At 34.8% G+C, this 127,562-nt stretch overlaps 6 protein-coding genes and 1 long non-coding RNA gene across 8 annotated transcripts; 4 read left to right on the top strand and 3 right to left on the bottom strand.

The window, feature by feature from the left end:
- Positions 1 to 7,713: 7,713 nt before the first annotated feature.
- On the top strand, positions 7,714 to 11,985 carry LOC126732426 (serine/threonine-protein kinase SAPK2). Its single transcript, XM_050435271.1, has 9 exons — positions 7,714 to 8,050; positions 8,266 to 8,340; positions 9,837 to 9,938; positions 10,439 to 10,492; positions 10,614 to 10,706; positions 10,792 to 10,884; positions 10,994 to 11,098; positions 11,182 to 11,280; positions 11,374 to 11,985. The coding sequence occupies exons 1-9, from the start codon at positions 7,931 to 7,933 to the stop codon at positions 11,650 to 11,652; spliced, it is 1,020 nt and encodes a 339-aa protein (XP_050291228.1). The 5' UTR covers positions 7,714 to 7,930; the 3' UTR covers positions 11,653 to 11,985.
- Positions 11,986 to 18,080: 6,095 nt separating this feature from the next.
- LOC126732425 (40S ribosomal protein S6-like) lies at positions 18,081 to 20,641 on the top strand. Its single transcript, XM_050435270.1, has 6 exons — positions 18,081 to 18,238; positions 18,332 to 18,396; positions 19,350 to 19,407; positions 19,514 to 19,622; positions 19,754 to 20,026; positions 20,130 to 20,641. Exons 1-6 carry the CDS (start codon positions 18,233 to 18,235, stop codon positions 20,366 to 20,368), a joined length of 750 nt encoding a protein of 249 aa, XP_050291227.1. The 5' UTR covers positions 18,081 to 18,232; the 3' UTR covers positions 20,369 to 20,641.
- Positions 20,642 to 28,801: 8,160 nt separating this feature from the next.
- LOC126732421 (peroxidase 17-like) lies at positions 28,802 to 31,452 on the bottom strand. Its single transcript, XM_050435267.1, has 3 exons — positions 31,181 to 31,452; positions 30,839 to 31,030; positions 28,802 to 29,564 (listed from the first exon to the last, which is right to left on the bottom strand). Exons 1-3 carry the CDS (start codon positions 31,373 to 31,375, stop codon positions 28,947 to 28,949), a joined length of 1,005 nt encoding a protein of 334 aa, XP_050291224.1. The 5' UTR covers positions 31,376 to 31,452; the 3' UTR covers positions 28,802 to 28,946.
- A 750-nt stretch (positions 31,453 to 32,202) lies between these two features.
- Positions 32,203 to 116,425, top strand: LOC126732420 (uncharacterized). 2 transcript variants are annotated; one of them, XM_050435265.1, is made up of 15 exons: positions 101,338 to 101,659; positions 101,786 to 101,874; positions 102,720 to 102,786; positions 102,896 to 103,008; positions 105,092 to 105,158; positions 105,347 to 105,395; positions 105,684 to 105,769; positions 106,107 to 106,372; positions 106,467 to 106,522; positions 109,991 to 110,076; positions 112,157 to 112,249; positions 113,525 to 113,858; positions 114,107 to 114,645; positions 115,569 to 115,803; positions 115,877 to 116,425. In XM_050435265.1, the coding sequence occupies exons 1-15, from the start codon at positions 101,465 to 101,467 to the stop codon at positions 116,101 to 116,103; spliced, it is 2,502 nt and encodes an 833-aa protein (XP_050291222.1). In that variant the 5' UTR covers positions 101,338 to 101,464; the 3' UTR covers positions 116,104 to 116,425. The 2 variants fall into 2 exon arrangements, with proteins under 2 accessions (XP_050291223.1, XP_050291222.1); XM_050435266.1 differs by lacking the exons at positions 101,338 to 101,659; positions 101,786 to 101,874; positions 102,720 to 102,786; positions 102,896 to 103,008 and adding an exon at positions 32,203 to 32,240.
- Positions 36,922 to 39,699, bottom strand: LOC126732423 (peroxidase 17-like). The gene is made up of 3 exons (XM_050435269.1): positions 39,460 to 39,699; positions 39,094 to 39,285; positions 36,922 to 37,677 (listed from the first exon to the last, which is right to left on the bottom strand). Exons 1-3 carry the CDS (start codon positions 39,652 to 39,654, stop codon positions 37,108 to 37,110), a joined length of 957 nt encoding a protein of 318 aa, XP_050291226.1. The 5' UTR covers positions 39,655 to 39,699; the 3' UTR covers positions 36,922 to 37,107.
- LOC126732422 (peroxidase 17-like) lies at positions 61,892 to 64,638 on the bottom strand. The gene is made up of 3 exons (XM_050435268.1): positions 64,395 to 64,638; positions 64,034 to 64,225; positions 61,892 to 62,646 (listed from the first exon to the last, which is right to left on the bottom strand). Exons 1-3 carry the CDS (start codon positions 64,587 to 64,589, stop codon positions 62,077 to 62,079), a joined length of 957 nt encoding a protein of 318 aa, XP_050291225.1. The 5' UTR covers positions 64,590 to 64,638; the 3' UTR covers positions 61,892 to 62,076.
- On the top strand, positions 86,640 to 89,806 carry LOC126732424 (uncharacterized). The gene is made up of 3 exons (XR_007659472.1): positions 86,640 to 87,183; positions 88,662 to 88,743; positions 89,617 to 89,806. It is a non-coding gene; the product is annotated as an uncharacterized LOC126732424 (long non-coding RNA).
- Positions 116,426 to 127,562: the final 11,137 nt, after the last annotated feature.

Here is a 127,562-nt window from a genome sequence, read left to right as displayed (position 1 = left end):
TTTCACATTTCCCCACACCAAACAATCTATATTTCTTTCTTAATGCCAAAATCAAAATCTATTAGCATGCATCACATTATCTATAAGATAAATTAAACCTCCATTCTAAAAGAATAATAAATTTTTATTCTTAGATCATAATATTTGATTCTCTATATAAAATTAACTTTAGTTTCATCAGTATTAATTTATCAAATTAACTTTAGTTTTGTTAATATTAAATAAATTTATTTAATTGGTATTTAAATACAAAGACTCCACTTAAACTTATCACCTTAAACCCCCAACTCTATATATCGAGCCGGCTCTGGTGCTTTACACACCATTGTTCGATCACAGCTTCTTGTATCAACGCAAGTATGATCACAAAGCCAGCTGACCATGTGAGTGAAGATGGGTTTGGGCTTAGGTTTGAAGTTTGGGTTTGGCCTATGAAGCTCATGCCTACACGAAAATTAGTAAGTCATTTGTGATCTATAGGTAACTCACACTAAAGCTGGTGCTACTTGCAAGCCACATTGAAACCCCTACAATTTGTCTTGCTGCTCAGTTTTTCTACAATAACCTGAATAGCAGCTCATCTCTTAATGCAGAACACCACACATCTATGTGACAATACCGATAAATAATAAACAACAGTCTTCCTTGTTGACAATGAAACAACTGGAGTAAATTGTGCGAGTGTAAAATGGAGAAAGATCTAAAAGACCTCAAAGTGATCTTTTTTGAACTTGCAACTCAAATGCTATAATGTGAGTACTACTTGAAATTACAGTGTCAATCATTGTGAGTCTAATCTCTATCTTTGGCAACTAACCTGGAGGCTGATTCAGTTATTATTGAGATTGATTTCAAGATTTGTTAGGATGCTCTGATTGATCCTAGTCAGCCCCCTCCTTGGAGAATTAGGCCCATCCTTTATGATATGCAAAGTATGTTGTGTGTCTCGTCTAATCTCTATGTTTTGTGGGTTCCTAGGTGGGTTAATTTGGCTGTCCACACTCTAGTTAGATGGTCTCTTAATTGTAAAGTTTTTGGCTCTTTTGATTTGGGTAATTGTCCCCTGTTTTGTTTCTATTATCAGGAGTGATGCTAGTTGTTCATTGTAAAAAAAAATCATTACAAATCTGTAACAGCATGTTTTTCCTATATGAATAGTGAGAATATCAAAAACTTCATTTTCTAGGATTTATATTTAAAAACAATTCATTTAGAATATGAGTATATGACATTTTTGTTCAACTTTAGTTGCTTTAACAACAATTTTAAAAATAATAATCAAAACACACAAGTAAATTTAATAATTCACACAATAGAAAACTAAAAAAAATAACAATAATTATTCAATTAAGTTAGTGAGAATAATTAAATATTTTTTATTTCATTCAAATAATATATTTTTATACTAAAATATATCGATCATATTAAAATTCACATTTTCTCTTTTAATTTTTAGTGACATGTAAATATGTAATATAACTAATTTCCAAATATAATATTACCTAATAAGTACCTATACATGAAATAAAAAGATAATTTTTTTACAAAATATTTTCATATAAACCTATAAGTACTCGATAATCTTGTGGCACATTGTCTACTATTATTAATTGGGCTTGCTCTCTTGTGTAACAATCATTTGTTAGTTTCTTTATGGGACATTAATATATTATTACTGAGCCTCTAGCTTAATTGATATTCAATTTTCCTTGATTTGAATACAATAAAGTTTGATTCTCACAAAAAATTAAAAGATAACAAAACAATAACGTTTTCGCCTACCCAAGTGAGGATTGATCCCCCTCCAAAAAATAAGGTAAGGATTGATTGGTTATTAGTTTATTACACCTCAAAATTTGATTTTGACCCTTTGGATTTAGTTATAACTTATATGTGCGATTTGATGGCCTTGTTTGGATTGTAGCACTAATGTTAGGCCAGGTGCTTTACATTGTTTGACCTTTGAACTATAGTGCTTTTTGTGCCATCCTAATGGATTTACTATAAATAAAAAAATAAAATAAAATAGCACTATAGTTTTTTTTTATACAAAATAGCACTATAGTTCAAAGCACAAACAATGTAAAACACCTGGCCTAACATTAATGCTAGAATCCAAATAAGGCCATCAAATCGCATATATGACTAAATCCAAAGGGTCAAAATCAAATTTTGAGGTTTAATAACTAATAACCAATCAATCGATTCAATCCTTAATATTTTTTTTTCCCGGGGGCAACGTAAGGCATGAGGAAGCAAATTGATAAGGTGCCCAAGTCAAGGCAAATTGAATACTATAAAAGTAGATCATAAGCTACTAGCAAGAAAAAATCGTCAATTAAATTCGAAGAGTCTTAGGTTTGGGATGACATATATTAATTGGTACACGATAAAAATGATATTACTAAGGAAATATGTAAAAGTGATTTACCAATGATAACTTTTCACCCTTATAACTTGTTATAAAAATAATATGACTCTTACCTCCTTATGGTTATTATAATTATTTTTTAAAACAGAGAAGTGGTGTTCTAACTTTTGGTCAGGCTATTCTACTCCCAGCTAATGAGATACAATGAAAAATCCTATAGACAAGTAGTACGGTGTATTAAACCTAAAACATTCAAGTATATGTCATGCTCTATTGTAATGAACTCATCACCCTGATACTCCGTCCCTTGTGGTTATTGTTATTATTATTTGAAATTTTACAATTATATAACCAATATTTTTTATATAGATAATTTCAACTTATAATATCCGCTTCTGATGATAACTCTTTATTATTAAATCAAAACAGCAATCGATTTTTAGTGTAGGCGAGGATTGAACCCTAAATTTCTTATTCAACTATCAAAGACTTTACCGATTGAGCTAATTAGAACCTAAATCATATGACCAATATTTTTTTTGAGAGAATTTAAATTTATGATATTGCTCCTAATGATAACTCTTTTATTATCGAAAGTCTAATGGCACAACAAATACCACAACTCGTTATATTGGCGAGTTGTGATTGGTGGAGGAATGGTAGTGAATTCATATAAATACAACTCCCTACTAACCATAATTTGTCACATTAATAAATTGTGACATTTATTGTACTATTTTATGTAGTACAAAATTTATTTTTTATCATCCGATCAATCAATTTCTGGTACCGAAAAGATGGATTCTCATCTCTTATCTTCAACTGATTATGAAGATTTGTACAATTATTACCGACCTTCTGCAGAGAAAGACATCTGTTGCCTTGTTGGTCGTCCTGGTCCACAACGCGTGACTACATCATCTATTATTACGCACGCTTCGGAAAATGAATGAAAATGCAGTCCCCTCCGTCCCAATAATAAGTGGGGCCCACTATGGAATTGCCAACCAACGCTCTGTGTCCTCCCTTCTCCACCGTCCACGTCACTTTTTATCTTCCTCGTAATTCGCAAACCCTGTGTTAACTTCTCGAGTAGTGCCAGGGACACTACTCTGACTTTTCTATTGTTCACAGAATAAAAAATGTTTTTCTTTTCTTTTAGACCTCTTTTTAAGTCAATAATAATTCCCCATCATCACTGAGAGTATATATGAAAATAAATACTCGCCCTAGCTCTAATCTCTATAATAAGCAATTAAATAACCAATATATATATATATATTCTTGATTTTCATCATATATATATATATATTATGCAATTAAAAACAAAAGAAAATTTTACTTCTTGATTTTCAATGAAATTTTTGAATGGATTTATCAACGATTCTCATAAACATGAGATATATTCCCCTTTTTTAAAAAACTTTTCCTAGATTTTTTTTTTTTAAAGAAATGTTATATCCACAATATTTTCATAACAAATCTTACGTGATAGATTATTATAAGTTGTTATTGGTTGGCTAAAAAAATAATTTCAATGATAAGTTCAAATTAGAATTGTGGGGGCCGGCCCAGAAATGATGGGCTATTCCGAACTCAGGCCCATCCGAGGAGCTTACTATCCGAGGAGGAGCCTCGTATGCAGCATTACCAACCCCAGCAGCTCCAAGGAAACCCGTCCGAGAAGCAATTCGTCCTCGGACATCATGAAGCCAGACGAGAAACTCTGCTCAGCCACTTCAGCTCACCTTCCCCAACATATAAAACGAATTAAATTTAAAATATCTCACTGAAGGCTACCACCACATTAATTGCGCCCCAACCGCCCTCTTGGCCGCATTAATGGGGAAAAGACCCCTGAACAGTACCGCCTTGGCCTCTGCAACTCACAAAGAGTCTGATGAGGGCGTCTGATGGGACAGGTGCTCGAGTGGATGCTTGGATGGCTAACAGGTGTAAGGCTGGGATGAAAAGATGAAGACTATATAATGTAAATGAAGTCCCTCAAAGAAAGGGGGCAGAACTAGGAGAACTGTAAGAGAGAAAAAGAGAAATAAAATCAAACTTGAGGAATCCTTCTTGGTGTTCTTATTTTTCTTTCTGCAAGCAGTATACTACATGCAATAGACCCGCTAGTGTCATTGAGGCTAAGCTCTTTAACCCATTCTCTACAAGTATTTATTGTGGGTTGTGCTTTGGACCAGGGCCGGACCAACACCAGTTGGGCCAGGAAAATCGTGCAACTACAAGAATAAATAGCAACTAACCAGTTATAATTTGTTGTGAAATGCTGTGAAAATATTGTAAACTTAGTGCCTCTCTTTCTTTTATATATATTTTAAATATTTAGCACCAAATACATGGTATTTAAAGAAAAGGTTTAAATATATTTTTCTTCTTTTAAGATTGATCAATTTTAAATTAGTCTTGAATTTTCATAATATATAGTTTTCACTCTCCACCATTAAATCTTACCATTAACTCACCAAAAGCGTCATTTTAACTAAAAATTGGCATTATTATAATAATTGATGAAATAAATTATAAATTTTGAAATTCGAATCATTGGTTTAAAAGTAACCATAGACTAAGAGAGTTTAAAGTGTATTTTAGCTTAAAACTGTTCAATGACTACTTATTTGGAGTAAGTTTTGAAAGTTGAGTGATCGATTTAAAAATACTTGTCTTACATCTTGTTGAAAAATGAAGAAAAATTAAATGGGAAAAAAGCTTCTTCCAATATATTTGATGTTTTATTAAATAATTTTTAAATCATCAAAATATACATAAATATTAAAACAAAAGTATAAATCTATGTAAACAATCTATCTCACAATTTTTCCTAACCTATTTAAGTGATAAAAAAAAGTGATATAATAACCGCATAACATCAACAACAATTTTTATTTTATTTTGGTATATAAAGATAATTTTATTAAAAAAGAAAAAAGAAAAAGAAAAGGGACTAGGGAAGGGGAAGATACCCATCAATATCAACCAGGACCAACCAAGGATAGAATTGATGAGTTGAGATTCAGCAAAAAAAAAGAATTGATGAGTTGAGTAACTCGAGTCTAGTCATACAAAAAGAAGCCCAATAAGAAGAAATTTACATCACTAAAAAAAATATCCTAAAGGATGGAATGTTTGAAATTAGCGCTCGAATGGCCTAGTTTGAGCAAGAGAAGAGGTTATTTATGGCATCAACACACCAACAGTAACTTATCTGCTCTCCGAAGAAAACAAAACGAAAACGGGAAAAAAAGAAAAATACTTTTCTCCTGAATAAATGGTAAAAATAATATTCTAAAATATATTATATATATGTGACATTACCCCTTCAACTACATTTTTTTTTTTTTTTTTTTTTGGGAGGAGGAGGAAATTACATAAAACACTTATAAGTTTTCCAAAAAATATGGAACTCTTGAAATTTTGAATATAACACTTAAATTTTTTTGTGATATTGTTTTATGTATAAACCATTAAATATTTATAGAGTTGGTCATCTGATAAAATGCGTCCATATTATTTTCAAAAATATCTCAGAGGAGTTTTTTTTTTTTTTTTTTTTTTTTTTTTTTTTTTTTTTTGAGAATCACAGTGGAGTTTATATCACACTCAAAAATCACAATGGGTTAGATGGTAATACAATAATTAGGAATTGCAATCAAGATCTCAATGAAATTCTCAATTAAATGAGCAATTTTACATAGAAAAAATATTTAACAACATTTTTTACACTTATGGATTTGACAAGCTTGTATTAATTCTCATTTGAGCCCACTACTAACGTCATTTTTAATAATATTTTCTTTTGTTGAAAGGAAATTAGATTTATAAAACTAAGACATACAAAGTCTAGGGTACATAATAAATTAAGCATTAGCTAATAATTGGTACAAAACGCAAGAAGGGGATAAGATTATAAAATAAAAGAAAAAAGAAAAAAGAAAAAAGAAAAAAGAAAAAAAACAAAACAAAACAAAATAAAACAAATTGCTACTAAGGTTTCTTTGGCCAAAAGATTCGGACAATGATTCTTTTAATAATAAGTCATATTAACATGTATCAAAATTTGATGTGTGTATATACACTTTCTCTAATGATATTCAGTGTTTGAGGTGGAAATCAAAAAGATTTTGTATATTCTTCCTTTAAAAAATAATAATAATAATCTATCTATATACTACTATTTAAGAAACGTCCCCTATTTGGATTCTTCAATTTTGATGTCTAAAATACCCTCATCATACTCACTTACAAGTTTTCAACTAACAGGGATAAATATGTAAATTAAAATAATAGGGCTAAACATGTAAAATTACTAATTTAAAAAGTCCTAAATTTTAGATAGATTTGAAAAAACATTACCTACAAAATGGGAACACTCCCACTAATGACTAACCCACTTATTCTAACAAGCATTTCTAATATTTTGTTTAAAAATAAAAATAAAAATAAAAACACCTCACGTTCATTAAAAAAAAAAAAAAAACCAACTAAATAGATAGATATACAATTTTTAATCCTATAGATAGATACACACATTTGAAATAAGAATGTGTTTTCTATAAAAGCTCAAAGTACTCTCTTTTTGTGTGTGTTTTAATTCTTATCCCATCTCATGCAGATAAAATGACAAAATTTTATTCATCATTCTCAGAAAAATAACAACTTATTCTTATCCAAATAAACTTTGGAACCATTATCAAAATCAAACTTATCAACTAAAGCAACCGTTACAATAAGTAAAAACAAAACCCAAAATTTTAAACCTCCACCAATCCTTGGACGCTTCATCCGCTTCCTCTGTTTCATATCTATCAATATGTCTAATATTTATATTCTACTTAACAAACAACTTCTACATAATATGTTCCTTATTAATTGTTAAATTAATAAAAATTTTAATGTTGTGTATGAGAAGAGATTCTTTTGGCAATTAAGTTAAGAGATGTGATAGAATTTTGCAACTCTTTGATTAACAAATTTATATTTAATAAAAATTATAATAAATGTAAATTATTAACCTTTACCAAAATAAAAAAAATAAAAGAACTTCTCAGTATGCTTGATAATGCCAATGACTGAAGTGTCCGTATAAATTATTGATAATAAGATAAATACATAAACTACTCAAAAAAAAAAAAAGATAAATACATAATTACCAAAAGAGTCGTTGTGGACACGTTGCTCTCTTTTCTAGCGATTGACAAGTGGTAATGCCAAACGCTGAAGTGTACGAATCAACCACGTTCGGTCACAACTCAAAACTTCGTTGAGTTCTGCTTGAAATTATGACCTCTAATATTATGCCACTTGTAATCCGTGCTTCTTCTTGTGTGTCTCTCTCTGTCCTGAAGATTTTATTACTATTTGAAAGTCCACTGGGGGGGCTCACTAGCTCTAGCCCAAGCCTTGTTTGCATTGGTAGCCTTGAAAACCATAGGAATGCTCGAAGCAAACCAATAGAAGGATAGAGAGACACACACACAGAGATTGTTCTATACTTCTATATATAGGTATTTTCAATATTTGAGAATCAAAGAGCAAATAATGGAGCGCTATGAGATACTGAAAGATATTGGGTCAGGGAACTTTGGGGTGGCAAAGTTGGTAAGGGATAAATGGAGTGGTGAGCTCTACGCTGTCAAGTATATTGAAAGAGGCCCAAAGGTGCTCTATATGTAGCTTCATTTCTTACTTCTCTTTGATTTTTTGCCTTAAAGAACTAACCTTTTATGGACAACTTTTCTATGATCCTACCTTGGTTGTGTTTATTTATTCACTTTTCCATCAGGGTTGTGTGTGTTTTTCTTTTTCACTTTTTTTCTAGTGTGTTTTGGTTTTACGGGTTAATTGGCATTTCTTATATTTTTGGTCATGGACAGATTGATGAACATGTGCAGAGGGAGATAGTGAATCACAGGTCCTTGAAGCATCCTAATATAATAAGATTTAAGGAGGTATAGTGCTGTTTTACCAAGCTTTATAATTGCCATTTGCGATTATGCCTTATAGTTAATGAAAAGAGGTCTTTTAGGATTATTTATTATCCTTCCCAACTCGAAAGAACTTCAAAATATCAGACTTCTTTGTGCTCTTAATAGAATATGCCATGCCATTCCACTTGTTTTAAGAACTCTTCCTTTTTTCTTTTTCTTTTTTTTCAATGTTTATGCTCTTCAATTTTGATTCAATTGTATTTGAAATGGAATAACATCCTCTCTATTAAATTTTGGTTTTCTCTTTCAAAATAAGAGAGTCCTTAATATTCATTTATGTGCCTTGCAAATTAGAAGTTTCTTGAATTTTTGTACCCAGTTTGAAAGTGCAGTTTCTTCTCTTCATGAGGGATGCCTTCATAGAATTTTTTTTCTTTTAATTTTCATAGGTTGAATTATTTGAATGAATCGGATTCCAGTTTTCCAATTATCAATTTGGATAGGACTTTGATATTGCGCTTGCTTATAAGTAAAGTCAAAAATCAAAATGTTCTAATTCAATAAGATTAGGACAAGGGAAGAGAGTTTGGAATCCAAGTTGCTATTACGTAGTAAAGTTTTTCATTTTTATTTCTTCTATCATATTGGCAATGGAACAGAACTATAGACTACAGAGTGTACAGTCTTTTTTCTTTTGTGTGGAGAATCTAAAGAGTACAGAGTCAAATAGTATTTCTTATGCCTTTTTTGATAAATAAAGTCAAATAATTCTTGTAATTGAACTAGTCAAAAGAGTAATATAATCTTTTTTTAAGTAATATAATTACAAGGTTTGGAGATAGGCTGGGGGTACAAATAAATTCTTAAAAATTGAGGTTACAAATGCTTGGAGATATGGTTGTGAAGCCATGCGTGTGAAATGGTACACCTTTTTTCTTTTCTTTTTTTTTGGCTGAATGTGAAATGGTACACCTTTGAATCTAGCGTGTGGAACTCACACATGTTTATAATAAAATATAATAAATTTTAGACTTCAAGATAAGTACTAAGTAGCATGAGATTAGATTTTATAAGTAAAATACTACCACATTAAAATTTTATTTTCAAACAGAAGAATATGGACTATGCATGACATGCAAACACAATCTAAAATAAATAAATCCTAAAAGGCATGCTTTATAATAGCAGAACATTATTTGTTTATTACCATCGATTTACAATCCATGAGGGAGAAAGAAAAATCTAGAAAGAAAGAAGAGGGCATATAAAATAATACTTATAAGAGTGGTTGAAAATGTGAGGAACTTCCAATTGCTTTAGTCTTGTTGACAAGAAGAAATTATCAAATTAATATTAGATCTTTCTGTATTTGATTAAATGACTGAATTCCAAATCCTCTGTTTTTTTTTTTTTTTTAGGACATTCCTCTTCTTATTTCTGGCTCTTGCTTTTGTTGCTAATATGTATTCTACAAAGGGATTTAGCATATTGAGAACAAAGGGGCATTTTTGTTGTAGGTGTGTCTAACACCAACTCATCTAGCCATAGTCATGGAATATGCTGCTGGAGGAGAACTATTTGAAAGGATATGCAATGCTGGTAGATTCACCGAGGATGAGGTAAATTAAAATAGATAAGAGTCATCTATTATTATAAAATGTATACTAAATATGGTAATAAATCCTGCATTAATGGTTAACGCTAGCTAGGTATGGTACATATTTAAAATATTAAAAAAAAGTGTGTATAGTTAAATTCTCCTATGTATATAATGTTAATATTCTTAATGGGCATTCCATTCATCCTTTTTTTTAGATAGTTTCAACCTAGGGCGCTTGTGTCTTCGGTATTAACTATTATGGTATGCTTTTATGTGTAAAAGCAAATAAAACATATGACTGGCATGCTTTTGACTTCTTGGGCTAGAAAGGCCTATTATTGCAAACATATCGGTTGCAGATTTTATTTTAATCAATTTGACAACAAAAGATGTTTCTGATGGCTAACAAATTAATTGGTTTTTTCTCAATAGGAAAATAATTTTTTTAATTTTGGATTTGTGCATGGTTTCTATAAAATTTGTTCTTCTTAATTTAATTTTCTATTATGTCTGTATCAGGCCAGATATTTCTTTCAACAGCTTATTTCGGGAGTTAGTTATTGCCATTCCATGGTATCATTCTAAATTATAAATTGGATAATGTCTATAATATTTTAAATCTAGACCTTAAACCTTGCACCTCTTGCTGAATTGAAGATAAATCTTATTTTGATTTTTTTTTTAATTTTTCCAGCAAATTTGCCATAGGGATCTGAAGCTGGAAAACACACTTCTAGATGGAAGCTCAGCCCCACGTCTCAAAATATGTGACTTTGGCTATTCCAAGGCAGTGAACTTAGCAATTGTTCATTGTTCAATAATTAGTACAGCTAATTAAATTAAAATACTAATGATTTAACCTCATTTTACAGTCATCTGTGTTACATTCCCAGCCCAAATCTACAGTAGGCACACCGGCTTATATTGCACCAGAGGTCTTGTCAAAAAAAGAATATGACGGAAAAGTAAATTTTATTCCTTTTTTCTTCTAGAATTTTTTGTCATTATCACTTTATTACCAACTTTGATCACTTAATATGTGTGGCCATATTTTACTCCTTGAAAATTATGTAGATTGCAGATGTTTGGTCTTGTGGGGTTACCTTATATGTGATGCTGGTTGGGGCTTATCCCTTTGAAGATCCAGAGGATCCAAAAAATTTTAGAAAAACACTTCAGGTTAGCTATGATACCAATTTCATTTGACCACTTTTCAATGTGTTTATTGTGGTTAAGTAAAATATGCTAATTGTTTATGGCAGAGGATTCTTAGTGTCCACTATTCAATTCCAGACTATGTTCGAATTTCGTTGGAATGTAAACATCTTTTATCTCGAATTTTTGTAGCTAACCCCGAAAAGGTATTAAAACTTACACATTTTGGCTCAAAATTAAATTTTTGTGTCCTTTTTAATTTTTCCGATTTTTGTTCATTTGAGTTGCATTTTGTTTAGAGAATTACCATCCCAGAGATTAAGAAGCATCCCTGGCTCTTAAAGAACTTGCCAGTAGAGTTCATGGATGAAAATGAAGGTAATTGGCAAAATGATAAAGAAAATGATTCATCCCAAAGCATTGAAGAATTACTGTCCATAGTTCAAGAGGCTAGAAAACCAGCTGAATTTGGTGGTAGTTTTGTTGGGGGCAGCTTGGAATTGGATCTTGATGATCTAGAAGCAGATTGTGACATGGATGATATAGAGACAAGTGGGGATTTTGTCTGTGCATTGTGAGTGTTACTTTTTATGTGTAGCTTTGCCGGCCAAGTTCTCAGAAAAGCATTTGTGATAAGGTCCTATTTAAACGTTCAAAGGGAATCAAGTAGGTGACGTTTATTGCCCTTTTATGGACGTTTGCTGTCTTGGTTTGTGTGTGAAAAGCATCAGGGCATTCATGTTATATCTAAGTTGTGTTTAGCAGAACATGTGTATTTGACTCTCTCCTTTTTATGAGAGTTCTAGTTTATGTGTGATGAATTGTAATTTGATGAAAAAAAAAAAAGAAAAAAAAAAGATTGTGTTGGGAAAAATCCTTTATTTGAATAGAAAATGATAAAATAGTAAATATATAGTATCCAGGTAAACTTAGATGGTTAAATAAGATTTAGGTAAACTTAGATGGTTAAATAAGATTTAGGGTTTAATCATCGCTTACACCAAAATCAAAAATTGATTGGTATCTTAGTCTGATGATATGTTTGCTGTCTTGGTTTGTGTGTGAAAAGCATCAGGGCATTCATGTTATATCTAAGTTGTGTTTAGCAAAACATGTGTATTTGTCTCTCTCCTTTTTATGAGAGTTCTAGTTGATGTGTGATGAATTGTAATTTGATGAAAAAAAAAATACTACTGTGTTGGGAAAAATCCTTTATTTGAATGGAAAATGATAAAATAGTAAATATATAGTATCCAGGTATATTTTGATAGTTAAATAAGATTTAGGGTTTAATTATTGCCTACAACAAAACTAAAAATCGATTGGTATCTTAGTCTGATGATAAATAGCATAATCATTAAAAGATGTCGTCATAGATCAAAACTCTATCCAAAAAATAACATAGATTCCACAATCATAAAATTGTGTCAACGAATAATATTAAATCAATTTATTAAGAGGATAACATGTTATTATACTGTCATGATTAGGCTATGGAGTTAGTTATAAATCACATAAATTCTTCCTCCACGCTATCATAGTCAAAACCATACCCCCTTTCACATCTTAATCAACATATCCTTTTTACTAATATTATTTTTTATTTTCCCCTACCTCTTTTTGTACTTTTTGGCTTGAATTAAATCTAACCGCTCTTCTTCATTGATTGCTCTCATTTACACGTAACCAAACAATTTCAAACAACTGTTCCCCATCTTTTCATCATCAACATAATCTAAAGTATAATTTATAAAGAAGATAGCACCAAGATATCTCAGCGTCATTGTATCAGCATGATCCAAATAGCATAAGACCACGGAAATCCATAAAATATGGATATTATAAGTCATATAATATATATATTTTTTAATGTTATCAAGGTAGGTATACTTCTGATTAACAATGTTACGTGCTCATAAAATAATCAAAGTCTAAAACGTCAGCCGCCTGCGTAGAGAATGTTGATTGGCTGTGCAAGATTAAATTTGCACCGACGACACAGAAATGGATCGGAAAGTGCTACAAACTTTATTATAAAAGTCAATAAACTAGTGGGTTTTAGTTAGCTCAACTGGTAAAGTCTCTGATGGTTGTATAAGAGATCTGGAGTTCAATCCCTGCCTACACCGAAAAATTGATTGGTGTCTTAGTCTGATGATAAAGAGTTATCATTAGGAGCAGACGGCATAGGTTGAAACTATCTAAAAAAAAGAGTCAATAAACTAATGTGATAATGAATCTAATCGGTATCACTTCAACATTTTTCCTCCAAAAAAAAAAAAAAAAAAGTTTTACTTCAACATATAATAAATAAATACTTGAACTGTTTTTTTGTTACTCCTCACTTTATAAAGCCTATACAATAAAATTTACAATCCTTAGCACTACTCAAAGTTTCAAATGAAATTGCCATATTTGGGAAATAGAGATAGAAGTACAACACGTCTAGTGGGCAAGACTCGAGTGGGTTTTTTTTTTTTTTTTTAACAAACATTAATTAGGGATAATTATACTTTATCATCATAAATTATACTACTGTTTACATTTACCACCCTAACCCATGTTTCACTTTGCATCATACCATCAATTAGACTATTAACTTGGACAGAAAAGCATGTCACGTATACGTGACCTCTGTATAAGTGGCACCACATGAAAAAACTAAATTGTCCATCTTCAATCCCTTAAAACAAAGTTGTTTAACAAATATAACCCTTATGGTGCTACATAACCTTTGTTTTAAGGGATTAAAATGGATAATTCGGTCTTTTAATGTGGTGCCACATATGTAGAGGTCATGTAAGTCACATGTGACATGTTTTTTAGTCCAAGGTAAAAGCCTAATTAACAGTATGGCACAAAGTGAAACACAGGTTATAGTTTACAGCAATAATCATGCATTATATTAGGATGATAAGCAGTGGCAGTTCCAGGAATATTTTTCAAGGTGGTCATTATTGACCGAAATTTAATAAAAAGAAAACTTCATATATTGACCAAAACGCGCACACACACAAATACATAAAGTCTAACAATTTTCTTCTACAAAATTTCTTATTTTGAATTCTATACATATAGTCTCATTATTAATGTTACAAGTTACATCTCTTTTAAAATTTTAGTTAGATAAAAAATTTATTGGGATTTTTCTTTTTATTTGTAATGACTCAATAAATTGTTAAAAGGGCCAAAATTCAAAGATAAAGTTTAGCTATAAACTTAGTCGTAGCCTAAGACTACAACTCTCACTGAACAAATTAATATAGCTACATATTTTGAAAATCTAATTATTGAATTGCATGTTCTTTTTATTCTTAAAACACATGTCAAATTTCATGTTAATCAGATGTTATTTACTATTTGATTCATAAACTTAAATTATTATGTAATTTTAGACTACAAAAACTCAAAATTTAAAGATTTGATTGATGACATAGCTATTGACCTCTGATCTTTTTGAAATTTTGCAAATATGGAGGATATAAGAAGAAAATGTAATCCAATGGTGAATTTGTCACAATTCACATCAAAAATAAAATATATTGAGTGGAGTTGTAGTCTTAGTCTACAATCAAGTTTATTGCCAATTTTTTTCCAAAAATTAATTATGTTGAGCCTAAAAAATTTTAGGGTGGTCACAAATATTTTTTAAGGATAATAAAATCATAAAATTTTTAAAATTTATATATAACAATTAATTTTTTTGCTAGGTTAGGGTGGTCCTGTGACCTCCCTGAACTCCATGTGGAGCTTCCAGTGATGATAAATGTAAATGGAGGTATAGTTTAAGTCGTAACGATTAATTTTTCTCATTAATTTTTTTAAAATAGCTTTTATATATATATATATATAGAAAGAAAGAAAGAAAGAAGAAGCTAAGTTAGCTAACATCATTGGATTTTGTTTCTTTCAAGGACTTGCAAAAGAACGGCTAGACGGCACGAATATGGACCAGGGTATTGTTTATGTTCACTCCACACCAAAATAATGCATAATGCATGCACATATTTTTGTGGCCATAATTGCGATACATTATCTGGTTTGCATTTCTATGTGAACCCTAACCAGTAAAACATATAGATATAGGTATGTCTTGTAGTCTTGTTGGCAAAAATGGCAAAATACCTCTTTTGTCAAAACTTTCCAGTAAAATGCCCCACGTCTGAAACTATTTAGGAATATGGTCCTATTTTGAAACTCGATTTTTAGAAAATCGAGTTTCAATGAAAAACTCAATTTGCCGAAAATCGAGTAGTTATTTTTTTTATTTTTTTTTAAAGTTTGATTGCCTATAACTCGATTTTCGCCAAATCGAGTTTAAAACAGGGACATATCTTTAAATAGTTTCAAACAGGAGGCATTTTGTTGGAAAGTTTCAGCGAAAATGGTATATCTCCATTTTGGCCTAGTCTTGTTAGATATTTGGGCCATTTTAACGACCTAAATGTGGGGTTTATCTTATCCCCTATCTCCTTTATGGGACGTATTGGTTGGGTTAGGTTATTTATAAGATATTCACAACCCCCACCCTTTAAAAACAAAAACAAAAAACAAAAACAAAAATTCAAATGCAATTGGTAGAGTGGCCGAGGATGATATTTAGAGTTTTTATTTCTTACATCCACTTTTGAGTAGTTGATAAAGAAATAAGATATCCTCCGTCAAAATCCAAATACTACTTTATCATTGTTCTAATCATTGTATTTTTTATTAATTTGGTAGCTCACTCCACGCACTCATTAGATTTTCAAATTAGCAGCATCGAACACACACACACACACACAGATTTTATGTTTTACACCTTATTCAACATATTACAATCATATATTATTATTGCCTAGGAAACTTTGAGCAAGATGGAATCTTATCCCCTCCTTTGTAATTTCTCTTTTATATAAGATAATTCAATAAGGATAGATGAGAAAATGAGATTTGAATCATGGACATTTCTATTAGAAATACTAAAATGTGTCAATTGAATTATAAAACCATTGGCTGCAATCACATATTATTAGTATGTATATACAACATTTAATTTTCATTATAAATCTACAAAAAACTGGGGCTATAGCAGTGTTTTTAAATTGCGGCTACAGCCCCAAAAATCGTTGGTATAGGTCCAAATGGGCTATCCCAGCGATTTTTTTCCCGGCGCTTCCTAGCACTGTTCAACGAGTGTGACAATAGGTTTGGCTGACATGTTTTTTAATATGCAAGGATATTACATGTTTTTTTTTTTTAAGCAAGAAATTGTATATTATTATATAATTAAAGTTGAGCACCAAAAGTTATGGTTTTGCCAAGTAGTTCTTTTCTCTTTATAACTACACTCTCATTAATTATTAAATTAGTTTAGTTAATTTATAATTATCATTGCAGATTTATGTAATTTTTCTTAAAAATTTTACAAGTAGAACAGTCATTACAAGAAAATCGTCATTATTTTTTTCATGTCTTATAATTTAATAAAGCGTAATATTACATTCATAACATTTTCACATGATAAGTTGTTACTGATTTTAATCTAGGTCCACCGCTGAAATTATTTTTTTACTCATTAATAACAACCAATAATGACCTTTCACCTAAAATTTATTGTGAAAATATTATAAAAATAACATTTCTCTTTACTAATTATGATTTAGATTTTATAATTATCCAATCACAAGAATGTATCATATTGAAATGGAGAGTTCTCATTTGTTGGTTGATAAGATCAAGGGTTATGCCTGTTCCAATCTATTTCTTGGTCTTTTAAATTTCTTTCTTAGAATATGAAATTCTAATTTGATTTTATTTGATATTATTGCCATGAAAACTTTTAAACTATTTGAGCCATTGGTTTGATTCATCATAATTATTTTTCTTCATTTAACATTTGAAATTTGGTTTTACTAGGCAAAGCTATTAATTCATCCTAAATTAATGGGCTCATTGTTATCTATATCTATACTATTTATAAAAAGATTTCTCTCTTTGAACTGAATTTTTTTTGTGGTTCAAAAATATCCTCATTAATGAAGAGTAACTTCTCTTAGAAATAAGGTCATAAATGTTAAATAACAAATTTCATTTTGAATTCAAAAAGAGAACTCCTAAAATTTTGGATTTTTTCCCTTTAAGTTCATCTTTTTATTCCCTCAAATTTAGCATTTTTTATTCCATTTTCATCAAAATAAAAGTAAAACACACCCCATTTAAAAAAAAAAAAAAAAAAAAAAAAAAAAAAACATAAAATTTAGCATTCTTTCCCCCTCACGTTTCATTTTATTTTTCCTACCCAAACCTTTCTTTATATCACTGTACCACTTTTAACACACGTTTAAAAAAGAAATTACAGTTGCTGCTAGATTGGGATCTGGTGTAATAGTTAGGGCTATTACACCATACAATACTTCTCACATTATTTTTACTTTTTCAAAATTTTTAACTTTTTTTAAACTCTCAACCTTTTTACCTTTTTAACTTTCTTGATCCAATGGTTAGTACCAAAAGTTAACTTTTTAACTTTTAATCTGAACCATTGAGAATGTATTGCACCAGATCTCAATTCGTTACTGCTTATCTCTAACGTTTATTATTTTTATTTGTTTGAAAAATAAAAATATATATATTTTCAAATTATAATAGATGCAAATTATTAACTTTTATAAAAAAATAAAATAAAATTTTGCTGCCTTTTATTTCTATTATATATATATATATTTTTTTTTTGAGTCTGGACTAGCGAATTGGGCAAAATCAATGAAAACCAGCTCTACATATCCACCCAAAAGAATCTAATAGGCCTAGAGGCCCAAAATAAAACATTCCAATCTTATTCGGCCCATGACAACATGTATTCAAAGGCCCAATAGGGAATCCAAAATGGGGTAATGATATGGTACAGACAGTCCTACTACACTTAAATACTGTACCCCAATAGAATCAAAACCCAAAACACCCGCATCCAAATCAACGGCATGTAATTCACTCACACGGATTACTATTATTGACTTAATAACACCGAAGACTTCCTTACTCTCAGATATATAAAAGGCTTCCCAAAGCCACGTCCAAAAACCCTAAATCGCTACGAAGAGCCTCAGCGGAGCAAGGAAGAGCCAGAAGCGGCATTTTCTCATCGCCGCTGTAGCGTAGCGATCGCGTTCATCGAAAATGAAGGTTCGGATCTATCAAAACTATCAAAGTCTCTCTCTGAAACCCTAACTTTCTTTGATTCTTACATATCCACTTTTGCTTTTCGTTTCGTTTCAGTTCAACATTGCAAACCCCACCACTGGGTGCCAGAAGAAGCTCGAAATCGACGACGATGCCAAACTGTACCTCTCTCTCTCTCTCTCTGTGATTAATTTTGGTGGAATTGTAAATTTATTTGGATCCAATTGTATTCAATAGGGTTGTGATAAAGATTTGGTTGTGAATAACCTGTATATGTCTTTGCAATGAATAGAGTTTTGTGTTTAATAATAATTTATTGGCATTGAAATGCATTATTAGCCATTTTATGTTTGATAATAATCAAGGTTAAACTTTGTGTGTAATGAATAATCTGGCATCTGCATTATTGATTTGCATTGTGAGTTTTGATTGCTATCTTTCTTTGTTGTTGGCTTAATGCCCATAGAAAAAAGGTCTACAATGTATGATAGAAAAATGTGTAGAATTTAAACGGATTTGCCTGAAAAAATGAAGGAAGAGAGCGGATGGTGGTTGTTGTGTATGAAGAAAGAGAAACAATTAAAAAATCAAGAAAATTTGATATTGTAATGAAATGTAGTCTAAAAAAGATAATTTGTTGTTGGTTGTTTAAAGTAGGTTCTTATGCTAAAATATGTAGGAATTTTTGTACAAGCTGATGCGAATTCTCTTACACTTTTATGTTTAGGAATGTCATGTACTGTTGTTGTTATCTTAGGTTCCCTATTTAGGAAAACTTAGGTACTTTTTCCTTAGGTGCCGTAACTTACTGCATTGACTAATGCACTGTAGACAGTCTAACTTTCTCGAGGATGATTAAAATTCGACCATGCGAGTTATTGGTTAAGCAACATTGTTAAAGTTAATCCAGGAACCTTGGGTACTTAAGTTTTCCCAATGTATTCATATGTTTGTATGTCTCCCTGTCTGCCTGGCTCTATGTTTGTTTTGTGGCCACAGATGTGTGTATTTTAAAGTGCAACTTTTTTATGCTGTTCTCTTCTTTTTTTCATTCGCAAATTTTATGTTGCAATTGAGAAGTAACCGAAATTCCAATCTTAAATTACTATTACAGCCGGGCATTTTGGGACAAGAGGATCTCACAAGAAGTCAATGGAGATGCACTGGGTGAGGTATGGACCGTATGGTTGTTTGTAGTTTTCTTTTTAACCTTTTGCTATTTTTACTTTTGAAGTTGTGCTGCATTAAAAATTTTCCTTTTTTTTTTTTTTTTGGCAGGAGTTCAGGGGTTACATGTTTAAAATCATGGGAGGCTGTGACAAGCAGGGTTTTCCAATGAAGCAGGGAGTGTTGACTCCTGGCCGTGTTCGTCTCTTGCTCCACAGAGGTTTGTTTGTTGTGTATTATTTGTGTACTTTTTTGCTTTTGTGAGGAAATAACTTGGTGTGCATTTCCAGCAAACGTTTGGATTTGTTTTGTTGTCATTGTCACTAATTGGTGCAGAGTTTGTTTGAACAGGAACCCCTTGCTTCCGTGGTCATGGCCGCAGGAATGGAGAGAGGAGAAGGAAGTCTGTCCGTGGATGCATTGTTAGCCCAGACCTCTCAGTTTTGAACTTGGTTATTGTGAAGAAAGGTGATAATGACCTTCCTGGACTCACTGATGTTGAGAAGCCAAGAATGAGAGGTCCAAAGAGGGCATCAAAGATTAGGAAGCTGTTCAACCTCTCCAAGGACGATGATGTTAGGAAGTACGTCAACACATACCGCAGAAACTTCACATCCAAGACTGGTGAGTTTGCTGATCAGTTTATTAATTACTATCCTAGTCAACTGTGAACAATTAGCATTCATAATTTCATTCATTATAAAATGTGTATATTTTATCTTCACAGGAAAGAATTGCAGCAAAGCTCCCAAGATTCAGAGGCTGGTGACTCCTCTGACTTTACAAAGGAAGCGAGCAAGGATTGCAGACAAGAAGAAGAGAGTTGCAAAGTCCAAGTCGGCTGCAGCGGAGTACCAGAAGCTTCTTGCCACTAGGATGAAGGAGCAGCGTGAACGCCGTAGTGAGAGCTTGGCAAAGAGGAGATCCAAGCTCTCTGGAGCTTCTAAGCCATCTGGGACTGCTTAGGTTCTCTATGGTGTTTATTTGATATTTTTTTCACTGAATTAAACATGTCTGGATCATAGATAGGGAAAGGTAATTTTGATTTGTTCTCTAGATTCTTGGCCTTCATTTGGATGCTCTGTTGCACCGGATGTGTTAAGTTTGAGTTTTGTTTGCTTATTTAATGTTGCGGATCTAGTTTTCATTTAATGTGAGAATTCTGAACCTTGACTTTCAAACCATTTTGCTCATTGCAATCGGTTAAAAATGAAATACTTTGTCAAAGTTATTTGGTTACTCCCTTGTGTTCTGATGCTCCGTGGAATCGGTACTTGACCACTGTTAATCTTAGTTCTGAAATGCTGTATGTGACACGGAACTCTCATATCTAGTTGACCTGGGTTGCATAGAAGTTTTGAATTGGCATTCTAGGTACTTAAAAAAAAGGATCACAGAATAGGTAAAATAATTGGGTTTAGTTTTGGGAAGGGATGAATCTTGTAGGTGTGGTTTTTGGAAAAGGGAGGTACTAAATGTACCATAAGAGGGGAGGAGTTTGGGAATTTTTGTAGGGTGGAAGTTTCAAATTTAAGGTAGTATATATTTTTCTTTGGCAGGGTGGGTGGTGGCCCTGGTGCGGGGTATGCCCGTCTCCCTCCTTGGCTCCGCCATTGGGAGGACCTCGCTATCTCTCTCATCATGGTTTTAAAACCGGACCAGTTAAATAGGTATTGGAGTGTTGGACCCTAAGCCAAGAATTGGTAAAATTTGATAACTTTTTGAGTTCTTTGGTTGTTCCGGTTTTTAAAATTATGTCTTTTATACATTCATTAATTTTAGGTTAAAATGCAAAATTCACTTTCTAAGTTTCACAATTTTTCATTTTAGTACTATAAGTTTGGGTTTTGTCATTTCAATTCTTTAAGTTTTTTTTTTTCCTTATCAATTAAGTCGATTTTGGCCTTAATTAATATTTATTTATTTATTTATTTCTTAATCTTAGAAAAAACGTTTAAAAGAAAAACAGAATTCCAATTAGAGGAATACGTAGTCCCACCCACACCTGAATAACAATTCAAACCCATCTTTGAAACCTCATATACCCATCAATTATTGCCGTCCAAGTAACTACATTCAAGCAAAATTCAAGCATCACCTTTCCTTTTCCCTTTGCAGTACCCATCAACCAAAGAGCTCCAAGAAACCACATCTCTTTCCATCATACCCTCAAAAACTCGACCCACCATGATGGGAGGCTTAACTAGTGCTGGGTCCATGCCTGTCGGCCTCCGGAGCTAGGTGCTATGATGTGAGTATTGGGTATGGTGGGTTACAGTATTTTTTTTTTTTTTTAATAGACCACCTTGCAACGATGAAGGTTTTGTAAGGACTGGGCTACTTTTGATTTATTTATTTATTTATTTTTTTTTTTTGAGAAGAAAGACCATAAACTTTCATTAAATCAAACTAGCCAAAATCAGCTTGAAGTACACTTTGTAACTGTGGTGAAACATCCTACATCCACACTAAATAACCACTAACATGTCTACCTAGGATATGTGCTATGCTATTCCCTTGTCTGTGAGTGTGAGGGAAACTCAAGCTACAGAAAACATCCATAGTCGGTCTTACTGCAGAAATCAGGTGACCAAACATGGTAAGTGTTAAGGGCCATTTGTGAGAATCCAGGTAGAAAGAAGAAAAGCCCAACAACGAGGGCAGTAAAGAATTGGCAAGCAGATGGCAAAACCATTAGGCCTAAGCGGTAGGAATAATGGATCACAGGCCCATGAAATAAACAAATGAGTTTTGAAGAGGTAAGTGGACTTAAAGAAGCCCAGAAAGGGAGAAATAGCATTTCATGGGCAGTGTATGATGTAGAAAAGTGAGAAAGGGCCGCTACAGGCCCAAAGTAATGCAAACTAAGAAAGTAAGGGGTTTATGGCAGGCCCATGAACCCCAAGGATGAGAATAAGGTAATTGGGCCAGGGAAGCCCAATGAAGTTAGTAAAAGCTCATGGGAATGCAAAATTAGTAAAAGGGCCAAGGAAGTCCAAAAAAAGCAAGTAGACCAAGGATGCCCAAGAGAAAGACAAAAGGGACACAGGAGTCCATAAGTAAGAAAAAACCAGTGGCCATACCAAGCCACTGGGGGAAAGAGTAAATAGCTGGCCTAAAGAGGTCCAGCAAGATTTAGTCATTACAGCAGGAATAACAGAACAATATGGGAGGAAATGAGGGAAATTAAGAAGTGGGCCAAAGAAATATAAGGTCCATCATCAAATAAGGCCCAGCTCCTAAGAGGAGCGGGAAATCAAAAAGCAACCCACATTAAAGGTCAAAGAAAACAGACGACAAGCTATGCAGGCAAGCCTCCAAACCATGGCAGACAAATGGGCAGCAGGTAGATTTTGGACACATATGGAAGGAAGGCATGCGCAAGGCCCAGGCTCCACCAACTTATACCTAGCCAATACAAAGCATGGTGAGGTCGAGGGTCAGAGATTCAAAGGGCATGGTTTGGTGGTGGGGAGAGGGGAAAAATCTATTTTTGAGGTTCTGACTCAGGCTCTTTCAGGGAGGTGTCTTGCTGGGATGACTTACTACCCAAAAGAAGCAAGCTGAGTTGAAACCACTAGTTGCATGCCATGAGGGATAGAAAGAGAGGAAGAACCCAGACCGTAGCAGAAAAAGGTGCCACGACAGACAAGCAAACAAAATACCTTTCTTTGTCTGGTGATGGGGGGGTGGCATACAGACGGAACAGTGATGGTCGGCCAGTACACTTAGACCAGACAAAGGAGGTTAAGAGCTAAAACAGTAAAATTCGGTCACGTCAGGCACTATAAAAAGAAGGTCTTGCTGTGAACAGAAAACAAGGTAACAACGGGAACCTTGATTAAGAAATAGAAATTTGAAAAGAGAAACCAAGAAATAGAAAAAGAAACGAGTGGGAAAGAAATAAAGAAAACAACCAGAAAGAAAACAAAGTGAGAATTAGAACGGCAGGCATGCACCGGTAGATTGATTCCCTCTCTCCCTCATGAAATCCTGCTCTTTGTGAAAACCACAAGGAGCTTCTGTGCATAAACCACTCAGGTTTGTTTCCCTCAAGACAGTTAATCTCCACGGCAAGACTTTTCCTGAGAGATTAATTGCGTTGAGAAGGAACGTTCTTTCCTCTCTGGTTTTGCTCCTGCGGATCGAACTTTAGTTGATTTCCTAATATTCTGATTAACCCATACATATTAATACTTGTTCACTTCTGTTCTGTTCTTTCCCTTCCGTAAAAATGATTATTATTGTTGCTGTTATTGTGTTCGAGGGTTGTTTGGTCATTTCCCACTGAGTGGCTAGATATTTTATTTATTTTATTATTATTATGTCTGTCTGCCACAACTTGTCTAAAACAATTTTGTCTGCCGTAAGCACGTTTCTGGCAAATCTGGCCTAGTTTGTGCACAAGCCGAACTAGCAGCTGAACCGATTCCAACTCCCTTATCCAGAAAACTTGGGCCTAGTGCTGCAGGAAGCAACCCAACACCGCTAGCACAGCCCACCACTTTACAGTAAGTGACTCCTCCTTACTCTTCAGGGTTTTAATCACCACTTCTAAATCTCCCTCAATGATGATAGATGAAAATCCAAGCTCAGCTACAAAGGAAACCGCTCAGACTACTGCCAGAGCTTCAATGTCCTCGATGGAAGGGGGAAGCATGATATTCTCGGACAAGGAAGCGAGGACCTGACCTTGATGGTTTCGTATCACCACACCCAACCCCGCTCTTTTATCTTCTCTAAATACAACCCCATCAGATCAAAGTTTTCCTTGAGTTTTGTCACTGGTGGGGGTTGCCATCTAACTTGCCGACCTTTTGCTCTCAGTAACTGAGGTTGCCGCTTCGGAAGCACCTGCAGAAAATCATGTAACATTTGGGTGGCAAAGGGGTCGATTTGATTATAAGGAAGTCTTTCTGGCTGACCCTAACTTGGTTCCTGCGATACCATATTGTCCAAGTGAGAATGGCGAATTTCTCCATGTCCTTACTTTCAGCAATAACGTGTTGAACTAAAGCCTGAAAAGTTGGGAAGCTTGAAACTCCTCTGAAGGATTGATTTGGGAAAGGCACGACAGTGATCACAAGTACTCTCAATCATAACTTTCCTATGAAGCAAATTCGTCTTTGTTAGGATTGCATTCTTACACACTCTCCACAAGAAGTTCCTAACTTTATTTGGAACAGTAGCCTCCCAAATATTCTTCCAGAGAACTTGATGAGGGCTCGGGTTGTTTGAGCTTGTAATTTGACTTTAATTTTCTTTAATAAAAAAATTATAGCCAAATTTGACAGTATAGTTGCCTGAAGAGACAAATGGCCAAATTACTTTATCCTCAGTCCGATTCTAACTCAAAGGGATACTCAATATCAATTCAGCTTCTTGGGGAGTGAACAAACCATTGATTAATTCAAACTCCCACTTGTGAGAAACCGGATTGATGAGATCCACCACTTTGGCTTCTTGAAATCCTTCCACTACTGGTGATTGCACTGTAGGGTGATCCAAAGATGGTAACCAAGCATCATTCCACACGCTGATATTCTCCCCACAGACCACTCTCCATCTTGCTCCTCTCTTCAACACATCTCTTCCTTTCAATGTACCCTACCAAGCATAGAGAATTTTTATTGTGTAGGAGACGCCATGCCTGTTTATGCCTGTTTTGCTAAGAGAGCATCCTTGAAACCCATACCTCCATCTTTCTTTGGTTGGCAAAGAGTCTCCCACTTCACTCAATGGACTTTCCTATGATCTCCTCTTTGTTCCCACCAAAATTGATTAACAAGACTTTCAATCTTAGAACATAAACCTACTGGGAGTTCAATGCAACTCATGGTATAGGTGGAGATTGCTTGAACCACCGCTTTAATTAATACCTCCCTAACTGCTTGTGAAAGTAGTAAGAAGAAGGTAGTTTTGTTCTTATTAATCTGCTGACCAGAACATCTACCATAAATCTCCAGAGTTTCAATTACTTTTTGGCACTCCTGCATTGTTGTCCTGCAAAACAAAAAACTATCATCTGCAAATTGATTTGAGTACCCATTAAGGAAAGTTTTGTAATTTTTATTTGGTTTTATGTGATTTTGGTGAGGTTCATTGCTTAGATATTGCAATCAGCTGTTGTTATTCAGGTGTGGCCCATGTGGGTCTAATTTGGATTTTTTTTTTTAATTATGCTTTTTTCTAAAATTAAGAAATAAAAAAATAAAAAAAAAATAATTATTAACTAAGGTCTAAGATGATGCCATTTTGGTAAGTTAACGGCAGAAACTAACAGCACATTAACGAATGACTTAATTGGGAAGAAATGAAACTTTGAGAATTGAAATGACAAAATCCATACTTATAGGATTGAAATAAAAAATGTTGAAAGTTAGAGGATGGATTTTGTATTTTGGCCTTAATTTTATTGGGTTTTTTTTTACAAATTCATTATTAGATTACATTACCCATTTATAATGTTACACACATACAAAATATTAGGATGATAAAAATTTATAATTATCTTATCTATAAAATGTTTAAATTTAAATTTAACATTATATACAAAATATTAATTTATGGATCATCAAATAATAAACAACATTCGATTAACATAAAATTGTTGTACAAGTTAATTAAGAGCATAAATAATATGTAATTTAATAGTGATATTTTGAAAACTATCCAATAAAAAGTGAGAAGAATTCACATTAGGCTTAACTTAATTCTAAACTCTCTCTCCTTCTCTACAGAAATGTTAATTAAAGTCTGGTTTCTAGGTTGATGGTTGAATTATGTAAACAAATAACTTTTTTTACACACAAAATTAATACAGACAATAAAATTACATAATTTTTGTCACAACTTTTTATCTAACAAACTATGAGTGATGGAGAAAAAATAATGAGTTTATGTGAAAATAATAAATAACCGATCACAATCTAAATAATTGTGACTTTTTTCTTTGGTATTAAAATTGAAAGTTTGGATTTTTGTAAAAACACAATAGCTTGTTTAGACCCTCAAATTAAAATTATGGCTAGATATCTTTTACTCTAACTTATACTAAGTGTGAAACAAGAATAAATGAGCGCAAATAACCGATATCACTACCCTAAGCCATATTCATCTATTATCAACAATAAAAGGTAAGTTTAAGAGTAGCGAAGAGAGATGCAAACACAAGATAACACCAAGATATGTTATCGAAGAGGAAACTGAAAAACTAGGGGAAAAACCTCTCCGCAACCCTCCAAGTCGAAATTGATCTACTAGAGAATAAAGTTGAAGTACACGAATAACAAAAGACCCTCTAAGCCTAGTTTACCTAATGTACTTGAGCTCTCCAAACTCCTGCTACCAACTACCTTCTCGGAATCTTGTCTTCTCTAATTTTTCAGATCTCGCAATTCAGCCCGATTGCATCCATCAATAAATGGCTCCTTCCATTACTTCCCAATAGCACCAAATTCTCATTTTACACTCAGGATGGGTGTGGTAAGTATTTGGGCTATTAACCTTAAGGATATAGAGGTTGAGAGGTAGGAGTTGAGGAAAACCACAAAAAAATGTGTAGATGATTGTGGGTATAACAATCTCTAACTCTCAAGTGTATTTTCTAGAGTTTTCTCTCTGAAAAACATTTCTTACAATTTGTGGATAATGAGGATATATATAATGTGTTTAATGACTTGGTAAAACAAACATAACATTTTGCCAAACAAAAAGTTTCGCGAGTACTTCGCGGGATAGCCTTTCTTACGAGACACTCGCAAAAACCTCCAGGCTGACATGACTTTTCATCTTCCAATCATGTGCTCTACACAGGGCTCTTTTGCAGGTTAAGTTTCTCACAAGACACTTGTGAAATCCACCTTGTTCATCATTTTAAGCTTAAGTTTTCACATTCTCTCACATTCATCCCTTACAATTGAAATCCACATACATACAGAAAAAAAATAATTGAAAAAATTATAATAAAATTTGGCACGAAGTTAAAACCAACACAAAATAATTATAAATTACAACTTTACAAAAATGACTTTCTTTTTTTACAACTTATTGAAATTATAATTTGTAAATGATGATGGGGTCCGATTAATGTGTGTCCTACAATTGAAACCCACATACATACAGAAAAAAATAATTGAAAAAATTATAATAAAATTTGACACGTAATTAAAACCAACACAAAATAATTATAAATTACAACTTTACAAAAATGACTCTTTCTTTTTTTACAACTTATTGAAATTATAATTTGTGAATGATGATAGGGTCCGATTAACATGAACCTTAGGGCACATATTAACAAATCTATTTTTAAAATTTTTTTTATTGAGAATTGAAAAAATTTACCGACACAACTTTTCTAAGATTAGTTTACTATTGTGTGCGGCACAAATTTAGTAAAATCGATGATGATAATGGATTCAACGTACACTCAACGTTAACCATACCTTTATTTTCCGCCATTAACACCCTGACACTCTCTGGTCATGAACTTATTGTCATGTTAAATGTCCAAAAGGTACTTTACATGGTCCCCTATGTTCATGCACATCTCATTTATATGCCTCTAGAATTCTGGCATGTATCAGCGTCTGATTTTGATAGACAAGCAAGCAAACAGAAACAGAACTGCAACGTCCTGTCTTGTCATGCGCACAAAGATGACGTAAAATTATTCGCCGCTCATTCTTTACTTAACATCTGAAATGAAACTTTCAAAGGGTTCTAAAAATAAAATAACATTTTAGAGGATTTTATCTTTCTATTTATAATATAAATGGGCTCTCGGGGTCCGTTTGGATTGAGCTTATTTTTGCTGAAACTGAAAACTGAAACTGAAAACACTGTAGCAAAATAATTTTTAAATGTGTGAATAGTGCTGTGGGACCTATTTTTAATGAAAAAGTTGACAAAAAGTAGAGTTTGTGGGACTCATGAACAGTGCACAAGTGCACTGTTCATAACTGACCGGGTCAATAGTTGCGGCTGGGGAGAAAAAAAAAAAAAAAAAAAAAAAAAAAGAAGGAAACGCGGACGCAAAACGCAGATGGGCTATCCAAACTGCACCTCGGTCTTATTAATCTAAATAGGAATATCATATATTTATAGAGTGAGTAAATTAATATTAATTACAACCACGTCCAAATATAAAACCTTATATCGAGCATTACGTTTATTGTAGCATAAATAAATAAAATAGTAGTCACTCAAGTGTTAATTTTGCTTCCACATTCTATTTTTCTTGTCTATCACCCAACTTCAATTCTACCATTTCTTTAGAAAACAAATGAAAGAGTTCCAATAATGTTAGTTAATCAAGCTCTATAAAAAAAGTTTTACAAAAATTAAAAAGGAGGTAAGGGATCAAAAGAGAATTAAGAAGAGCAAAAAACCCTTCAATGAACAACTTGAACCTGTCAATTTTATTCGATTGTTTCCAATATATTACAACCAAAACCATCCACAACACCACAATATTACAAAGAAAGACAAGTAACCTCTCACTTAAAATATCTTCCATGATATCTTGTCTTCAATAATCAGACTATGACCTCTTCCACTCATGATAGCCCCCCAAAGTCAAACTCTTGATGCCTCGGTTATTAATTACTCTGCAATTACTTCTTATCTCCCCTGGTTGGTTATTTTGCAAGTCACCCAACTTTAGCATTCCATTCACAAGGGCTTTGAAAAACTCACTTTGGTCTTTGCTAAACAACTTCACAAAGTTTCTAGTCTGTGTGAATGTGTACAATGTTTGATCAGAATTGAGAAACCCTCTCCCTGCAACCAAGTCCTTGAAGTATTGATTATCAAACACACGGGGTGTTGCATCAAGGTCTCCTGTGACATTTTGGTCTACATTAGTGGGACACAGCATTTTTAGCTTTTCTCCATACTTTGGTTCAATGGCAGGGTCAGGTTGGCCAGTCCCAGATTGGTTATAAAGTCGAAACATGATGGAAAAACAACGTGCCTGGCCAATAGAGTGAGTCCCAGAAAGAGCTACAAGGTCTTGGACAGAGAGATTGAATTTCTTAAAGAGGTCGATGAGGTAACTTGCATTAGATCTTGGGCTTGGCATGATTTCATTTGATTCTTCTAGCCAGGGAGATAAGCTGTCCAATCTTCCTAGCCTCACCTTCCAATCAGGTCCTCCAGTCTGCTTAAAGGCAACATTGTTACACAATCACTTTCTATTCTGAAACTATTGCAAAAAGAATGGCATCTTTACCTTTAAACCATTTACTTTTTATTTGGTGCCAAAATTAGTCCAACATAGCAAATAGGCTTAATCAAGTGTTGCGTATAACCTTTTGCACATATACTATTGAGATTTTTATGCTATTCAAAATTGACATTTTCTAGATATATTCCAAAGACTGTTTATACTACTATAAAGGAAAGACTAGGTTTTGATTGGAGACTAGGTTTATAGTACTATAAAGAAAAGACCAGGTTTTGATTGGAGAAAATGAATTTGATTAGTGACACTTTAATAATATAATAAATAAATATTTAAATAATATTATACAATCACATTCTGTTTCGAAACTTTTGCAAAGGGAATGACATCTTTGCCTTTAAATTATTTACTTTATATTTGGTATCAAAATTAGTCCAACCTAGCAAATAGGCTTAATCAAGTGCTGCGTACGACTTTTTGCACAAATGTTATTGAGGGTTTTATGCCATTCAAAATTGACACTTTCTCAAAAAACTGCAAAAATTGTTTATAGTACTATAAAGAATAGACTCGGTTTTGATTGGAGATAATAAATTTGATTCGTGACACTTTAATAATATAATAAATAAATATTTTTATAATAATTTATTTATTTCTAATTTTTTAGTTATAAAAAAATATTTAAATTTTAAATGTCTTCGAATTTCCGTTCGAAACACTATAATTTCATGAGATACCAAATTGTTGAGTTACAATACTTTTGATAATTTATTTTTAAATTTTAACAAAATATTTTTTTTATATAATTGATAATACACTACCAGTTGTGTACATACATATATATATATATATATATATATGAATAAAATGAAATTCATAGTATGCTCTCCTTTTAACCCATCATCAGTTCTCCCAAAAAAAGGAAAAAAACACACTTATTATCAATTCATCACACACAACCACCTGTGTGCCCCATCAATATCATCGAGCTAAAATAATATAAAGTACATTCGCCTTTAGACTGTTCTAATTCTTATCTTGTCGTCTTTCGGATATGGCCAAATGATGTAGGTCACGGGTTCCTAGTTGATAAAAGTTTTGACAAAAAGGCCCTACATGGCTGAGAGTTCAGCGACAAACTCAGTGGCTTAAGCCTAAAATCCTCAATTATATTACCTTATCCAAGTTCATATACATGCTAATACGTATTTAAAGATAAAAGCTTAGAAGCGAGTTTGAAGAATAAATACCAGTGCAACAGCATCTCTTGCGGCCATGATTATAATATCTGCGCATGAAACAAGTCCAGGACAAACCTTCTCTAAAGCCTCCTTGATTTCATCGATGACTTCGAAGGATCTTAATGAATTTATATTCGAAAGGGCTTGTTTTTCTCCAGGAATAGTTGGTGTATCATCCAGCAACACAGAAGCATCACAGCCCTATTAATTAATTAATATTGAACTAATTGTTAGCATATAAATCTGGATTTCACAAGTCAATATATGAAGAAATATTGACAACCTTAAAGGGAAAATAAGTGAAACAAACAGATAGGAAACATGAATAGTGTCAAAAGTTTTGGGAGTTACATTAACAAGGCAATCATGGAATTGAAGGCGCATGACGGAGGCGACGCTCCGGGGTTCTCTAATCAAGGCTTTGACCATGACATCTCGGACGATGAATTCAGCATTTGGGCATGTTTGCGAGTAAAAATCTGGCCGGAGTTGGGCTGCTGCGGCCATGGTTATGTGTAAGAGAAAGAGCTTGAAGAAAAGAGACATAGTTTTTGCACTGGTAGGTGGGTCTGTAAAATGGTCCAACTTGGTTAATTTTGTGGACTTTTACATTGCCTCTAGAATAGTTCAATGCATTTATAGATAGTTTATGGGTCCCTCCACTTTGTCGTATTATGATATTATCCGATCTCTCTTCCTTTCTATTTATTTATTTATTTACTTTAACATTTCCCTCATTAATTTATCAGCAGCATGGCTGAGTGCAAAAAGCTAAACATACCGATTATTTTACAATATATTTATAAATGGTTGGTGTAACAAAATTTTACTAGTTTTAATATGGTATATTATTAATATTAAATTTTTACTTACAATAATTATTTAAAATATATTAAAATCACATCAATAATTATAAAAATTTGTATAAAAAAATATTAAAATCACATTAACAATTTGTAAGAATATTGTAAAATAAAGTATTCCTCTTTCTTTTTTGGCTAGTGGATTAATGGAGTCCAAATTTAGAAGGGAAGTCACAGATATTCTTTTTTTTTTTTTTTTTGAAAAGAAGTCACAGATATTCTTGGCATCGGGTATACCAATTCATAAATTTTTTGAATTTGGCACACGAAATAAATAAATAAATAAATAAATAAAATGGCGCATGCTACGGTGATGTTCTACTTTTAGAAGGACAAAGATTAAAATGTACTAAAATTTATGTATTAATTGCTGCCACGGTTGGCTGTTATTGATTGTGACACTCTTTTCTTTCTCTTGCCTTTTATTCTTTTAAGGTCACTGATGGCGAAGAAGACGCTATTAGACCATTGCCTTGGAACCCTGACAATCTTGCTTGGCATTCAAAAATTTCCCGCATGCAGCTGAGGAAGAACCAAACTCTTGAGAAGTTATTCACGCTCTGTGTGATGACATTTTTTTTAGTATAAGTAGTTGAATTAATTGCATGTGTAGATTGATGACCGTTATCAGTTGATTTACATAGGAGATTCTAAATGGAATTAGATTTGATTTCAATTACTTTATTTCTCGTTTGTGTGCGTCTTTGTATCATTCTCTGCTGGCCCTTGTTGAGCTGATCAGCAAGTGCCAATCGAGGTAGGGGCCCTGGCTTCATAATTGTACTCCTCTAGATACATTTCTGAAAAGTAGATTTTTGGAGATAAGATTGTACGGAATTTCTGAAAAGATGCTTAGTGCCATCCATCACATTCTTGAAACTAGATATCATGATTGTGATGCATTTTTCAATGATTTTCGTGTGGTCATTGTTGTCTACCGACTTATGATCAATTGACACTATTTTAGACAGGTTCCCTTAGAGCATCTCCATCCGAAAATGCCATCCCATCTTATTTTACAATCCTAAAAAGTTACTTTACTAATTATATCATACTATTTTCCAATACTTTTAACATTTTAACTTTTATTTTACCATCCTATTCACTAAAATAATATAAATTCTACAATAAAATAATATTTAAAAGTTATCTATCACCCCTCTCTCTCTCTTCATCCCTGTCCTTGTCTCTCAGAGTATTTGTCCCCCTCTCAACAACCATACAACCCAATTATCACCGCACTACCACCACCATGCCTACCATGCCACCATGCCCACTGCCCACCAAAATCCCACCGGAACCAAAAACCCAAATTAAGGAAAAAAAAAAAAAAAACCACCAGATCACTGCCACATCCAACCCATCTAAACCCAAAAGATAAAAATCAATCCATGCCTCATTACAAAACACACACAAAACCCACACAAAACCCAGATCAGCGAAAGCACAAAACCCAGATCGGTGAAACCATTTGACCCACGGCGTCACCAGATCAACGCCGCCACCAACGCCGCCAACATCACACCACATCCAGCCCATCATCAGCGATCTTGAGCGATCCATCATCGGCGACATTGGCAACCCACCAATCTCCACCGATCCAAACCCACACCACCACCTGACCCATGATACACCGATCCACCGATCTCCATGTCGTGACCACGAACCAAACCCAGCTATAGTGCAAGCCTTGAACGAGAAAGAGAGATGTGAGATGAGAGAGACTGAGGAAGGAATCCATAACAAACCCATCGGAATTTATAGCAAACTGATCTGAGATTTTTTTTTAATTTTTTTTTTTAATTTTTATGGAAACAAACTGATCTAAGATAGAGGAGAGAGCAGAACGAGAGGAGGAAGAGGGAGAAAAGAAGAGAAATAATGAGAGAGGAGAGAGAAATTCCCAGGTTAAAAGTATTAAAAAATAATTTTTTTTTTATAACATTCAGCTACAGTACCATCTTACATTTAAGATGATACTGTAGCTCTATGTCAAATTTTTTTTAACATTTAGCCATATGACCTTCCCGTTGCTAGCGTTTTTTGGACTTGTATGCCAAATGTGCCTTACATTTGGCATATAGCAAGCCCAATGTAGATGCTTTTATGAGGGGATTCTGTCATTGTGAAAGTATGATGACAAAATATCTAAGAAGTGTCCTAATGCGTGTAGGGAGTGCCATCTGGATTAGTGACTCAATGTATCTTTGCTGGGTAAAAGATTCTTTCAGCACGGATATTATTTTTGAAATTGAGTTTTGCAACTAGACATGCTGAGATAATTTTATATCCAAATCTTGGATATTCTGCTTTAGCATACTTTGTCCGTTCTCCTTCATCACCATCATTTTTTAAAATATCAAGCCAAAATTTACGAAAATATTTATTTCTACATGGAAAAATATATTTGTAAAATTCTGATTCAAAATGTAGACACAGGCAAAATTCTGGCTCAAAGAAATGAATGTGGGCATCTATTTAACCAAAAGAAAAAAAAAGTACCAATTCTTCAAGTATGTGCTTAGATTTGTTTTACATCTATAGAAACTGTTCAGTATGACATACCATGTGTGAAAATCAGAATAAAATTCTGCTATATTTTATAATCTCGTGACAATTTACGTTTAAAAACAGAGAACTACATTAAGGAAAATTATCATTCCCAGCTGCAAGGGCAGAAACTGAAAAAGGCAAAGTTATGATTGTGCCTCCTTTATTCCCATAATTTTGGATACATTACTTAGAGTGATTTAATTCAAGCTGTAGGAGTGAAAATTAAGGTGTTGAGGGAGTTGTAGTGAAAAACAATATGAAAAAGAGGAGGGTGACAGAGAGTATTAGCTTTAGATAAACTGCAATGGTGGAAATAAAAACAAGTGCTCGACCGCAGTTAGTTGATTAGGATCCATGGAAAACATCACAATTTTATTGGAACAAATTGAAATTATAACTAAGTTGGGCTTGGAGAAACTGTTCACATTGAGTTTTGACATGATTAAGTTTTTTGATATAAATTTTCAATCCTGCAATATATTGGTCTGACTAGATTTATGGCCATTGTTTATTGATAAGATAGTCTGATGGTTGCTTCGTTATTGTTATTGCTGCTACTGCTGTTGTTCTTCCCATCTTATTATTTGAGCAAATAAAATGCTATCACAAGCTTATACTGTTTCTATATGAGCTTTCTCCTCTCCTTTTTCCTTTCTCTTCTGTCCTCCACTTTTCTCACTTTGTCTTCTACTAATTATAATCTGAAATTATGATTTCTGTGTTCTTCTTCTCCTAGTTATAAAAGCAATTCATTATTTCTGGGATATCAAAATGGAAAAAAAAAAAATATGGCTCTTCTATGCTGTCCATTGTTTAATAGAATTTTAGCGCTAATTAAAAAATGAAAAATGTCAACAAGTCTTAAAAAAAAAAAAAAAAGGTATGGATGATATCTATACTTAAAGTATGCTTCTTGTCTTCTATGTTGTTTCTCTTTGCTATCACAATGGGAGTTGTTTTTTCCACGAGTTCTTGAAGTTAGAAAATGAAATTGGGAACATCGCAAGACTGGAGGCTGTCGGCATGGTACGTCAATGTTTCATACTGTTTGGGGGAAAAAGAAGACATACAAAAGAAAACAGAAAATGAGAGAAAAATAAATAAACCTAAATTGCAACGTAGGTGTTTTTTTTTGACGAAAGAAGATAGTAACGTAGGTGTTAGAAAGAGAAGATTTTGGTGGTTTTGAGAGAGACCAGATCAACACAGCCCATAAATTCCACAAAATGGAGCTTACTTTGCTTCATTTTCCTAACAAACAAACTATTCTTATTGAAAAAAAATGACAAGGAGAGAAGCAAAAAAATTATTGGGTAGTGGTAGTCAGTGATGTCAGCATCGTGGTGTAAGGAAATGACAGCCAAATGGTAGTGATTACGAACAGGGAAATCAGAGAGAGAGAGAGAGAGAGAGAGAATATTTCTATAATTTAAAAATATGATCGATTTGATCTGGTTCATTCCAGTTTAACTGACAAAACACTCAAGGGAGAACCGGGCTATAAACGAGAATTGGTACACATTTCAACTTGTTGAACCGGTCAGTCTGATCTCTGTTTAAAACAACGAATTGGAACCATAAGAAACACGATTGGACCTAGTCAACTTTGTTCCTATAAACTCACAAAGATTATAAAATGTCACTTTCTAGTTTCAATAAATCCTCTATTTTTCAGTTCATCAAAAAAAAAAAAACTTCTATTTTTCAAATACATATATGGAGTATTTAATTCAAGTTAGGACCTAGTGCATAAAGTTCCCACACTTTCTGCAAGGTATCGCAATCAAGTGCACTTGTGTGCATAGCCGCATAGGCCTTCTACACATATATTTCAAATAAAATATATTATTTTATTATAAAATTTCAACTTATAACGTTTATTTCTAATAATTGAACCCTAAGAGTTAGATCTTTTATTCAACCTTCGAAAACTTAACAGTTAAGCTAACTGAAACCACTCAAATATAATATTTAATAACCTTTAATAGAAAGTAAAAAATATATATATAATAACTCAAAATTTTTATATTTTACCTATTAGGTAAGTTAGTATAATGTTTGTAAGTTCAAATTTTACTTAAATTATTTCAATTCTTACAACTTTTATATAGTTGGTTGAATCAATGGACAAATCAAAATAATTTAGTAGTCGAAAGTTTAAACATAACTTTTCATATAATTCTCTTGTGCCATAACTTTTCATATAATTCTTTTGTGCTTTATAAAAATACATGGCCATGATAGTTATGATTGAGAGATGGATATGGTTCGATTAACATAATTCTAAAAATCAGAGACTAAAAAGCACAAGAATAGTAAAGTAATTAGAGACCAAAAATACATAACGATGATAGTTTATTGTGACGACATTTTTTGTTGCACAAACCTATTAATCGTAATAATTATTTTTATTTTTTGTGGTTATTGCCATGGGACTCAGATTAAGACTTATAAAACCAATCCTTGTGAATGCCTACCAATGAAGGACTGTTGGCGGAATTCGAACCTAGGTGAGTTAGGCAAAGTAATCGAACCTTACCAACTGAATCATCCTCCATTGGCAATAAAATAAAATAAATCTTGTATCGTCTAAAAATATATTTTTTATTTTTTAAAAAAATTAAAAAGATGGTAAGGGATAAAAAAAAAAGAATTAAGAAGAGTAAAAACCAACAATTTCAGCCTGTCAATCTCACTTCAATTGTTTCCAATATATTGCAACCGAAACCATCCACATGATTACAAGGAAAGACAAGTAACCTTTTACTTAAAATATCTTCCATAACATCTTGTCTATCTATTGCCCTCAATAATCAAACTATGACCTCCTCCACTCACAATACTCCCACGAAGTCTCGGTTATTAACGTTTATTAACTACCCTGCAATTCCTTCTTATCTCCCCTCGTTGATTACTTTGCAAGTCACCCAACTTTAGCATTCCATTCACAACGGCTTTGAAAAACACACTTTGGTCTTTGCTAAACAACTTCACAGAGCTTCTAGTCTGCGTGAATGTGTAAAGTGTTTGATCAGAATTGAGAAACCCTCTCCCTGCAACCAAGTCCTTGAAGTATTGATTATCAAACACACGGGGTGTTGCATCAAGGTCTCCTGTGACATTTTGGTCTACATTAGTGGGGCAGAGCTTGTTTAGCTTTTCTCTATACTTTGGTTCAATGGCAGGGTCAGGTCGGCCAGTCCCAGATTGGTTATAAAGTCGAAACATGATGGAAAAACAACGTGCCTGGCCAATAGAGTGAGTCCCAGAAAGAGCTACAAGGTCTTCGACAGAGAGATTGAATTTCTTAAAGAGGTCGATGAGGTAACTTGCATTAGATCTTGGGCTTGGCATGATTTCATTTGATTCTTCTAGCCAGGGAGATAAGCTGTCCAATCTTCCTAGCCTCACCTTCCAATCAGGTCCTCCAGTCTGCTTAAAGGCAACATTATTATACAATCACATTCTATTCTCTGAAACTTTTGCAAAAGATATGGCATCTTTGCCTTTAAACTATTTACTTTTTATGTGGTGCCAATATGATCAGGTGTCATGTACAACTTTTTGCACATATCATATTCATACGACGGTTTTACGCTATCCAAAATTGACACTTTCTAGATAAAACTGCAAAAATTGTTAATAATGATTTTGATTGGCGATTTTGATTGTTAATAATGATTCAAACTATTTACACTTCCTAGATTCAAATCCCCTCTCACACTTTTGATCGGTGATAATGATTTTGACCAGTGACACAAGCAATATAATAAATAAATATTTAAATAATAATTTTATAACTTCTTTTTAATTTTAATTTGTTAGTTATAAGAGGGGATTTAAATCTTAGATGTCCTCGATTCTCCTTTAGAAATGTTATGACTCCATGCGGTGCTATCCTGTTAACATATCATCGGTTCCCCTCAAAAAAAGAAGGGATTGGCTTATGTCTAGTAATTTTTTAAAATGAATCTCCTTTTAAACTGTCACATCTTAAAATGAATCTCCTTTTAAACTGTCACATCGCTTATTAACTAAATAAAATGTAGAGATTAAAATCTACTATCACTTGTCATTATATATTTAAAACAAAAGGACATGTCCAGTTAAAAAATATTGGAAGTAAGCCACACCCAAAAAAGAAAAACACATTTATCATCAGTTCATCACACTTCACAGAGGGTTTGTTTGAAAACAGCTTATTTAGGACCCATTTGATACGTGTATTTAAACAACAGTTTTTATTTTTTTGAAAATACTTGTGGGTGAAAAAAATATGCAGAAATATGTATAATATTGTTTAAAAACTAAAAATATATGTTTAAACACATGTATCAAATAAAGCCTTAGTTTTTTGCTAAAATTTTTTAACCGAAAATATGCTAAAAAATACTTGTATTTTAGGAAAAAATTGAAAAAGTAAAAAAATGCAAAAATTAAAAATAAAAAGTTGTTCGTAAATATTAAAAGTTAAAATTTAAAAATGCCAAATTCACTCACAACCGCTTGTGTGCCCCTCATCGAGCTAAAAGTAATGGTATAAAGTACATTCGCCTTTACACTATTCTTTTTTTATTTTTTGGTAAACCACCTTTACACTATTCTTATTCTTATTATGTCGTCTTTTGGATGTGGCAAAATGATGTAGGTGAATATTATAAGGCTAGCACGGGTACCCAGTTGATAAAAGTTTTGACAAACAGGCCCTTATGGCTGAGAGTTCAGCGACTAACCTCAGTGGCTAATGCCTAAAGATCCTCAAACCTCAATTATATTACCTTATGCAAGTTCATATACTAATACGTATTTAAAGATAAAAGCTTAGAAGCGAGTTTGAAGAATATATACCAGTGCAACAGCATCTCTTGCGGCCATGATTACAATATCTGCGCATGAAACACGTCCAGGACAAACCTTCTCTAAAGCCTCCTTGATTTCATCGATGACTTCGAAGGACCTTAACGAATTTATACTCGCAAGGGCTTGTTTTTCTCCAGGAACAGTTGGCGTATCATCCAGCAACACAGAAGCATCACAACCCTTTTCATTAATTAATATTGAACTAATTGTTAGCATACATATCTATCTGGATTTCACAAGTCAATATATGAAGGAATATTGACATCTTTAAAAGGAAAAAAAAAAATAAATAAATGAAATTAACAAATAGGAAACATGAATATATAGTGTCAAAAAAGAAGTTTTGTAAGTTACATTAACAAAGCAGTCATTGAACTGAAGGCGCATGACGGAGGCGACGCTTCGGGGTTCTCTAATCAAGGCTTTCTTCATGACATTTCGGACGATGGATTCGGCATTTGGGCATGTTGGCAAGTAATGATCTGGCCGGAGTTGGGCTGCTGCGGCAATGGCTATGTGCAAGAGAAAGAGCAGGAAGAGAGAAGACATATTTTCTGCACCAGTAGGTGGGTCTTGAAAAATTAATGGTCCAACTTGGTGAAGTTGATGGGCATTTATATAGCCTCCTTGAATAGTTGAATGCATTTATAAATGGTTTATGGGTCCCTCCCCTTCTTTTTTTTTTTAATCTTTTACTTTATTGCCATATATAATTGTATTGAATTTTTATTTTTTAAATCTTTATTTCCATATATAATTGTATTGAATTTTTATTTTTATTTTTCTATTTCTGCTTTTTTGCATGGGTGTCAATTTATTACTTGGTTTTGTTATAAAATAATAGAGGGGGCAACAAAAGCCAATTGGGTGAGAGTTTGAGAAGGATAGCTAAACTGAAAGAGTGAGGTAACTGCGGAGGGTGGGGTGATGATCCAGTGCGTCAACCATTGCGATTTACGACAGACACCCATGATATGCTGCTCTGCGAGTAACTTTGTCGAGAAACGTAACGTATTTAATATTTTTATAATATTTTCATAATAAATTTTAAATGGTAAGATATTATTGATTTTTTTTATTTTATTTATTTATTTATTTTTGGTCAAAAGGATACAAAAGAAGAAAAGCTAAGAAACTACAAAGGATCCAGGACACTGCCTGGCAGTACTCGTCCCATTAAAATCAGCCTCTACAATCACACCTAAATCCCCAGGAGGATCATCATACAAAATAAAATCAAGAATCTGATTGGCACCCATTCTAGCAAGATTGTCCGCACAATTATTGGCCTCGCGATAACAGTGTTTGATCTTCACATGAGGAATTTTGGAAATAAGGAACCTGCAGTCCTCTAACAGAGGAGAAATGGCATTATTTGAGTACAGGGGATTAGCTAACATATCCACTACTGCCTTAGCAATCAGCTCCACTTCAACCATAGCCAAATTACGATCAACACAAAGCATCAAACTGTCACGAAAGGCCCATAGTTCAGCCAATAAGCTCGTCGCAATGCCAATCTTCCTGGAAAAACCAGTCACCCATCTCCCTGCCCAGTCACGAATAACACCACCTCCACCTGCATTTCCTGGGTTCCCTAAAGCCGACCCATCAGTATTCAACTTCATCCACCCAATCTTAGGTCTAACCCATTTTACCAACTCTACCACCCGAGTCCGAACAGCCTTAGGTAAGCTAGCACAAAAGAAAAATTCCAAAGCATGATTGGTAATAAATTTTGCTAACCTGGGGTTCAGATAATGCCCTTTAAAAACAACATGATTCTGATTCTTCCAAATATTCCACAGGGCAAAAGAAAAAATGATTTTCCATGGAGGAGAATTCTGATTTTTTGCTGTGTCCATTTTCCCATTAACTGCCATCCAGTCTTCAACATTTGAGGAAAAGAAGTCTTTGTCAAAACCCACTGCGTCAAGGTCATTCCATACAGCCCTAATCTTCTCACAATTCCGAAGGGCATGGATGATAGATTCAAGTTCTTTAGGGCAGATAGGACATAGCGGATCAACATTCATTCCCCTGGCAGCAAGACATTCATTGACTCCAATACTATTATGAGTACACTTCCACAAGAAAAACTGAATCTTTGGAAAAACACATAGCTTCCAAATCCAACCTCCATTAAAGTCTGGTAGCCGATCTACCCCAGCTGCCATATTATAGGCACTTCTCATGGTAAAGTCCCCCCTTGGTGAGTCCCTCCACATTAATCTATCTTTGCTACTAGCAGCGAATGCATAAGGAATGGATTGAAACTCCATTTTTATGTCTTGGGGTATGTCAAATGGGACAATATCCCAATTCCATCCCCCAATGGCTGCTAAGTCCTTGACTTTCCATTCGGCCACCCCCAAAGGTAAAGGTCCTTAGATCAAATGCCTTAGCGGTCCCCTCTGAGACCAATCATCATACCAAAAGCTCAAGTTGCTTTCTCTACCAATCACCCACCTAGCTCCTTGCCGGAATAAATCTGTGCCTTTTTTAATACCTTTCTAGGTTTGAGAACAAGGGAGGCTGCTCGGATTCCTAGAATTAATTCTTCGAGTGGAGCAATATTTTGCTTTAATCACACGAGCCCAAAGACTTTCATTTTCGGTGTGGAGTCTCCAATTCAACTTAGTTAATAACGCTGTGTTTCTACCTTTTGCACTTTGTAAACCAAGGCCACCTACTTTTTTTGGTTTTGTCACCTTATTCCAACCCACCCAATGGATTTTCCTAGCAATTTCAGACGACCCCCAAAGAAAATTCCGATTGACCCGGTCAATGCCCTCTAGAATTTTGTTAGGGAGAAGAGCACATTGCATGACATAGGCGGGGATAGTTGAAGATGAAGCTTGGATGAGAACAGTACGGCCAGCCGGAGATAATAGGTTGGCTTTCCAACCAGCCAACTTCTGCTTAACCCTATCCAGAATGAAGTTAATGTCCATCGGGGAACCTGTATGTTTAATGGGAATTCCGGGATATTTCCCTAAATTTTGAGTTAAGGCAAACCCCAGCACACCACAAAGCGCCTCCCTGGTATCTTTGTCCACATTTGGAGAAAAAAAGACCCGAGACTTCGCTTCACTGATTGTTTGGCCAGTTCTACTACAAAAAGTATCAAGAGCATCCCTTATGGCCACACAATTGCCCTGGTCAGCCTTAGCAAATAACACCACATCATCTGCAAACATAAGGTGGGAGAAGAACAAGCCTCCCTGTGAAGATTTCACTGGGTTCCAAATCTTCTGGCTGCACTTCTCCTCTATCAGATGACCAAGATACTCCATGCATAAAATGAAGAGATATGGAGACAAGGGGTCCCCTTGTCTAATTCCTCTCGAAGGGAAAAAGGGATCTAGACTTCCACCATTAAACAAAACAGACGATGAAACCGAGCACACACAACTCATAATAAGCTTAATTAACTCTTGAGGCAGATTAATCTCCATAAGCCTCTCTCGAATAAAACTCCATTCGAGCTTATCATAGGCCTTTTCAAGATCTAATTTAATTGCCATGTACCCCATTGCACCCTTTTTCCTATTGATCGAGTGAATTACTTCTTGGACAATGATAGCATTATCTATTCCTTTCCTGCCAGGAACAAACGCTGATTGGAGAGGAGAGACAAGCTTCTCTAAATAAGGTCTTAGACGGCCTACAATAATCTTCGTGACAATTTTATAAACTATGTTACAGAGACTAATAGGTCTGTAATTCCCAAGAGTTTCAGGCCCTTGGATTTTTGGAATAAGCACAATATGAGTCCGATTCAGATACTCTGGCATTTTCCTAGAGGCGAAAATCTGCTTAATTTCCCCAATCACCGATTCACCCACAGTTGGCCAAAGTAATTGAAAAAAACCCGCATGAAGCCCATCCGGGCCAGGGGCTTTGTTCGCTTTCATCGACCATAACCCCGCTTTTATCTCTTCATTCGTCACCCTAGAGCATAAACTATCTCTTTCCTCATTATTCAAACAAGCCTGCCCTGATTGGATAAGCCTTGCCGACCACTTAGAAGTACTGTGGGAAGAAGAATAAATATCACAAAACCCCCTACGAATAAAATCCATCACCTCCGCCTCATTCATTATCCATTCCCCCACACTATTTTTTATAGCAGTGATCCGGTTCCTATTTCTCCTCACTAAAGTAGATACATGGTAGAAGGCCGTGTTACGATCCCCTTGCACCATCCAATTCAGCCGAGATTTGATAGCCCACAAGTCGTGTTCTTGATTAAGAATTTCTTCCAACTCTTGATTCAGATTTCTTTCAAGCTCTAACAAATAGCTCGAAGGCCTAATAGCAATAATCCTTTGAAGCCCATTTAAGCGAGCTCTAATCCTACAGTTATTGATTTTATTATGAACTTACAGTTGGAATTGTTTTTTTTTTTGTCCTTTAACAAGAGCTAATATCATGCACATTTAAAATTTATTGTGAAAATATTATGCAGATTCCATCCCTTTCTGTTGTATAATCTGATCTTTCTCATTAATTTATTAGAGGGTTCTCATTAATTTATCAACAGGCTGGCTGAGCCCATTTCTTTTTGGGTAAGTAGATTAATGGAGTCCAAATTTAGAAGGGAAGTGAGGTCAGTAAGTCACAGATATTCCGCGTATAGACCAACCTCTGTGGCACTTTATACAAGAAACTTAATAGACATATATTTAGCACCAAAAAAAAAAAAAAAGTAGTTGAAAAAGTTCAATATGTCTTCATTAGTGTAATTGATATACCATTAATATTTCTACCAAAAAAAAAATAAAGAAGATATACCATTAATATGTCTCCATTATTGTATCATTAATATGTCTTCATCAATCATTATTGTAATTGATATACCTTTAAGATGTGATTAAGTCTAAAATTTAAAATTTATTACAATCTCTCCATATCTACTCTTCAATTAGTTCATTATAATAAAACAACTCTGTATAGTAAAGAGTAAATATGTAACTTCTTAAAAATTAATAAAACAACTTCTAAATGATTGTGTCGATCTCTTATTGAATTGTGTAAAACATGAGTTTTACACTCCATCCTTACCAAAATTGAACTCTTAAAAATAATCACAATTACACACATATATGAGTTCAAATTATATCTGGTGTTAGAGTTATAACTTACACATTTTTTAAGTTATGAATTTCTAAAATATATAATGGTTTCTTATGTGTGTGTGTGTGTGTCTATATATATATATGTGATTTAGAATCTAATTGGATTTGTATTCTTTGGTTTTTGTACCTAAAAATTCACTTGCCATGAAAATTTAAAAATTAGATAGGACATGTGACGCAAAATTGAACTCCAATTGAAATCTAATTGGATATATACTTTTCAATTTTTGCACCTAATAATTCACTTAACACAAAAATTTTAAAATTATATGGGATATGTAACGCAAAATTGAACCCAAATTAAAAATCTAACTGAATTTTCTCTAAGTTTTGGCTTTAACTATATATATATATATATATATATATATATTTCTAAAGAAGACATTCACATTTGGAATCTATGTCCACATTCAAAAGTTCTACGTGTATACATGTATATAAAACATGTATACACGTAGAACTTTTCAATGTGGACATAAATTTTTATGTCAAACCATGTTACTTTTTGGTTCCGCTTTGTATTTTTTTTTAATGCATTCTCCACCTGAATAACAATTCTCACGTATCAATATAACTAGTTATTTACTCGTGCTTCGAATGTCTTATATATTATAACATATATAATTTCTTTTATTAGTATTTTGTGTAAGTCTTTTTTATTTTGTTGCTGATTTTTTTTTTTTTAATATAAGATAAAATTTCTATCATAGTCTAATCTAAGTGTATATGTGTGTGAACCTCCTTCCTGGAAACTTAAACCCCGGCGTTTATCCTCCATATCCCATAAGCATCTATACTTGTGAAGTGACCACCACACCAAAAGTGTTACTACAAAAAACTGGACTTATAGTGGCGTTTTCTATAAACGTTGCTATAGCCATATCTATAGCTGCGTTTGGAGATTCCTATAGTGGCATTTTCAAAAATGGGTCTATAGCAGCGTTTCTAAGGGTCTATAGTAGTGTTTGTCAAACGCCACTATAGGTTCTGGTCTCACAAGGCCTTATAGTGGCGTTTGTCAAACGCCACTATGCGCAGTGGTTTTTGTGGTTGAATTTGATTATAAGTTTGTGTGTCTATATATATAAAAGTTGTAAATATCAAAATTTATCTTGCATCATGCATGAAATTATTTTAGTGCATTTGAGGACCATGTCATTAATGACCGGTAATTCTTCCACTCAATAGCATAATGTCATGTGTGCAAATTAATTGAGCTAGATATTATTTTAGTGCATTTGAGGACCATGTCATTAATGTCTGGTAATTCTTCCACTCAATTGTATAATGTCATTTTACTATACAAAAAAAAGAAAAAAAAAAGTATAATGTCATGTGTGCAAATTAATTGAGTTAGATGTTAGTCACAATCTAGATCCCTTATCACCTCAATCAAATTAGGTACCATGCATTTTCATCAAATTTGGCAGTTTTCTTGCCATATTGGGTAGCATCTTTATCAAACATTCTTCTTCTTCTTTTCGTCTTTCGAATTTTTAATTTTAATGGTTTCAAGCCATTAGGATCCATCCGCCGTATTTTTAATTTTAATGGTTTCAAGCCATTAGGATCCATCCACCGTACCCATCATGGATGTTATGGGTACTTTTGTTTTTAAATGTACTTTTCTTGTTTTAAATTGATTTGATTTTTCTTAATGTTGTATGAGAATTAATTTCTCGAGGTTGTTATTTGAAGCATTTACTTTATTATTATTATTATTATTTTTAAAGCAAACAAAACAATGAGACTCCAGATACATTTTAAGACAAAATGTATTATTATAATTATTATTATATAGAAATATCTCCTTTTTTTTTTTTTTTTTTTTTTTTTTTTTTTTTTTTTACAAGATAGAATTCTACTTTAGCCTAATCTAAGTGTATATGTGTGTGAAACTCTCTCCTCGGGAGTTGAACCCCGGCCCTTGCCCCCCACACTCCACAAACACTTATACTTGTAGAGTGACTATCGCACTAAGGATATACGGTAGTATATAGAAATATCTCTAAATAGCATACGAACAGTTCTCAAATAAAAAAAGTAACGTCTAATATAAAACATTATGAGTTTTAAATTTAATATTATAATATATTTCATGGGAAATGTTATTACAATTAATTCAATTGGTAATAGTGGTGATTGATTTTTTAGAGTGGTAATGAGTATTATTTTGTGTGCTTATAACACCCGATCTTTTTTTAGGCAGACAAATATTTATTATTCTTTGTGTATTTTTTTTTTTTTTTTTGGTTTTTCTATGCTTATGATTGAACATGGAAGAAGAATCTAATTATATGTATATTCTTTTAGTTGGCCTTTTTAATGCAAGATTATAGTTGGATTTCCTATATTGTAATTTTCTCACTGTTGTTTTGTTTTTCAGTTTCCTTTTGTAACCATAAAAGCATTAATTTGTTTAGTTCTTAATTTTAATTAGAAAAATGATTATTAATCTAAAGCCTCAGTTTTTCCATAATGAAAACTCCTTTGCCAATTAATTGATATAAACAAAAGAAAATCAAGAAGTGAGCAAGCTAAAATCCAGAGGGAGTGAGAGAGAGAATTTTCGAGAATTATCCAACTATAGTATTTTTGGAAGAATAATAATTTAAAGAGAGAGATTATCTACATATATAAGATTTTTTTTTTTTTTTGAAGGGTTTAACTGTTTACATATATAACAAAATTTTTTTTTTTTTTGAGATAAACGGTAAAGTTTACATATATAACATTGAAACAACGTCATTTGTGACTTATAAGAAGTTTGAAGACCGATGAATTAGGTAGATTGACCCAAGCATCCGTGTTATAATGGGATAAGAAAAAGAAAAGATTTGAGTGTTATTTGTCACATTTCCTGAAATAAATATTAAGTTTTATTTTAATGTTACAACTCATATCCAAACTTATGAATATGTTTAGTTATTCTATTACAACACATTTTATTTTCAGTAATATTCTCTTATAAAAAATATATATATATATATATTTTCAGTAATAAATATTACAATTCTTATTGTAATCCGCGTTCAGTGTACAAAGCATGCCCTAAATTTTCTTTCCATTTACAATTTATTCTCAAATTATCACTTTGCTAAGCTGACACCATAATATGAAATATTAGTGTCAATATGCCTTATGTTGTAAATTGTAATCCTTAAAAATATATATATATATATATATATATTTAAAATTTGAGAGAGTTGAATTATTTTTTATGACTTTTTTTTTTTTATAATTTTTATATGTATATGGAAATTTTGTTTATTTGAAAATATATTAATTTTAGAAATTATTGCACCTACTCATAAATAACTATTACAACCCTTTTAGATAAAAATAGTTATTCTTCATTTTGAAAAATAGCTATTTATAATGAATTACTATTCTCTCTAATAAAAACATGATCAAATCAAAGAATGGCTAAACCATAGGAATAACTATTATATTATATTGTCTATTATAGTTTCCTAAACATGCCCTTAGAGTGAAAAAAAAAATGCAAATTTCCTTAAAATTTAATGGTGGTAGTAGTATATATATATACTACTACTACTACTACTACTATTATAAATAGTAAAATCTTATCATTGTACCTATTATGCAATAGATATATTAGTATGTAATCTCGTGTATATGCACAGGTATAATTAAAAACAACTACAATTACACAGTTTAAATTAGAGTACATTTTTTTTTAAATATGTTCAAATTATAGGATTCCCTGTTTGAGTTTCATTGTTTTATGTACTAAAATATCCTCAAACAAATTCTTAAACTCTCTAAAATACTCATATATTTTAGTTAAATAATTTTAAATTTAAAAATACAAACTAATTAAAAGAGTAATTTACTATTTTTAAAAGAATTCATAACTTTTAGGCTTTCAAACTTTTATCAAAATCCTAAAAATTAAGACATTATCTCTATTTTACTTTTAAACATTATTTCATTAAACCTAAAATAAATAAATAAATAAACCTTATTGTTTATGCAAAGCACATGTGATAAGTCTACTATATATATTGGATTTAAACTCATCAGTTTTTACACTTAATAATTTACTTACCACAAAAATTAAAAAAATTTGAATCTAATTAAATTTGAACTTTACAATTTTTACACTTAATAATTTACTTAGTAAAAAAATTAAAAATTTAATAAAACACGTGATGCAACATTAAAAATCCAATTGAATTTTCTCAAAATTCAGGCTTTTAATATATATATATATATATATATATATATATGTGAGGCCCAATAATTTATGGGCCCGGCCCACTTACTCATGGGGAGTCCAAAGGCCCAGGCCAAAGAAGGCTATGGCCCAAACTTGACAATATAAAGCACAAAATGGCTCGGAGATGCAGCCGAGGACAGTTCAGTCCTCGACAGACCCAAAATTCCACCGAGAAGAGGGGCAAAAACGGTATAGGAACAAACTTGAAAGGGCTCTGACCTAACCGAGCCGTATTCTTCAGCTTTATCAACCACCCCCAACGACTTTGGGTTGGGATTGACGGGACAAGTATCAGTCATGGAAAGGTTGACCCTACACGTGGACGAAGGAAAGCGAACGCAGGCTAGTATAAAAGAAAAAGTAGGTAATCTAAAGAAAGGGGGGGGTGGGGGGGCCAGAGAGGGAGCTCACCCAGTCCACCTCCAGGAGAAAAACTCCAGAGGTGAAAACGCCTTAAACACGTATGAGCACCACAAAAAAACCCACTGCCGGGTAACCAAGGCCTAGCCTTTCAAACCCACTCTCTACAAATGATATTGTCTGGGCCATTTTACGTGCGGACCCAACACTATTGTGGTTCGTTGCGAATCGTGTCCCTACAATTGGCGCCGTCTGTAGGAAAGGCTTGCGCGTTGGCTCAGGCGACAGTGGAGTTAGGCCTTTGTCGAGCAAGAGCCTATGAGGATGCCTTTATGACGGGTGACACATTGTTGTTGTTCCAACATAAGTTCCCACTAGGGGCTACGCCTCGCAGTGCTAGTGGCGTGAGCAAGTCTAGGGGCTCCAAACATCAAGCTGACTTCCTCCACCTTATTCGAGGAGCTAACCTTTAGAAGATAAATAAATAAATGAAAAAATATAAGTTTTGGACAGAACCAAGGCCTTGCATGGTCCTCGGACTCAAGCCTCTGGGGAAACCAACTACTTACAAAGAAAAATATAAGTTTTGGACAGAACCAAAGTCTTGCATGGTCCTCAGACTCAAGCCTCTAGGGAAACCAACTACTTACAAAGAAAAATATAAGTTTTGGACAGAACCAAGGCCTTGCATGGTCCTCAGACTCAAGCCTCTGGGGAAACCAACTACTTACAAGAAAAATATAAGTTTTGACAGAACCAAGGCCTTGTATGGTCTTCGGACTCAAGCCTCTGGGGAAACCAACTACTTACAAAGAAAAATATAAGTTTTGGACAGAACCAAGGCCTTGTATGGTCTTCGGACTCAAACCTTTGGGGAAACCAACTACTTACAAGAAAAATATAAGTTTTGGACAGAACCAAGGCCTTGTATGGTCTTCGGACTCAAGCCTCTAGGGAAACCAACTACTTACAAGAAAAATATAAGTTTTGGACAGAACCAAGGCCTTGCATGGTCCTCGGACTCAAGCCTCTGGGGAAACCAACTACTTACAAAGAAAAATATAAGTTTTGGACAGAACCAAGGTCTTGCATGGTCCTCGGACTCAAGCCTCTGGGGAAACCAACTACTTACAAAGAAAAACTACATTACGTGGATTTTAGAATCTATCCGAGGAAAACTCTCCACTAACAATTGGGTTAATTCCTAAATTGCGAGGATTCTCAAGTCTGCCCACGGATCTTCAACACCAAAGGGATCGATGCAATATAGAGTAATATGTTGCCAAAAAACACAATCGGAGTTCCCTGCTGCTCAGTCACCTCCTCGAATGAATTATTTAGAGTTTATCATTCTCGGCCGATATTCTCGCACTTATTATAGAATATTCAGCTGCTATCTTGGTTAGTTTCTGGGGAAACCAACTACTTACAAGAAAAATATAAGTTTTGGACAGAACCAAGGCCTTGCATGGTCCTCGGACTCAAGCCTATGGGGAAACCAACTACTTACAAAGAAAAATACAAGTGTTGGACAGAACCAAGGTCTTGCATGGTCCTCGGACTCAAGCCTCTGGGGAAACCAACTACTTACAAAGAAAAACTACATTACGTGGATTTTAGAATCTATCCGAGGAAAACTCTCCACTAACAATTGGGTTAATTCCTAAATTGCGAGGATTCTCAAGTCTGCCCTCGGATCTTCAACACCAAAGGGATCGATGCAATATAGAGTAATATGTTGCCAAAAAACACAATCGGAGTTCCCTGCTGCTCAGTCACCTCCTCGGATGAATTATTTAGAGTTTATCATTGTCGGACGATATTCTCGCACTTATTATAGAATATTCAGCTGCTATCTTGGTCAGTTTCCTAAGTTTGACTTACAATGAATTATCGTTATTATGACTGGAAATGTCGATAAATTAGAGTTATTTGGATTATATTTCAAAGTTTCCTGTTCTAAGTATCATCGAAGAAAAACACACACGGAACACACCCATTCACAAAATAGCGTTGCAAAAAAAAAAAAAAGTATCCAAAACAAGTAAATAAATTTCCCTTTTTATTAAAACAAAGAAATAGTACAGCGTACAATGGAAGGCGGGAATCAGCTTATATTAGAGCTAACTACATAATCGAAAAGAAAGATACAAGAGAATAAGATAAAGCCGAGGAGGAAGTACAGAGGAGAGGTTGGCTGCTGCTTCGAGACTTTGTTCTTCCTCAATACTTTTACATGCCCATAACACAGGCAGCAAAAGAACCCAGCGTGGGGCCTGCACCATTGAGGAAAAGGTGCAGAGAGAGCCCAGCTTGAGGCCCACACCGTTGAAGGAAAGGTGCAGGGAGCCGGAAGTTGAAGAGCCTACACAAAAATTTGCCTGTGACAAAGCAGATGGCGGTGATGGCGGAAAATCTTTCTTCTGACACACCAAAATTTTGGCGTGATCAGTACTTGCTTCAGATTTTGACTAAAAGAAGGAGAAACACCATTTCTCCCTTCGGTAAGACGGAGTATTTTCTTGAATCTGTGCCCCCCATGCCCAGACCACACTACCTTGAATCTGTAAGGACCCGGCGCCGCTGTGGCGGAGGGAGTTCCTTCACCCCAACCCGCGCCTCAAACATGTTATACTAAGGGAAGATAGCACCGGATAGGGGAGCTGTAATTATGGCTTAGGGATTATGGTTTGGGAGGAAACTGAAGGATTTATATATAGGTAAAGCAACTTCCTCTCCTATTTATTTAAAAAGACAAGGGAGTAGTATTTAATTCACGCAGCGTCTCAAGGAACGCTACAGACAAAATGGCTCCGGCTCAATATCCAACGCCACCTACAACCATGAGATTAAAGAATTCTCGTGAAGGCGCATCTCGAACACTGGGACGTCAAAGGGGACCGCGTGATCAAAGAATACAAGAATGCCTCTTAGTCCGATACTGTGGGGCTAGTGAATTCGCAGCCCAGGCCCGCTCTGCATGGGAGCCCAAAGGCTACGACCCACGCCGAGGAATAGCCATTTCCGAGGACAACCTCCTGCTCGGCACCTCATGAAATACCTGAGGAAAAGGAGAAACTGAGTTCACCAACTACTTGGACGATGAAACTAGGTTTTGGACAGAACCAAGGCCTTGCATGGTCCTCGGACTCAAGCCTATGGGGAAACCAACTACTTGGACGATGAAACTAGGTTTTGGACAGAACCAAGGCGTTGCGAGGTCCTTGGACTCAAGCCTATGGGAAAACCAACTACTCGGATGGGGAAAGTCCTCGGCTCAAATACTGTAAAAGGTTAGGCCAATAAGAGTGTTAAGAAGATGGCGAAACGCCCCAATATTCAGTGGCCTAATGGGGTTGTTCATTTTGAGGATGATATGTCTTCGGATGGTTACTTCCTACACCGTATCGAGCATCTAGTTCTCATCTCGGCTAGTTTTCGGGTAAGTATCGTTCTTCACAGGTCGGCATTGTTGTGCCAAACAATTCTATTAAAGTTATGGCAACATCTTTTTATTAGCAAGTATTTTGGTCCTAGTTGTCATTGATTCAAATGCTATATTATTGTGCCGAACAGCACTTGCAAATTTGTAAAAACATAGAGATAGAACATGCGAAGTAAAATGATAACAATTTTTATTAATATAAAGATATATTACAACGTACAAAGAGGGGCTTAAACAAGCCTATACAAAAGGTGAACTGTCGAAACAATATAAAAAAAAAAACACAAAAAACAACATCAACAATACAAATAAGTAAACGGTCAGGTGTCTTTTAAACTCGTCTCCGAAGTCCCTCCAAACTCTGCCTCAGTATCGCCCATATTGAGGGAAGTGCCTTCTTCAGAAAAAGATGGAGGAGATGAATGAGGAAGATGGAGGAGATGAATGAAAAGAAGGAGGAGAAGAAGAGGGAAGAGATGAAAAGAAAGAAAAATGAGCAAAAGAGGGAGAAAGAAAAGCACCAGGATGGATTTGGTGGTGGAAAGAAGAAGAAAAAGAGGCAAAAGGAGGCGCCAGTGAACGAAGAGAGGAAGAAGCTGGGGCACTTAGTCCCTGCCCCAGTCCTGACTCCTAACACACTGGTGCCATGTTAGATATGCTCATGAGAGAGCGGGTGGTACTGATAATGGGTGTCCTCGGCTCAGTCACTCCGAACGTGTGACGTGACGAGTCCCTGCTTCGGATTTTGGCTGAAAGGAAAGTAAGACAAATCTTGAGTCTCCGCCGTCCTTGCCCTGACCGAGCCATTTCAAGCTTTATTAGAATATGGTATTTTTGGTGGGAGGATGGCTCTTTCATTGCTTATGATTGTGGTGAACGTATTACAGGTTGAGGTATAATCAGAGGGTAAAAGTAAACTCTGGGAGGAATCTAAGGGTTTCAGACTTCCTGGGGATTAAAGGGATTTATGTATGGGAGATACAACTCTTGTCTTTTCTCTTTATATAGGGGACGAAGAGGAGGGTACTTAATTTGTTCAGATCTCCAAGGAAATCCGCCAACAAGAATATGCCCGTTCCGCTCCCCCACACCATCAGTAACCATTGAATTTGAGAGGTCTCGTGAAAGGAAACTATTAAAGACACGCTTCGGACAACCAAACGGCATGAGCGTATCGCGAATAAATTAAGAAGAACATCTCGTAGACCGGTACATTTCCTGGGCAGGTGGAGAAACGCCAACGTCAGTGAAAGGCTGAATTAAATGAGCCATAATAAAGGCTCGGTATCTCCAAAACCCCCCTCTCCAACCAGGAGGTCGGACAGCAGGGTTTTGAGGGGCTATTGTGAGGCCCAATAATTTATGGGCCCGGCCCACTTACTCATGGGGAGTCCAAAGGCCCAGGCCAAAGAAGGCTATGGCCCAAACTTGACAATATAAAGCACAAAATGGCCCGGAGATGCAGCCGAGGACAGTTCAGTCCTCGGCAGACCCAAAGTTCCACCGAGAAGAGGGGCAAAAATGGTATAGGAACAAACTTGAAAGGAGATCCAAAATATCTAGGAAAAGCTACCCTTCCCATGCAGGGCTCTGACCTAACCGAGCCGTATTCTTCAGCTTTATCAACCACCCCCAACGACTTTGGGTTGGGATTGACGGGACAAGTATCAGTCATGGAAAGGTTGACCCTACACGTGGACGAAGGAAAGCGAACGCAGGCTAGTATAAAAGAAAAAGTAGGTAATCTAAAAAAGGGGGGGGGGGGGGGGCGCCAGAGAGGGAGCTCGCCCAGTCCACCTCCAGGAGAAAAACTCCAGAGGTGAAAACGCCTTAAACACGTATGAGCACCACAAAAAAACCCACCGCCGGGTAACCAAGGCCTAGCCTTTCAAACTCACTCTCTACAAATGATATTGTCCGGGCCATTTTACGTACGGACCCAACACTATTGTGGTTCGTTGCGTATCGTATCCCTACAATATATATGCGCTTTATCTATTTAATGATTTAGTTGATTTATTCGTCACTTTGCCAAAGGTCAAGATTTAAGATTTACATGTTAATGTATATGGGGGCATTCAGTTTATATGATAGGACTACATGTCATGGACGGTGGACCAACGTAGAATGTTGTATTAGTGTGCATGACTGTGTGTTGCACAGCAAAGGTGACTTTATCCGAGTGGGATCAGTGGCCTTTGAAACCGAGTTGATCCTTTTTATTTTAGAAGGAGAAAACATGTTATTCGACCTAAATGCGAATAAAATTAGCAATGCTAACTTTTGGAATTTTGAAAGGGTAAAATGTTCCCCACCACTTTTTTTTTTGGTTGGTATGCAACAAATGAAATGATATGAACTTGCACAGCTTATATCTTTTTTTTTCTTTATTAAAAAACTCTATTCCATTATTATTGTAAATACTAGGGATTGCTTGCTGGTTCTGAATGTGGGTTTTTCAAAGAGAGTTGAGTTTTCATAAGGTGAATAGTGTAGAATTTAGTTATAAATAAATAAATTAAAAAAATTATAAATGATGTAGAAAATTGTGGAAGTAGCAAAGTTTATGTGGCACACCCTCATAAGGTAAAAATTAAAGTAAAAATTTTCGATTGTATAGTATTTAGATAGATTAGATTTGATGATGTGTCTGCTTAGATCTTTTTTTTTTTTTTTTAAACGATTTTAGTTTTTATGTACAATTTTTAAAATTTTTTTTTTCACATTTTTAAAATTAATACAAGCATACTTTAATACTCTTTCAATAAATAAATAAAAACAATTAACAAAAAGTTAAATAAACTAACATCAAAGATTGAGAACTTTTATTAAAATGAAGAGAAATTTAATATATCTTGAGCCTAAGTAAATGATGTCAAACTCACGTGGTAGTAGTGCTAATTTGTTTTTGCCCTTTAACAACATTGAATAGTTAATAAAGGAGACCACATTAAAAAGTTAATAAAGTAAACAAAAAAAAAAAAAAAAATTCTCAAGAACGTGTTTCACTTTCACATTTGAATAAATTCCCTATTTTAAACTTTTTTGGTGAAATGTAGGGCTGTAATCAGTTCGGTTCGGTCGGTTTTTTTTATCTAGCCAACCGAAACTGAAATTTTCGGTTTTTAGAAGTCTCATCCGAAACCGACCGAAATAGTTGAAAAACTGTCGGTTTCGGTTTGTTTCAGTTTCGGTTGGTTTTTCGGTCGGTTTCGGTTCCTTAACATTTATTTTCTAAGAAAGCAAACAAAGAAAAAAAACAAACCCAGAATATAAAAAAGAGAGAATAAATTGAAAAAATAAACAACCAAGCACATGGGTTTTTTCAAAACCTTAACTTTCTTTGCACATAAAAATTGAAAAAATAGCATTTTTTTTTAACACGAAAAAATAGCATTGATTCAATATTAAACAAACCCAGAATGGCAGAATATAAAAAAGAGAGAAGAAATTGAAAAAATAAACAACCAAGCACATGGGTTTTTTCAAAACCCTAACTTTCTTTGCACATAAAAATTGAAAAAATAGCATTGATTCAATATTAAACAAACCCAAAATGGCAGAATATAAAAAAGAGAGAGGAAACTATGGAGAAATTAAAGAGAGAGAGGGGGTCACCGTGAATATGAAAAGATTAGCCGGCGTTGGGAGCCCGGCGTGTGGAGACCACCGTGTGGAGGCCGTGGAGGCTGCTGCAGGAAGGCCGATGTGTGGAGGCGGAATGTGGAGGAGCGATGAGAGAAGAGGAGGGGCTGAGGGCTGAACTCTTTGAAAGACAGAAAAAAAAATTTGAGAGAAAGAGTTGAGGAAGGGGGCGGCTGAACTGAAGAAAAGAAAAGAAAAGAATAAAAGAGGGGAGGGGTATTTCCGTCTTTATGTCATGCCCTAGGGTTTTAAAAAATTAAATAGCAAAAAAACACAAGCCCCCACGCGAAGGCTCGAACCTGGGATCACTAGCAAAACTACAACGTAGCATACCACTAAGCCACTAATCAAATACGTAATAGAGTTACATAAATATATATATATATATATATATATTCGGTCGGTTCGGTTCGGTTTCGGATGAAAAAATCCAACACCGAAACCAAAACCGAAAATTTCGGTTTTTAAAAAATGAAACCGAAACCGAACCGAACCGAAACCAAACCGAAAATTTGGCAACGGTTCGGTCGGTTTCGGTCGGTTTGTTCAGTTCGTCGGTTTTTTGCACACCCCTAGTGAAATGAATGAATTTCCAACTTTCTTAATAAATCTTAGTTGGACAAGATGGAGGTCCCCTCCATTCACTAGAGATTCACTTGTGCTAATCATATTATGCAAGAGTTTTGTATGTATTCGAACTATTAAATTTATGAAAGTTATGTCTTATTGACATGTAGGTCGGGCCATACTATATGAAACTGTCACCATAAATAATGAGCACTCTACGTACGATAGTTGCAATTTGCACACAACCTATGTGTGAAGGGTGAGATAGACTGTGCAAAGCTTAAACAAACAGCTACTCCCTTTTTCTTGAACCCGATGGAGAATTGTCCTAAAGTTATCCATTAATTACAGTACTCCTCGGCCAATTAGGCAAATGCCTTTTGTTTCGTTCCTAAATGTTATTAATTTATGGTCCCCATGATAAATGGGTACTTGGGTTGTTGGTACTTGGGTTGGTGGGCATCTTAATTTACCTATTAATTATCTCTCTCATTATCTTATTACAGTGGCGGCTTTAAGATTTTTTTCTAAGAGGTCAGCAATAGTAAAGTTAGGAATTTATTATTTGTCATGAGGAGTGAGTAAAAAATTAAATGATTAATCTTTTTTTGTATAGATAAACTTCCATATTATATACAATAATTTAAAACAATATTCTAAATATAATTTAGTATACAGTATAAATATATTATACAATAGTCTAAAATTGTTATAAAATAGGTAAGACAACAACTATTGAATGCATAAACTAATATAATTAAATTACTAATCATACATTTTTGTCAAGTTAATAATAACTTATTATATTTATATGTAATATCGATTATATAAAAATATATGATAAAGGAGGAGAAGACTAGTAACACACTTAGGAGTAGGACTAGGAGTAAATGTGAAACTAAGAAAATAAAATAGTAATTGATATAAGTTTTTGCCTTTGAAGTGCATGACTTCTTAAACATACACATAGACATAGTCACTCTCTTTGAATTGGAGATAAAAAGAAAAACTAAGAAAAAAATAGAAGGGAGAAAGTGAGATAAAGAAGAAAAGTGCAAGGAAAAACAACTTCACTTCATTCTCAACTGTAAAGTAAGCTAGAATCATGGAAAGAATATTCACATATGTATTAATGAATAAGCAAATTTTTTGCAACTGACACAAATACTTTCAAAAAAATTCCACAACAAAATCTAGGTGGCCAATTGTTAAAAGTAAATAAATAAATAAAAATTGTTTGTTGTGGGTCCAAATAAAAAGCAGTTACAATTTGCCTCATATTATTGTAAAAATATTGTGAAATTAAAATTAAGATGATCATATTCAAACTTCAAGCTTATTTCAATTGGGTTCAAACAAAATTTGGGATTAGGGTGTTAAAATTTTTATTTTAGGGGTCAAAATGAAAAAATAAAAATAAAAATTTTATATATAAAAATTTTGTTTGGGCTAGGTCAGGGGGTTCATTAATGAACCCCCTGACCTTAATGTAAAGCCGCCCATGTCTTATGATCATTGACATTTTTTTAGTATGAGTAGTTGAATTAATTGCATGTGTAGATTGATGACCGTTATCAGTTGATTTACATAGGAGATTCTAAATGGAATCAGATTTGATTTCAATTACTTTATTTCTCGTTTGTGTGCGTCTTTGTATCATTCTCTGCTGGCCCTTGTTGAGCTGATCAGCAAGTGTCAATCGAGGTTGGGGCCCTGGCTTCATAGTTGTACTCCTCTAGATACATTTCTGAAAAGTAGATTTTTGGAGATAAGGTTGTACGGAATTTCTGAAAAGATGTTTATTTCCATTCATCACTTTCTTGAAACTAGATGTTATGATTGTGATGCATTTTTCAATGATTTTCGTGTGGTCATTGTTGTCTACCGACTTCTGATCAATTGACACTATTTTAGACAGGTTCCCTTATGAGGGGATTCTGTCATTGTGAAAGTATGATGACAAAATATCTAAGAATAAGGTTGTACGGAATTTCTGAAAAGATGTTTAGCTCCATACATTTCTGAAAAGAAGTGTCCATATGCGTGTAGGGAGTGCCATCTGGATTAGTGACTCAATGTATCTTTGCTGGGTAAAAGATTCTTTCAGCACGGATATTATTTTTGAAATTGAGTTTTGCAACTAGACATGCTGAGATAATTTTATATCCAAATCTTGGATATTCTGCTTTAGCATACTTTGTCCGTTCTCCTTCATCAGCATCATTTTTTAAAATATCAAGCCAAAATTTACGAAAATATTTATTTCTACGTGAAAAAATATATTTGTAAAATTCTGATTCAAAAGGTAGACACGGGCAAAATTCTGGCTCAAAGAATTGAATGTGGGCATCTATTTAACCAAAAGAAAAAAAAAGTACCAATTCTTCAAGTATGTGCTTAGATTTGTTTTACATCTATAGAAACTGTTCAGTATGACATACCATGTGTGAAAATCAGAATAAAATTCTGCTATATTTTATAATCTCGTGACAATTTACGTTTAAAAACAGAGAACTACATTAAGGAAAATTATCATTCCCAGCTGCATGGGCAGAAACTGAAAAAGGCAAAGTTATAATTGTGCCTCCTTTATTCCCATAATTTTGGATACATTACTTAGAGTGATTTAATTCAAGCTGTAGGAGTGAAAATTAAGGTGTTGAGGGAGTTGTAGTGAAAAACAATATGAAAAAGAGGAGGGTGACAGAGAGTATTAGCTTTAGATAAACTGCAATGGTGGAAATAAAAACAAGTGCTCGACCGCAGTTAGTTGATAAGGATCCATGGAAAACATCACAATTTTATTGGAACAAATTGAAATTATAACTAAGTTGGGCTTGGAGAAACTGTTCACATTGAGTTTTTACATGATTAAGTTTTTTGATATAAATTTTCAATCCTGCAATATATTGGTCTGACTAGATTTATGGCCATTGTTTATTTATAAGGTAGTCTGATGGTTGCTTCGTTATTGTTATTGCTGCTACTGCTGTTGTTCTTCCCATCTTATTATTTGAGCAAATAAAATGCTATCACAAGCTTATACTGTTTCTATATGAGCTTTCTCCTCTCCTTTTTCCTTTCTCTTCTGTCCTCCACTTTTCTCACTTTGTCTTCTACTAATTATAATCTGAAATTATGATTTCTGTGTTCTTCTTCTCCTAGTTATAAAAGCGATTCATTATTTCTGGGATATCAAAATGGAAAAAAAAAATATGGCTCTTCTATGCTGTCCATTGTTTAATAGAATTTTAGCACTAATTAAAAAATGAAAAATGTCAGCAAGTCTTTAAAAAAAAAAAAAAAGGTATGGATGATATCTATACTTAAAGTATGCTTCTTGTCTATGTTGTTTCTCTTTGCTATCACAATGGGAGTTGTTTTTTCCAAATTTATATTCTGTTATCAATTTAGAAGTGACTTAATTGATTTTATTATTTTTTCACTAAGAGGAATTATATTGTGAAATGACAAGTGACTATACAACAAAGAACTTCTGATCTCCAGGATTCTGTACTTGCTTTCACTTTCTTGCAATTTATTGGTTTTCAGATTTGTACTGAAAGGGGGCCAGTGTGGAATATGTACAATATGGCAAGCTGTCCATAATGCTGTTGTCCGATTTGAATCACTTAAAATAATTATCCGTTGTTTCTCAAATTTTTTAAATGCCTATATTCATTCTGATGTATAAGTTTCCAACGTTCCACGAGTTCTTAAAGTTAGAAAATGAAATTGGGAACATCGCAAGACTGGAGGCTGTCGGCATGGTACGTCAATGTTTCATACTGTTTGGGGGAAAAAGAAGACATACAAAAGAAAACAGAAAATGAGAGAAAAATAAATAAACCTAAATTGCAACGTAGGTGTTTTTTTTTTGACGAAAGAAGATGGTAACGTAGGTGTTAGAAAGAGAAGATTTTGGTGGTTTTGAAAGAGACCAGATCAACACAACCCATAAATTCCACAAAATGGAGCTTTACTTTGCTTCATTTTCCTAACAAACAAACTATTCTTATTGAAAAAAAATGACAAGGAGAGAAGGAAAAAAATTATTGGGTAGTGGTAGTCAGTGATGTCAGCATCGTGGTGTAAGGAAATGACAGCCAAATGGTAGTGATTATGAACAGGGAAATCAGAGAGACAGAGAGACAGAGAGAGAGAGAGAATATTTCTATAATTTAAAAATATGATCGATTTGATAAAATTGGACAAGTTCACTTGCCAGTTCAATCTGGTTCATTCCAGTTTAACTGACAAAACACTCAAAGAGAGAACCGGGCTATAAACGAGAATTGGTACACATTTCAACTTGTTGAATCGGTCAGTCTGATCTCTGTTTAAAACAACGAATTGGAACCATAAGAAACACGATTGGACCTAGTCAACTTTGTTCCTATAAGCTCACAAAGATTATAAAATGTCACTTTCTACTTTCAATAAATCTTCTATTTTTCAAATACATATATGGAGTATTTAATTCAAGTTAGTACCTATTGCACTTGTGCGCATAGCCACATAGGCCTTCTGGAGTCTGGGTTCAAAGCCCATATATTTCAAATATAATATATTTTTTTTTTATTATAATAGAATTTCAATTTATGACGTTTATTTCTAATAATTGAATCTTAGGTGTCAGATTTCTTATTCAAGCATAAAAAATTTTATCAGTTAAGTTAACTGAAACCACTCAAATATAATATTTAGTAACCTCCAATAGAAAGTAAAAATATATATAATAACTCAAAATTTTTATATTTTACCTATTAGGTAAGTTAGTATAATGTTTGTAAGTTCAAATTTTACTTAAATTATTTCAATTCTTACAACTTTTATATAGTTGGTTGAATCAATGGACAAATCAAAATAATTTAGTAGTAGAAAGTTTAAACATAACTTTTCATATAATTCTCTTGTGCTTTATAAAAATACATGACCATGATAGTTATGATTGAAAGATGTATATGGTTCGATTAACGCAATTCTAAAAATCAGAGACTAAAAAGCACAAGAATAATAAAGTAATTAGAGACCAAAAATACATAACTATGATAGTTTATTGCAACGACATTTTTTGTTGCACAAACCTATTAATCGTAATAATTTTTTTTTTTGGTTATTGCCTTGGGACACAGATTAAGACTTATAAAGCCAATCCTTGTGAATGCCCACTAATGAAAGACTGTTGGTAGCAGGGCTCGAACTTAGGCGAGTTAGGCGAAGTGACCGAATCTTACCAACTGAACCATCCCCCATTGGCAATAAAATAAAATATATAATAATAAAAAATCTTGTATCGTCTAAAAATATATTTTTTAAAAAAATTAAAAAGATGGTAAGGGATAAAAAGAGAATTAAGAAGAGTAAAAACCCCTCAACGAACAATTTCAGCCTGTCAATCTCACTTCAATTGTTTCCAATATATTGCAACCGAAACCATCCACATGATTACAAGGAAAGACAAGTAACCTTTCACTTAAAATATCTTCTATAACATCTTGTCTATCTATTGCCCTCAATAATCAAACTATGACCTCCTCTACTCACAATACTCCCACGAAGTTCGGTTATTAACGTTTATTAACTACCCTGCAATTCCTTCTTATCTCCCCTCGTTGATTACTTTGCAAGTCACCCAACTTTAGCATTCCATTCACAACGGCTTTGAAAAACACACTTTGGTCTTTGCTAAACAACTTCACAGAGCTTCTAGTCTGCGTGAATGTGTAAAGTGTTTGATCAGAATTGAGAAACCCTCTCCCTGCAACCAAGTCCTTGAAGTATTGATTATCAAACACACGGGGTGTTGCATCAAGGTCTCCTGTGACATTTTGGTCTACATTAGTGGGACAGAGCTTGTTTAGCTTTTCTCTATACTTTGGTTCAATGGCAGGGTCAGGCCGGCCAGTCCCAGATTGGTTATAAAGTCGAAACATGATGGAAAAACAACGTGCCTGGCCAATAGAGTGAGTCCCAGAAAGAGCTACAAGGTCTTCGACAGAGAGATTGAATTTCTTAAAGAGGTCGATGAGGTAACTTGCATTAGATCTTGGGCTTGGCATGATTTCATTTGATTCTTCTAGCCAGGGAGATAAGCTGTCCAATCTTCCTAGCCTCACCTTCCAATCAGGTCCTCCAGTCTGCTTAAAGGCAACATTATTATACAATCACATTCTATTCTCTGAAACTTTTGCAAAAGATATGGCATCTTTGCCTTTAAACTATCTACTTTTTATTTGGTGCCAATATGATCAGGTGTCATGTACAACTTTTTGCACATATCATATTCATACGACGATTTTACGCTATCCAAAATTGACACTTTCTAGATAAAACTGCAAAAATTGTTAATAATGATTTTGATTGGTGATTTTGATTGTTAATAATGATTCAAACTATTTACACTTCCTAAATTCAAATCCCCTCTCACACTTTTGATTGGTGATCATGATTTTGACTAGTGACACAAACAATATAATAAGTAAATATTTAAATAATAATTTTATAACTTCTTTTTAATTTTAATTTGTTAGTCATAAGAGGAGATTTAAATCTTAGATGTCCTCGATTCTCCTTTAGAAATGTTATGACTCCATGAGGTGCTATCCTGATAACATATAATCGGTTCCCCTAAAAAAAAAAAAAGTTTGACTTATGTTCAGTAATTTTTTAAAATGAATCTCCTTTTAAACTGTCACATCACTCATTAACTAAATAAAATGTAGATATTAAAATCCACTACTACTTGTAATTATATATTTAAAACAAAAGGACATATTCAGTTAAAAAAGTATTGAAGGTAAGTCACACCCAAAAAAGAAAAACACATTTATCATCAGTTCATCACACTTCACAGAGGGTTTGTTTGAAAATAGCTTATTTAGGACCCATTTGATATGTGTGATTAAACAACAGTTTTCAGTTTTTTTAAAAATACTTGTGGGTGAAAAAGTATGTAGAAATATGTATAATGTTGTTTAAAAACTAAAAACATATGTTTAAACACATATACCAAATAAATACTTAGTTTTTTGCTAAAAATTTTTTACCAAAAATATGCTAAAAAATACTTGTATTTTAGAAAAAAATTGAAAAAGTTAAAAAATGCAAAAATTAAAAATAAAAAGTTGTTCGTAAATATTAAAAGTTAAAACTTAAAAATGCCAAATTCACTCACAGCCACTTGTGTGCCCCTCATCGAGCTAAAAGTAATGGTATAAAGTACATACGCCTTTACACTATTCTTTTTTTTTTTTTTTGGTAAACCACCTTTACACTATTCTTATTCTTATTATGTCGTCTTTTGGATGGGGAAAAATGATGTAGGTGAATATCATAAGGCTAGCACGGGTACCCAGTTGATAAAAGTTTTGACAAACAGGCCCTATATGGCTGAGAGTTCAGCGACAAACCTCAGTGACTAATGCCTAAAGATCCTCAAACCTCAATTATATTACCTTATGCAAGTTCATATACTAATACGTATTTAAAGATAAAAGCTTAGAAGCGAGTTTGAAGAATATATACCAGTGCAACAGCATCTCTTGCGGCCATGATTAGAATATCTGCGCATGAAACACATCCAGGACAAACCTTCTCTAAAGCCTCCTTGATTTCATCGATGACTTCGAAGGACCTTAACGAATTTATATTCGAAAGGGCTTGTTTTTCTCCAGGAACAGTTGGTGTATCATCCAGCAACACAGAAGCATCACAACCCTTTTCATTAATTAATATTGAACTAATTGTTAGCATACATATCTATCTGGATTTCACAAGTCAATATATGAAGGAATATATTGACATCCTTAAAAGGAAAACAAATAAATGAAATTAACAAATAGGAAACATGAATATATAGTGTCAAAAAAGAAGTTTTGTAAGTTACATTAACAAAGCAATCATGGAACTGAAGGCGCATGACTGAGGCGACGCTCCTGGGTTCTCTAATCAAGGCTTTCTTCATGACATTTCTGACGATGGATTCGGCATTTGGGCATGTTGGCAGGTAATGATCTGGCCGGAGTTGGGCTGCTGCGGCAATGGTTATGTGCAAGAGAAAGAGCAGGAAGAGAGAAGACATATTTTCTGCACTTGTAGGTGGGTCTGTAAAATTAATGGTCCAACTTGGTGAAGTTGATGGGCATTTATAGCCTCCTTGAATAGTTGAATGCATTTATATATGGTTTATGGGTCCCTCCACTTTTATTTTTTTTAATCTTTTACTTTATTGCCATATATAATTGTATTGAATTTTTATTTTTTAAATCTTTATTTCCATATATAATTGTATTGAATTTTTATTTTTATTTTTCTATTTCTGCTTTTTGCATGGGTGTCAATTTATTACTTGGTTTTATTATAAAAGAGGGGGGCAACAAAAGCCAACTGGGTGAGAGTTTGAGAAGGATAGCTAAGTGAAAGAGTGAGGCAACTGCGGATGGTGGGGTGATGATCCAGTGCGTCAACCATTGCGATTTACGACAGACACCCATGATATGCTGCTCTGCGAGTAACTTTGTCGTTCTCAACATTTTTATAATATTTTCACAATAAATTTTAAGTGGTAAATTATTATTGATTCTATTATGAACTTATAGTGGAAATTGTTTTTTTTTATCCTTTAATAAGAGCCAATACCATGCACATTTAAAATTTATTGTGAAAATATTATGCACATTGCATCCCTCTCTATTGTATTATCTGATCTTTCTCATTAATTTATTAGAGAGGGTTCTCATTAATTTATCAACAGGCTGGCTGAGCCCATCTATTTTTGGGTAAGTAGATTAATGGAGTCCAAATTTAGAAGGGAAGTGAGGTCAGTAAGTCACAGATATTCCGCGTATAGACCAACCTCTGTGGCACTTTATACAAGAAACTTAATAGACATACAATATTTAGCACCCAACAAAAAAAAAAAGTAGTTGAAAAAGTTCAATATGTCTTCATTAGTGTAATTGATATACCATTAATATTTCTACCAAAAAAAGTAGATATACCATTAATATGTCTCCATTATTGTATCATTAATATGTCTTCATCAATCATTATTGTAATTGATATACCATTAAGATGTGATTAAGTCTAAAATTTAATATTTAAAATTTAAAATTTATTACAAATTACAATCTCTCCATATCTACTCTTCAATTAGTTCATTATAATAAAACAATTCTATATAGTAAAGAGTAAATATGTAACTTCTTAAAAATTAATAAAACAACTTCTAAATGATTGTGTCAATCTCTTATTAAATGGTGTAAAACATGAATTTTACACTCCATCTTTACCAAATTTAAACTCTTAAAAATAATCACAATTACACACATATATGAGTTCAAATTATATCTGGTGTTAGAGTTATAACTCACACATTTTTTAAGTTATGAATTTCTAAAATATATAATGGTTTCTTATGTGTGTGTGTATATATATATATATATGATTTAGAATCTAATTAGATTTGTATTCTTCGGTTTTTGCACTCAAAAATTCACTTGCCACGAAAATTTAAAAATTAGATAGGACATGTGACGCAAAATTAAACTTCAATTGAAATCTAATTGGATATATACTTTTCAATTTTTGCACCTAATAATTCACTTAACACAAAAATTTTAAAATTATATGGGATATGTAACGCAAAATTGAACCCCAATTAAAAATCTAATTGAATTTTCTCTAAGTTTTGGCTTTAACTATATATATAGATTTCTAAAGAAGACATTCACATTTGGAATCTATGTCCACATTGAAAAGTTCTACGTGTATACATGATTCTTTAACTATATATATGGATTTCTAAAGAAGACATTCACATTTGGAATCTATGTCCACATTGAAAAGTTCTACGTGTATACATGTATACGTGCACGTATACATGTATACACGTAGAACTTTTCAATGTGGACATAGATCTTTATGTCAAACCATGTTAATTTTTGGTTCCGCTTTGTACTTTTTTTTTAATGCATTCTCCACCTGAATAACAATTCTCACGTATCAATATAACTAGTTATACTCGTGCTTCGAATGTCTTATATATTATAACATATAAAATTTCTTTTATTAGTATTTTGTGTAAGCCTTTTTTATTTTGTGGTTGATTTTTTTTTTTTTTTTTAATACAAGATAAAATTTCTACCCTAATCTAATCTAAGTGTATATGTGTGTGAACCTCCTTCCTGGAAACTTAAATCCCGGCGTTTATCCTCCACATCCCATAAGCATCTATACTTGTGAAGTGACCACCGCATCAAAAGTGTCACTACAAAAAATTGGACCTATAGTGGCGTTTTCTATAAACGCTGCTATAGGTATATCTATAGCTGCATTCGGAGAGTCCTATAGTGGCATTTTCAAAAATGGGTCTTTCAAAAATGGGTCTATAGTAGTGTTTCCAATGGTCTATAGTAGCGTTTGTCAAACGCCACTATAGGTTCTGGTCTTACAAGGCCCTATAGTGGCGTTTGTCAAACGCCACTATGCGCAATGGTTTTTGTGGTTGAATTTGATTATAAGTTTGTGTCTATATATATAAAAGTTGTAAGTATCAAAATTTATCTTGCATGATGCATGAAATTATTTTAGTGCATTTGAGGACCATGTCATTAATGTCCGGTAATTCTTCCCCTCAATAGCATAATGTCATGTGTGCAAATTAATTGAGCTAGATATTATTTTAGTGCATTTGAGGACCATGTCATTAATGTCTGGTAATTCTTCCACTCAATTGTATAATGTTATTTTACTAAAAAAAAAAAAAAAATAGTATAATGTCATGTGTGCAAATTAATTGAGTTAGATGTTATTCACAATCTAGATCCCTCATCACCTCAATCAAATTAGGTACCATGCATTTTCATCAAATTTGGCAGTTTTCTTGCTATATTGGGTAGCATCTTTATCAACCATTCTTCTTCTTCTTTTCGTCTTTCGAATTTTTAATTTTAATGGTTTCAAGCCATTAGGATCCATCCACCGTACCCATCATCGATGTTATGGGTACTTTTGTTTTTAAATGTAATTTTCTTGTTTTAAATTGATTTGATTTTTCTTAATGTTGTATGAGAATTAATTTCTCGAGGTTGTTATTTGAAGCATTTACTTTATTATTATTATTTTTTTAAAGCAAACAAAACAATGAGACTCCAGATACATTTTTAGACAAAATGTATTATTATGATTATTATTATATAGAAATTTTTTTTTTATTTTTTTTTTACAAGATAGAATTCTACTATAGCATAATCTAAGTGTATATGTGTGTAAAACTTCCTCCTGGAGACTTGAACCCCGGCCCTTGCCCCCCACACTCCACAAGCATTTATACTTATGGAGTGACCATCGCACCAAGAATGTACGGTGGTATATAGAAATATCTCTAAATAACATACGAACAGTTCTCAAATAAAAAAAGTAACGTCTAATATAAAACATTATGGGTGTAGGGACACGATTCTCAAACGGCCCAACGATTACGTTAGGCTCGCACGCGAAGGATCCCTCACAATAAAATTTGTAGAGAGTGGGCTTGAAAGGCTAGCGTTTGGTCATGAGGCGTTGGTCCAAACTGGATTTTAAGGAGCTTAGATAAGGAAAGGCTTCAGCCTGGATTTCCAAGCCCCACAACTTTATAACTCGATGGATTGGACTCCTCGGATAAGGTCCGAGCAGCACTAATGCCTTTCTCCGTTTACCCGGAGGTGGGTTTTTTGTGGTGGAGTACTTATATTGCCCGGTCATTCTCATCCCTGGAGTTTTTTCCCAGGAAGTGAGATGAGAATCCCCCTTCTTTGTTATCTTACGTTTTCTTTTATACTAGTCTACGTTCGTTATCCTTCGTCCACGTGTAGGGTCGACTTTTTCGGGACAGATATTTGTCCCGTCAGTCTAATCCCGAAATGGTTGGAGATGGTCAATAAAGCCTAAGAATCCGGTTCTGTCAGATGCAATGTCATATCAATGAAGGGTATTAAGGACTATTTCCCCGAGATATTTTCTGATCCTTTAAGCTTGCTTGTATGCCACTTTCATCAATGGGACTTTAGGTCTGCCGAGGACTAAGCTGTCCTCGGCTGTATCTTCGGGCCACTTCGGGCTTACTATTTTTGAGCCTGGGCCCTGGCCTCCTTCAGTTTGGGGCCTGTGGACTCCTCATGACCGAGCGGGCCGAGCCCACAAACTATTGTGCCCCACATTAGCCCCTCAAAACCCTGCTGTCCAACGTCTTGGTTGGAAAGGTGGGTTTTGGTAATATCAAGCCTTTATTGCGGTTCATTCAATTCAGCCCTTGATCAACGTTGGCGACTCTTCAACTCCCCGAGGAATGCGCCGGTCTACAGGACGTTTCCCTCAATTTGCGCACGTTGCCATTATGCCGTTTGGTTATCTGAAGCGTGCCTTTAATACTTTCCCATTTACGAGACCTCCCAGATCTAACGGTTGCTGATGGCGTGGGAGAATGAAACGACGCGTTCTTCTTTATAGATTTCCCTGGGGATCTGAACGTGGTATATACCCTTTTCTTCGTTCCCTATATAAAGAGAGAAGACAAAAGGCGATTTTCTCATATCTGAATCCCTCAGGCCCTTCTCAGAGTTCACTTCTTTCATCTGGTTATCCCCTATCCAATAATACATCCACCATAGTAGTCAGCCATGAATAAACCCTTCCTCTCCCAGAAACGCCATGTCCGAACAAAACTTGAGATGGCTCGGTCGGGGCAAGGATGGCGGAGACTTAAGATTTGCCTCCCCATTCTTTTAGCCAAAATCCGAAGCAGGGACTCGTCACATCCCACTTTCGGTGTGACTGAGTTGAAAACCTCCATTATCATCTCCACCCGCTTTCTCATGAGCATACCTAATATGGCTCCAGTGTGTTAAGAGTTAGGATTGAGGCAGGGACTAAATGCCCTTACTTCTTCCTCTCTTTGTTCACTGGCGCCATCCTTTGATTCCCCTTCTCTCTCTTTTGCTCCTTTCTTTTTCTTTTCATCTCTTCTCTCTTATTTTCCTCCTTCTTACTCATGTCCTCCATCTTCTTCATTCATCTCCTCCATCTTCTGCTCATGTCCTCCATCTTCTTTTTCCTTTGCGCTCCTTGCTGACAAGAGCTTGCTGAAGTGCTTCCATGTGTTCCAATTCTTCTTCCTTCTCCTTCTCCTTCATCTTTTTCTAAAGAAGGTTCTTCTCCTGATATGAGCAGTATTGAGGCAGAGATTGGAGAGACGTTGAAGGTGAGTTTAAAAGACACCTGACCGTTTACTGATCTGTATTGCGGATGCTATTGTTGCTTTTAGCAATTCATTTTTTGTATAGGCTTGTTTAAGCCCTTCTTTGTACGTTGTAATAATCTCTCATATTAATAAAAGTTATTGTTATTCTACTTCGCATGTTCTGTTTATATGTTTTAATAACTTTGCAAACACTACTCGGCACAATAGTATAGCATTTGAATCAACGACAACTTAGGCCAAAATATTTGCTAATAAAAAGATTCCACCATAACTTTAACAGAATTACTTAACATAACAATGCCGACCAGGGAGGGACGACACTTACCTCAATATTAGCCAAGATGAGGACTGATTATTCGATACGGTGTATGGAATAACTATCCGAGGACATGTCATCCGCTAAACGAACAGTTCCCTTAGGCTATTGAATTAGGGGGTCATTTTGCCACCTTAACATACTGGCCTTAACATTTTACAGTACTCGAGCCGAGGACTTTCCCGTCCGAGTACTTGGTTTCCTCATAGGCTGGGGTCCGAGGACTTCGCACAGCCTGGGTTTTGTTTAGGACTTATGCTTTTTCTTTTAGATACTTGGTTTCCCCATAGGCTTGAGTCCGAGGACCACGCAAGTCCTAGGTTCTATCCAAAACTTGTAAGATATCTTTTTTGTACTTGGTTTCCCCATAGGCTTGGGTCCGAGGACCATACAATGCCTTGGTTCTGTCCAAAACTTGTAAGATATCTTTTTTGTACTTGGTTTCCCCATAGGCTTAGGTCCGAGGACCATGCAAGTCCTAGGTTCTGTCCAAAATTCTTTGAGTTCAAATTCTCCCTTTCATCAGGCATTTCCCAAGGCGCCGAGCAGGGGTTGTCCTCGGCAACGGCTATTGCTCGGCGTGGGCCACAGTACCTGGGCTCTCACGCAAAGCGGGCCTGGGCCGCGAATTCAATTACCCCACGAATTAAGAGATATTTCTGCAACCTCTGGCCACGCAGTACTCTCTGACGTCCCAATGATCGAGGTGCGCCTTTACGAGGCTTCTTTAATCTTGTGGTTGCAGTTGACATTGGAAGTCGAGCCAGAACCATTTTGTCTGTAGCGTTCCTTTGGACGCCGCGTGAGTTGACTGCCACCGCCTTGTCTTTTCAAATAAATATGAGGGAGAAAGAGTTGCTTTATATACACACAGCTCCTTCAGTTTCCTCCCAAATCACAATTCCTACATTCAGTGCTATCCTCTCTCAACATAACGTGTTTGAGGCGAAGGTTGGGAAGGAAGAAATCTCTCCGCCGCAGAAGCACCGTGTCCTCATGAGACTCAACATGGTAAGGTATGGGCACATGAAGCATAAGTTCAGGAGAATACCCCATTTCGACTGAGGGGGAAGGGTATCTCTCCCTCTTTTAGTCAAAATCCGAAGCAGGTTCTGCTCATGCCAGAATTTTGGTATGTCAGAAGAAAGATTTTTCGCCATCAGCGCCTCTGCTTTACGGCAGGCAAATATTTAGAGAAAGCCCCTCAACTTCCCACTCCCTGCATCTTTCCTTCAACGGTGTCAGGCTCAAGTTGGGTTCTCTCTGCACTCTAGAGCTTCGAGGTTGCGGGCCCCAGGCTGGGTTCTTTTGCTGCCCGAGTTTTGGGCATGTAGAAGCATTGAGGCAGAAGGAGGTCTTGAAGCAGTAGCCAACCTCTTTTATGTGCCACCTCCTCGGCTTTGTTTTATATACTTTTTCTTGTATCTTCCTATTCAGTTACGTAGTGAGCTTTGACACAAACTGGTTCCAGCTTTTCATTGTACGCTGTACTATTTCTTTGTTTCAATAAAAATGGAAATTTCTTTACTTGTTTTGGATACTGTTCCTTTGACAACACTACTTTGTGAATGGGTGTGCCCTATGTGTGTGTTTCTTCAAGAATATTTAGAGCAAAATAGCTTAAAACATAATCTAATTAACTCCAATTTATCAATACTACCAGGCATTATATCGATAATTCATAGTAAATCAAACTTAGGAAACTAACCGGGATAACAGTTGAATATTCTTTGACAAGCGCGTGAATATCGTCCAAGGCTGATAATATCTAAATAATCCATCCGAGCAATCGACTGGGAAGTAGGGGACTCCGATGGTGCTTTTGTGTACTTGGTTTCCCCATAGGCTTGGGTCCGAGGACCATGCAAGGCCTTGGTTTTGTCCAAAACTTGTAAGATTTCTTTTTTTGTACTTGGTTTCCCCACAGGCTTGGGTCCGAGGACCATACAAGGCCTTGGTTCTGTCCAAAGCTTGTAAGATCTCTTGTTTGTACTTGGTTTCCCCATAGGCTTGGGTCCGAGGACCATACAAGGCCTTGGTTCTGTCCAAAACTTGTAAGATCTCTTGTTTGTACTTGGTTTCCCCATAGGCTTGGGTCCGAGGACCATACAAGGCCTTGGTTCTGTCCAAAACTTGTAAGATCTCTTTTTTGTACTTGGTTTCCCCATAGGCTTGGGTCCGAGGACCATACAAGGCCTTGGTTCTGTCCAAAACTTGTAAGATCTCTTTTTTGTACTTGGTTTCCCCATAGGCTTGGGTCCGAGGACCATTCAAGGCCTTGGTTCTGTCCAAAACTTGTAAGATCTCTTGTTTGTACTTGGTTTCCCCATAGGCTTGGGTCCGAGGACCATACAAGGCCTTGGTTCTGTCCAAAACTTGTAAGATTTCTTGTTTGTACTTGGTTTCCCCATAGGCTTGGGTCCGAGGACCATACAAGACCTTGGTTCTGTCCAAAACTTGTAAGATCTCTTTTTTGTACTTGGTTTCCCCATAGGCTTGGGTCCGAGGACCATACAAGGCCTTGGTTCTGTCCAAAACTTGTAAGATCTCTTTTTTGTACTTGGTTTCCCCATAGGCTTGGGTCCGAGGACCATACAAGGCCTTGGTTCTATCCAAAACTTGTAAGATCTCTTGTTTGTACTTGGTTTCCCCATAGGCTTGGGTCCGAGGACCATACAAGGCCTTGGTTCTGTCCAAAACTTGTAAGATCTCTTGTTTGTACTTGGTTTCCCCATAGGCTTGGGTCCGAGGACCATACAAGGCCTTGGTTCTGTCCAAAACTTGTAAGATCTCTTGTTTGTACTTGGTTTCCCCATAGGCTTGGGTCCGAGGACCATACAAGGCCTTGGTTCTGTCCAAAACTTGTAAGATCTCTTGTTTGTACTTGGTTTCCCCATAGGCTTGGGTCCGAGGACCATTCAAGGCCTTGGTTCTGTCCAAAACTTGTAAGATTTCTTTTTTGTACTTGGTTTCCCCATAGGTTTGGGTCCGAGGACCATTCAAGGCCTTGGTTCTGTCCAAAACTTGTAAGATCTCTTGTTTGTACTTGGTTTCCCCATAGGCTTGGGTCCGAGGACCATACAAGACCTTGGTTTTGTCCAAAACTTGTAAGATTTCTTTTTTGTACTTGGTTTCCCCATAGGCTTGGGTCTGAGGACCATACAAGGCCTTGGTTCTGTCCAAAACTTGTAAGATCTCTTTTTAAGTAGTCTTTTCTCTATACTTATTTATTTTTCGAAGGTTAGCCCCTAGGCCAGGGAGGGGAGAGTTGGCTTGAGGCCGGAAGCCCCTAGAGCTGCCCGCGCCGTTAACAGTGCAAGGCGTAGCCCCTAGCAGAAGCTTATGGCGAAGCAACGACTGCACGTCGCCGGAGATGGGAAAAACTCGTGAATCTCTACTTGCTAGAGAGCTGACTCATGCGCCACCCGTGCCAACGCGCAAGCCTTCCCACAGACGGCGCCAATTGTAGGGACACGATTCTCAAACGGCCCAACGATTACGTTGGGCTCGCATGCGAAGGATCCCTCACAATAAAATTTGTAGAGAGTGAGCTTGAAAGGCTAGCGTTTGGTCACGGGGCGTTGGTCCAAACTGGATTTTAAGGAGCTTAGATAAGGAAAGGCTTCAGCCTGGATTTCCAAGCCCCACAACTTTATAACTCGATGGATTGGACTCCTCGGATAAGGTCCGAGCAGCACTAATGTCTTTCTCCGTTTACCCGGAGGTGGGTTTTTTGTGGTGGAGTACTTATATTGCCCGGTCATTCTCATCCTTGGAGTTTTTCCCCAGGAAGTGAGATGAGAATCCCCCTTCTTTGTTACCTTACGTTTTCTTTTATACTAGCCTACGTTCGTTATCCTTTGTCCGCGTGTAGGGTCGACTTTTTCGGGACAGATATTTGTCCCGTCAGTCTAATCCCGAAATGGTTGGAGATGGTCAATAAAGCCTAAGAATCCGGTTCTGTCAGGTGCAATGTCATATCAATGAAGGGTATTAAGGACTATTTCCCCGAGATATTTTCTGATCCTTTAAGCTTGCTTGTATGCCACTTTCATCAATGGGACTTTAGGTCTGCCGAGGACTAAGCTATCCTCGGCTGTATCTTCGGGCCACTTCGGGCTTACTATTTTTGAGCCTGGGCCCTAGCCTCCTTCAGTTTGGGGCCTGTGGACTCCTCATGACCGAGCGGGCCGAGCCCACAAACTATTGTGCCCCACAATGGGTTTTAAATTTAATATTATAATATATTTCATTGGAAATGTTATTACAATTAAATCAATTGGTAATAGTGGTGATTGATTTTTTAGAGTGGTAATGAGTATTATTTTGTGTGCTTATAACACCCGATCTTTTTTTAGGCAGACTAATATTTATTATTCTTTGTGTTTTTTTTTTTGGTTTTTCTATGCTTATGATTGAACATGGAAGAAGAATCTAATTATATGTATATTCTTTTAGTTGGCCTTTTTAATGCAAGAATATAGTTGGATTTCCTATATTGTAATTTTCTCACTTTTGTTTTGTTTTTCAGTTTCCTTTTGTAACCATAAAAGCATTAATTTGTTTAGTTCTTAATTTTAATTAGAAAAATGATTATTAATCTAAAGCCTCAGTTTTTCCATAATGAAAACTCCTTTGCCAATTAATTGATATAAACAAAAGAAAATCAAGAAGTGAGCAAGCAAAAATCCAGAGGGAGTGAGAGAGAGAATTATCCAACTATAGTATTTTTGGAAGAATAATAATTTAAAGAGAGAGATTATCTACATATATAAGTTTTTTTTTTTTTTTGAAGGGCTTAACTGTTTACATATATCATTCTCAAAAAAAAAACTGTTTACATATATAACAAATTTTTTTTTTTTTTGAGATAAACGGTAAAGTTTACATATATAACATTGAAACAACGTCATTTGTGACTTATAAGAAGTTTGAAGACCGATGAATTGGGTAGATTGACCCAAGCATCCGTGATAATGGGTTAAGAAAAAAAAAAAATTGAGTGTTATTTGTCACATTTCCTGAAATAAATATTAAGTTTTATTTTAATGTTACAACTCATATCCAAACTTATGAATATGTTTAATTATTTTATTACAACACATTTTATTTTCAGTAATATTCTCTTATAAAAAAAAAAATATATATATATATATATTTTCAGTAATAAATATTACAATTCTTATTGTAATCCTCATTCAGTGTACAAAGTATGCCCTAAATTTTCTTTCCATTTACAATTTATTCTCAAATTATCACTTTGCTAAGCTAACACCATAATATGAAATATTAGTGTCAATATGCCTTATGTTGTAATCCTTAAAAATATATATATTTTTTTAAAATTTGAGAGAGTTGAATTATTTTTTATGACTTTTTTTTTTTAATTGTTATATGTATATGGAAAATTTTTTTATTTGAAAATATATTAATTTTAGAAATTATTGCACCTACTCATAAATAGCTATTACAACCCTTTTAGATAAAAATAGTTATTATTCATTTTGAAAAATAGCTATTTATAATGAATTACTATTCTCTGTAATAAAAACATGATCAAATTAAAGAATGGCTAAACCATAGGAATAACTATTATATTACATTATCTATTACAGTTTCCTAAACATGCCCTTAGAGTGAAAAAAAAAATGCAAATTTCCTTAAAATTTAATGGTGGTAGTAGTATATATATATACTACTACTACTACTACTACTATAAATAGTAAAATCTTATCATTGTACCTATTATGCAATAGATATATTAGTGTGTAATCTCGTGTATATGCACAAGTATAATTAAAAACAACCACAATTACATGGTTTAAATTGGAGTACATTTTTTTTAAAAGATGTTCAAATTATAGGATTCCCTGTTTGAGTTTCATCGTTTTATGTACTAAAATATCCTCAAACAAATTCTTAAACTCTCTAAAATACTCATATCTTTTAGTTGAATAATTTTAAATTTAAAAATACAAACTAATTAAAAGAGTAATTTACTATTTTTAAAAGAATTCATAACTTTTAGGCTTTCAAACTTTTATCAAAATCCTAAAAATTAGGACATTATCTCTATTTTACTTTTAAACATTATTTCATTAAACCTAAAATAAATAAATAAATAAATAAACCTTATTGCATATGCAAAGCACATGTGATAAGTCTACTATATATATTGGATTTAAACTCATCAGTTTTTGCACCTAATAATTCACTTGCCACAAAAATTAAAAAAATTAGAATCTAATTAAATTTGAACTTTACAATTTTTACACTTAATAATTTACTTAGTACAAAAATTAAAAATTTAATAAAACACGTGATGCAACATTAAAAATCCAATTGAAATCTAATTAAATTTTCTCAAAATTCTGGCTTTTAATATATATATATATATATATATATGCGCTTTATCTATTTAATGATTTAGTTGATTTATTCGTCACTTTGCCAAAGGTCAAGATTTAAGATTTACATGTTAATGTATATGGGGGCATTCAGTTTATATGATAGGACTACATGTCATGGACGGTGGACCACCGTAGAATGTTGCATTAGTGTGCATGACTGTGTGTTGCACAGCAAAGGTGACTTTATCCGAGTGGGATCAGTGGCCTTTGAAACCGAGTTGATCCTTTTTATTTTAGAAGGAGAAAACATGTTATTCGACCTAAATGCGAATAAAATTAGCAATGCTAACTTTTGGAATTTTGAAAGGGTAAAATGTTCCCCACCACTTTTTTTTTGGTTGGTATGCAACAAATGAAATGATATGAACTTGCACAGCTTATATCTTTTTTTTTCTTTATTAAAAAACTCTATTCCATTATTATTGTAAATACTAGGGATTGCTTGCTGGTTCTGAATGTGGGTTTTTCAAAGAGAGTTGAGTTTTCATAAGGTGAATAGTGTAGAATTTAGTTATAAATAAATAAATTAAAAAAATTATAAATGATGTAGAAAATTGTGGAAGTAGCAAAGTTTATGTGGCACACCCTCATAAGGTAAAAAATAAAGTAAAAATTTTCGATTGTATAGTATTTAGATAGATTAGATTTGATGATGTGTCTGCTTAGATCTTCTTCTTTTTTTTAAACGATTTTAGTTTTTATGTACAATTTTTAAAATTTTTTTTTTCACATTTTTAAAATTAATACAAGCATACTTTAATACTCTTTCAATAAATAAATAAAAACAATTAACAAAAAGTTAAATAAACTAACATCAAAGATTGAGAACTTTTATTAAAATGAAGAGAAATTTAATATATCTTGAGCGTAAGTAACTGATGTCAAACTCACGTGGTAGTAGTGCTAATTTGTTTTTGCCCTTTAACAACATTGAATAGTTAATAAAGGAGACCACATTAAAAAGTTAATAAGGTAAACCAAAAAAAAAAAAAAAAAAAAAAAAATCTCAAGAACGTGTTTCACTTTCACATTTGAATAAATTCCCCATTTTAAACTTTTTTGGTGAAATGAATGAATTTCCAACTTTCTTAATAAATCTTAGTTGGACAAGATGGAGGTCCCCTCCATTCACTAGAGATTCACTCGTGCTAATCATATTATGCAAGAGTTTTGTATGTATTCGAGCTATTAAATTTATGAAAGTTATGTCTTACTGACATGTAGGTCGGGCCATACTATATGAAACTCTCACCATAAATAATGAGCACTTTACGTACGTCGTACGATAGTTGCAATTGCACACAACCTATCTGTGAAGGGTGAGATAGACTGTGCAAAGCTTAAACAAACAACTACTCCTTTTTTCTTGAACCCGATGAAGAATTGTCCTAAAGTTATCCATTAATTACAGTACTGCTCAGCCAATGAGGCAAATGCCTTTTGTTTCGTTCCTAAATGTTATTAATTTATGGTCCCCATGATAAATGGGTACTTGGGTTGTTGGTACTTGGGTTGGTGGGCATCTTAATTTACCTATTAATTATCTCTCATTATCTTATGGCAGTGGCGATTTTAGGATTTTTTTCTAAGGGGTTAGCAATGGCAAAGTTAGGAATTGTCATTTGTCATAAGGAGTGAGTAAAAAATAAAATGATTAATCTTTTTTTATATAGATAAACTTCCATATTATATACAATAATTTAAAACAATATTCTAAATATAATTTAGTATACAGTATAAATATATTATACAATAGTCTAAAATTGTTATAAAATAGGTAAGACAACAACTATTGAATGCATAAACTAATATAATTAAATTACTAATCATACATTTTTCTCAAGTTAATAATAACTTATTATATTTATATGTAATATCAATTATATAAAAATATATGATAAAGAAGGAGAAGACTAGTAACACACTTAGGAGTAGGACTAGGAGTAAATGTGAAACTAAGAAAATAAAATAGTAATTGATATAAGTTTTTGCGTTTGAAGTGCATGACTTATTAAACATACACATAGACATAGTCACTCTCTTTGAATTGGAGATAAAAAGAAAAACTAAGAAAAAAAATAGAAGGGAGAAAGTGAGATAGAGAGAATGAGGAAAAAATTATAGATATAGATACAAATTTGTACAGATGTGTTGGTTGTAACAATGATGTATTTTTTTTTATTAATAAAGAAGAAAAGTGCAAGGAAAAACAACTTCATTTTGTTGTCAACAGTAAAGTAAGCCAGAATCATGGAAAGAATATTCTTATATATATATATATATATATATATATATTAATGAATAAGCAAAATTTGTGCAGCTGACACATACTTTCAAAAAAATTCCACAACAAAATCTAGGTGGCCAATTGTTAAAGGTAGATAATAAAAAAATATTGTTTGTTGTGAGTCCAAATAAAAAACAGTTACAATTTGCCTCATATTATTGTAAAAATATTGTGAAATTAAAATTAAGATGATCATATTCAAATTTCAAGCTAATTTCAATTGGGTTCAAACAAAATTTAGGATTAGGGTGTTAAAATTTTTATATTAGGGGTCAAAATGAAAAAATAAAAATAAAAATTATATATATAAAAATTTTGTTTGGGCCAGGTCAGGGGGTTCATTTGAACCCACTGGCCTTAATGTAAAGCCGCCCATGTCTTATGATCACCTTAATGTAAAGCCGCCCATGTCTTATGATCATTGACATTTTTCGGCAAATGGAAAACACATGTCTGCCTTTACATTGGTTCATGTACAAACGTTGTTGTTGTTGTTCTTTTTTTTTTTTTACCACAATGCCGACCTTTTGAATAACAAAATTCTAGTCGGTGACACTATCACTATGTTCTAAAACAAAAAGTAAAAATAAAAAATTCAAGTCGGTGATACTACGTTCTAAAACTTTTTGTAAAGTTTACCCAAAAAAAAAACTTTTTGTAAAAAAAAAAAAAAAAATCGTCGGTGATATTTGACTTATGATTCAATGCAAAAAAGTAAGGCACAATTGCACTTTTAGTCCCTACATTTTGACGTTTTTCCATTTTAGTCCCTACATTTTATTTTTTCCACTTTTAGTCCCTAAAACCAATTTACGCTTTCCGTTTTCGTCCTTTCCGTCAGTCAACCAACGGAAATAGCTGAGGTGGCAGTCGGAGGGATTAAAATATTATAAAAAATGCCACATCACCCTGACAAATCAGCATATAAATTTAAAAAATTAATTTATTAATTTTAACAAATTTAAAAAACATAAAAACAAAATTTAAAACATAAAAATACATCAATTTGAATCAAACACACAAAAAACCCAGAATTGTGGTGACTTTTTTCTCTCTCTTCATTCTCTCTCTCTCTCTCTCTCTCTCTCGTGTTGCTCTCTCTTCTCTTCAAACCCATTCTCTTCAAGGCTAAAACCCATGGTCATGAACACCATCACTAGAGCCACCCATGGCCGGACCCACTGTCACAGTCCACTGCAAGCCACCACCCACTCTTATTATTTCTCTTCCCTCTCTTCCTTCTCTCTCTCATTACAGATCAGCGAATGGTGTCAAGATTGGTGTTTAGGTTTTGGTTTATTTGAAGATCGGCATTTGGGGCGTGGAGATCGGCCTTTGCCGTAGTGGAGATCGGCGTTTAGGGTTTCTATAGGGCGTGCAGATCAGCGTTGGCATGGTGGAGATCGGCGGGTTGTGGAGGTTATGGGCCGTGTGGGTCGTGTGGTGGAAGTTTTAGGATGTGTGGGTCATATGGTAGAGGTGGGTTGTGTGGCGGTGGCGTGGCAGTTTCTGGGTTTGGTTGGTAGTTTCTGAAAAAGCAACCCATGGTCTCCACCAAGCAAAATCCAAACCCACAACAAACAAAACCCATACCCACGGCAAGCAAACCCAGACCCACGGCGAGCAAACCCACAACAAACCAACAGTGAGCAAACGACGAGCAAAATACATGCAAATGGCGAGCAAACCGAAAACCACCAACCCAGATTGCAACCACCGAAACACAAGACTAACACACCGAAACCCAGATCACAAACCGAAAATCACCAACCCAACTACCACCCAAATCGGCCAGCCACCACCATTGAAACCCAAATCGCTACCCACTGACCAAAATCTTAACCCACTACACCCAAATCACAAGACCCACTGATCCACAGCCCCTCCAATCCACTGCCAAAAAATCGAGAGAGAGAGAGTCCAAGAAAGAATAAAGAAGAGAGAACAGTGAGAGAAGATGATTTTTTGGGTTGTAAGCTGATGACTAATGACGGATGTTCTTGGGTTTAATTTGATTCAATGGGTTTAGTTTGATTCAATGGGTTTAATTTTGAATTTGTGTTCTTGGTTTGATTTTCTGATGTATTTTTATGTTTTAAATTTTGTTTTTATGTTTTTAAATTTTGTTAAAATTAATAAATTAATTTTTTAAATTTATATGCTGATGTGTCATTGGTGATGTGGCATTTTTATTATTATTTTAATCCCTCCGACTGCCACCTTAGCTATTTCCGTTGGTTGACTGACGGAAAGGACGAAAACGGAAAGCGTAAATTGGTTTTAGGGACTAAAAGTGGAAAAAATAAAATGTAGGGACTAAAATGGAAAAACGTCAAAATGTAGGGACTAAAAGTGCAATTGTGCCAAAAAGTAAAGAACGGTAATAAACTAATAATCAAGCGTCTCTAAATGCTATTAGGGGAGACAACCTCTCTGTGTCTCTCATTTTAAAATTTATAGTGTTTTCTATGATGGTTGATTTATGAAACTTTTACCAATGTAGTTAAGTAGAACCTGTAAGATAGGTCCAATGTATGTACAAATATAACTTAATTAGTTTATTGTGTTTGGTTTTTATTTTTTTGCATTTTGAGTCATGAGAGTATATATAGCAATATTCTAATATGTTGAACTTGGACTATAAAAGAGTGAATTTGAGAATAGGAAGTTAGGAATTGCAATAAATATTATAATTGAGTGATGTGATTGGATATCAAATACCTAACAATGCGTTTGAAAGTTTAGAGGGTGACGAGAGCATAGGGTGAGAGGGGAAGGAGAAGAGAGGTTATAAGAAGGGAAGGGATAATTATTTGGATGCTTTAAAAATAAAGTTGAGGAGGAGAATAGATATCCATCCTATTTGTTTGAATTAAAAAAATAAAAAAAATAAACAATCATGAGACGACATGATAAGATATTATATAAATTGACAAAGTGATACATAGTCTCATAAATTTATATATATATATATATATATATAAAAGATGATTCAAGTTACACTTAATATAACTTTAAGCATTATTACACCATTCAAATTTTTTTTTATCGGAAGCAAATTTTGACAAATCCACTGTTAGATTAGATCGGTGTCTTATATTCTACATGCATGCAAAGATGATTGAGATCAATAACTATGTTATCGATCAAGTGTTTAAATTTTAAATTTTTATATTTAAAATTGTGCGTAAAGGATTAGTTTTCATATTGAATAATAAATAGCATATGATTATCATGAAACTTGATGTGTGTTAAGAATATAGAGAACATGTAATCTAATGGTTGGATTTTTGAAATTTTAATTTTATAAAAAAATATTGAGTGGTGTAATATAGTTTAAAGTTACTATAGGTGTAACTTGAATTCAACATTTTTTTATATATATATACTAGTTAAATGCATGGTTTTGAAACCCGGACCGGACCGTACGGTCCGACCGGAAAAATCTCGAACCGTTCATTTTTGCGGTTCTTTTAGCCTCAAGAACCGCTATATAGAAAAAAAGCAAGGACCCGTGCGAACCGCGGTCGGACCTCACGGTTTTGAGAACCGTGATCAGACCGCTTCTCACGGTTCCCTGCTTCCTTTGATTCTAAACCTTGAGGAAAAAAAAACACACACACACACATAGAAAAACAAAAGAAAAAGAAACACAACTGCAGGGAGTCTAGAAAGCACGGGTGCGGCTCCAGGGCCGCCGCACCTGCACCAGACTCGCGGCGATGCTTCTCCTACGTGCCGACTCGCCTTTTTTTTTTTTTTGATCCTCAAATCCACTCTCTCTCCTTTAACTTTATCCTTGTCTCTGAAAGTTTCTGGAAAAGAGTTTAGCTCAAGCGTTTCTTGAAGAGAATTCTGCAACACAAGCAGAGGCACTCTTTGGAGCTGACTATAACGGGAGAGCTAAGAAGAGAGAATTTAGACTATTTAGAGAACTAAAAAGCTAAAAAGAAGAAGGGAACTTGAAAGAAAATTTTGAATACACGGCTGAGATAGGATTTGGGAATTGGGATATGGGAAAATTGAGATTTGGTAGAGATAGGAAAAAAAGGAAGAAGGGAACGGCTGAGATGGGATTTGGGAATTGGGATTTGGTAGAGATAGGACAAAAAGGAAGAAGGGAACGGTTGAGATGGGATTTGGGAATTGGGAGGGCTGAGATGGGATTTGGGAATTGGGATTTGGAAAAGGAAGAAGGGAGCGGCTGAGATGGGATTTGGGAATTGGGATTTGGTAGAGATAGGACAAAAAGGAAGAAGGGAATGGCTGAGATGGGATTTGGGGATTGGGACGTGGGATGTGGGAATATTGGGATTTGGTAGAGATAGGACAAAAAGGAAGATAAGGGAATATGTAAGAAAGAGGAGATAGAGAAATAAAAGAATTGTAGAGAAATATTGGGATTTTTTTTATTTTTTTATTCATTTAATGTTTTTATATATATTTAAAATAATTATTAAATTAATTATGACGTTATTACGGTTTAATTCCGGTTCAACCTCGGTTCAATCTTAAAAACCTTGAACCTCTCCTCTTTACGGTTCAATAAACGGTCCGGGTCTGAAAACCTTGGTTAAATGCCCATGCCTTGCATAGTTTTATTATTTTATTTTATTTGAGAAATAATAACAAAATAAATAATTATTATAACAAAAGGAGTTGGTGCAACAACCATCAAATATAAAACCATTACACAAACTGTTTGCATTTGAATTTTGTATCTAATGGATTTGCAATATAAGTAATGAGTTTTGAATGTGATCAAATTTTGATGACAATAATATTAATGAATTTTTAATATTAAATTCGATATCTATTAGCATCTATTGTTGTCTCTTTGTAAAAACTCTTTGGAAATTTCTCAGTGCTAGAGCCATTTACCATATAAGGTGAGTTTTTATTTGCTGCGCCACATGGTCCATGCATGCATCATGAATTGAATTACTGTTTCATATGCATCAGGGTTTGTATTTTTGTTTGGAATTTCTTCTGCTATGACTCTATTAATGTCACCTGGTGGCTGGTGAAGGATATTTGTTATCATTATGAAGCCAAATCCAAATATGTGCATGGAGCAATCCTCCTTTTAGGAATTCAATAATGTACAAATCTACATAGGACAAACAATGTATTTTTAATTATTTTGTAAATAAGAATATCAATTGTAATGATATTTTATTTTTATAATTACTATAATTAACATGTAATCATGCAAAATTTGTCATTTTGAAGGCTTTTTATTTGATAATAGTTAGGTTTTCGTCATACCTGCAAGGCTGCAATGACAAATCAACTGATCCAGTTTTATTTTGAAGACTCTAGTCTTGAAATCAGATTTAAAATTTCTTTTTATTTGTGGCATATTTTGAGAAATTATGTGTAACATGACAATGTTTTTTTACGAAGGATGTAAGCGCAAAAATGGAGTTATAGCTCTAAGCTCTTATGTTTTCTTGAAATGCTGATGATCTACGTCCACCTTCATAGCTTAGTAATAATTCTCTCAAAAACTCAGGTGGTGTTTGTATTGGTGGAAGTCTAAACTTTTTTTCTCGACAGCATATAGAAAAAGTTGGACAGCTTTGTCTTTGAGATGTTTTGAGTCATTCTTTGTACGATCGAAGTGAACCACAATATGGGCATTCAAATGTTGGTTTTCCAAAGTTTTATGCTTCAAGAAACATTCTTGTTTATAATTTTAAAGATTATTAATTATTAAATGTTCTTTATGTAGGGAATTTAACCAAAATCCCAACCTGTGAGAAACAAAACAAATAGAGAAAACACACGTCAAAGAAAATAATCACACGCACAAGACAATATTTACGTGGTTCGGCAATTTGCCTACGTCCACGGAGTTGCAGGGATTTCACTATTATCAGGGAGAATACAATAGTGCACAAGAACACTCTCAAGAAACCCAAATCCCAATTACACCCTAGCACTCTCTCACAGAAAAAATCAGAATAGAAACTGGCTGCCTCTCTTTTCTCTATTTTCTCTCATGCGGCTGCTAACTGGGTTAATTGGAATTACTCCTTTTTAATCTCACGGCTACACATTTTGCTTGTCAAAACCTATATATATATATATATATATATGTCAAAGTCGGCTGGAGCATTCCTTTTACAACTAGGATTCTATTTACGTTGACTTGGGCTTGGCAATTAAAGTCATACACACGGCCCATTTCAACAAATCTCCACCTTGACTTGAATTGATCAAGCTACACGAGCAAACTTCTCCATCAGCTCCACCTTAGCCCTTAAGGGCTCACAAGCTGCAAACATTAGCCACAATCCTCCATAACACAGTCCCTCATCCCTGCAACTCATCCTCCTGTCCTCAAGCTAGAAGACCAATTGAAGTTGCGCACAGCTTCAACTTCTCAATAGTGACACCCTTAGTCAACATGTCTGCCGGGTTCTTAGATCCACAAATTTTCTCAAGCATTACCAGCTTATCTTCAACAAGATAACGGATAAAGTGGTATTTTGTCTGTATGTGCTTCGACTTTGAATGAAAAGCCGAATTCTTGGCAAGAAAGATTGCACTCTGACTGTCACTGTGTAGAATGCCCATCTCCTGCTTCTTACCCAATTCATCTAAGAAACCATGTAGCCAAATCATGTCCTTTCCAGCTTCAGTTACTGCAACATACTCAGCTTCTGTACTAGACAAAGTAACAATCTTCTGTAGATTTGAAGCCCATGATATAGCTGTACCATCTAGAGTAAAAACAAACCCAGTAGTACTTTTTCTACTATCAATATCACCAGCAAAATCAGCATCTACATAACCCTGCAGTTTCAAACTTGCACCTGTGAAGGAAAGACATGTATCTGATGAACCCTTCAGATATCTCAGAATCCACTTGACTGCCTCCCAATGCTGCTTTCCAGGCCTACTCATGAATTTGCTCACAACTCCCACTGCATGTGCAATGTCTGGCCTTCACTACAACAAAATGTATTTTTAGCGACGAATATTAGTGAGGAAATATTTTTCGTCGCTAAAAATATAGCTTTAGTGACGAAATATGAATTTCGTCACTAATAATGAAAAAAATTATAACATTTAGTGACGAAAAATAAATTTCGTCGCTATTGTGATTTGAAAAATGGGCGCCAGTGGAGGGAAACTTTGGCGCGAGTTTAATTAATCTATAGCGACGAAATATTTCGTCGCTAAAAGTTGAAATTTTTAGTGACGAAATATTTTGTCACTGTAGGTATTGTTGTGGATAGTATTAGTGACGAAAATCATTTCGTCACTATAAGAAAGTATTTGCGACGAAAAAAATTCGTCACTAAAAATAATAATAGTTTTGCACTTATATGTTTTTAGTGACGAAATCACAATTCGTCACTAAAAGTATGCTTTAGCGACGAAATATGAATTTCGTCTCTAAAAATCTTAACAAAGCCTGGGCTCTTTAGTGACGAAAATCCTTTCGTCGCTATAAGGAAGAATTAGCGACGAAAAATATTCGTCACTAAAAATAAAAATATTTTTGCACTTATATGTTTTTAGTGACGAAATTCATAATTCATTACTAAAAGTATGCTTTAGTGACGAAATATGAATTTCGTCTCTAAAAATCTTAACAAAGCCTGGGCTTTTTAGTGACGAAAATCCTTTCGTTGCTATAAGGAAGAATTAGCGACGAAAAATATTCGTCACTAAAAATAAAAATATTTTTGCACTTATATGTTTTTAGTGACGAAATTCATAATTCGTCACTAAAAGTATAAAAACTTAAAAACCATATACCTTTTGCGACGACAAAGTAGGCATTAGCGACGGAAAATTTTCGTCGCTAAAGACCTGACTATTTAAACCCATTCGTCTCTTTTATTTCAGCCAAAAGCCAAAAGCCATTTTATTTCAGCGCCGAACCATTCGTCAAAAGCCAAACCATTCGTCGCTGAACGCCAACCCATTCTCAACGATTCAACCTCCATTCTCAACGATTCAAACTCCATTCTCGACGATTCAAACTCCATTCTTAATGGTTCTCGACCCATTCTCGACGGTTTGAAGTGTTGTTTCAGCTCCTGACCCATTCTCGACGATTCAAACTCCATTCTCAACGGTTCTCGACGATTCAAGACGGTTTTGAAGTGTTGTTTCAGCTCTCGACCCATTTTCGACGATTCTCGACGGTTTTGAAGTGTTATTTCAATTGATTCGTCACCGATTCTCGACGATTTGAACCCATTCGTCGCCGATTCGAAACCATTCGTCACCGATTTGGACCCATTCGCAACAGTTTTGAAGTTTTATTTTAGCTCCCACCGTCGCCGATTCGAACCCATTCTTGACCATTCTCGACGATTCAAACCCATTCGACGCCGTTTTGGACCCTTCGCGACGAATTCTTCACCACCGATTTGGACCATTCGCGATGATCTGGATCCGGTAAGGTTTTTTATTTTTATTTTTTTGTTTGTCAATGATTAGTTTGGATTTATTTATTTCATATTCAATGAGTTTATTTTTTTATTTATTTGTTTTTATTTATTTTTTAGTTTGGATCAATGAGTTTATTTCATCACCAATCTAGAGATATTCTTTTGGTCTGAAATGAAATGAAAGTAAAGTCTTAAAGCCAAAATGCTATTATAGACTTTATAGTATTTTACTTGGTTCCTATTCAGATTGTGATGTTTGGTATCTGTAACATTTGTAGAAACTTATTTATTTTATGATTTGGCTTGATTTTTGTTTCATCCATAGTTTATAAATATTTGCAAACATTCATGTAATTAAGCCTTTAAAGCCATGCATTTCATACACTTGGCTAAGCCCTTTAAGCTCATAAATTTGTCCAAGCCTTTTGTCATGCATTTCTTACACTTTAAAGTTTAAAGGGTAAGCATTTCATACACTTGGATAAGCCCTTTAAGCTCATACATTTGACCAAGCCTTTCAGCTCAAGCATTTTATACACCTGGCTAAGCCTTTAAGGGCATGTATTTCATAAAATGTTCCCATAAGAGATGTGTGTGGGCACTTGGCTAAGTCTGTAAGGCCATTCATTTCATACACTTTGCTACACCTTAAACGCCAATAATATATTTCATAGGATTTTTTTTTTTATAAAACTCATACATATATGAACACTTGGTCTCTTCATAAGGCCATGCATTTCATAAAATGTTTTCATAAGATATGTGCTATATAGACTCTTGGCTATATATGAAGCATTTCATAGGAAATGTTTCTATAAAACATGTATATATATATATATATATATATATATGAACACTTTTTCGTGTAGACCCACTTGTTTTGGAGGATGCCCCCACCTCTGGCTTTTCACTGGTTTCCTATAACACTAACTACCATATTGATTGTAATAAGGTTAAACGTGATATCTATATTAAATTGTGTCTATTTCAGAGCTGTCAAAGGTGAGCCAGGTGCTTGCATAGACACTTAAGTGATGCGAAAGGAGTCATATAGAGCCTTACAACATTTTTAAAATCTATGCAGCTTTGTTGGACAAATAACATTCTTTGTAAATGAATGAGTTTCCCTCAGCTAGTTGTTGTTGATGACTGGAGATAAATAATTGATCTGGTGAATATAAGATTTCTTAGTCTACATGGGACAAAATTGAATTGAATTTGTTTGTATTAGATCATGTGCAACTCTAATTTGAGTAAATGTAGTATGTCTATTTTTCTCGGCCTCAATCCTTTATTTTCTTGCAATATCTTCAACTTAAATCAAAACGCTCCTTGTTCGTGCTTTTGATGGTCTTCTATGTACGTGATTATATCTTCTTGGTCTACTTGTTTACTTATCCACATTATGTTGTATTATGCCTTTTTGTAACTAATGTATACTTGAGTTACTATGGCTTATTGTTTCATGGAATTTTCTTTAAATAGGAGAGATGATGCTTGGTTTGCAGCTCTTGGAAGATCTTGCATCCATATGACATGGAGTGACCGGGGTGCTATATATCTTGAGGTATGCTCTATGTGTTTAACACCTAAGCAGTGAAAGACTTCTTGATAGGGTACTTTAACATCTTTATTTACTATAACATTGTGTTTCCTTCTTTTTCTCAATGCTGGTTGTGATTTGCCTAATTCTAATGACTTTATGTCAATTATCTACTTATTATTTATTATGTAAATCTATGGTATTCTAGATTGAGAGTCATCTTTTTATTGAAATTCTTGCATTGTCTCCATTAAGAGGTAAAGCTTCATTGTTCTATGTGTTGCATGCGGGTGAAATCCTATTGATACATAGAATGTGTTGATGACTGCCATTTGATCATTGGGATTGTGACGAACAAGGTGAAGAACACAAGTTAACTTTGGATTTTTTCTGAAAGTTGTAAACTTAACTTGAGCAAAGTAAGTATATTCTAGATAAAAACTTATAAAACTCTATATATACTTGTGATGTTAGAAATTGATTTTGTGATGGGTTGTTGTGTTGGAGCAAGCGGGTGGCTTGCATGGTGTTATAAGGTGGTTTAAATTCATATTGGGAGTGTTTTTAATTTCTTGCAAATGTGAATGAAACTTGTTGATTAGTAGCAATTGTGTTCCTTTATTTGATTTCAATATTTGTAAGCACTATACTTGTGATGTTGGAAATTGGTTTTGTGATGGGTTGTTGTGTTGGAGCAAGCGGGTGGCTTGCATGATGTTATAAGGTGGTTTAAATTCATATTGGGAGTGTTTTTAATTTCTTGCAAATGTGAATGAAACCTGTTGATTAGTAGCAATTGTGTTCCTTTAGAAATGCATTGTTAGAAATGTTTTTTATAACATATTTAATGTTTTTACTTTACGATTTTAATGTAGTAGTGTTTTTAAATTTGTGCAGATTTCTTATTGGTGGCTTTAGGGGATTTACTTTTGGCATTATTTGAAGACATATGGAGACATCTACCGTTGATTCTAATTATATTATGCTACATTTTTTGTATTGTTATAAAACATCTTAAGTTATTGTATGTGTTACAAACAATTATTGTATGGAAGGAGTTTGAATTAGATACTTATTTTAATTTTAACTTGTGGAATGTATAGATCGATTTTTTATAAATGTGTTGTTGAAATAAATGTGTTAATCAAATGTAAGATTTTAATAATGTAATGACAGGTTACAAGTTAATATCAAAGCCATGAAAATAATAAAAACAGAAAATAAGTTTTAGCGACGAATTTTTTCGTCACAAATATAGCAACAAAAAATTGTTTTAGTGACGAAATATTTCGTCACTAAATGTAGTACAATTTTGTAAGAAATGGTTTTAGTGACGAAAATTTTCGTCGCTATATGTGCCTGGATTTTTTTAAAAATAGTTTTAGTGACGAATTTTTTCGTCACTATATGTACCCGAAAGTAGTTTTAGTGATGAAATTATTCGTCACTAAATATGATTTAATAAACTGAAATGGTTTTTAGTGATGAAAAATTTTCGTCACTAAATATTGTTTTTAGCGAGGAAAACATTTAGCGACGAAATGATTTCGTCGCTAAAAGCTTTTTTCTTTTTTAAACAAATCGGACTTTTAGTGACGAAATTTTTCGTCGCCAGGACTTTTAGCGACGGGGCTACAGCGACGAAACGAATTTCGTCACTAAAAGTCCGATTTCGTCACTAAAGGTTCTTAGTGACGAAAAACTGGACTTTTAGTGACGAATTTTTTCGTCACTGAAAGTACATTTTGTTGTAGTGCTTGTACACACCATAGCATACATCAAGCTGCCAATAGCTGAGGCATAGGGCACCTTGCTCATGTGGTCCCTTTCTTCTTCTGTCTTCGGTGATTGTTCTTTGCTTAGTTTGAAATGACTACCCAAGGGTGCGCTCACTGGTTTAGCTTCATTCATGTTGAACCTGCTGAGAACTTTCTTCACATACTCTGACTGTGAAAGCTTCAATATACCATTAGCCTTGTCTCTAATGATTCTCATACCAAGGATTTGCTTTGCAGCTCCCAAATCCTTCATTGCAAACTGTTTGGACAATTGCTTCTTCAGATTATTTATCTCCTCAATGCTAGACCCTGCAATAAGCATATCATCCACATACAACAGTAATATGATGTAAGAATTGTCAAAAAACTTAACATAGCAACAGTGATCAGCTTCACATCTCTTGAACCCAATTATGTGCATAAAACTGTCAAATTTCTTGTACCACTGTCTAGGAGCTTGTTTTAGGCCATACAAGCTCTTTCTCAGTTTGCATACTAAATTCTCTTGCCCTTGAGCAATGAACCCTTCTGGCTGAATCATGTAAAGGTCTTCCTCCAAGTCACCATGAAGGAATGCTGTCTTCACATCTAATTGCTCAAGATGTAGGTTTTCTACAGCCACCATTCCCAGTACTAGTCTGATTGTTGACATCTTCACAACTGGAGAAAATATCTCTGTGTAGTCAATGCCTTCCTTCTGCTGGAACCCTTTAACAACTAATCTGGCCTTGTAACGTTTGCTACCATCATGCTCAATCTTTATTCTGTATACCCACTTGTTGTGCAAAGTCTTCTTTCCTACTGGCAATTCAGTTAGTTCCCATGTTTGATTCCCCAACAAGGAATCCATCTCATCCTTCATGGCTAACTCCCACTTGCTTGAGTTTTCATCTTGCAAGGCTTCATCATAACACTCTGGCTCACCACCATCAGTCAACAAGAGATAATTTAGAGTGGGTGAATAACGCTGTGGAGGTCTAATGTTTCTGGAAGATCTGCGGACTTCAGCTACAGGTGTACTCAGATTTACTTGTGAATTTACATTCTCCTTATCTTCTTCACCCATTTTCTGGACAGTACCTTCAGTCAATTCATCTAAGTTGACAAACTCAGATTTCTTTTGATCTATCCTTGTAACATCTGACACTACAGTTGACCTGTCCTTGTACATAACCTGTTCATTAAATATCACATTTCTACTTCTGATGATTTTCCTGTTTTGTTCATCCCAAAACCTATAGCCAAATTTCTCATCACCATAGCCAATGAAAAAACATATTTTAGACTTTGCATCAAGTTTACTACGAGCATCAGAATCAATATGAACATAAGAAACACAACCAAAAACTTTTAAGTGTGCAAACTTTACCTCTTTACCGCTCCAAACCTCCTCAGGAAGTCTGAACTCCATGGGAACTGAAGGTCCTCGATTTATCAGGTAAGCTGCAGTGCTAACAGCATCAGCCTAAAAAGTTTTTGGTAGTCCAGCATGCAACCTCATACTCCTAGCACGCTCATTGAGAGTTCTATTCATGCGCTCAGCCACACCATTCTGCTGTGGTGTCCCAGGAATGGTCTTCTCCATCCTAATTCCCTGTGCAGCACAATACTCACTGAACCCTCCATCTATGTACTCTCCTCCATTATCTGACCTCAAACATTTTACTTTCAAACCTGTTTCTGTCTCAACCATGGCCTTCCACTTCTTAAAGGTTTCAAATACATCTGATTTATTTTTCAGAAAATAAACTCATACCTTTCTACTTGAGTCATCAATGAAAGTGATGTAATACCTTGAACCTCCAAGGGATGCAATCGGAGAAGGCCCCCACAAATCAGTGTGTACTAACTCCAATTTTTCAGCCTTCGGTGTTCTGCCAGTTTTCAAGAAGCTCACATTTTTCTGCTTTCCTAAAATGCAACTTTCACACATGTCAAAATCAATGAACTTCAATTCTGGTAATTTTCCTTTTGACAACAGCATCTTCATCCCTTTCTCACTCATGTGACCAAGTCTTCGGTGCCATAGGCTTGTATCAGTACTTGCATCAGCAACTGCAATTGTGTCTCTTGGACTTGAGGTCATGTACAGAGTACCAGTTTTCTTTCCACGAGCCAATACCCTAGCTCCCTTTGTAACCTTCCAAGTACCACCAACAAATAGTATTGCATGTCCTTCATCATCAAGTTGTCCAACAGAAATCAGGTTCCTCCTCAGGTCAGGAATATGTCGAATCTTCTCCAGTAACCAAACAGACCCATTGGGCAACAATATCCGAACATCTCCCATACCCACAACATCCAAGGCTGAACCATCAGCCAAATACACCTTACCAAAATCACCTGCAACATAATTCTGTATGATTTCTCGGTGTGGAGTGGTATGAAACAAAACTCCTGAATCCAAAACCCAATCATCAAGTGGACTATCTACTGCAAGAAGTAATGCATCCTGTACCTCTTCTGTTACAGCATTAGCAGAATCATCTTCATTCTTCTTCTTAGGACCTTTGCATTGATTCTTAAAGTGACCTGTTTTCCCACAATTCCAGCATTGTACTTGTTGGCCTGATCTAGATTTACTTCTGTTCCGATTAGAATTTCTGGATTTTGATCTGCCCCGATTTGAATTTCTGTTATTACCTCTGCCTCTTGTCTCAAGGTTTAGGGCAGAACCAGATCCTGAGGATTCACCTGCATCTCTTCTGCGAATCTCCTCAGCTAGAATTAAATCTTGTATATCATTGTACTTGAGTTTTTCCTTTCCTGTAGAATTGCTTACTGCCATCCTCATTGCCTCCCAACTGTTTGGCAAAGAAGCCAAGACGATCAGAGCACGAATCTCATCATCAAAATCAATTTCTACAGACGACAATTGATTTGTGATAGTATTAAATTCATTCAGATGTTGTGCTACTGATGCATTCTTTGCCATCTTCAGATTGAACAGTTTCTTCATCAAGTGCACCTTATTGTTTGCTGACGGCTTTTCATACATACCAGACAAAGCCTTCATCAGATCTGTTGTGGTCTTTTCTTTTACAACATTGTGTGCAACAGACCTAGACAGAGTTAACCTGATAACTCCTAGTACCTGTCTGTCAAGAAGAGCCCATTCCTCAGCCTTCATAGCCTCAGGTTTTGTTCCCAAAAGAGGCAGATGCAATTTCCTCCCATAGAGATAATCTTCAATCTGCATCCTCCAATACGCGAAGTCTGTGCCATCAAACTTTTCTATTCCAGACGCCTTTCCTGCTTCCTCTGCCATTGCTCCCACTCAAACCTAACCCTAGGCTCTGATACCAGTTGTAGGGAATTTAACCAAAATCCCAACCTGTGAGAAACAAAACAAATAGAGAAAACACACGTCAAAGAAAATAATCACACGCACAAGACAATATTTACGTGGTTCGGCAATTTGCCTACGTCCACGGAGTTGCAGGGATTTCACTATTATCAGGGAGAATACAATAGTGCACAAGAACACTCTCAAGAAACCCAAATCCCAATTACACCCTAGCACTCTCTCACAGAAAAAATCAGAATAGAAACTGGCTGCCTCTCTTTTCTCTATTTTCTCTCATGCGGCTACTAACTGGGTTAATTGGAATTACTCCTTTTTAATCTCACGGCTACACATTTTGCTTGTCAAAACCTATATATATATATATATATATATGTCAAAGTCGGCTGGAGCATTCCTTTTACAACTAGGATTCTATTTACGTTGACTTGGGCTTGGCAATTAAAGTCATACACACGGCCCATTTCAACACTTTATAAATATAAGAAAAAATTGATTACTAGAAATATAAACTTTAGTATTTGATTCTTACTTCTTGTTGTATTATTGATGTGGTTAGTGTTGCAACTTGAAGTCATTTGCAGATCTTCATTAGCACATTGTTGACACTTGACAATGTATAAAATATTTTCTATTGATATTCAATTTAAGCAATTCTTTATAAGCACTTGTCTTATTTATTTATTTATTTATTTTAAATATGTTCTAAGATTTCATTATGTCATCTAATATTATCTAGAATTTATTTTCCATAAAGAGTATAGAATGCTTGACACAAAATAGTAGAATAAAATGAACTAATAAATAAATGAAGAAGGGGAAGATTGGAAAAAAGGGAAATTTAAGTTGTGTATGATTACATTTTAGTAACTTACCAACCTTTGTCATTTGATGGCATCGTTTGTGGCGTATAACTAAGTTTATTACCTTCATTTGTATGTCACAACAAATTTATTAAATAATAAATGTACGCAATCAAAGTAGATGAGTTTGTGGGAGTGGATAGCGTAACGGAAGGTTCGGTTATGGAAAGCATGCACGCTCCTATATCGATTACAACTACAGCTGGATCTGAGTCAGATCTTGTCAACATACCTGTTTGTGTTGAACCGAAGCTTGTGGAAGCCAACTTAAATATGTCACGTTCTATGCACGTGGTAACTAAAGAGCATGCGGGAAATGGGCTGACAGAAATTAAAACAAAGCCCACATGGACAAGAGTAGCACAGATGGATTGTGGGCCGAAGAATTCAAATTGTGCAGCCACAAAACTGACGTTGGGAAAAAAAACAACGCCATGTGAGGAAGCCGTGGCTGTACTAGGAACTGAAAGCAGGGAGAAGAAGAGAAGCAGGACTCAGAATGAAGCTCAAAACAATGAAATGGCAGGGGTGTTGGAACACCCCGGCCGAACACAATGAGGCTACTAGCTTGGAACTACCAAGGGTTTGGGAACTCTTGAATAGTTTGTAGCCTTCACAATCTGGTGAGGGAGCAAGTTCCCACCGTGTGCTTCTTAATGGAGACACGGTTAGATAAGGATAGTTTTAATGAAAAGTGTAGAGAACTTCCGTTTCAGAATAAGCTTATAGTGAAGAAACCAAACAGTGGTGATGGGTTAGCTTTATTATGGAAGACACAGGTTCAGTTGGCTATTGTGAATTACACGAATCATCACATACTAGTGAAAGTAGTGGAAGACGATGGGTTTGAATGGTGGCTGACCTGCTTCTATGGGTGGCCAGAGGCAAGCCAGAAAAAGAAGTCATGGGCACTGTTATCCCACCTCTCAACTTTTGTTAGTGGGCCTTGGTGTTGTATCGGCAATTTTAACGCTATTCTTCACTCTAATGAAAAGCAAAGCAGGTTCCCACCCCAGTTCAATCAGATGGATGAGTTTAGGTTAGCCTTGGATGAGTGTAACTTGGCAGATTTGGGGTTTGCTGGAAACCCTTTTACATGGAATAATAAACGTCCAGGTGATGCAAATACAAGGATGAAATTATACCGAGCTGTAGCTAATTTAGGGTGGAGAGAAAAATTCCGTGCAAGCACGGTGACACACCTCTACTCTCATGCTTCTGATTATAGACCGTTGTTATTACATACTAGTATGGGGAGGAGGAAGCAGCATAGAAACTCTCGTGGTTTCTGGTTTGAAGAGTCGTGGTTGCTTTGGGAGGATTGTGAAAAAACGGTACAAGAATCGTGGGGTAATGTTGGAAGTGCTCTCTCGAGTCTTAATAGAACAAAGGAGAAGATAAACAAGTGTGGAGCGAACTTGGCAGCTTGGGGAGCATTAAAAACACAACCAGCCACTGAAGAAATAAAAAAGCTCCAAAAGCAAGTTGAGAAGCGCAGTAGGAGGGAGGCAATGGTGGAGAACGGTTCAACCTTGTTGGAAGCAAGTAAGAAACTTGATGATTTACTTCCCAAACAAGAAATTTATTGGGCCCAACGATCTCGGATATCATGGCTGAAGCATGGGGATAAAAACACCAAATTTTTTCACTCTAAGGCCTCACAGAGGCGGCGGAGGAACATGATAAAGGGTGTTAGAGATCACCAAAATAATTGGGTGGAAGAAATTGAAGACATTGCTGGAGTGGCGACAGAATATTTTGAGAATATTTTTAAATCAGGTTCATGTGACAGGATGGAAGAATGCCTCAGTGCAGTGCAACACAAGGTGACCTCAAAAATGCAAGAAGTACTGTCCAGGGAGTATAGTGCTGAAGAAGTAAAGAATGGCATTGTTCCAAATGGGGCCAACAAAAGCACCGGGACCCGATGATATGAATGCTTTTTTTTATCAGAAATTTTGGCATGTGGTTAGTGATGATGTGATTGCTGCTGTGTTAAACTTTTTAAATTTTGGTAACATGAATTCTAATATAAATTACACTCATATTGTTCTCATTCCAAAAGTTAAGTCTCCTGAAAAAATGTCGGATTATAGACCCATTAGCCTATATAATGTTATTTATAAGATTATGTCCAAAGTGATGGCTAACAGGCTTAAACAGATACTTTCCCAGTTGATTTCTCCTTCATAGAGTGCTTTTGTCTCGAGTTGCCTTATTATAGATAATGTGCTTGTTGCATACGAGACACTCCATTTTATGCACTGCAAGAAATCAGGAAAGAAAGGATCCCTGGCACTGAAGCTGGATATTAACAAAGCTTATGACCGGGTTGAGTGGGATTTTCTCAAGAACATTATGCTCAGGTTAGGCTTTCCAAAGGTGTGGATTGACAGGGTGATGTGTTGTGTATCTTCATCATCCTTCTCAGTTCTCATCAATGGCAAAGCTTATGGAAATATCATCCCAATACGAGGTCTGCAGCAAGGAGATCCCATTTCACCCTACTTGTTCCTTTTATGTGCTGAGGGGTTTACAGCACTACTGGATAGAGCAGAAGAAGAGGGACGACTTCATGGGGTCTCTATTTGTTGGAGAACTCCAACCATATCCCACCTTTTATTTGCTGATGATTCCTTACTGTTTTGTCAGGCCAACCAGGATGATGTGAGGTGTATTTCAGATGCTCTTCAGTTATATGCAGCCACTTCTGGGCAATGTATCAATTTTGAGAAATCCTCATTCTTCTTTAGCAATAACACGAAGGATGAGGTAAGAGAACAAATAAAGAGGGAGTTGAGGGTAAAGGAGGTTGAGCGGTTCGAGTCTTATTTGGGATTGCCTACTTTGGTTGGAAGGGTAAAATATCAGACTTTTTCCTTCTTGAAGGATAGAGTTTGGAAGAAGATTCAAGGTTGGAAAGGAAAATTACTCTCTAGAGCTGTTAAGGAAGTATTGATTAAAGTGGTTGCCCAATCAATCCCTACTTATACAATGGGAGTATTCCTTTTACCGGTCAAGCTTCGCAATGAATTTAATGCAATGTGTGCTAGGTTTTGGTGGGGTCAGGTTAGAGATGATAAGAAAATTCATTGGAAGAGTTGGAGTGCATTATCTAAACCTAAAAAGGAAGGTGGGATGGGTTTCAGAGATTTGACAAATTTCAACCTTGCAAAGCTAGCAAAACAAGGGTAGAAAATGCTCCAAGACCAAGGTTCTTTGCTATATGAGTGCTTTAAAGCACGTTACTTCCCACGGTGTAGCTTCCTTGAAGCTTCAGATGTGCCTAATAGCTCTTATGTATGGAAGAGTTTAATGGCTGCTCAACCTATCCTAAAACATGGGTGTTGTTGGCGAGTTGGAGATGGGACGTCCATACGGGTCACCAAGGATAAATGGTTACTTAATCACCCAATAAATAAGGTTCTTTACCCACCATTGGATGAGGTGTGGGAATGGAGAGTGGCTAATCTTATTGATTGGAGGAGCAAGATGATTGAAGCTAATTTTCATATGGAGGATGCTAAAGCAATTTTAAGCATGCCATTGAGCCATAGAAATGCAGCTAATCTGCTCATGTGGTTGCACTTAAAAGATGGAGAATATACTGTCAGATCAGGGTATCACATTGCTAGAGGAATAGAAAGACAAGAGGCTGGTATGGAGGAGTGCTTTAGGGAAGCATATGGAAGCCTGGTTTGGAGGCACTTGTGGAAGCTACATCTCCCAAACAAAATAAAAGTCTTTGGGTGGAGGGCTTGCCAAAATGTGCTACCAACTCGGGAGAATCTGACTAGGCGCAGGGTAATAATGGATGATGGTTGTGAGTGTTGTAAAGGGAACTCGGAGTCTGTTCTTCATGTTCTATGGCAATGCAGGGTGGTGCAAGATGTATGGGTTGGGAGTTTGAGGAGGTTGCAGAAAGCTAGAACCGGGCAAACGGACTTTATGCAGCTGGTGGTGGAGGTTATCATTAATCTGTCCAATGAAGAACAAGAATTATTTTGGGTTTAGTGTTGGGTTATCTGGAATCAACGCAACTCGGTGCTGCATAGAGGTAAAATACAGAACCCAACACTCTTGAACAAACACACAAGGGAGTATGTGGATGAATTCAAGGGATCGCAGGCTCAGTTGGCTGTTTCGACAAACCCGGGATTGGTGCAAGTTTGGAGACTTCCCACAGGTTCAGTGTATAAAATTAACTTTGATGCGGCGGTCTTTGATGGTACAAGATCATCCGGGGTGGGAGTTATCGTGAGGAATAGCTTGGGAGAAGTGATGGCTGGCCTGTCAGCTCGTGGTCCGGTAGTGGCAAACAGTGAAGAAGCAGGGGCGTTAGCGTGTCAGAAAGCGGTTGAGTTTGCCATGGACGCGGTGTTCACAAACTTGGTGATTGAAGGGGATAATGCAGCGGTGATGAATGCTGTTACTTCTCCATGGTTGGATAGATCACGGCTAGGACACATATACGACAATATTCGCTCGCTAGCTGCTGGGTTTAGAAGCTGCATTATTGGATGTGTTAAGAGAAGTGCCAATTCCGTGACTTATAGCCTTGCACGTTTTGCTAGTCACTTAGATGATGAACTTGTATGGCTTGAGGAATCCCCACCTCCAGCCCTTGAAGCCTTGTACTTGGATGCTAGTTTTTTGAATGATGAATGAATTCACGTTTTGCTTTCAAAAAAGAAAAAGAAAAAGTAGATGAGTTTGTAGTTGAAAGTAAAAAATATTATAAAATAAATATATGACCATATTCATTACCTTCATATATGTTTATTGTTATATGATCTCTTGCACAAATATTCGATTCTTGAATAGTGTTTTTTTTTTTGGGTCATTTGTAGGTCTTTTCCATCTAAAAAGACTTGCCTGGAGATCAGTTTCTTGAATGGAGGTTTTTTTGTTTTTTTTGTTTTTGTTTTGGTAGTACCTATTATATATATCACATTTTTGCAAATCTGCAACAACAATAGCATCCTAGTTTATCCAAGTATTCATAATTCAAGAAGATTAGTTTTACTTGGAAACAAATTTATTATCAAAATAAATGTACACAATTGAAGCAGATGAGTTTGTAATTCGATACAAATTTATTATGTAAAATAAATGTATGACCATATTAGTTACCTTCAATTGTTCATTGCTTATATGATATGTTGCAAGAATTGTATTTCTTTATCTTTTGTTGGTTAAAACTACAGATCTAATCATTGTGAATTCATAATGAATTTTCATTTTAATCTTGCAACGCTTGTTAATGCAGCATTGTTCAATTATTTAGCGATATATATATATATATATATATATATATATATATATATATATATTGCAAATGATTATAGTATACACAACCAAACTAACGGTATGCATATTTGAAAGACAAATCAAGTGTATGTAAAGTGTAAAAAAAATACTTGCTTATAGGTCAACGGTGGTGGTGGTGATGGCTTCCATGTCAAGCCACTTATTGGAGAGAGAAATTGTTTTTTTAAACATAGAGAGGGGCTTAGTTTGAAAAAGAAGTCAATATATAATATCTAAAACATTAATATTTGGAAGTGGTATTTGATGAGGATTAGTGTTTCAATTGTGATCAAATTCATCTTCTCTTCTTAGTTTTTATGTAATTAGTTTTGGAAGTGGTGTTTGATGAGGACTAGTTTTTTAGTTGTGATCAAATTCATCTTCTCTTCTTAGTTTTTATCTAATTAGTTTTGGAAGTGGTGTTTGATGAGGACTAGTATTTTAATTGTGATCAAATTCATCTTCTCTTCTTAGGCTTTATCTAATTAGTTTTGGAAGTTGTATTTGATGAGATTAGTATTTCAATTGTGATCGAATTCATCTTCTCCTTTATTTATTTTTTATGTTTTATGCGCATCTTTATACGTTACAAAAGATAGGTCTAGATGTTCAAACTTATTAATTTTCCTATAAGTATTAGTAGTTGCATGGTATTAGATTTCCCAAAGTATTAGTAGTTTTATGGCATGAGAACATAAAAAGTAGAATAGAGTGATATACATCGGGGATAATATTTAATTTTTTGTTCTATACATAAAATTTCTACAAATTGGCATAGTAACTTTGCACAACACCTTCTATATATTTTATTGCAATTTGGCACAACCATAGTTTCTAAATCCAATTTTTATTATATATTATATATGATGTGATAGATATATATATATATAGCATTCCTACCAACTGGCTCTTTTTCAAATTTGATAAATGTTGGTTGATCGTATATTTCATTATAGTTCTATGATTTAGAGCATCATTTCCTATTTGATCTCTTCCAAATTCAAAGTTGCGATTGGATCTATTCACTAAAAAGAATCGATTCAATACATTTATTATCCTTCTTCTTGGCACAACACAACTTCAATACATTTTTTGTAATTTGGTACAGCCAATTAGCACAATCACAATTTCTAAGCCCAATTTTTATTATATATACTGCACTATATATATATATATACACACATACTATTCCTACCAACAAAGTTGGGCCTTCTTCTTAAAACAAAAAAAAAAGAAAAAGAAGACAAATGGGCTGATTAGTGGCATTGATGAATAAGCCCAAAAGAACATCGTCTCAGTCACTAACATAACATGGACTGGGTTAGGGTTTGTCATTTACAAAAAATTTCTCTCACGTTTGACCCAAAAACTCATGCCCACACATAAAGCGGAATAAATTTACACTTTTCTCAAAAACGAATTTGAAGGCGCTCTTCCATTTTCGGACAGTTTAGAAATAGCATTGCAGCGGCGGCGCGCAGAGTCCGAAAATGGGAGGCGGCGGCGGAGGGAGAGGACGATCTCGTACTCAGAGAAAGCATTTCAAGCAGAGCAGAGAGAACGTTTGGAAGCGCCCCAAGTCCGATCCTTCCTCTGAAGACAACAACAACAATGGAAATGATAATAGGGATCCGCATTGGCAGCCCTTCGCCACTCAAAACGCAGCTTTCGATGAATACTATAAGGTATTATATGGAAATTGAATTCAGTTTCAAACTTTCATTTACTCAAACAGGTTGTGTGTATGGTACAGTATGGCATTTCATTGATTTACTTATGAATTTGTTTTTATATATTTTTGGTAATGGTAGGGGCAAGGGATAGTGTCCGAAGAAGAGTGGGATTCATTTATGGAAGTGCTTCGAAAACCATTGCCTGCTGCTTTCAGAATCAATTCGAGGTAATGTTCATTTGGTGCTTTTTGATGCTCTTGTTCTACTATTTAATGGTCTTTGAAATGGATTTTTATTGCATATATAGAGATGGGAGTTGCCGTGTACGTTTGGTTGTGCTCTTATATGCATTTGTTATAGTCGAAAGAATTGAAATGTAGAAAAGGGTGTTTGCCAAGTACTTCAAACTACTAACTAGGAGGGGGGTAGAATGTAAGCAATCAACATTCGTTTAAACCTTTCAATGTGGGAATTAAATTTTAGGTGAAAAGATGTGGCACTCTCATTTTGCTCCTTGCATGAGCATAAGCTGCTTAGCCCGTCAGGGGTGACTGGGTTCTGGTGGGTCGGGTCATTTGCGCATAGGTTTTATTGGCTAGAAGTGAGTCCATAGGACTTTTTTTTAGAAAGGTTCCCTACGTTATAAAAAGAAGAAGAAGAGAAGGATATGGCCCTCCCATTTAAAAGAAATACAAAAAAAAAAAAAGGTTGTTCATAGTGTACAAGGCCTTACGTGTTTCAAGGCTTGGAAGATGTGGTTGGTAGGCAGCATTACTCAGACCTCAAACCCCTGACATGTCACTAGGGCAGAGGTCTCTTGCCATCACACCATGAATAGCTTATGGATTGTTGAGCATTCCTTTTATTGTTTAGTGTAGAAGATAAAGATTAAAGAATCAATAAAAAAAAAAAATTTAAACTAGAATAGCTTTCTGATTTGATATTCATTGCAAATGGTTTGATAATATTTTTCCCCTTTTCTATGCATCAAAAGAGCTATTTTTTATCATCATTGATTTCTGAAGATTCCATTGACATTAATTTGACTGAGTTGTACTCTTTGTTTTTGCAGTAGCCAGTTCTGTGATGACATCCGATCACAGTTAGAGAATGAGTTTATGAAATCTCTTCAATCTGAGGTTAAGTCATGTAATTAAATTTTTATCTGTAATACAGAAATGATATTGCCACTACTGTTGGCTGTTATTGTGACACTGTTTTCTTTCTCTTGCCTTTTATTCTTTTAAGGTCACTAATGGCGAAGAAGATGCTATTAGACCATTGCCTTGGTACCCTGAGAATCTTGCTTGGCACTCAAATTTTTCCCGCATGCAGCTGAGGAAGAACCAAACTCTTGAGAAGTTAGTTATGCTCTGTGTGATGACAATTTTTAGTATATGTGGGTGAATTGCATGTGTAGATTGATGGCCATTATCAGTTGATTTACATAGGAGATACTAAACGAAATTAGATTTGATTCCAAATATTTTATTTTTCTTTTGTGTGTCTTTGTATTATCAACATCTATGTGTATAAAGTATAAACAAAGAAAATGTGTGCATCTATTTAACCTAAAAAAATAAAGAATGCAATTCTTCATGGACACATTTGCTCCTCCATGTATGTGCTTTGATTTTTTTTACATCTATAGAAATTGTTCAGTATTACATACCATGTGTGAAAATTAGGATAAAATTCTGCTGTATTTTATAATCTTGTGGTAATTTACGTATGGAAACAAAGAACTACATTAAGGAAAACTATCATCCCCAACTGCAAGGGCAGAAACTGAAAAAGACAGTTATAATTGTGCCTCCTTTATTCACATAATTTTGGATACATTACTTAGAGTGATTTAATTCAAGCTGTAGGAGTGAAAAGGTGTTGAGGGAGTTGTAGTGAAAAACAATATGATAAACAGGAGGGTGACAGAGAGTATTAGCTTTAGATAGGCCGCAATGGTGGAAATAAATACAAGTGCTCAACCGCAGTTAGTTGATAATTACACTTTTCTCAAAAACAAATTTGAAGGCTCTCTTCCATTTTTGGAGAGTTTAGCATAGCATAGCATAGCAGCGGCAGCATGCAGAGTCCGAAAATGGGAGGAGGCGGCGGAGGGAGAGGAAGGTCTCGTGCTCAGAGAAAGCATTTCAAGCAGAGCAGAGAGAACGTTTGGAAGTGCCATTTCTATTCAGGGCCCTTAATCATTGTCACAACCCATAGTGGTGGTGGTGGTGGTAGTGTCAAGAAAGGGAACAAGGTGGTAGGCTCAACGAGGTTTGAGTTTGAGGTCCAGTTGGTGGGGGTACTGAGAATGATATTATCAACATTGGTATATGAATAAGTATATGCCACTCCCTCTAGGGCATTATCATCCATTAAACTTGTTGTTGGTGTATAGTCAAATGCATTTGTCTATGGGTAAGACTAGTGGGTATGGTGGTGGATTGAAAGTGAAAGTGAAAGTGGTGGTGGGTCTTCTTTGTTGTATATATTACAACCTAGTTCGGTGGGAATACCCTCTGGGTTTGGTAGTAACTAGTAAGAGATGCAATGGTTCAAATAGCGGATTTTGAAACAGTGCATTTGGGTTTTGGAACTGTGGAGAGAAATTTTAATTTTTTGCGACTAAAATTTTCAATTTGGGGGGTTTTTGGTTTTTCAATAGGTGCTCTTCCATTTTCGGACGGTTTAGCATAGCAGAGTCTGAAAATGGGATGCAGCGGCGGAGGGAGAGGAAGCTCTCGTACTCAGTGAAAGCATTTCAAGCAGAGCCCCAAGTCCGATTTTCGGACTCTGTGTGCCGCCGCTGCTGCTATGCTAAACTGTCTGAAAATGGAAGAGTGCCTTCAAATTCGTTTTTGAGAAAAGTGTAATTATTCTGCTTTAGATACATTACTTAGAATGACTTAATTCAAGCTGTAGGAGTGAAAAGGTGTTGAGGGAGTTGTTGTGAAAAACAATATGATAAACGGGAGGGTGACAGAGAGTATTAGCTTTACATAGGCCGCAATGGTGGAAATAAATACAAGTGCTCAACCGCAGTTAGTTGATAAGGATCCATGGAAAACACCACAATTTTATTGGAACAAATTGAAATTATAACTAAGTTGGGCTTGGAGAAACTGTTCACAGAGAGTTTTACACGATTAAGTTTTTGGATATAAATTTTCAATCCTGCAATATGTTGGTTTGACTAGATTTATGGCCATTGTATATTGATAGGGTAGTCTGATGGGCTTCGTTGTTATTATTGCTGCTGCGGTTGTTGTTCTCTTCTCGTCTTATTATTTGAGCAAGCTGATAGAGGGCCAGTGTAGAATATGTACAATATGGGCAAGCTGTCCATGATGCTATGGACTATTTTGAATCACTTAAAATAATTATCCATTATTTCTCAGATTTTTTATATGCTGTCATCATTCTGATGTATGAATTTCCCAGGTTCCACGAGTTCTTAAAGTTAGAAAATGAAATTGGAAACATTACAAGACAGGAGGCTGTCAGCATGGTACGTCAATGTTACATACTGTCCGTCACTCTTAAATTTTATGTACCGACATTGCTTTGTAGTAAATCTGCAAAGTGTTGGGCATCTTGGTGCAGTTTTAGTTCAAAATACCAGTCAAGCATGTACTTGCAATAATACTTATAATAAAAAAATGATGTACTTGCAATAAATGATTACTTGTGTCGCAGGTACCTCCTCTCTTCCTGGATGTATGTCCGGATCATTTTGTACTTGACAGTAAGCAACTTACAGTGCATTAAAAATTCCTTTTCTTTTTTAACCTTTCTTTTTCTGGTACAACTGCATTTTTTAGTACTCTCTCTCTATCTCCTTTTTTTTATTTTTTTATTTAAAGTATTTTCAATACTCTTTTTAATCAAATGATGTTGTCACTACTGCCTTTTCTTCGTCTTTGTCAAATGGTTTTTGAATTTTCAGTTGAAAAAGACGTTGAAAACCCATTTGAAATATAAGAGAATTGGATGTATTTAAAAGTGTTATATGACTTTTTCCTTGTTTTTGCAGTGTGTGCTGCACCAGGGTCAAAAACATTCCAGCTGCTTGAGATTATACACCGATCAACCAAAGCAGGATCACTGCCTAAAGGAATGGTTTGTGTCCTTACTATATCCTTATTTTACACTCTTTACTTCTGATTTTATTGTTGTCTGCTCTGTCCTCTTTTCATTTTCTGTTATGGCATGGAAATTGGTAGTGCTCATTATCCCATTTAGTTTGCGTGGGTAACTTTTTCTTTATTTGGTATTGCTAAGTTGCACACACCTCATGGCTACTGAATCCATGACCTCACCCTCCACCTTGCTCTTATAAGGTGAGGATGTGTCATTCGAAGTAGAGCCCATTGGCTGCCTGGGAACCTTGTTGTGATATGATTTGGATGAGTTTATTTTTGTGAAATTGATTCCTACATTTCTTTATTAAATTTAGGTTGTAGCAAATGATCTTGATGTCCAAAGATGTAATCTTCTCATCCACCAAACAAAAAGAATGTGCACTGCCAATCTGATAGTCACAAATCATGAAGCTCAACATTTCCCTGGCTGCCGTTTGAACAGAAATTGCTCTAGTTCTTCTGAAGGAGGAATGGGATTTCAGCAAAGTCTTAGTCAACTTATCTTTGATCGTGTCTTATGTGATGTTCCCTGCAGTGGAGATGGTACCCTCCGCAAGGCTCCAGATATCTGGAGGAAATGGTACTGCTTTTCCTTTCCATCTCTTTCCTCTTTTAATTCTATTTCTATTTTACCTTTCTTTCAAGACGGTAAAATTTATTTTCTTCCTATACAGGAATTCAGGAATGGGCAATGGGGTCCATTGCCTACAAGTTCAGATAGCCATGCGAGGTACATTTGATGGAAAATCTTTAATGGAAACTGTATGTGATTGTGTACCCCTGCTTGTTAGGATTGTAAGACTTTTTTGGATAATTCAATTGTTTTGTCTTTTTGAGATTAAGATTGGTACAAACTGACTATGCGTATTAAGTATTATCAGTTGATTGGTGATGAAATTAAAACATTAAAGCCAATTCCCAAAGACTGATCTGTTATTTGACCAATCAGCTTGTGTCACAAAACCTTATGGTTGTCTGGGCCTATAAAACTCTTAATGCTTTTGAAATTAGCAAGTGACATTTTATAATCTTTGTGAGCTTACAGGAACAAAGTTGACTAAGTGCAATCATGTTTCTTATGGTTCCAATCCATTGTTTTAAACAGAGACCAGACTGGCCAGTTCAACCAGTTGAAATGTGAACCAATTCTCCTTTCTAGTGTGGTTCTCCCTTGAATGTTTTGTCAGTTGAACTGGGATAAACCAGATTGAACTAAACTAATGTTTTTATCTCTCAAAAAAAAAGAAAAAAGAAAAACAGATTGAACTGTCTGGTGAACTGGTCCAATTTTATCAATTTGGTCAGATTTTTAAATTATAAAAATTCACATCCCCCCCTCCCAAAATACTTAATAAATCTTCTATTTTTATATACAAACATGGAGTGGCTGATTCAAGTTAGTACCTAGTGCATAAAGTTCCCACTTTTTGTGGGGTTTGGGTGGTAAAAGCATCAAGCGCACCTACACGCATAGGCCTGTTGGAGCCCAGGCTCAAAGCACATGTATTTCAAATATAATATATAATAACCTATACTAGAAATATTTGTAACAATATATAAAAAAATATAAAAACTCAAAAATTTGTATATATTACCTATTAGGTAACTGCAATTGTATAATGTTTGTAAGTTCAAATTTTACTTAAGTTATTTCAATTCTTAAAACTTTTATATAGTTGGTTGAATGCAATTATCAATGGACAAATCAAAATAATCTCGTTGTAGAAAGTTTAAACATAAATTTTAATATAATTATCTTGTGCTTTATTAAAGTATATAACCATGATAGTTATGATTGAATGATGTATATGGTCCGATCAACATACTTCTAAAAATCAGAGACCAAAATTCATAAGAACTGTAAATTAATTTTGTTTGTATCTTTTGAGATGTTTATGTAATACAACACCTTAGTGGTTGTATAGTAAATCATTGATCCATGTAATTTATTTCAAGATCAAGCAATTGATTTTGATGATTTATATCTTTTTTAACTATAAAATAAAAAAGCGCTCCTAGGAGTGCTTTGTGCTTATTCAAAAAGCTCCAAAAAAACATGCCTAAAGCGTGCTTCATTAAATGAGCATTTTTTTGGCTATGTGAAGCTCTCAAACCTTGGGGCTTCGAGCTTTATGCTTTAAGCATGCTTTTAACAACATTGGGTTTGGGAGAGGGTCATAGTAGGCAGCCTTACACCCAATTTGTTTTGGAGAGATTGATTCTTGGACTTGAACCCATGACTTATTGCTTTTGTTGGAAGGCACTTGCCATCTTACCAGGGTCTGACCTCTATTTAATACAACTGTACAAGTTAGTAAGTATTTAAATTATAGGGGTAATTGCAGCTAACCTACCTGTGGTTTGGCCCGTTTTAATAGTGTCTACCCGTGGTTTGAAAAGTGTTACTTAACCTGCCTGAGATGGCCTTCGTTAAACAGTCGTTACCCACCTCTCCTCTTGCCATTAGAAAAACACCTTTAGTATATAAGACACAATAGAAACCTGATCTAAGCACTATTAAAACGGTGAGTTTTAATAGTTTGATAGAGGGTCGAACATCATGTGAGTTTGTTGGTGTGGCTGTGGATATTGCAGCGGGTTAGGCAATGAACCAACATGGTGGTGGGTTCAAGAAGGCTGAGATCGATTTGATTCCTTGGTCTTTGATTTTTTATTTTATTCAGGAAAAATTTTTATTTATAAAAATAATTAGATATAAGAGTTTCGACCTTGTCAACTAATAGTGAGAAAATGAGATTTGGATAAAGACCAATACCTATTACAGGTAAAAAGATAGAGATAGAAATAAATAACTCTCGCAGTCCAGAATCAAAAAAATGGTTTGTAAATCATACTCTTAATCACCACCACTTGAGGATTGCATACTACCACTATTACCAAAATCCATGACACAGAGGAAAAGACACAACAAAGAGATGGTGCCAAAAAAAGAAGGGAAAAGACTTGTTGAGAGACGGAGATAAAAAGAGCTAGAGCTGCAAAGAGATTTACTTACATACACAGACCCATTTAAGAGGAAGCTACAAAACAAAGTATGAGGTAATAATATCATAAAGACCCAGAGAGAGAGAGCTTTCAAATTGTACCCATGTCTTAAAGGCTCTGATCTGGAACTCAAACAGTGGCTTTGGGTGCTTTTGCTTTGTCTGTGGGCACAAGAAGAAGAACTTGAAGAAGAAGAATAAGATGGGCTATGGGGTTTGTGAAATTTTGATCTTGGGATTTTAGGATAAATTGGATTTTTTTTTTGTAAGTTCTGGATCCAAAGGGGGAGAGAGACATAAAAGATTATTGAACCCCTATTTTTTAATGGTGAAAGGGAGGGGTGTGTTATGGCTGTCTAACGGAGGTCACCTCAAGTGGGTTAAGTGACACTTTTCAAACCATAGGCGGGCACTATTAAAACGGGTCTAACCATAGGTAGGTTAACTGCAATTACCCTAAATTATATAATACTATTATATTTATAATTTTTGTAATTTTTTAAACTTAATTTTAATAAAATTATTTATGATCAAGCTGGTTGAACCTTTATGTGGTCTTATTTACCCTGATCTGATTTTTAAACAAGGGTTCAATCTTTGTCTGAAATTTCAACTAAGGGTGCATTTGGGAAGCGCGTTTTGCGCTTCCCATGTCTGCGTCTGGCTGATTCTTTTTTTTTTTTTTTTTTTTAAGTCCAGCGCCTCTTGCGTTTTGCATATGCACGGTACTTTCAAGCATGAACAGTAATTATTATTATTATTTTTTATTGTTTTCAGTTTTTAGCAAAATAAGCGGTATCCAAACGCACACTAAAAAAAAAAAACTCAGATATTGTCCCATAATCGTGGGTTTGTATCTAAGGGAGATATGAAAATAAAGAGTTCTCTTATGTGTTTTGTTTTAGATAAGATCTCAATGCTGATTAAAGATAAATTATTTCAAGAGCCTACCACCTTGTATCAAATTCATTACATTACAATGCTTGTTTCTGCTTAAACTTTAGAAGTTTTTTGATCATTGATTGCTGGTGTTTCACTGATCTGTTTCTTGTGTTAGATGGAATGCCAAAATCGTTCAGACTTTGGTTTTAAGTTTATATACTTGTAGATCATACACATCCATGAGTGCAACTATGTTTGTGTTCAATTGAGTAAGTTATATGAAACTTACAGCAGTTATGTTGATTATGCAGGTATATCTTTGCTTAAAGTTGGTGGGAGAATTGTGTACTCAACTTGCTCAATGAATCCAGTAGAGAATGAAGCTGTGGTTGCTGAGGTAACTTACCAGTCATTTTTCTACATCAATGAATTCAGTAGAGAAAGAGGCTATGGTTTACTCAACTGGCTCAATGATTTACATATCAAGTAACATTTGAAATGCTCTCTTTTTCCAGCCTACAAGAAATTCTTAGCTTTATTTTTAGTTTTCACTATCTCATCTCAATCAAAATGAAAGGGTAGAGAAGTAGCCTGACAAGCTGAAAGAGTATAGTTTCTGACTTTGGACAAGTAAAAATAAATGGAAACCACAGCCTTCTTCAAAATTTCTTACTAATGGGTCTTTACTTCATTTTAAGGAGTATACCAAAAGTAGGTGTAATTAAGTAGAGAGGACAACAGATTGTATAATTTGATATGAAGCTGACATAGGACATATTGGGGAATTTGTTGATATGTGAGGACTTGTGGATCTAGGGTTTAGAGGTGTAAAGAAAGGGTTAAGGCTCGAAATTGGCTAGGGTTTGATGAGTTTTTTTTTGGGGGTATTTTGATGGAGAAAATACTGTGTCTTGGAATCTTTCATGGCTGCATCAGAAGCTAGCTCTGAAATATTTGGGAGATGTCTACTTCAATCAATATCTCAATCTTATGATCAATCAATATCTTAATACTATGCTATGTTTGGTTGGGGGTGAGAAGGGAGAGGATTGAAAATGGGGGAAGGAAAAGGGAGAGGAAATTGTTATCTTTCATTGTTTAGTTAGAGTGAAAAGGGAGTGGAAAGAAAGTGGGGTGGATGGAGCTTTCCACCCAGTCCACCATTTTTTTTTCCCCCTTACACATTGGAGCCTTAGCTCTGAAAGGAAAGAGGAGAGAAACTATAAAAGTACAAAGTTCCCCCAAATTTTCCATTGTTCTACTTTTAATAATAAGGGTATAATAATAATAATTTAACACGCATGGTGGAAAACACAAACATTCTCTATCCTCCCACTTTTCATTTTCCCAACCAAACAAAGCCTTAGTTTGTATGATTGATTTTTTTATTGGTAAGCTACACATGTACCTAGTGGGTCTTGAATCCACAACCTCACCCTCCAACCAATTATTATGGGAAAGGGAAGTGCCAGTTGAGTTGTAGCAAATTTGCAGCAAAAATATCGATCCATTCTAAGATTAGCAGAACCTAATGATCTTGAGAGAATTAAGTTTGGTCTTTTATCACAATATAATTGTTCATCTGTTTTTGAATTTCCAGCTTCACTTAGACCTGTCTAATAATTTTTTGTATTTTCTTTTGTTCCTTTATGTTCATCATGAACTCAAAAGTTTATTTATTTTTTCTCTGATTAATAAAATTGCTCTCCATATCTATCTAAAAAAAATAAAAAAACAGAAAGAAAAAAAAGACAGAAAAAAGTATATAATGATATAGCTAGAAAAGAGAGGTAGTACTTTAGTCAGAGTTGTCAATTTTACCATCTTTTGGTTTACGCTTTTTTTGGATAAGTATCTTTTAGTTTACGCCTGTGAGCTTGTCTGCCTCTTAGCTCTTCTTTATTGTAAAGATGTTGAAACAGCAAGGGATAGCACAATCGTCTGGTGATGACCTCTCATGAAACGGAGGTCTCTAGTTTGAATATCTCATTCCCCTCCCCTCAGGGCCAAAACTAACTTAAAAAAAAAAAATGTTGGTTTTGCATCTAAATTACATTAATGGCTTTGGTACCCAAGTACCTTGACCTCTTATAAACTGGACAGGATTCACTTCTCAGTAATCGCTGAGAAGTTCTATTTTTCTCCCCCTAAACTTATGTTGGTGTACCACATATGAAATATTTTGTACATGAATTGTACTCTTGTAACTCTTTTATATACATTCTATGCTTTTACTTTCACAGAAGTTGCAAAGTTGCGTCAATTCAGCTTTTTGTGTTGGTTTTTAATGTTATGAATTGTTGTCCTCTATAGTTTTCTTTAGATGATGCTCATATTTTTGAAAAGAGTGGATACCATTTCTTCTCTTGATTATGCACTTACAGTTGCAGCAATTTGTCTTTCACATTACTCAACCTGAAGGTTTATTCTTGTCTGATCACTTAATCTTTTTGGACACCATGGCTCATTTTTTGCAGATTTTGCGGAAGTGTGGAGGGTCTCTTGAACTTGTTGATGTCTCCGGTGAGCTTCCTCAACTTGTTCGTAGGCCAGGAATTAAAAAATGGAAGGTAAGTTCTTGGGTTCTGGTTTTGCATTTTTTTTACTTAACAACTGGTGTACCTTTGAGCCATACGAGTGATATAATCCCTATGGCTGCATGCAATCACCTGCAGACCATGTGTATTGTCTCAGCCCATGCAACTTGAGCAAAAAATGTTGGGTTCCTGAGCCATCACCTTAGCCTAATGTTCTTTACTTACTGGATTTGCATTCTTTTGGTTCACACAATTGCTATATTGCTTTTATAATATACTGAAAGTTAATCTTCATTGCCCAGACATATACGACATTACCTGCTCTTCCTTTGCGTTATGTGAATGAAACTTATAACATATAAAGAAAATATTGTTCTTTATTTCAAGATGTAATTTGAAACAATGTTGGATATTTGGCATGTTTTCTTTGCATATTAGAATATTAATCTCACACGGTGATGTATGTTACTCATAAACTCTGGATTTAAATTTAATATTTGGGCTTGGTACAACTATTTTGTCCGAGCATATGAAATCAAATTATGACCTTATAGACGAGAGTAGTGGTGCAATTTACTACAATGCAAGAAGGAAGCTTGCCTTTCTAATACTGCTTTTTCCTCCTCTGTTTTGGTCAAAAGGTGGTTTCTCTTCTTAATTAATGGTGGATAGTAGCTTTTGAGTTCTGAACTTTACTTGGTGATGTGGGAGACACAAATAGTTCTTTTTTTTAATTTAGTTTTATTTTATTTTGCAAGTCAATTGTATTTTCATTGGTGTTTTATTTTAGGCCCCAGTATTTAAGTACATTTATGAATATTTTTTATTCAAAGTCAGGGTTATTTTTGTAATAAAGCAATTACAGTTTCCCACACCTATTAGAACTAGGGTTTAGTTTGCTTATATAAACAAACTATGTACTCTTATCAAGGGGACTTTGATGAAATGAAATTTTGAATTGGAAGAATTCCAATTGCTGGGTGCTGATTCTTAGTAACTTAGGTGCTGATTCCTAATTTTCCTTTGACTGGTGCTGATGCTTAGGGTTTATCATTTTCCCTTTGTTCAATTTCTAGTTTATCCCCATTTGATATTGTCCAGCATAACTTGGCCACTTGGTTTGTCCGTTCTTTAGAATTGTATATTCACTTATTCAGTGGGAATAAGGTGCACTGCTAGCATATAGTCCCACCTGCACCTTTGCTTTTTGTAGTCTGAATTGCAAAAGAATTTTTGGCATCACAACTTTAGCTACTTGCATGCAGCTTTAAAATGTATGCTTTTTCATTCATTTACTTGGACATGCAGGTACGTGACAAGGGCACCTGGTTTGTTTCCTACAAAGATGTCCCCAAGTACCGCAGGAGTGTGATAGTTCCCAGCATGTTTCCTTCTGGCAGATGCTATGTTGAGTCAACTGAGAATAACCAAGATGTAGAATTGGGAGAAAAGCATGAGAATGGTGGTGATGGAAATCCTGAAGAGGGGATTCAGCAGTCGGAGGATCCTGTAGCTCTAGCTGACGAATTGGATGAGGAGGTTTCTAATTTTCCCCTTGAACGTTGCATGAGGATAATGCCTCATGATCAAAACAGTGGGGCCTTTTTCATTGCGGTCTTCCACAAACTTTCTCCTCTTCCAGGTAACATTGGATATTATCTTAAGTCATTATATTTTTCTTATGAATCCAAGACCACATATTGATTTTGGTAAACCAAAGCTAATAGGATTCCTGTGCTAAACATCCATTGAATAAATCCCTTGCTTTGATGAATGGTTTGATACCCTTTTGCAATTGCTATTTGTTTATGATACTATATCTGCTAAGAAGTTTTAAATTTATGCTTTTTCTTCATTAGATGATTACAATGTGACTTTTGATCCCTGCAGCCATGCAGGAGAAACCCAATAGTCTGCAACTAGATGATAAGCCATGTGTAAACTTATCGAATCAGATTGTTGAAGATACAAATGGATTGGAGGTTGTTTCAGCAGATGGTACAGATGAGAAACTTTCAGGCGCAGCTTCAGAGGCTGATTTAATAGATAATGAGACAGAGGGGGCTGCTGTTGAACCTGATACTTGCATTACGTGTGAAGAGCATAATTCAGAGGAAGCTGAAGCACCTGGTCATAGGGAAACTGATCCTAAGAAAGCTGGAGGTAAAAGAAAGTTGCAGACTCAAGGCAAGTGGAAAGGGGTTGACCCTGTCGTTTTCTTCAAAGATGAAGCTATTGTAACTAGCATAATGACATTCTACGGTATTGATGATTCCTTTCCATTAAAGGGGCATCTTGTCACAAGAAACAACGATACAAATCATGTGAAGAGAATTTACTATATCTCAAAGTCAGTTAAGGATGTTCTTGAATTGAATTTCTCAGTCGGGCAGCAACTTAAGATAACGTCCATTGGCCTGAAGATGTTTGTAAGTGTTTCCATACGTCATCATTAATTATTATTAGGTATTATGCCCTATTGTAGGTTGAGTAGGTTCCCAATTCCGAGGTACATGTTTATGGTTGGTTTTCCACTGGTTTTCTCTTCCCTTATCTTTGGTATGGTAGCACCAACCCTGTGTTTGAACAACTGCCTTATAAGTTCATGATAGAGAAGGCCTTCTAAAGCCATTACCTTCATAAATTAAGGCAATGAATAAAGAGTAAGTGCCATAACTTAATAATTTAAAGAGGCTGCTTAGCCCAGTTGTTGAGGGAGGCTGGGGCCATGGCCCTTCCAAAAGTTTCAGAATTTCTGCATTATATTGTTACATAACACATCAGTTATTTAATGTTTATCGTAAATGAATATAACCTCTTCCCCATCCCCACTTCTTTAATGTTAAGATATAAATACTGTCAAGCAGGTTCCCAGTTCCGCACAGCTTTAGTCTTGAAGCCTATGATGTCTAGTCAATGATCATTTATGATATCATTAACATGCAAATGGACAGGTTTTTTTATTTTTTTATTTTTTTTATTTAAAGCATAGTATTTTAGTACCAAAAGACAAATCAAGGAGGATGCTTGCCACTCTGCTGGCTAGGAGTTGAACTATGACCTAATCTGAGTTAGGGGTTTATAGGTAGAGGACCAGAACCAATATATTTAAAGGAATGTGTCTGCTAAATATGGAGTCGTTTTCTTTTTCAATTACATGTTATTAAATTTATCATATTCCATGCAATGAGCCTTGCTCAACTGATGACTAATTGGGAATTCTTATGTGTTATGAGAATAAAACTCCTTTTATCACCTACCTTTTTTTTTTTTTTTTTTTTTTTTTTTTTTTTTGTGTGTGAGTAATTGGAGGTTATCTATCCTCTTATTTTTCTTCTCTGCTGAAAAATAGGAACGACAAACATCCAGAGAAGGTAACTCCGCACCATGTTCATTCCGGATATCCTCTGAAGGATTACCAGTACTTCTCCCCTACATCACCAAACAAATCCTATATGCATCCCCAGTGGACTTCAAGCATCTTCTGCAATATAAAACTATTAAATTTGCAGATTTTGTTGATGCTGAATTCGGTCATAAGGCATCAAACCTAATGCCTGGTTGCTGTGTGATAGTTTTGAGCAGAGGTATATAGTACCAAGTTGTCAAAATGACTGGTGCTAAATTACATGAGTAGCTAATGTAATCCTTTTACTGCAGGTAGCAATGCCTCGATGGATCAAACCCAAGTAGATGAGTCAATAGCAATTGGGTGCTGGAAGGGTAGGGCAAGTTTATCTGTAATGGTCACTGCAACTGATTGCCAAGAACTGCAGGAGAGGCTTTTAACGCGCATGGGGCCTGAAAACAGCTCTTTGGTGCAGGACGAGAAACCCTCTAATGGTGAGGCTGATGAAGTACTGGAGATGACTGATGGAAAAGAATGAGAACTCGGAAAGTATCAAGCTTGCAACTGAGGGAAATTAATTTGAAGAATTGAGTGCCTGGACGTTCTATGTTGTACTATAATTGGGGAATCTAGTGTTGGATTTTATCACGATGAGTATGTATGGCAGTCTTTTGCCTTGCCATATTCCATTTTAAAGGAATCAATTTATTGCAACTAGTCACTCAGATGTCAGAATTTCCTTATCCATATCATGCTAATGCAACTCTTGAGAACAAGAGATTATAGATTTTTTGTTACTGAATTTTTAAATCGTTTTGACTTGTTTCTTCAGTGAGAATAGTAGTTGAAGATACTAGAAACTTTGTTTTTTTGGCTTACAATCAGTTTGGGAGGGTGGATTTGAATCTAAGATCCACTCATTGAGGCAAATTTGGACACAGTAATATTTTGGTATTAAGAAAAAAGTCACTAAATGATAGAATGTTTATTAAATAGTGTATATTATTTGGATTTTTAAAATCCGTTTTGTACGGTTTTATTATTATTATTATTTATTATTTATTATGGTGGTGCCAAGTTATCACCTACAATTCACATTGGGGATTTTTTTATATGGATAAAATTTTTCTCTAATCTATTATGTGACAATTCATAAAACCATCAAAGTGTATTATTTAAATAGGTTACAAGATTTATTAAAAGGATAATGTAACTAAAAGTACATGTGAATAGTTACTTTAACTATCATCTAATGGGTTGGAGGAATTTTCCTCCAAATTGGTTAGAGGTTCTGTTGTTTTAAATATCCTAAATAGTTTTATATACACATGAATTTTTCATTTTTTTTAGTTGAAAGATTTGCTAAGAACTTAGATGCAAGGTTTTCCCTCAAAAAATGAAAAAGAAAAAAAAAGAGAACTTAGATGGCAAGCTTTAAAATTCTAATAGTTAGATCGAACTCTAGGGTTTTTGATAATAAGTAATAACTAGTTAGTCACCCGTGCAATTCACGAGAATATTTAACAAAATATGATTTTTTTTTCTCTTTTATTTTTTTTCTAAACATTAAATTAAATAATTAAGGTAATTATTAATAGATGTTTTTCATGATTCTATTTATATCTATTTATATATGGAACTATTTTTATACTGTTGGTAAACTCTGTCATCTTATAATATTCCAAATTGTTCTATGTGCATGTGAATTTTCATTATTTTTAGTTGAATGATTTATTAAGAACTTAGATTGCAAGCTTCAAAATTATAATGGTTGGATTGAACTTTAGGGTTTTAAGTAATAATACCACACTTTATTTCCGTGTTCTTTCAATACAATGCTTGTGTACGTATATAAAAGGAATGTTAATTGGGTGGGGGCAGAGTCTGATCATGGGAGCCTCATCCTTACTCCATATCTTCTTTAAAAAGGGAAAAACCTATGCCAATATTTGAGTATGTTAGGTTATAGGTGGGAGATTGTAGGAAACTAGCATTTAAAAACTAACTATTCAGTTAGTTGGCCCCGTTTGCAAACAATTTGGGATTGTAACAACTCGAGCCTTAGAGGGTCGATTTAGGGCCTCTAAATCGAGCCTCTAAGGCTCGGTTTAGCTGGTTTTGTATGCCAAAAAGTCCACGTGTTCTCCACGCAGAAATCGAGTGTTTGAGACTCGATTTCCACATAGAAATCGAGTCTCAGACACTCGATTTCTGCGTGGAGAACACGTAGAAATCGAGTCTCATAGACTCGATTTACTTAAAGTAAAATCGAGTCTCTGAGACTCGATTTTCACACAGTCAAACCTACTGTATAGCTGACCAGGTACTGTAGTTTTGGTTGATCTTTTTGAGCGTGCCATCAAGTCTGGAGGAGTTTGTCTCTGCATCAAGTACTGTGTATTTTTTGGACTTTGTATAAAAGTCTTGTGCCATCAAGTCTCTGCAGGTTCTTTTTGAGCGTGCCATCAAGTCTGGAGGAGTTTGTCTCTGCATCAAGTACTGTGTATTTTTGGACTTTGTATTTTTAGTCTTGTGCCATCAAGTCTCTGCAGAGACAAGTCTGGAGTTTGTCTCTGCACACGTACTGTGTATTTTTGGACTGTGTATTTTTGGTCTTGTGCCATCAAGTTTGGAGTTTGTCTCTGCACACCAGGTACTTTGTATTTTTGGTGTTGTGCCATCAAGTCTGGAGTTGGTCTCTTTTGGGCGTGCCATGAAGTCACAGCTACTGTGTTGTATTTTTGGTCTCACACAACCTCTCACACAACTCTCAGAAAATATTTTGACTGCCTCACACAACTCACACCTTCAGCAACTTCTATCACAAAACCTCTCTCAACAACTCTCACAAAACATAATACAACTCTCATAAACTCTCATACATCAGCAGCAAAACATTACTCCTCTCACTCTGATACAATCTCAACAGTATATTGCTCATCCTCATGTCAAGTAAGGGTCTCCTCCTCACTATCTAGTTGGTTGTTTAGTGTATATAGCTGCTTTAAAAAGTGTTGCTTGCATTGAATTTGTCATGCCATTTCTTGATAAAATATTTGTTTGTATTAATTATTTATATTTGTTTCCCAATAAGATATTTGTTTGTATTAAATATTTATATTTGTTTCCTGATAAGATATTTGTTTGTATTAAATATGTAGATTTGTTTCATAATATTAGTTTTTTTTTTTTGAGTAACCGGCCTGGAAGCCCAAGCAGGGCTCCTTATGTATATTAGTTGGTTGTTTAAATATGTATATATATTTATATTTATACAACTATATGTTTAAATATTTATATATATATTTTTATTTATATTTATATTTATATATTTATAGAAATATATTTATATATTTATACAACTATATATTTATATAAATATATTTATATTTATATATTTATATATTTATAGAAATATATTTATATATTTATACAACTATATATTTATATAAATATATTTATATTTATATTTATATATTTATACAACTAAATGCAAATATAAATATAAATATAAATATAAATATAAATATATATATTTATATAAATATATAGATTTATATTTATATATTTATATAAATATAAATAAATGTATATATTTATACAACTATATATTTATATTTATATATTTATATTTATATATCTATACAACTATATATTTATATTTATATATTTATACAACTATATATTTATATAAATATATTTATATTTATATTTATATATTTATACAACTAAATGCAAATATAAATATAAATATAAATATATATATATATATATATATATATATATATATTTATATAAATATATGGATTTATATTTATATATTTATATATTTATATAAATATAAATAAATGTATATATTTATACAACTATATATTTATATTTATATATTTATATTTATATATCTATACAACTATATATTTATATTTATATATTTATACAACTATATATTTATATAAATATATAAATAATAGACACATAAGGAAAGAAAAAAGAAACAGGTTCAAAGAATTGTGCAACCTCCAACTTTTATGAAATTCCAACCATGAGAAAGACATTATTGAATACAGTAAAAGCTATGAAAATACTTGGGTCACCGGTCCAGTTGCACCTAATTAAGCAGCTAGCATTTTTCCATTTTCTGGATGACATAAAGCTGATGACATATTAGCAGATTCGAAACAAATTTACTGTCATGACAGATTTTTTATTGTATGATTTTTATGATTCAGAGTCAAAATTTGAGTTTGTATATCACATCTAGTATATTTCACTGTATATTAATGCCTTGATTTTCAAATTAGATGATATGTCTAATTTGATTGATCATGATCATATTCACATTAGTGTTTTTTTTTTTTTTTTTTTCCTTTTGTCTGATGAACCCTGCTCTATGTTATTTCATTAATAGTAGTGTAACAGGGTATGCCATTAATTTCCGTAGCACTGGAATGATGATATTTTTATTTATATTTTTGTTAGAGCTGAGTTTAAAATTTGTAATGGGGGTGAGTTTTGTTTTTAGTTTTTTTATTTGTTTGAGTACGAAATTATAATGATTGAGTGTGTTTGTATGTGATGTGGGGTGAGTATATGCAATTGTTACACTTTTAGATCCCTTGTAATTTTTGTACTTTGAGTAGATAGAAAAAGTTTTGTAATTGATGTTAAATGAAAGAGATAAAATATGTCACTAACATAAATTTCCTTGGCTTGGCTCTCTAATAGGTTCACAATCTTTGAAGAATATTGATATAAATGTATACTTCGGTGGACCCCTTCACAATCCTGAAGGGATTGACGGATTCCCATTTAGAGGGGAGGGTATCGAATGCTACTACATGATGTTACGTCGTAAGTTGAAGACGTTGAATGATTTGAAGAGGAAAATAATGGACGAATTGAAATTGAATCCTGCTTGGTATGACATCAAGATTATTTATCGTTACCCACAAGAAGTCCTTCATGAACGGATAAATTATGGGTATATGGCGATCAAAGAAGATAAACATGTAAAGATGATGTTTAATAGGATCCAGAAAATGCCCCAAGTAAATGCTGCTGAGTTGTATGTAAGTTTGGAGGGGCCTGCAGATAACACTACTGAGGTGGTGCAAGAAAAAACTACGGCTTTACAATTTACAGCCCTAGATGATGGATGCACTACAATGGGAGGGTATACGATGGGAGGGTATACTGCACAAGGGTATACGATGGGAGGTTATACGCTCCCATCTCAAGATCATGTTGCTAATACTAGTGAAACCCTCTATCGTGAAGAGACACATTTAGAGGAGGAAGACGAAGACGAAGATCATGTTGCGAATGATGGTGAAAATGTTGAGGTTGTGGATGAGTACGAAGAGAGGATTGAGCAAGGCGACTTTGAGAACGATGTGGATGAACATGAAGTCGTTCCCAATTTTGAAGAGGAAAATATGGAGGACCATGATGAAGGTGATGCAAATGATGATATTGGTGTCCAGTATAATAGAAATACGACCACTGGCTACAGACCTCCTGCTGAGTCATTCTACTCAAATACTTGGGAAGATATGGTTGATCCTTCACGTCTTCAGATACCATTTGTCTCTACTTGGGAAGATGGGATGCATTTTTCTAAAGGGTTGACTTTTGCAAATAAAGATGCGGTGAAGCATGCATTGATAATATACGCAGCAAAGGATAATAGAAATTTTATAATCCGGAGGTTGACCAAAACGAAATTGTGCGCCGCATGTGTTGATGACAACTGCATGTGGTATGTTGGGGCATACATGAAGACTAAATTCAATGGTATGTGGATGGTTACGTCTTATGTGGGTCCACACACTTGTATACCCTTTGGCCTAAAAAGAGATGGTAGAATGATGGATTCGCATTTTGTTGCATCAGAAATTATGGGAAAATTGCAAAAAAATCACACTGCACGTATTGATGAGCTGTGGGAGATCATACGTACTAAGTATAATCATGAGCTTTCTTACTATAAAGTATGGGACGCAAAACAAAAGGCAATTGCTAAGATATTTGGGGATTGGGAGGAGTCTTACCAAAAGTTGCGAAAGTTGTTGTTGGCATACTTGGATGAGGACTCAGGTACCCAGTACAGCTATCACACCATACCTAGGCCACACGAAGGTACTGCGTTACTACGCTATGTATATTGGGCATTCGCTCCATGCATTGCTGCATTCCAATATTGCAGGCCAGTGATTAGTATTGACGGGACTCATCTGTATGGTAAATACAAAGGGGTATTGATGATTGCAATGGCAACCGATGCTAACCAAAAGGTTTTGCCTCTCGCCTTCGCTGTTGTGGACAAGGAGTCAGGGGCTAGTTGGGGGTGGTTTTTAGAGTGTCTCAGGATTTCCATAGAGCATGTCATACCTAACGATGTCATTTGTATTATTTCTGACCGACATAAAGGTATTAAATGTGCCATTCGAGAGTGGCCTAGACGTGAGGACGGAAGAGAACAGGTATATCATCGATATTGCCTTCGACATGTTGCTAGCAACTTCAACAGACACTTTGATAACCCGATTCTAAAGGCATTGGCCTTGAAAGCTGGATATGCGAGTAATGAAGCTAAATTTAAGTCCATAATGGAAACCATTAAGGAGGCCGAGATTAATTTACTGAGGGGTGTAGACCCTACTGATACGCGGATTGAACGTTATATGCCGTACACATATCTAGTGAGTGAGGATGTGGAGAAATGGACCCAGTCACATGATGGTGGAAGACGTTACGGGGCAATGACAACCAATATCTCCGAGTGCTTTAATGGGGTACTTAAAGGTGCCCGCGGTTTGCCTATTGCTGCAATGGTTCATTTCACTTGGTGCAAACTTGTTGCATATTTCCACGATCGACATAAACAAATTACTTCTGATCTCTCTCGAGGTAAGCTGTGGAGTGATTATGCAATGGAGATCTATAGCAGAAATGAGTAGAAAATTGCAGGACACACTGTGAGGAATTTTAATCATGCAGAGGGTGTATATCAGGTGGTTACCCCGTACAATGACCATAGAGGTGGAGGGGGAAACCACAGTCATGAAGTGCGCATATTTGCTAGAACATGTGGTTGCAGAAAGTGGCAAAACTTGAAGATCCCTTGTTCACATGCAATTAAAGTTCTTCAAGGTCTGCATCTCAATGCGACCAACTATATTGACCCATGTTACAGTTTGAACAACGCCATTCTCACATATTCACATAATTTTGTGGTACCAAAGTCAGAGTCTGAGTGGAGGGACGTTTCCGGACCACGATGGGTGCCTGACCCACTGCTGTTGCGGGGCACAGGTCGTCCTGTGAAGTCAAGAATAAGGAATGAAATGGATGGGGTACGGCGAGAACGGGGAAGCCGGAGGGAAGATCCGGACTTGAGGGAGACTCAACCGAGGCAACGATGCGGAGTGTGTCATCAAGAGGGGCATAACCGTAGAAGTTGTCCCAATTCTCGTGGGGCATCGACAAGTGGTACTGCTATAAACTAGGCAAGTGCCCTCACTGTTTTTATATAATATATGCAGAATTTCATTTTGTTATAGTTCTTTGCATTTGGAAACTAATGACCGTATTTTAATTTTTGGCAGGCAAGCGGAAACTCGATTTTGCTAAGTGACATTGTACGTGGAACTTGTGGTTATCTTCTGTATGGACAAGTGCTAGGTGACTATGTAGAGTATGTTGTATCAGTATGGAGAAGTGCTTGGTGACTATGTAAAGTATGTTGTATCAGTATGGTTTAGTATGGACAAGTGGTAGGCAAATATGGAGACTATGTTGTATTTATTAGTTGTTATTTTGGTAATTGTTGAATGTTGTTGTAATTGAACTATTTGCTGTCTATTGTACTTGTTACTATAGTTGCGTTGTGCAGCTTTTGTCTATAATGCCAGCAATTATATTACGGCTGGCATTAGTAGCTACTACTTTGGCAAATTCAACCACAGGGCCCTCCTTTGAAGCGATGATAGCTAGTATTGAATGTATTTTGTCCGTTAATAGGGAACCTATAATGGGTATGAATAGTAACTGTTTGAATCCAGTTGTTTGCATATGATGTACGAGCCATTTACCAGTATCATATGCTTTGTATCTACTTGTTTACCGCTGCTCATGTTATGTGTTCTGGATCTAGTTTACTGCTGCAGGGGAAGGGAAACCAATTATGGTTTACTGCTGCACGAGTAGGTGCCAAAAACAAAAAAAAAAACAAAAAAACCCCAGTAGAAATCGACTCTGTGATAGTCGATTTCCCATGGAAATCGACTCTTTGAGAGTCGATTTCCTATAGAAATCGACTATAAGATGGTCGACTTCCACTGGGGGATTTTTTTTTTTTTTTTTTTTAATCCAGTTGGGAACTAATTTCAACAAGCAAGTGAATAGGATTGAAGTGGACTAAAATAGACTGAATGAACCTAATAGACCGAATTGGACTGCAGTGAACCGAATGAACCTAAATGGACGGAATGGACCTAAGTGGACCGAATTGGACCAAAATAGACCAAAAGGACCAAATAGACTGAATTGGACCGAATTAACCAAAGTGTACCTAAGTCATAGAATAAATAGCTAAACCTATTTCTTGTTATCTCTGTTTCTTGTTAATAGAGTTGGGTTTTTAATACTTTCGGATTTTGGGGTTTTTTTCTATGTGAATATTCTGTTTGGGTTTGATTTTCTTGCGTTTTGTGATGTGGGTTTTGGCTTGAATCGTTTTTTTTAAGGACCCATTTTGATTTTTTTTCAGGTTTTAAACTAAAGAGCTCTTCTGCCTCTCTTTGGGGTTTCACTATTTTGCATTTTCGCCAAGGTAAAAGACCTCTGCCACTCCCATCTTTGAAAGCTTTACTCTGTTTCTCTGTTGGATTCGGGTACTTTTTAAGTGTTCTGTTTGCTTTATTTTCTTAAACCAAAGAACCCATGTCCTTTAAGTATGTCATGTTTTTTGCTGATATATTCACATGTAATGGTTTTGATTTTAGCTAAAAATTCTATTTATTGACATTTGCATATAAATTATGAAAGGGGAAACTATATGTATACCTTTTATTTATTCATCCAAAGAATAAACAAACTTGGAAACTGTCAGAACAGGGTTCTTTCAGCTAATTGAGGAGTTATTTCAACTGTTTTTAAAGATTAAGACATTGTATCTGCTGTGGTGCAGTCACTGTTTTGTGTAGTTTTCTGTGTTGGCAGAGTTGTTACCAAGTTTGTTGCATGTTCTATTTCGATGTTTGGTGTTGTTAGTTTGCTATGTTGATGCAACTTTTGATGCTCTTGTTCCACCCATTTCGATTATTTCTTATCCATGTGTGAAAATGTCTGCATTGAGCAGTAAAACTAGCACATGTTAATGACTGCTAGCAAATATCCGTCATGGGCATATATACACATTAAACTACCCATTTTGCATCCTTAAATGCTTATGTATCAGAAATATCGACTTGACAAGTAGTTGGAGTAAATAGGTTGACCCAGCTATATAATGCTCTAACGTGTACACAACTGTGTTATAAATAGAAATAGTTGATTTCCATATGCTCTCATGTACCACTTGGTTTATTGGGTAAAGCTTTAAGCTAATAGGTCCGCATCTTTCTGATATGCTAATTATAGTACAAATATACACAGGCAATATAGTAGAAGTGCAAGTGCAAGTGCAAATGTCTTTTTAATTGTTTAGTTGTACATTTTTTTGTGCAATATGTTTTTGGAATATCAGGTGGAAGTTATTTTTAAGCTCTGTCCAAACTTAAAGGAGCTCTCTCATTCATCATCCAATGTTGTTGATTCTATTTGAACAAATTGCCTTAACTTTGCATTGGTCCTTTGTTTATCTAGCTTTTGGTGATGATTAAAATAAAAAGTTGTATTCGTATCCCTTGTTTTTTTCTTCTTTTTGGGCAGTCGCTAGCTGAACTTAGAGAGGAGGAAAGTTTGCTATTGACGAAAAGGATAAATTTGAAAAATGTATGTTTCTTTGACTTCTTTTCCTGGGATATCTTCTTGTTTCTCCTATGTTGTTTCCTTAATCTAAATGTCTTATTGGAGATACCTAAATACTGAAATATTAATAATTTACTAATTCATTGAGCAGGAACTGCCAGCTTTGTGTCTCACTCTTGAGAAACAGAGAGCTACAAATGACAGTTTGAAGAGAATTAAGGTTAGTTTGCCTCTCTAATCAATTTCTTTGTCGTTTCTTTGATTAAAGGTGTTAGTACCAATTATAGCATCCATTCAGAATTTAAAAGAATATTTCTTTTTTGCAGCAACCCCACGTGTATGAAGCCAAGTTTAATGTTGGAGCTTGAAGAAGTGCTTACATGCAGGATTACTGAAAAGAAACTTTTTTTTGACAACTAAGCATTCTGCCCAGCAATGGATTGCTGTAATCTGTTTCACGACTAAGCATTTTGTTGTAATGTAAAGCTTTAGATATCTTGCCATAGTTTTTCATTTCCGGCTCTTTAGTGCTTGTGTTGGTTTGTATGCATTTGTTTTGCTTTCTCAAAGTTCTGACACTGTTTGGAGAGTTCACAACAGAATGAAATGAATTAGAGTGGATAGGTTATAAATGAATGGAATGTGGAGGACTATATTATTTTCTTTTGTTTGGTGTGTTTTGGAGTTGCATAAGAGAAGGAATCGAAAGAAGAGATATCATACTTGCACCTCAGATGGTTCAGTGAAGATATTGTTGGTTTTGTGTTTTTATTGTGTGTATCCATTTAATAGTCATAAATGTGGCTTGCTAAGGAGATTTTAGCTTTTATTTTCATAATTTTTTTTTTAAATGATTTCATATTGGATATTTTTTAAATAGTATAATTTTTTTTTAAAAATGATTTGATATTGGATTTTTTTTTTTTTAATGAGATTATTATGACAAAAAAGAATATAGTAACTAAATGCTCATGGAAAACAACAAGCAGCAGCAGCAAAAAAAAAAAAAAAAACCAACCCGTGACCCGACCCGAGACCCGGAAAACCGACCCGATTTCAGACCCGATTTTCCGGGTCGGATCGGGTTTCAGACAGACAAACCCGATTTCTGTCGGGTCGGGTTTCGGGTCACAGTAAACCCGACCCGAACCGACCCAATATCAGTCCTAGCTACTAGTCACCTCATCAGAAAAAGCTCAACTTATGTATCTATTACATGCCGCATTTTTTGTCTAAATATTCAAAACTCATTGCAAAGAAGAGTAGAATACCCAAAATTTTGTTGCTAGACTCTGTATGGTTTGATGCTATATAAACCTAGGCAAGAAGTGCCTGGTAGAGTATCTATATCATGATAAACTATCACTAGCACCAAAAGCTTGAACAAATAAGAAATGCTGAATTTAATTAATCTCTTTGGGGGAAGATTTTTTACTTGTGATAATCTCATCGAGCGAGGTTTCTATTTAGCTGGTTGGTGTTACATGTGCCAGTGTAGTGGGGAGACGGTAGATCATTTGTTGATCCCTAGTGATATTGCATATGCTTTATGGATCTAGTATTTAGAGCATTTGGGATTTAATGGGTGTTACCAAGAAGGGTAGTTGATCTCTTGTTCACTTGGAGGAATTAGTTCAGGGAGCACTTATCAAATATTTGTAACTTTTCCCGTTATGTTTGATGTGGCTATGGTGGAAGGACTAAGATAGTCGTATTTTTTAAGATTCAGAATAATTAAAGGTCTAGTTGGAATCATTGCTAATTTGAACTCATGTTTGATTGGTCTAGAGCGTCGGGTCTTACATGTAGTAACTCCCTTCTAGAAATTAATAAACTGAGAAACTATTACTTACAATTCACTAGCCATCAATAAAACAATATATCATGTTTACAACCTATGATTCGTTTTTTCTAAATAAACATGTAATATTCATAGAAAGAAAAGACTTAGAAACAAACTAAAGTCCAGGTTCAAAAAACAAAATTCACCACACACAAAAAAAAGTGAAATCTTTAGTGGTGTGT

The sequence above is a fragment of the Quercus robur genome, chromosome 6, assembly GCF_932294415.1.
Source record: "Quercus robur chromosome 6, dhQueRobu3.1, whole genome shotgun sequence".
NCBI lineage: Eukaryota > Viridiplantae > Streptophyta > Magnoliopsida > Fagales > Fagaceae > Quercus > Quercus robur.
Note: the sequence above shows the minus strand (reverse complement) of the source record. Positions and strands in the feature narration are given on the sequence as shown.

What these genes read in the sequence shown, in the direction of transcription:
- LOC126732426 (XM_050435271.1), top strand. Translation starts at nt 7,931, where the DNA reads ATGGAGCGCTATGAGATACTGAAAGATATTGGGTCAGGGAACTTTGGG. An exon ending in GTAGATTCACCGAGGATGAG is followed by an intron (nt 9,939 to 10,438) that starts GTAAATTAAAAT and finishes TGTCTGTATCAG; the next exon opens with GCCAGATATTTCTTTCAACA. An exon ending in AAAAAGAATATGACGGAAAA is followed by an intron (nt 10,885 to 10,993) that starts GTAAATTTTATT and finishes AAAATTATGTAG; the next exon opens with ATTGCAGATGTTTGGTCTTG.
- LOC126732425 (XM_050435270.1), top strand. An exon ending in ATCGACGACGATGCCAAACT is followed by an intron (nt 18,397 to 19,349) that starts GTACCTCTCTCT and finishes TTACTATTACAG; the next exon opens with CCGGGCATTTTGGGACAAGA. An exon ending in ATGGAGATGCACTGGGTGAG is followed by an intron (nt 19,408 to 19,513) that starts GTATGGACCGTA and finishes TTTTTTTGGCAG; the next exon opens with GAGTTCAGGGGTTACATGTT.
- LOC126732421 (XM_050435267.1), bottom strand. Translation starts at nt 31,375, where the DNA reads ATGTCTCTTTTCTTCAAGCTCTTTCTCTTACACATAACCATGGCCGCA. An exon ending in TCCATGATTGCCTTGTTAAT is followed by an intron (nt 31,031 to 31,180) that starts GTAACTCCCAAA and finishes ATTAATTAATAG; the next exon opens with GGCTGTGATGCTTCTGTGTT. An exon ending in CAAGAGATGCTGTTGCACTG is followed by an intron (nt 29,565 to 30,838) that starts GTATTTATTCTT and finishes GCCTTTAAGCAG; the next exon opens with ACTGGAGGACCTGATTGGAA.
- LOC126732423 (XM_050435269.1), bottom strand. Translation starts at nt 39,654, where the DNA reads ATGTCTTCTCTCTTCCTGCTCTTTCTCTTGCACATAGCCATTGCCGCA. An exon ending in TCAATGACTGCTTTGTTAAT is followed by an intron (nt 39,286 to 39,459) that starts GTAACTTACAAA and finishes ATTAATGAAAAG; the next exon opens with GGTTGTGATGCTTCTGTGTT. An exon ending in CAAGAGATGCTGTTGCACTG is followed by an intron (nt 37,678 to 39,093) that starts GTATATATTCTT and finishes GCCTTTAAGCAG; the next exon opens with ACTGGAGGACCTGATTGGAA.
- LOC126732422 (XM_050435268.1), bottom strand. Translation starts at nt 64,589, where the DNA reads ATGTCTTCTCTCTTCCTGCTCTTTCTCTTGCACATAACCATTGCCGCA. An exon ending in TCCATGATTGCTTTGTTAAT is followed by an intron (nt 64,226 to 64,394) that starts GTAACTTACAAA and finishes ATTAATGAAAAG; the next exon opens with GGTTGTGATGCTTCTGTGTT. An exon ending in CAAGAGATGCTGTTGCACTG is followed by an intron (nt 62,647 to 64,033) that starts GTATATATTCTT and finishes GCCTTTAAGCAG; the next exon opens with ACTGGAGGACCTGATTGGAA.
- LOC126732420 (XM_050435265.1), top strand. Translation starts at nt 101,465, where the DNA reads ATGGGAGGCGGCGGCGGAGGGAGAGGACGATCTCGTACTCAGAGAAAG. An exon ending in GATCACTGCCTAAAGGAATG is followed by an intron (nt 105,770 to 106,106) that starts GTTTGTGTCCTT and finishes TATTAAATTTAG; the next exon opens with GTTGTAGCAAATGATCTTGA. An exon ending in CCATTGGCCTGAAGATGTTT is followed by an intron (nt 114,646 to 115,568) that starts GTAAGTGTTTCC and finishes GCTGAAAAATAG; the next exon opens with GAACGACAAACATCCAGAGA.